This window comes from Hyperoodon ampullatus, assembly GCF_949752795.1.
Source record: "Hyperoodon ampullatus genome assembly, chromosome: 15".
NCBI classification, from domain to species: Eukaryota; Metazoa; Chordata; class Mammalia; order Artiodactyla; family Ziphiidae; genus Hyperoodon; species Hyperoodon ampullatus.
The window spans coordinates 49079170-49223348 of NC_136928.1; the positions used below are offsets into that span (position 1 = coordinate 49079170).

A 144179-nucleotide genomic window follows, 5' to 3' on the forward strand; every position below is an offset into this window, starting at 1 on the left:
AATAAATAAAATTTATTAAAAAAATAATAATAATACATGTGCATGGAGATGGCAGACAGCAGTGATTGATATGAATAGACTTTGGCCACTGACCTGATTTCAAGATTTGATTCTAGCACATAGTGGTTATGCAACCCTCTGATTCTAGTTTCTGAATCTTCTATCATGAGAATAATACTAGTACTTACCTCAAAGAGTTTTAAAATGAAATACTATGTGTATGTGCTTTATACTCAATAAATGTTAGCTATTACTATTGTAAAAACGTTGAGAAATACAGGCAAGCACAAAGAAAATCAAAAGTACCTGTAATCCCACCATCCATTTTCATGCATACAATTCCAGTATTTTGGGGGTGTATTTTCAAAGAGTAAGATACAATGCTTTCTATTTCATAACCTGCTTTTAAATTTTAACAAAATACCCTAAGCATGTCTATATAATTTGGTATCCTTGTACAACATGATTTTAAAAGGCCACATCATATTCCTTTAGGTTATTTTACTTCTTAAAGTAAATAAGAAGTAAAAATAACCCCTTCCCTCTCTCCTCTGCAGGTTCCACTGTTCGTCTGTTTCCAACTCATCTGACCCGTCAGATGATAGTTGGCTGCTTTCTACTGGCTAACTGGGGATGCAGCCTTCATCTCACCATTCAGACCACCTGCTCCATCAGCCAGCCTTCATTACATCCCCAGAATCCAGAGCAGCCATTTGGGGCTGCACAGCAAACCCTCGTGCATGATGGCAAACCACCCAGTTTAACAAGATTCCATGAGGTGGTACAAAAGCTGAACACGGCAGAAAGGCAATTTCTTTGCAAATAGTATGAGGCTGACTTCTGGGACATTAAATACACTATTAAAAATTCTCAGGAAGAGGAAGAGACTGAAGATTTTTATCTGAGTGCATTGTTTTTCTAAGCACCAGGCAGGGCCAAACAAGTTCAAAACTTTTAAGGGCTTTCTTTTTCAATGGAAGTCACAACACTTTCTTACCAATGACATTTTGAAACCACAGTAAAACCTTACTAATTCATACTAATGGGGAACTACCACACTCAATCAGCAGAGGAAAATGAATTACATCCTTTTTAAAATAAAGAAGTTTCTTTCCAATGAAATTCATTTTTTACAAAATCTTTATTTCTGAATAGTTCAACACCTTGACCCGTTTTGACGGGTTGTTCTGAAGCTGATCTAAGACATATGTTACAACCACATTTATTGTTTATATAGAAATAGGAATGGCTTAAGTTCTTGAGAAGGGCATTCTCCCTAAAAACAATAAAAGTTCAACACTCCCCCACAATCCTGTTCATACAGCTCACTCCTTAGGAAAGCTTTTTCTTCCTTGGTCACGTGGAAGCAAACCCCAGTTCAGGCTGCCCCCGGCTGCTCCAGTCTGAGTGAGTGGGCAGAAGTTTGTAATATCAACCCAGATATCAACCCCTTAAAAGAAAAAATCCAAAAACCTCCAGATTCCAGGCTTGACCAGACCCATCTGAGAATTAACAAGCTCCTTCTCAACACCCAGAGAACTAAGCCTGTCATGGAAACACTGATTCAACCCTAATGAGAACAGACATAAAAACCACACAAGTGAACTAAACATTCCTCTACCCAAATGGAGTCAAGTTGAAGCAAAAGCCTCAGGCTTAAAATAAGTGAGGCTGTTTTTTTCTTTGCGATCCTGCTCAGCTTTGCCTCTTCCATTGCCTTGTTTTCACAACTCCTGTTTATGAGAAAGTGGGAGTCGGGGCATTGGGAGGGGGATGGAGAGGAGGGCTAGTAGGAGGGAAGAGAAATGCAGGGTGAGTAGCCAGGCTGGGGAATGCCAACAAACACTGCGGTTTCTGTCAGGCAAATGAAAACTTCTAGCCTGGGGGAGGCTGTAATAATCTGTTTGGGGTAGTCCGAAAATAAGCTAAAGTGAACTCTCATCTCCCACTAAAACAATTAAGTATGGAATGAAGTCTTTACTTTCCAAAGATCAGGTTCTGCACAGTATTTTTAGCAAGGACTCTTTTTCTCTATTTTTTCTTTATTATTTTTTCCTGTTTCTTTCAGAATTAGAAAGGCTAATTAAATGACGTATCATTATTATTGGAAGAAAGCACAGTCAGAGAGGTTGAAAAAAAATAGATGTCCAACAGAAATAGTAAAATCCCAAGGAGGAATATATTTTCATTTCCCCTTGGACACACAAGGCATGATTTGTGCGGCCAGGGGATCGAACATCAACTCCTAGTTAAAGTCCTTCCTGCAGGAAATATTTGGGCAAGTGTGAAGGCCCCTGTGGCTATGGCTCCCTGGCCTGGGTCATCGCCTTCTAGGGCTGGAGGGGGCACCAGGCTGGAGATATCAGCCAGTGGGTCAGGAGCCTCCCGGAGAAAGGTGGGGGGGGTGGGGGACGGCGGTGGAGAAGGTAGCAGCATGAGTAACAGGAGCCAGGAAAACACAAGGAAAGTGAGAGTCCTGGGGGTGGGGGGGATGCTGAGCCTCCCAGGGGAGGGATGGAGGACCGGGGCTCGTGACCCTGGGCCGGGAGGCCAGGGCCACACGGGTTGGAACGAGTCCCCGCCCCCCACCGCCCCTTGGAGCTGAGTCTAGATTCTTTTCTTTCCTGCTTGAGTTTTCTTTCTCTTGAGAGCGGGACCCAGGTCACAGCAACAGCCCCAGAGCTGTGGTGTAGATGAGAAGCCAGGTGGGGCTCACCCCGTGCGGACGCTGCCCTCTGGGGGCTGCGAGGGTGGCGAGGGGGAGAAGGGGCACGGCGCGGGGCACCCAGCCTGCCCGGGAGATGCCCGCCTCCCGCGACGTCGGCTGCGGCCCCCCTTCTCAAACTTTCCCAGCAAACCGGGGGTAACCCACCCCGGAGAAGGGGCTCCCCATGCCTCCCCGTCTGTCCCCTGGGGGCGGTCACTCACGGGCAGCGCGGCTGGGGCTCCGACTCTGGCCGCCGCCGTCCACCCGGGGAGGAGAAGCCGGCGGAGGAGGGGGAGGAGAGGGAGGGCCCCGAGCGACGCGAGTGGAGGGGCGGGGAGGGCGTGGCCACTCCGCAGAGGCTCTCCCGCCCTTGCCCCACCCCACCCACTGCTTCGTCCCCGCTTCTCTCCGCACTCCTCCCCGCCCTGGATCCCCCAAAGTTTGTCTGGTGTCTGATTCTCCATTCTCTTCTCTCCTCGTCTTCCTTCGGAGTCTCCAGCCCCCAAGTAGGGGGAGAGGGTGCTCCCTGCAGCAGGAGTGGGGCGGGGTGGGGGCAGGTGTGGGAGTTACGTTTAGATGCCCCTGGAAGCAGACGGCTGGGGCCTTTGGCAGGTCTGAAACCACCCTCCCCCTCTAGGACCTTGTCTTTTCTGGGTGGTGGGGTGATTGGGCGGGGGACGCTGGTGGGGGGCGGCGGGAGGCTGAGGCGACTTGGGGTCGTGTTTCCACGTTGCTTCATTGAGCTTTTGGGCTTGGCTTTCTCTTGTGATTAGAACTAAAGAATTTTTTTTTTTTTGCCTTTTTAAAAAATTGAAGTACAGTATAGCTGATTTACAATCTTATATTAGTTTCAGGTGTACAGCATAGTGATTCAGTATTTTTACAGATTATACCCCATTAAAAGTTATTACAAGGGCATCCCTGGTGGCGCAGTGGTTGAGAGTCCGCCTGCCGATGCAGGGGACACGGATTCGTGCCCCGGTCTGGGAAGATCCCACATGCCGCGGAGCGGCTAGGCCCGTGAGCCATGGCCGCTGAGCCTGCGCGTCCGGAGCCTGTGCTCCGCAATGAGAGAGGCCACAACAGTGAGAGGCCCGCGTACCGCAAAAAAAAAAAAAAAAAGTTATTACAAGATAATGGCTATAAGTCCCTGTGCTATACAGTATAATCTTGTTGCTTATCTATTTTTTACATAGTAGTTTGTATCTCTTAATCCCACACCTTTAATTTTCCCCTCCCCTCTGGTAACCGCTAGTTTGTTTTCATGAGTCTGTTTCTATTTTGCTATATACATTCGTTTGCATTATTTTTTAGATTCCACATATAAGTGATATCATACAGTATTTGTCTTTCTCTCTGCCTTATTTCACTAAACATAATATTCTGTAGGTCCATCCACATTGCTGCAAATGGCAGAATTTCATTCTATTTTATGGATAAGTAATATTCCATTGTGTGTATATACACACACACACACACACCCCATATCTCCTTTATCCATTCGTCTGTTGATGGACACTTGGGTTGCTTCTATATCTTGGCTAAGAATTATTTTTGAAGCCTCTGTTGAGTGCCTCCTCTTTTCCCCTAAGGTGAGACCAGCCCTGGTCACAGGGTAAGATGAAAGGTAAAGATGGAACCCCACCTTCCAGGGCCCATCAGTACTCAAGAGGAGGAGGACAGGGGTAGCCTAGTGAAGGGCCAGGCTGTGTGGATGGGGCAGGAGGCCGCCTGCAGAATGTACAAGAGAAGGGGGGCTGTCCTCTGAGGAGAGGTTAGAGGGTGACATCTAGTCCCTAATCCATCACTTGCTAGCAGGTAACTCTGGGCAAGTCGCTTGACATCTGAGCCTCTTCCTCAAGCAGGGCTGCCTCACTGGGAGTCAGAATGAAAGAAGAAGATTCACTGGAGTGATACCCAACCCCAGGATGGGAGGCTTGAGTAGAGTTTGAACAGACTCAGAGGAGAGAAAAGAGGGTATTCCAGGCCCTGGCACACAGAGCTTTGGAGGCTGGCAAGACTGGAAGGCTTAGGAGAGGTGGGAAATGTTTGGATGAGAAGGTGGAACTAGACATAAAGCAGGAAATGGGAAATCCATGAAAGTTTTTAAGCAAAAGAATATTTTGATGCAAGTGGTATCCTATTCACTTTTGTATTCCCAGAGCCTGGCATACAGTTGGCACTCAGTAAATCTCTGTGGACTCAAAATGGTGATTGAGGAATATTGATTTAATGGTCTGAAAGATGGACTACCTGGGAAGAGAAGGCTTGGGCCCAAGGAGAGGAGTTAGGAGGCCCTAGCGAGCATCTCAACTTGAAGTGCAATGCCTGGATGATAGAAAGGAAACGAGGGAATTCTGATTAAACACTTCTTTGTGTTTGCATAGCAATGTGATTTTCTTTTTAATGCTCTTTCAGGTATAGTCTTGTTTTTGATCTTGGAGTTCCTTGGTGAAATGGAAAAGATAATCAGTATCCTATCCAACCGCTACCCAGTGGTTGGAACCTGTGCTGAGGGCTTTGAGGAAGGAAGAAAACATTCAGAAAGGGCACAAGAGTGCCTCAAGTCACACAGCTGGGATCTACTTAGGATACTTTTAGTTTCAGATAAAATTTCTAATTGTGTTTAAGCTTAAGACACCCTAAGCAACTAGAAAATGGCATCAGGTCCTCCTCACTTCTCCCTTTCCTCCAGCTGCCATCCCTGTGATGATCAAGGGTTGAGGGAGAGCAAGAGGGAGTCTAGAGAATAGAAAGTCAACTGACTGGTAACTTTTCAGAGTCTCTTCTATGGAATCAGTCAGGTACTGGGCTGGAGCCAGCCTTCTGGTAAGGAGCTGAGCCAGGTGCAGAAGAAGGACAAAGGAAGAGGGAGGCAGAAAAAGGGAAGAAAAGAGATGCCCTGACCCCAGGGAGTCTGGCTGAAGCCCCAAACTGAAACTCCTGTGTCCTGTGTCCAGCCACTGGGCTATCTAAGAGGCCAGCCCATCTCAGAAAATGCCACAGGTAACAACTGGAGAAAAGACTCATACAGGAAACACCACCACATTGGACAAACCAGTAATTATCATTGCATTTAAATAGAGTCCTGAGTGCAACTTTTAAATTTCATCATCTTTTTAATTCCAAGCAGGATGGCCTTGATTAGTAGGTAGCCCACCCAGTGAAAGAAAGCTTTTTTGGAAACTTTGACACTTCTGCAAAGCAAATAGGCTCATAATTTTCTAAAGACCAAATACAGTTGGTTGAAAACCATTTATCTTTTGCAAGAGAGAGTCCCTCCTCTTCTGTGTGACTCAACATGACTCCAAAGGTTGCCACTTCCATGAATGCAGATTTATTTCTTGTAACTCTTCCACATACTTTCAAAGGACACTTTCTGGCAGTGTCCCTTTGTATCAAAATCTGGTGGTAAACAGCTCAGCCTGGCCTCAATAGCTACGCCACCACAGCTGTTCATGGCCAGCTGTGACCTCATTTTATTCCAGTTCCTGTCCCTTTCCTTGCTCTACAGTAAGGAGACCCTCAGACTATATCATTCTCCTTTTCATTAACAAGTTTCCCTTTTTTGACAGCCTTTTCACAGAAACCATTTAGAATTCCCACACTGTTTAACAAGGGGCCCCCAAGTTGTCTGTAAATATGATCTAGTAGATTAACTTGGAACCTCGAAACTCAAAATCAGCTGAAGCTGTCAGGATCAATTAATATAAATTCAAACCGGCTTTCAGAAATGCCCGATTTGAAAGGGGACTTGGTTGGAAAGTGAGGATTTCAGATCCAGGATAAGCTTAGCCCTAAATGCTTGATAAGAACATTCCTCTCTAAAAACTTTACAATAGTAAGTCTCTATTTATATTGCAACATTCATTCAAAATAAAGACTTGTGGAAAACCGTATTCAAAACAACATTAATCAGTGATGGCTTCAACTACAGTGAAAATGAAACAGGAAAAAAAAATCACCATTTTAGTACATGATGCATTCTGGCCTGATTTTTTTTTTTTTTTTTTTTTCCTTTTTTGGCCTTACCGCACGGCATGTGGGATCTTAGTTCCAGGGATCGAACCCGCATTCCCTGCATTGGAAAGGCAGAATCTTAACCACTGGACCGCCAGGGAAGTCCCTGGCCTGATGTTTTTAAACAACTTTATCCATGAGGAAACTTGAATGTTCTTTCAAAGGAAATTTCCAGAGTTAAATAAAACACCTACAGCTTCACTGAGAATGCCAGCTGAAATCAATGATACTTAGGAGGATGACCACTTATTTCAGAATGGCCCGAGATTCCCAAAAGCACATGAAAAGATGCTCAACATCACTAATTATTAGAGAAATGAAAATCAAAACTACAGTGAGGTATCACCTCACACCGCTTAGAATAGGCATCATCAAAAAATCTACAAACAATAAATGCTGGAGAGGGTGTGGAGAAAAGGAACCCTCCTACACTGTTGGTGGGAATGTAAACTGGTACAGCCACTATGGAGAACAGTATGGAGGTTCCTTAAAAAACTAAAAATAGAATTACCATATGACCCAGCAATCCCACTCCTAGGCATATACCTGAAGAAAACCATAATTCAAAAAGATAAATGCACCCCAGTGTTCATTGCAGCACTATTTACAATAGCCAGGCCATGGAAGCAACCTAAATGTCCATCAACAGAGGAATGGATAAAGATGTTGTACATATGCACAATGGAATATTACTCAGACATAAAAAGAACAAAATAATGCCATTTGCAGCAACATGGTTGGACCTAGAGATTGTCATACTAAGTGAAGAAAGACACTGAAAGACAAATATGATATCGCTTATATGTGGAATCTTAAAAAAAAGGGGTGGTACAAAATGAACTTATTTACAAAACAGAAGTAGAGTCATGGATGTAGAAAACAAACTTATGGTTACCAGGTGATAGGCAGGGGGAGGCATAAATTGGGAGACTGGGACTGACATATACACACTACTATATAGATATAAAATAGATAACTAATAAGAACCTGCTGTATAGCACAGGAACTCTACTCAATACTCTATGATGGCCTATATGGGAAAAGAATCTTAAAAAAAAAAAGAGTGGGGCTTCCCTGGTGGCGCAGTGGTTGAGAGTCCGCCTGCCGATGCAGGGGACACGGGTCCGTGCCCCGGTCCGGGAAGATCCCACATGCCGCGGAGCGGCTGGGCCCATGAGCCATGGCCGCTGAGCCTGCGCATCCGGAGCCTGTGCTCCACAACGGGAGAGGCCACAACAGTGAGAGGCCTGCGTACCGAAAAAAAAAAAAGAGTGGATATATGTATAACTGATTTACTTTGCTGTACACCTGAAACTAACACAACATTGTAAATCAACTATACTCCAAGTAAAAAAAAAAAAAAAAAAGGAATGGCAGATTAGCTATCCTTTGTCCTAGAGATGGGACACTCTTAGGTGTGGCTTGAGCTACAGTTGTACAGTCCCTTGGCCTGCTTCCTCGAATGTATCCAATTAGCATTAAGTGAACACCTACTATGTACAAGACATTCTGCTAGGCGCTGTGGGGGAGTAAATACAAGGGCATGGTTCCTGCCACACAGCACCTGGAAGTTGTTCAGGGAGATGGCATATGTGAAAATGACGTGAGGTATGTTGACAAGTTAACATAACAGAAGAGATGCCCTAAGGAAATACAGGAAAGCTGGAGAAAGGCAGAATATTCTTCAGCATCTAAGCGAGATAGTAAGTGACATTTTTTTTCTTAGTTAACTGAACTGTGTTGTTTCTATTCTTGGACCTTTGGGGTGTCACCACTGAGCTATCCCACTGGTGTTTAGGGAGCAGTGGGGCTATTTAGGGAGCAGAGACCATTAAAAACAACACAAAGGTTCTAAGTGGGGTAGGTGCCTTTTAAGGCTCCTACACCCACAAGCCAGACAATAGTCTCTAGCATGTTTCCACCCAGGACTCAATTCTTCTGATCCTCCCTTTCCCAAACCAGTTATTCTAATCCTGCTCTATAACCTTTTCTTTCAAAGAGTTAGAAGAACTGTAATGGGTTTTCCTGCTCTAATTCTCTGATTGCCAGTTAATTTCCTAATTTGGAGCTAATTACCAAACAGCTTAAAAATGTAAGGCACGGGCAAAGCTTACTGACAAGCTTTCCATTTATCATCATGGTATCTGAGGACTGGCTCTTAGCCAAGAACAGAGCTTCCTCTTCTTTCCCAGAACAGACCATTCCTTGTCAGTGTGGCTCTGCCAGATGGTTTCTTAACCATCATCAACCAAGGTGCTATCTTCATATGTGAAAGTTATAGAGGAGTTTGAAGCCTTTTAAGAGCTGGGAACAACTGCCAAGGTCAATGCTGAATAGAACAAAACTGCACATTTTTCTGTCTGAGGATTTTTATTACGAAGAAAGCTTTAATTCATGGTCATTTGGAGAGAGCTTTTTGCTCCAAATTTTTGGTGGCTTTCTTAGCTAATTGGTTCCTTACTTTACTTATTTTTTTCTCACATTTTTGTTTGGAAATAGTGCAGCCAAGTTTTTGTTTTGTTTTTAGTGGACAATGAACTTGGAAAGTTGTCACATTGTTAAAAAGTATCTGTTAGTATAACTGATATAGTTTCTTACCAAAAGCAGTGGAGAATCCAGTTTTATCAATTTGGAAGTGAGCAGTTCTGCTTATAACAGCATAATGGGGGTGGTGTTTAAAAATGACATAACAAGACACATGCTATTTATCATAGTTTCTCAAGCTGTGCCTGGAGCATCTTATCCCTTGACCCAGGCCTGCTACAGAACAGAACGTGAACAGTGCCCCCTGGAGTTGTGCAGCCACAAACCTACCTCCCCACCTCATTGCATCTCATTAAAGAGCCCTTTTTTTAAATTTGGAATTTCTTATAACATAATCCCAATTTTGATTAAAAACATATATATGCATGAAAAAGAACAGGAATAAACAAAAATATTAATAGCTGAATCTCTACAAAAAGAGATGTGTGCTCTTGACACTTTTCCTCATTTTCCAGATTTTCAACAAGAAGCATGCAGTATGTAATGAAGAAAAAGTCGGAAATGTCGTTTCAGTAAGTTCTGAGAATTCTTTCTTCTCCAGGAAGCAATGAATGATTAATTAAAAGCCCTTTTCTTTTTTTTTTTTTCTTTTTCTTTTGCTTCTACGTGGACTTCAGCCAATTGAGTTCCTACTCTGTGCCTAGACTGAGAATTATCTCTCATTTTTCACTTTCCATGCTTTAAGAGGCCTAGACAGAATAGACGCTTCTTTGAGAGGGCACTGCAATGGCACGTAGAAGCAAAGGACACCCACTGGAAAGGCTCCTGGAGTGAGAGAGAGTTATCTTAAGAGCAGGAGACACTTGATGCCTGGGATGATGAGGCAGGGAGATCCCAAGACAGCAGCAGTGCTGCTGGCCTAGAAACCAAACAGGATAGCCTGGAGCAGATCGAAGGACTCTAGGAGAGACTTCTTTTTTTTTTTTTCTTTGGCCACACCACACGGCTTGTAGGATCTTAGTTTCCCAACCAGGGATAGAACCCAGGGCCCCGGCATTGAGAGTACTGAGTCCTAACCACTGAACCATCAAGAACTCCCTAGGAGAGACTTCTTGAAGAAGATAAATTTAGCTAAACACCCAATTGAATCTGACCACACTGAGACCAGAGTTATACACCTGGGAGAGAATTTAGGAATAAATTAGTGATAAGCACCATGGAAGACATAGATAGACAGATGATAGATAGACAGACAGACAAACAGATAGGCAGACAATTATTAACTCCAGGGAACACAAAGAGCTGTACAAGAAAGGAAAAATCATCATAGTACATTACATGACCCAGCTACCAACAGCATTTAAATAATCATACTAAAGTATATATGCAATATCGGCCTAATCAAAATGGTGATGTAACTAGTTTGAAGAGAAGACAGGAAAACAGAAAGTATGTACACGTATGTGAGTAGCAGGGAGAGGGAGGAAGATGAAACAGAGACAAATTCTCATCTTCCAACTGCGAAGTCAATTCATAATGCCTAACTGGAAAAGCAAAAGTAGCATGCCATTTGGAAATATGGAGACAGATACCAAAACAGTGAGTGAAAGTGCTTTTCTCTGGGGAGCATGAAATGAGGGGGAGGAGCAGTAGACTTTGTTTTGCCTCGTTTTTTCTTTGTAATAAGTATTTTTAGAACAGCTTGACTCAAACTGAGTTTGTAACTTTGGTAAAAATACAGACATTTAATAAAAGATGTTACAGCCTCTATGTATTATCTCTCACTTGCTGCCTTGTCTGAGACAAGCCCAGGGCAGGATGGATGACATATGGCTGTTTGTAATTATGCATTTTCACAATCACTTTGTTGCCTCACTAGCAGACTATAAGCTCTCAAGGGCAGCCAGCGAGTCTGTTTTGCTTATCACAGTCTCATCAGCACTGAGCACTCAGCGGGCACTCAACACATACTTGTTGAGTGAATGATGAAATGGGTAAGGCAGATTTAGAAGTCAGTGCTCACCATCTTTACAAAAGTATACATAACCGAAGTGTTTACAGGGGAAACATCCAATGTCTGGGACCTGCTTTAAAATACTCCAGGAAAAGAAGAATTTTTTGTGGGGAAAAAAATGAAACAAGATTAACAAAATGTTCATAAGAAGTGATGGGGACGTACGGGTTCATACTAGTCTCTAGTTTTGTGTAGGTTATGGAAAATTCCCTTAAGAAAAGAGAAATAACAATGAAGGTTGTACAGAAAGAGGATTATAAGGAAGGGGCAGCATCATGGCATAAATTTATTAAATTCAGAATTTGGTAGCTGGGAAGGTTTGTGTAACGGGGAATACATAAATAAAAATAAGGGTCAGACAGAGAAAACCATAATTCAAAAAGATGCATGCACCCCAATGTTCACTGCAGCACTATTTATAATAGCCAGGTCATGGAAGCAACCTAAATGCCCATCAACAGACGAATGGATAAAGAAGCTGTGGTACATATATACAATGGAATATTACTCAGCCATAAAAAGGAACGAAATTGGGTCATTTGTCGAGACATGGATGGATCTAGAGACTGTCATACAGAGTAAGTCAGAAAGAGAAAAACAAATATCGTATGTTAATGCATATATGTGGAACCTAGAAAAATGGTACAGATGAACCGGTTTGCAGGGTAGAAATAGAGACACAGATGTAGAGAACAAACGTATGGACACCAAGGGGGGAAAGTGGCAGGGGGCAGGTGGTGGTGGGATGCATTGGGAGATTGGGATTGACACGTATACACTGATGTGTATAAAATGGATGACTAATAAGAACCTGCTGTATAAAAAGTAACTAAAATAAAATTCAAGAAAATAAAAAAATAAGTGTCAGAGAAGAAAAAAATCATGTCAAAAGCAAACCTTGTACCTGGGCCATTAGCCCAAGAAGCTAAATAAATGCTGAAAGAAGGGGTAGGGATACTTAATGAAGACATGAGAAGGGAAAGTTGAATGAAGTATAGGAGTTACTGAGAACTTTAATATTTATCCTCCAAATATATACCAACAGTGCCTGTAGGAATAGAACTGAATGCCCCTGATGTAAAAGGCTCACACCACAGCAGTGAATAACCCATGCTCTGGAATGAGACTAGCCTGGATCTGAGTCTCGGCCCTACAATGTACTAGCTGCGTGACTGTGGGCAAACTGCTGAGCCTCTCTAAGCCGTAGTTTTCTGTCTATACAATGGGGACAGTAATAGCACCAATGAGATACAATTATTGGAGGTTCCAATGAAGTAAGTCCTGTTAAGTCTTACCCATGCCTGACTTAAGTAAATGGCTAATAAATGGTGGTCACTATATGCCTTGGCAAGGGATTCTGCCAAGAGAGTGAAGATCTTAGCAGTTACGTTAAAAGGGGACAATTTTGCCAGGAAACCAACTGCACCCTCTACAGTCCTGCCCTGTACCTCAGGGAACCCTAGGAAACCTCCCAGAGGCACTGACCCTTACAGAGTGGCCGAGCAGTCCACAAGTACGGCCTGCAGGTCTGTGGGACCAGCCACCAAGCAGGGCAATAAGAGTGCCTGGTCTGGGAGCTCTGGCAGCTCACGGCTGGTGGGAGATACAAGTCCCAGCCACCAAAGCCAAGAGGGACGCAACCCAAGATTCACATTTTCTCTGTAAATGTGAAAACAGGACAGGCCCACGTCTCAGGAGAAGTGAACTTAGAAAAACAGGCCCATGTCTCAGGAGAAGTGAAACTCTTCCTGACCCAGAGGTCTGAGGAAGCAGAGGGAGAGTACACTGGGTGCTTGGAGGAGAACGAGGAGAAAGCGAGAGACAGTCAGCGTACATGTCTCATTTGTACACGCTACAGCCAGATCGCACCCAGTGGGCAATGAGGGGCCACTGTGAAGGCCTTCTTTCCAACAGGGAAACAGCTCTGCAGAGATATGTTTCAGAAAGAGTCTGGTAAAAGGGACAGGAGGTCTGGAGAACAGGAAGACGAGTCATCCAGACGGTAGGGAGCCAGGACTTGATTTAAGGTATTGAATAAGGAGAGGTTAGAATGGAGAGATATGCAAAGGCAGGAAGATTCAGTAGGACAAGATAAGCAAATGAGATGTGCCAGGCCAGGAGCAATCCAAGGTGATTCCCAGGTGTTCAGCTAAGTCACAACCAGGTGGAAGCTAGCTCGACCCTCCCTCTCAGTCAGGTTTGTTCAGGTCAAAATCCTTGGCTTCACCTTTGACTCCTCTTTCTCTCACACTCCACATTCCACCCAGTCAACATTCATTCAACAAATAAACGCTCACTGAATGCCAGGCAGTATTCCAGGTTCAGGGGAAGATGGCAGTGAACAAACTAGACCAAAAACCTGCCTTCGTGGAGCTGTATCTTGTAGAAGAAACAGGCAATAAATTACCTGGAAACAGGCAATAAATAAGATAAATAAGCAAAGCATATGGTATGTTAGATTCTGATAAGTATTGGGTTGGCCAAAAAGTTAGTTCGGGTCTTTCCATAAGATGTTACGGAAACACCCAAATGAACTTTTTGGCCAAACCAATATTAGCAGTAAAACAAGGCAGAGAAGAGTAATAGAAGTGTACAGGGGAAAGAGTTGCAATTTCAGCAATTCCTATCCACTCTCTTCAAAATAAATCCAGAAATAGACTTCACACAACTTCCACGGCCACCAGCACGGTCCAGGCTACCGTCATCTCTCAACAGCCTCCTGCTACTGCAATAGCTTCCCAATTTGTCTGTCTGCTTCTGCCGTTGCTCCCCTACAATCTATTCTCAGCATAGCAGCCCACAATTCCACTAAAATATAAGCCAGATGAGGTCACTCCTTCATCCCAAACTCTCCAAAGGAGGAATAGAAATGGACCAGAAATTCCAAATGCAGCATCACAGAACACTGAAGGTCTAGCAGAGGCGGGAAACTCTAGGTTTACGGTGGAGCTAATCAGCACGGTGCTTGGGGGCTTAGATGCAGCTGCAGTGAAAACAGCTGGTTCAGCTGATGGAGAATTAAAATAAGCAGGTCACAGAAAACGGAAAGGGCAAAGGGGCTAGGGACTCAAAGGGCCGGGAGAATGGGACTGAGTTGACTGACCCAGAGATGCCCGAGACAGGATTCAAACACTTTCATACTGTGAGGACTGGGCACAACCACCAGAGTCTGCCTCTACAGTGGCGCAGAGGCCAAGGAGTTGGCCTTTATGTTGAGCACGGAGGGAAGCTGGTGATGAGCTCTCAGGTGAAAGAGAATAAAGCATTTTGGAGGGTGACTAGCAACTGCCTAGAGAAGAGGCTCAAAGGAGATGGAGCTGCAGGCAGGGAGGTGAGGAAGAAGGGGTTTCAGGTCTGCGGACCTAGTCTGGGGACTTGGACCTGGAGTGAAATGGGCATGTGCAGGAAACTCAGAGGAAAGGAGCAATATATTTAGAGACTTGGGAATGGAGGTGCTGAGAGAAATTTCACCCCTGAAATATACATGGAAATGACACAATGTTTATGAAAGAAACCAAGAGGAGCCTGAAAGGGCTCAGGGTCCTTGCTTGAAGCATGGTTACAAGTACCTTGGGAGGTACTCAAAGACTTAATAAAGGATTAACTGTATGATTATTCCAATTTGGGGGATTAGAAAGATTATATCAAAATCAATTGGGATTTGGTAATTTTGTGAAGCTTACTTTAATAAGTTTTAGTTTCCTTCATCAGATTTTCATAGAGAGACTGAAAGTTTGATATAAGTACGAATTTATTGACATCAATTTCCTTAAGCTATTATTCCAACACAGAGAGGGTACTGAAGAGCTGAAGACAATGATAATAAACCCACAAGATCTGAAGTTTTCAAGGCCCACTCCCTCCAGAACAGAGAGAGAGAGAGAGAGAGAGAGAGAGCGAGCGAGCAGGAGAGAGGGACGGAGAGAGAGAGAGAATGAACAAGTCTTCAAAAAGAATTGGAGACTGCTTTCAATTACAGCAAGAATGACAGTTTGACAATTTAAGCATTTTATCCAGAAACACATACCTATTCCACAGATACCAAATTGATTACCATATCACTGAGTTTGAAAATATACAAAATATTTGTTGTTCTTACATACTGAAATTAAAGCCTAATTTTAAAAAGTGCACAGTAAAAACAGCATAAGGAAACCTACAATATCCATGGTATGTGTACTGTTTTCCGTTTTACTGTCAACATTAAATTCTGGATTTACCTTACTGGTTACAAATATATTTTAAATACTTCAAGGCCATTTACAACACCGACTACTTTACTAGGTCCAACAACACTCCAGCTTCCTGAAGGCGGCCAGCCCTGGACGTGGAGTCTCGGCCCCGCAGCTCCGCGCAGCAGTAGCAGCTCTGCAAAGAAGTCACCAACCAGCTCTCTGTAAACTATCGACTCTTGTTCTTTTTAGAATTCCCCTGTGCGAAGAAAAATATCAACAATAAGAACACCAACCCCTAGAAAAATCATTCACGCAGTTTAGACACCAAGCTGTCTGGAAGCCATATTTCACTGTGGAAAATTTTAGTTTCCAAGAGGGAGAACAGCTGATAACCTTGCATCGCCAACTTTTATACAGGAATCACAGAGCGGTTTGTTACTTTTAACTCTCCCCACTTCCTCCATGAACCTTATTCCCCTGGGGTCTGAGGACAGGCAATAAAGAAAGAAAAGAAAGCTATCTTGGATTTATCAAACCTCAAATATTCATTTTGTTCCAAAGACAATGTAGTTTATGATTTCATAAAGCTGATAAAAACTTTTAGCCTGAACATGTTCCTTTGCTGTTGAAATAAACACCTTTTAAAGGGTCTTAATAGGTACTAATTTTGAACATGTGCCAACTAACACCCCAATGGTAATGATTACTGTCAAGGGGAAGATCAGATACCAGTTGAGAACAAGTTAGAGAGAAGATGTCTTAACTTATTCCCAATTCCCTCATATATGGAGATTTGGACTTTCCACTTTTATGTAACTTTTCTTCTTTCTGGAGAGGTTCAAATTCCTACATTTAACTATTACATATAAATATTTTTTTTCATTAAGTAGGAAATGATTGCAGAACACGAACATTTAAGAGCAAGATCATAGCAAACAAATGGTTTCAGGACGTTTACTTGGTATCCAATGGAGACCACGTCAACTCAGTCATAAGGTGATGCTATAGCAATTTAAATGACTAATAAATGGGGGAGGTGTGCAAAATATAGGAACCACAGGATGATCAAAGAAAGATTAACAACAGAAACTACAAAGTGAAGAAGGATCTCTAACTCAGTGTATTATTAATGACAGATATTCTAAGGACTAGATTAAAAAGTTCTAAGAGGGGGCTTCCCTGGTGGCGCAGTGGTTGAAAGTCCGCCTGCCAATGCAGGGGACACGGGTTCGTGCCCCGGTTTGGGAAGATCCCACATGCCGCGGAGCGGCTGGGTCCGTGCGCCATGGCCACTGAGCCTGCGCATCCGGAGCCTGTGCTCCGCAACGGGAGAGGCCACAGCAGTGAGAAGCCCGCGTACCACCAAAAAAAAAAAAAAAAAAAAAAAAAAAAAAAAAGTTCTAAGAGGGCTTAAAACTCCTCTCACTTCTAAAGTGGCTGCAATACAATTACCTTTGGGACAATGAGCTTTGCTGTACCCCACAATAACCCTTCTCAATTCAGAACCGAATGCTTTCTGCAGCTCTGAGATCTGAAAACTTTCCCTATAATCACTGCTACTTTTTTTCAAATGTTAGGTGCTAAAGCAGGCTTTCTCCTACTACTCCCACTAACACATGTGCTTTCCACATGAGTCGGCTATTGCCCTGATGGAATATCAAGAGGCCAAAAGGGTTAAAGGAGGCATTCTTCAAGAGGAGCAACACTCCACCCTCTACCTCCAAGCTAAAGTTCCTGAAGCACAAGTAACTGGAGAACCTGAATCAGAACCACACTGGCTGGTTACAGTCATCACAAGATGTCCCAGAAAAGCATCACAGACATTCTCTGAAGCAGCCAGAGGCCAAACAATAACACAAAACTACACTGAGAAGCAAAATTACATAACGCAGATTCTAGTGCATTAACATGATACATTTTCCAAGGAGATACCAACTGAGCTGGATGCTGCTCTGTACCACCAACTGGCAGATGCTAAAATGAAGCTATGGTTTGTTCATCTCTATGTCTTCCCCAGTGCCAGCATACGGCAGGAACTCAATACATGCCTGCTAGATCGGTAAGGGGCAGTAGTGGATTTCAAAGAACACAGGCTGGAGACAAGCTGCTGGTGGCAGAGTATTGTCTGAGTTACCAAAATATGCCAAGCATCTGAGATGATGCATGAAACCAACTCTCTGGCCTCTTGAAGCTTACCTTTCATGGTAAGAGTATATACATTATGATACAACAAAGAGACATGATACGTGGATATGCCTTTCAACACAAAAACATTACCAATATCTACTGACTCCAGCCTGGACAAGCAGAGGCTTTATGGGAAATGAAATCTAAGAAGTTTTTGGAATTAAAAGGACAAGACAGTCCTAGGTTATATGAATATGTATGAGAATAATTTGCTAAAGAAGGTTACTCTTCAACAGCACCATTTTAGATTCACATAGATAGAGTAATCCCCATCATAAACCCCCCAAGAATCCTCCCAACTAACAGAACAGTAGCAGAAATGCCCAAAATGCCCAAAATGCCAAAAAGCAATGGTCACAGTGTTAGGGCCTCAGAGGTCAGACCTCCTCTCAACCTATAACTCAGTCAAAGAATCTTCATTCTACTTTCAAGATAAGAAGACAAGTGAAATGATTTATAAACACTTCAGATCTCTTAACCTTTTGTTCCTGAAACACACAGCAATGAAATACCTTGTATTAAATACATTAAATATTAAATATTACACTGCAGAGAGCCCCCTTCCTCCCCTACCTTACTAGACATCTTTAGTGTGTCAATCTCTTCTCTCTGTTTAGATAGTGTCTCGTTCATGCTGCACAGGTGGTCGCTCATCATACTTAACTGATCCTCATAACTCCTCTTGGTAGTTGTCAGCTCATCCTAAATGGCCAGGGAAAAAAGAAAAGAGAAAGCAAAACCCCACTAGTCATACTACTCGAAAGCTTTTTTAATTTAGGAAAAAAAATGTTTGAAAAGTAACCTATCAAGATGACCTATCTGATCAATTAATATGAAGGTTAAGCCACAGGCCTAACAAGAGAGCAAAGTTAAAAGAAACAGGGCAGAGGTTTTCCTCAGCCTTCAAAATATGTTCGGAATTTCTTTGCAAAAATGAAAAAGTTTCCTTCTATGCCAGGTATAAAGATGTCACAAAAAACACAAGAGGGCTATACAATCTTTCTCAATTCTCTTAGGTTTTCTTGAACCTTCGGTGAGGTGGGGAAGGTGATCTCTGGCACATTCCCACTAACCCACACCTTGACGGCCCACTGCCCTCTGGGCAGGGCCCTCCCTGGAAGAAGCACCTTCCTCTCTCTTTCCAGCTCTCTTTGACCTTTTAAAATCTAATCCTGTGCTCCTAGCTAATCTGATAAACGAACTTGAAACCAGGAGGAAGTGCATGAATTATTTCTTTGCCTGTATCACTTCTATATTTAATAGGGGCTTTCTGGAAGCTAGGCTTTAAAACAAAGCAGTGAGTAAGGAGGAATATTTTGCAGCCCTACCTTTCAGCTTACGTCAGTTTTATGAAACAGTAAAGAGAAGGAACAGAGTCACATGAACAGAACAAGCCTCCCGCCCACCATGACAAGGATTAACTGGGAGGAGGAAAAGGAAGGACTTTGGGTAAATAAGTACTATTCAAAGAAATGCTGACTACAAAACTACTTACAATTAAAATCAAGTCAGAGCAATAAATAATACAACTACTTCTTGCCTGACATAAATGAGATGTTACTTTAAAATGAGTTAGAAATAAAAGGATTAGAAAAATGTTATGTCTAGAGGTTAAATGCCACCATTTGAGAAAGGAAATGCTGATTTTTTTGGCCCAAGAACTTTCAATGAAAAAACATACTAACACTGCTTAGGTAGCATGAACTCACCTGAAGTCTGCTGATGTTCTGACTGGCTACTTTCATCTCTTCTGCCAGTGCCTCTTTAGACTTTTCAGCCAAGGCCAGTCTCTTAGAGAGTGCTCGGCACTGTTAAATCAGGAAACATTCAATTATCCCAGGGACCATTTCCCCAAACCAAATTTACTTCAGGGAAGGTTACTAGAAAACAATCCCCCAAACCGAAAGTACTTCCTCCCTTCCTTCCACAAATATCTACTGAATATCTACAGGCCTTGTACCACACACTGGAGCACACAAAAGAAAGATGTGGTCCTTGCTCTCATCATTTTAATAAGGGAAAAAAAGTCTACTAACCCAAGCTGACTGATGTTTTTTCCTAGCTCTAGCCTGATGACCAGTGGCTACAAAACCACCAGAAGGGGCTTCCCTGGTGGCGCAGTGGTTGAGAGTCCGCCTGCCGATACAGGGGACAGGGGTTCGTGCCCTGGTCCGGGAAGATCCCACATGCTGCGGAGCGGCTGGGCCCGTGAGCCATGGCCGCTGGGCCTGCGCGTCCGGAGCCTGTGCTCCACAGCGGCAGAGGCTACAGCAGTGAGAGGCCGGCGTGCCACAGAAAAAAAAACCACCAGAAGTTTCTACATTTACCCAGGATTCATTTACACCCACACTGGACGAGAAGGGAAGTGGTTATTTCAAAAGTGATCAATGGCATCATGCAATATGAATCCTAAGATACTTTTCTTGTGTTTTAAGTCCTTTACTGGAGACCATGTCACAGGAACAATAAAAGCTTTACAGCCCCATTCCACAGATGAAAAAAAAAAGTGAGTGCAGGACTTCAAAGATCGCATTTGCTTTCCTTGGGGACTTTAACCAAGGCTATCCAGAGACAGAGTAGGTCAAGAAGTAAAAGAAAAATTCTATTTCATACTATTGTTCAAAGACGGCGTGCAATTAAAAGGATCACTAAATTTTCTGATAAACCATGAGGCTGACAAGGAGGATCTGTTAAGACATGTTCGAATGTTATGTCAACATCAGACGCTCAGACTGACCATTCCAGTAAAGTAGTACAGAGGGTTACCGCTTCCTGTTTACAGACAAGGAAAAACTAGAACAATTTAAAAATTCTTGTGTCACAATTGTGCTGAAAGAATTTACTAAGATAAGCAAATCTCTTGGAAATAAAACAGCCTCAGAAACTCCCTGGTTACTCATTTCATTCCTCACAAGAGAATTTCAGGAAAGTTCCGCCAATCAAATCAACCACCCTCCTTTAACCACACCTCTATCTGTGTGCTCAGCACTGAACCTGAAAAAGAGGGAAAGAGTTTTGCAAAGCACGGGTCCTCATGAGGATGACAATCAAGTCTAAGAGAGTAATTCAGAAGGCAGTTAGGGATCCAAACCAGGCCACCATGATGTGCTGTGTGCACTGAGTGGCTGGGATGGTAAGCACTGCAGCAGTTCTATGGTGAGTTGTCCAGCTTGCCGCCCTCCCCGTTTTCTACAGCTCAAGAGCTATCACTACTGATCACCTTATCAAACAGGTATGCATCACTAAGCTAGGCACATCATTTATTTCAGCGGGAGAAAAGAAGCAAAGCCCCCCTCCACTCCTAGCAACTGGATTCCTATCAACTCTTCTCCGTCTCTGTAAAACAGGAGAAAATCACAAAGTGGCATCCCAGTGAAGGGTGTTATCTTTCCTTTGTCAATTTCCTTAACAGTTTAAAGCATTATAATTCTCCGTCTAACATCCATAACTAACCTTTTAATAAAAAGTTTCCCATCAGAGACCTTACAGGTATTCTTATATATTGAGCGATATCCATTCTGTCTTATCATTTGTTTCTCACTCTTTGATATCTGTAATTTCTTCCTTCATTTTCTCCCCTTCTTATCAATGAATTTGTATAATTTTATTATCTTGCATAGTGTTTTTCTAATCCTCTTAAGAAAATGAATTATTTGGTGAGGGAAGAAGGAAATGTAACAAAAAGAAAGATTTTGTATTTTTTAAAGGTTGAAAGAGGTTACATTTTGCATTTTATCATTTACAAAAACTGATTTCCACAAGTTGCCATTTAGAAACTAGAGAGTATTTTAAAAAAAAAGAACCAGGCATACTTTGCTTTGAATTTCCCTAAATGAAAATTCCTTGACCTATGAATGTTACCTGCCTATAACTCTCTAAAACAAGATTATAATTATAATGCTCCAAAACATGCTACATAACCATAAGAAAGGCTACCTGTTATATTCACTGCAATAAAGATTTTTGGTTGGTATGTGGACCAATCTATATGAACTCTAACCAAATCCATATTGTGAACACACAGACTTTGACCTCTCTCTTCTAGTGAACAGCAGGAGGCCAGGACAGTGACCTAATTCCTGAAGGGGTTAGAAAAATCCACCTGATCCAATGAACTCTCCACTCACCTCAGCATAAAAATGCACTGACTTGCTATCAGCCAGCTGCAGCTGAGACGTCAGTTCCACTATCCTTGCCATGTAGTGATTTCTAATTAAGTCTTCCCGAGATTCCACATCTGGAGCCTAAACACAGCACACATAACTCAATAAATAAATGCCAGTGGAACGAAGCAGTTCTGAGAGAGAGAAAAAAAAATTAATATCACTTTAGCAAAAAAAAAAAAGAGACATTTCCTACATTTTCCTTTGAAATTTGATGGGAAATCATAGTTTTCCCAACCCTCGGAGAAACTTCAGACAGGTCAGGTAAATATATATTGCAAATTTCTTTTATTCAGCACCCTGCCTGTCTCACAATGAAGCTGAGGCTTCAAGAGAACAAAGCAGAAGTGAAGTCCTGGGAGGCCCACCACCCATGGGGCCATGTCTCTCCACTCAGTTTTTATTTGCCACACACCTAACTTTCAAAATCTCAATCTGTCTGACTCCTATGTCCTCCTCCAACTGGAAGAGAACAGGTGAAAGGGGAGCACTGATTGGAACTCCTAAAAATCTGAACATTCTTTTTTCCCCCAAATTATCTTTAAAAAGCTCTAATACTCTTAAACATACTAACAAATTAAACTATTTCTATAATGAACAATTTATGGCCCTTGTCCCAGACTAGTTTTCTACTAGTTACTCTAGCAATGACACACCACTCAGTTTAGTTTAAAAATATATGCAGAAGTTCAAGGTTACCTAAAGTATAAGGCTAATAAGGAAATCAAAGAACTTACTTGAACTATATTTACCAGTTTACCATACGGACTGGAAAACTGAGTGACTTCAGTGTTCTTTTAATGGTTATTTGTGAGCTTACATCTTGTAATATTTCAAAACTAAAATGTGCAAACCTATCTGACAAGCCAAATCTGACCTGGGTTCAGTCACTTGAGGGCTGAAAAGAACTACCAAGCCCACTGATGGTCAAGGCCCTGAAAAGCCCTGCTTTGCCAGCCAGCCCACTGGGAGGGTAATGGCTCGTAGCCTCCTGCCACATGCCAGCGAGCTTGTCAAACTGCCAAGTCAAGTCATTCAAGGAGGCAATTACAGACAGGCTGTAATTTATTGGTGACAGTTAAAACTGACCCAGAGAGAAAAGCAACATGGATCCACATTTGCTAGAATTGTCAGAAATGCAATTAGATGAAGCTGACTTTTGCCGGATTTTGTCAACAAACATGTGGCAAGATGTTTACTAACAAACAACATGATGTTAAACACACATTACCTCACTGTCAGACGTCCTGGTTAAAATCCCAATCTAGAACATAAGGGAAAAAAGCTTTAGAACAGACTGCTTACACTTCAAACGCAATAGCTTAAACACTTGTAATGTTTTTCTCTTCTGGGTTCACACTGTTTCAAAGCACACTTGCGGGAATTCCCTGGCAGTCCAGTGGTTAAGACTCAGAGCTTTCACTGCTGTGGGCCTGGGGTTCAATTCCTGGTTGGGGAACTAAGATCCCACAGGCTACATGGCACGGCCAAAATAATAAAATAAAAAAATAAAATAAGCAACATTTAAAAAAAACAAAATGAACAAACAAAACAACAACAGCAACAAAAAACCAAGCACACTAGCAGTGGAGTTCTAGACGATTACCCTCAAATCAAACATCTTTCAACACAAAGAAGCTGGACCTACAGATAAGTAACCACAGTCATGATTTCTGTCATGAGGCAGTAATGGATAGTGACCATCACTATTTCCTCTATCAGAATGCTGTTAGCCGTTTTCACTGAAACTCAACAAATTGTCTGGGAAGAGAGAAAGGAAGAACAGTTTTTAACTCCTCTTGTCATTGCTACGCTTATTTCCAAAGCAGCGGCCAAGTAGACCTAAAGACAGTTGCATGGTGACCATAATAACTAAACATTCCAAACGCAAAACACAAATAGCAAACGCTCTGGCTGAAAGGTCAAAAGGATAAAGAAGAAATATCATTATGACATTAATAAGTATTAATTTCAGATTTAAACTAATGAAAAAGTATATGTATTATAGACATATTGAAGTGCTGCCAGGTTTTTTAAAGCTTGCTTTTGTGGATTCAGAGTTCAAAAACAGATAGTAGTCATGGTTCTTGAATTCATTTTATTGTTCAAAGTGGAAGGGCATGTGCTTAAGCTCAGTAAGTTAAGGAAACTATTGGAAACTCAGTTTTGATGGATTCTGTTAATCAGAGATGACACCACAACAGTTTTCATGGATTCTAAATAATATCCTCAAGACTACTATTCTGAACTGTGAGCAGCATATGAATGTTATGCCCACCTAGCTGTAAAAGGATCTTTTTATAAGACCTTTTTTTACAGAGGAGCCATAATTTTCTACACACTAAAGCAGGAATAGCAATTAGCCTTTCAGTGAAAAACCGTTTACAGTAACACACTCATCATTTTAATTTTATACAGTCAAATATGAGTACATTTGGTAAAATAAATCACAAGCATGGGATTTACCCCTTATCCCCTTTACTCCTGGGTTATGGTTTGAGACTGTGGTATAGCACACAGTCCTGAAAAGGAGTGGAATCATATAACTTCAAGAAAAAGTTACAAAATTTATAATTTCAACATTTTCTCATATGCCGCTGATGAGAGTTTAAACTAATACAGTCCTTTGAGAAAATAATTTGGCAATAAAGATCAAGGAACTTAAAAACATTCATGCCTTTTGACCCAATAACTCTAACCCTGAGAATATACCCCCAAAGAAATCATCTGGATGCAGAAAGAATCTTATGCATAAAAATGAGATGTTATTTAAAATAATAAAAATTATAACCAATGTCACAGGTAAACTAAGGTATATTCTATATAGAATACTGTGGAATCAATAACTAAGTTTACATAGAGTTTCTAATAACAAGATAAATGTTTGTGTATTAATGTTATGCTAAAAGATTTTAAATTTTATATAGTATAATGTCAACCAAGTATGAAATTTTGTAGAAAAAAATGTTAACCGTGGTTGTTGGGTATTCAGGAAAATGTCAACATTTTTTTCTTCTTTTACTCTTCTGTATTTTAAAATTATCTACAATGTACATGTACTGTTTTTATACTTGAAATATATATATTTTAAAAATCTGTGAATTTAAGCGGTGTTTTTTTTTTTTTTTTTTTGCGGTACGCAGGCCTCTTACTGTTGTGGCCTCTCCCGTTGCAGAGCACAAGCTCCGGACGCGCAGGCTCAGCGGCCATGGCTCACGGGCCTAGCCGCTCCGCGGCATGTGGAATCTTCCCAGACCGGGGCATGAACCCGTGTCCCCTGCATCGGCAGGCAGACTCTCAACCACTGCGCCACCAGGGAAGCCCTAAGCAGTGCATTTTAATTTCAGCAAAAAAAAAAAAAACAGGAAACTTGTAGTTTTCTGTGCTTTTTCTTTCTTGAGGTTACCGTTATCTTTTTTTTTTTTGGCTGCGTTGTGTCTTCTTTGCTGCGCGTGGGCTTTCTCTAGTTGTGGCGAGCGGGGGCTACTCTTCATCGTGGTGGCTTCTCTTGTTGCGGAGCATGGGCTCTAGGTATGCGGGCCTCAGTAGTTGTGGCACGTGGGCTCAGTAGTTGTGGCTCGCGGGCTCTAGAACGCAGGCTCAGTAGTTGTGGCGCACGGGCTTAGTTGCTCCATGGCGTGTGGGATCTTCCCAGACCAGGGATCGAACCTGTGGTCTCTGCATTGGCAGGCAGATTCTTAACCACTGTGCCACCAGGGAAGTCCCTATCTTTTATTACAATAATTAACAGGGGGCTGAATGTTCAAATTACAGTCCTAGATATGTTAATGAAACATAATAAGTATTTAACTTTTGCAATGCTATAGGGTTAGAAATAAGAAGTTGCTATCTGATGTAACTTTTTCAGCCCCAAAGTGCTTGAACCAAAGGAATCTTCTGGGGACTTGTGAGTTTCCTTTGTTAATCAATTAACTTTAAAATGGGCACAGACTTTGCTCCAACACCCAAGAGGAAGACAGCAGAAGAAGACACACACACTTAGTTCACTTAACTTCACTTAAGGCAGGATGGGAGGTTGCGGGGGTGGGGTGATAAAAAGAAAGGCTGAAAAGGAAACATCAGGGAAGGCAAAAAAAAAAAAAAAAAAAAGCCCCCCTTTTTCTCTCTATTGTCTCCAGGTTATTTTTGGCAGGAATCTGCCACGTGCAGAAGAGAAAGAGAGTTATGTGGGGAGATCCTTCTCTCAGCCTGAAATACTCTTCTCCTGCCTTGGCCTCCTGCTCATTTATGAAACCCACCCATGTTACCTCCTTTGCGATGTCCTCCTCAAGCCCTCCAGGCGACTTCTCTGTGATCTCCCAGCACTCTGGACAGATGTCTATACAGGCTCTCATTCCATTAGACTGAAAGCAACCAAGGGACGGGAATAGATTCACCGTACAGACTAGACTGTGAAAAATGCAAGGAGGCCAACCAGGTCTTGGTTCTCTGATCCTGACTGTCAAAGACAATGCCCAAAACTGGGGATCATGGAAAATGTGGCAACTCAACTGTACCTTAATGATGGGAAGAGTTTTGAATTCAAGAAAGTCGAGGAGTTGGAAGGCAAAGTATTTGAGTATGTAGGTGATAGGAGTTATGAATAAATAGGCATCCAGGCAAAAGAAACAGCTTGAACAATGACAGGGAAGCAAAAACACAAAAAACATTATCAGGAAAGAGAGCTTGGTTTGAGTTTGTACAGGGAAATACTGAAGAAAGGTAGTTTGGAATAGGTGTTCACAGACCTTGAATGCCAAACTAATGAGTGGACTATATCCTACAGATGATAGGGAGCCACTAAAAGTCTAGAAGCAATAGAGTGCATAATCAGTAACATACTCTAGGAAAATTACTCTGCTAGCACCTTATGAAGTGGGTGGGAGGAAAGAGATCCTTAACAGATGCAGACAGAAATAGCACACACATGCTAACCAGACAGACAACTTAAAGTTACAGCAACTTCCAAACTCACCAAACCCAAATAAAGTCATCATCACTCACAGCCCAATAGTGTTTGGTACTAAAGGTTTCCCATGTCCCTGGAAATCTTTCTCACGTACATATGTAATAATAGTGTGCTCTCCTTTGAAAATGTTCAAATAAAAAAATAGTCCTCAACTTTCAGCAACTGACGTTAATGACTCAAATACACCAGTGTTGCCAACTTCCAGTACCTCAGAAAGGCAAGCCATAAACAAATACGTTTGTCCACTGATCTATTTTCTGACACCCATCAGACCACAAGGCCATGTTGATTAAAAGGACAGGGTGTGGACCTAGATGTTCTGGGTTTGAACCCTAGATCCATCACTTACCAAGTGTGTGACTTCAGATGAGTTACTCTACCTTTCTGTAGCCCAGTTTCCTCAACTATAAAATGAAGATATGATAGTACCTGCAATATCATAGGATCTGTGTGAGGACCGACTGAGTTAACACACTGAAAAGTCCTTAGAACCGTGGCTGGCATATGACTACTGCAATTACTATCACTGTCATCAGTGCCCTCCCTGGTCTGCTCCCATAGTTACTCCCTGACAGCACCAATTACTGTTAGTGCAAATGGGAGAAAACAGAAGAAGCAGATGCAGGGAAGCAGGGAGAGAAGACAGGAGAAAGAAGAAATCAGACCCAATGGAGAACAGTCTGACCTGATCAATAAGACAGACTCTGAAGGGAAGTCCAAAGATGAGTGCTGGCAGTGTTGCACTTCCCCAAATGGTACCCGGACTGATGTCAGAATTCTGCTCTGTTTGTTAAATGTTCTTCTAGGCAGTCATCTTCCCCTAACAGAGGCAATGTGCAACACCTGTGGCTGAGACTCAGACTTGCCATCAGGGGTCACATAGAATCATCCAGTGAGCACAGCAGCCATTCAAATCACTGCTCTCAGAAGTCTGCTTTATGTTTTTTACTTTTCTAAAACATTTTCATTCTTTTTCCCTCCCCTACATTTTATTATGAAAATTTTAAAACATATAGAAAAGTTGGAGAAAAAAGTATAATAATCATATGTAGCCACCATCTACATTCAGTAATTAACAATTTGCACATTTGCTTAATTTATCTGTGTGTGTATATATTTCCTGAACAATCTGAGAGCAAGTTGCAGATATGATGATACCTTACCCTGAGTACTTTAGCATTTATCTCCAAAAAATAAAGGTATTCTCCTAAATACTCAAAATATCATTATCACACCTAAGAAAACTAATAATAATCCACGTTTCTGACACTGTTGAGGTGCAGTGAGGTCTGTATACATCTTGAAAATAGAAGTTAATTTGTATTTATTACTATCAGGTATGCTCTGAATCAGATGCAAGGGAGATGTGAGAAGGACCATGACTTGCTGTTCAACAGCATCAGTGAGCTACAGGGGTAGCCTTAGGACAGGGCTGTCAAGAAGTGCCATGGCTCTCCTCAAATTTCTCAAAAAATGCTAACGAAAATATATTTAATGAGATCCTTCTAATCTTGAGGGGTTTTTTTCCCTTCCCTTCCTGATTTCTCATTTTCCAGATTTTCTAATTTTTTTTTTAACAGTGGGCAGAAAAATATAATCAGAAAACTTTTCTCAATGTAACTGAATTTTATAATTCCAATAGAGATGTTTCTTCACCTTCTAAATCACTGCAATTAAATATAAGGCAAGAAATATAAAGTTGCAAAATAACTTGTCAGTATATTATCTTATGAAGTTTAGCTGACCTGATGGGTTTCTATATTATATGTATGTCATAAAGCTTTATACTACCTAGGAATATACCATGTAATTGGTTAAAAGTGGTATTTGTCGTCATTTCTATAAAAAGTTAGGCAGTTAGTCCTCTGTCAGAAACATAACCCCCATATCACCAATGTTGCAGGGGAGAAACAGAATCATGTTAAATTTGACTTACTATATCTTCTCCAGGAACACAGCCCTTACCATGGGGAAGTCTCACATGTAAAATCAAAGAGAATTTAATAAGGTTGCTTTTTTGAAGGGGGCATCCCACTTACCAATCTGCTTTTTCTAGAGCACATGGATTATTCCTGTTATCAAGTGACATGTACTTTAGATGGTTAACACTGAACACTAAGATGGATCCCCACCAATTACCATTTAAAAAAAGAAGACACTTACCAAACTAGTGCTGTGAACGGGCTCCGGCACAGCCTTGGCAGACGCGTCTTCCTGGCCCGCAGCGGTCACCACGGCGGCCCCTTCCTGGGCTACCCCAACCGCCTGCCCACTACTTGTGCTCTTCAGTTTATCTGCAGTTCGCTGGTTTTCTTTCTCCAGCTTGATTTTAGCTAACTGTGCTTCCAACATCCAATGCTCTTTTTCCTGCTCCAGTTTAGAAATCTTCTCCAAACTCTGCTGAACCTTGAAAGCAACAGAGAGTTCTGCACCTTAGAGGATGATGCAGACAAAACTTACCAGCCAAAAAAAAATACTTTATGGAATGTAGACCAAAACTACTTCACAGGTGTGAAAACAAAAAAGCTTGATCCTGGAATAGGGAACGTTTTATTAAACAGGATACAAAAAGCACAATCATAAATTGAGAAATTGAACTAGAATGAAATTTTTAAAATCTCTATTTATCACAAGGTATAATAAAGAGAGTAAACAGGAAAGCCACAAAGTGGTAGATGCATGTATCCAATAGTGGACTAATACCCATAACATATAAAGAACTTCTATAAATCAATGATAAAAAGATAGTCAACCCAACAGAGAAACAGGTGAAAAGAAGGCTTGAATAGGCACCTGAATGTTACTATAAACATAAAAAAGAAGGTATCCAATGTCACTATTAACCAAGGAAAAGCAATTTAAAAGCACCCAAATGAATAAAAACAAAACAAAACAAAACACCCAAATGACTAAAATGAAAGACAGAAAATACAAAGATGGACATGTTTATGGAGCAATTGGAACTATCATATAGTGCTTGGGGGAGTGGAATTTGGGATAAACACTTTGAAAACTGTTTGGCAGGATCTTTGAAAATTGAACTTGTATCCTATGACTTAGCAATTCTACTTCTAAGTATACGCCCAAGAGAAAAACATGCATGTTTATCAAAAGACAAGTATAAGAATGCCCTTAGCAGTCCTATAATAGTCAAACACTTGAAAACTACCCAAATAGTCATAAGCTGTAAGAATGGAAAAACAAATTATGTATTTTCACACGACAGAATACTCAACAAGAATGAAAATGGACCAATTACCACTACACATAACATGGATGAATATTATAAATATAATGTTGAACAAAAGAAGCCAGATCTGAAAGAGATGCTACATAATTCCCATTTAATATAAAGTTCAGTATCAGGCAACAGAACAAAGAACGCAGGATAATGGTTACCTCTGGGGAAAGAGGAGAGTAGTAACTGGAAAGGGGCATGAGGAAGGTTTCTGAGGTCCTAGCAATCTTTTTTTTACAGGTATATACCTTACATGAAGAAATATTCTTTTTTAAAAATTTTATCTAGCTACCAGTTACATTAATGCGTTTACTTGTGAAAATTCACCGAAATATATTAATAATTTATATTCTTTTTTTTTTTTTTTTTTTTTGCGATACGCGGGCCTCTCACTGTTGTGGCCTCTCCCATTGCGAGCACAGGCTCCGGACGCGCAGGCTCAGCGGCCATGGCTCACGGGTCCAGCCGCACCGCGGCATGTGGGATCTTCCCAGACCGGGGCACGAATCCGTATCCCCTGCATCGACAGGCGGACTCTCAACCACTGCACCACCAGGGAAGCCCCTATATACTTTTCTTTAAGTATGTTATACTTCAATAAGAAGTTTTTAAAAAGCTAATTTTCAAGGCAAATGAAAGCTTGAGAATTAAATAAAAATAAAAACAATCTTAGAGTGAATTCCAAATGCTTTACCAGCTATCATCATTGAACAATTACCACGTACCACTGTTCATGATATTTTCCTGCCAGTATCCTACTGAAGCCTCCTAACAGTCCTACAATTCTCACATCTCAAAGAGGAGAACTTCCCAGCAGCTCGACCACCTGCAAAGCTAACAAACAGAGCCAGGATGTGGGACCTCGTGTGTCTGGCTCATAAGTCTGATTCTTTTCACCATATCACACTGCCTCCCATTGGCTCAATTAATCCTTACGGGACCCTGAAAGGTAGATATTATCCTCGCTTTAGAGAGGCAGGATGTGAGACCTGGAGTGCTTATCAGACTAGCCTGCAGCTGGTCAATGGAAGAGTGGGAAAAGCAATAGCTCTGAAGTCAGACCATTCTGCTACTTACTAGCTACTATGGATAAAAGCTGTTTAATTTCTTTGAGCCTTACTTTCCTCACATAAAATAAGAAGGAAATCTAAAATAAATTTTTAAGATACTCCACATTTCACTCTTTGTCTCAGGAATTTTGTTTTTTAGGAATTATTATGTGGATTAAATTTTTAGTTTCAACATCCTCTTGAATTAATGTTGAAAAGATAAGTGATATGTGTCCAATGAAAATAAGGTCGGCATAGGCAAAATACTGTCTCAGGTGAATTTGTGCTCTCTTTAAAATAAATATTTCCAAAACTAAAGCAAGCCAGGTGTTAAAGTAAATAAATCTCTGGCGAATGCTAAACTGGGGTCAGTTTGTGCCAACTTCTGAAAAAAATAGTACCACCTACCTCCACCTACCCCCCAAATTCAACTGATCAATTGAGCATTGGAAATTTTTCATTCCTGTCCATTTAGGAAATAAAAATAACTCACTGAGTCTAGCCACACACCCCCTTTTTTGCCTTATTATTTCAGACATTTAAATCTAGTTCCTAAATAATTAATCAGCATGGCCAGAGTGTGCTGATATTACTTTATTGGCAATCATAACACCAATTGAATCAGGATGACTTATTTAGGGTATCAACAAATGGTTTTCAATGAATTATGCTTATGATGCTTTTTAGCATGTGTTAATTAACTTTACATGTTGACTTACATAGCCTTTTAAATTGCTCTATGTGTATGAAAACCTTTTATAGGGGATTTTATATTCATGCTCTTTAACAAGTACCATGATTTTCCCAATGCCATACCTGTTGTGCAAGGCCTTCTCGACTTTCAGTAGAGCTGAGAAGGACCCGGCGGTTTGCCAGTGCTTCTTCATAAGGCACAGATTCCAAGAGGGGCTATGGAAAAAGCATCATAAGAAATAAAGAAAAAGGTCGCATCATTTCCCTGATCTTACAAATAAGAATGCTAAATGAGGTTTGATAATTCAGATGTATGTCAACATAGACTAGTTCCTTTAATAGGCATAAAAAAGGAACTTTAAAAAAAAAAAGAAAAGAAAAAGAATGAAGGTGAACATGTCATTCCAGTTATAAGCGACACTATCTAAAACCATAAGACTTGCACCAAAATAGACAGATGAAGGAATGGAATAGAAAATCTAGAAACAGACAAAAGCACATACAAAAATGTATTATGTGACAAATGTTGCATTTTTAAGTCAATGGAGAAAGGATAAGTCATGCAAGGACAATCAGTTAATAATTTAGAAAAATAACTATTTAGACCCCAATTTCATACCTATATCAGAATAAATAAATTCAAGATGGGCTGAAGATTTCAATCTAAAAAGTTTAGACCACAAAAATACTGGAGGAAAATATAGGTGAACTGACTTTCCAAGAGTCACCTGAGAATCACCACCGTAAAGAAAAAGCCTGGTTTGATGATATAAAAATTAAAACTTCTAAATTTTGAAAAATTACTACAGCAAACTGAGGAAAAATATTTCTGACATAAACAAAGGACTAAAATCCTTAACATAGAGTTCCTTCAACCCTAATTAGGAACATTTATTTAAAAACAGGTAAACAACTTGAACAGGAAATTGAAATAAATATAAACAGTAAATTTATGAAAGGATGTTCTATTTCAATAATAAGCAAAGAAATGAAAATTAGAACAATAACACGGAACCTCTTGTTTCTAAGATTGACAAATTAAATTTATGGGTTAAATTTATACTTCTATTGCTGGTAAGCTATAAATAGGTAACCTTTGAAACATTCACAGACTTTGAATGAGCAATTCCATTTTTAGGAATTAATCATAAAGATATAATTAAAACAATTAGGTAGCCTTATACGTTTCTAGGAGTGTACAACCACTCTTATGGGTAATCTGGCAGTAAATATTAAAACTTAAAACCACATTATCCAGAACATTCCACCTCTCAGTAATCCGCACATATCCTCAAGGAGGCGTTTACAAAGCTATCCATTGCAGTGTAATTCTAACAGTGAAAAACTGGAATCAACCTAAATGCCCACCAAAAAGAGACTACCTAAATGAACCACGGAATACCTATATCATAGATTTCAATGCTGTGTTTAAAATGAATAAAGTAGCCATCATATGTATTGATACAGACAGGTCTCTAAAACATATTTTAAATGAAAAAAGGAAGCTACACAATGAAACATGCATTTAAGTTAAAAAAAATTAGAAAAGTTTTTATATTCTTCATATTTTGCATATAGTTCAAAGTTTACAGAGATGAGTACAAATGCTCCAAGAGAGTCTGGAAGGTTACACACCAAACTGATAACTATAGTTACCTCTGGAGAGGAACTGGAATTAGGGATTGTAATTTACCTATAATGTTCTCATGTAATATAAGAATGTATTTATGCATTGTGTTACTAAAAGTTAGAAAGAAATAAAGAGAGAAAGGTAAATACACAAAGTTGCACGTGCAAGAATATCCCCTGTAGTATTGCATATAACAGTGAAAAACAGGAAGCAACCTAAAAATCCACTAGCAATGGATGGCTTAATTAAATTATCACACATTTAAAGAATGAAATACTACAGATGAAATACTAGATGCATTAAAATGATAGCAATTTATACTTATAGATATATATTTTTGTTATATAAAGATATCCACAATGCATTAAAGAGGAAAAAAAACAGATTCTAAAACAGTCTATGTATCCAGATACACTGCTTTTTATAATGTGTGTGTGCGTGCACGCATGTATACACATTAAAATTTTATGGTTAAGAGGAGCTACCTTTGGGTTGTGGGATTTTCTTCTTCACGTACTGCTGTTTCTTCTGATTTATTTTTGCAATGATCATGTATTCTTATTATATTGAGAAAAAAATTATAAATGTATTTCAATTTTTTTTATTTCTACAAGTTTAAGATTTTCTAAAGTTTGACACTTACTGGCTGCCTGGCTGTCTCACCCTAAACACTCTACCAGCCACTGGAAACGTTAAGTCTACTACGGCCTAGGAAATGAGATTCAGGTCTCTGTCCCATCCTCCTCTCCAAAGACCCCCCCACCCCGCCACCTCGCAACACCCACCAACCACCTGTCCCTCAAAATTGTATAAAACCTAAACAATATGAACTGTGGGAAAACTTCTGCCATTCTCTGGAATTTTTCCAGATTTTCCCTCTGATTTAAATGTTAACAGCAGCTCACAAACCTTTCTCAAAGCCTTCATATACGCAGCAGCTTTTTTCTTGTATTGCAGCATGCATTCAGCTGAGAGAGGACTGATGAATCCACTCGCTGTCTTAGGCCCGTAGCTCAGGGAAGCAATGAAGTAGTCCACGTTGTTGCTGAAGAAAGATGCAATCTAAACCAAGTGTGACAAGAAGATAAATTTTGTTTTCCAATAATATATCTAAAATATATATCTAACAGTTTTCAGAGCAAAGTTAAGGATACTGAGAATGGAAATGAAATTTCAACACATGCTCAAAAGCCCACATTTATTTATTTGAAAAGAATACATAGGGAATGATTTATAATAAACACAATACAGTATAAATTTGGAGACCAGATTTGTGACATGTCTTAATCTAGACAAATTCTACTGTTTCTAAAAACCAAGGCTGATTCTGATTCTGTAGACAATGTTTATGAGCTTTTTACCTTACTAAGTCTGCCCCTGCTCTCAAAATATATACGTTTGGGTTTATACATTCCGTTTGCATTTTAACTTTGAATGTTTCATATTCCAACACAAGACATGACACAAGCATATTGAATATATGATCTCTACTTAAATTTCATTCTGTAAATCGCAATCTGTGCATTACAAATATAACAGGAAAGAAAGAGACTGAAAATTCAGCACACCCTTGTCATTTACAGATTTAACATTTGCTTAATCTATGTAAGCAACAACAAAGATCCATGGCTGTAATTTTGCTGAGCCGTGATTCTGAATCTACAGTGCTATATGAAATGGTGATATAAATAAAAATGTCTAAGAAAGTTATTAGCCAGAAAAATTAAAGTCTTCGATACATTAAAGAGTATTCTGTTTCAATAAATAAGAAAAAGTAACTTGTGAAACAAGAGTACTTTACCTTGGCAACAACTGTTCAAAAAGTAAGCAATCACTCACTAATGATCTAAAAGATTATTTTTTTCATTAATATTTTACTGTGTCAAATGAAATTCTATGTTAGGTAGTATTCAAGAAAATGAAAACTCTAAAAATCTTGAGCTGTATATTCCTTGTGTATGACATAGATACTACAGTGGTTGCATTTCAGTCATGGTAGTATATGGTGAGGTTTACTTTCTTTCCTCTCTCTAATATTTCTACATTTCCCAAATGTTCTTTAACATGCATATGTTATACTTTCCTAGTGGATTTTTTTAATTACAAATGATAAAATTTAGTTTAATCAAATCACATTAGCTAAGTATTAAGCTGCCACCAACTAATACTTAGTTCAGATACTTACTTTAGCTAAAAACCATTTATAAAAATTTCAGAGTGAAGATCAAGTACCTTTCCTTGAGACAACTCTTAAGGTTTCAGGCAAAGCAAATGTAAAATAAGCTATGAAGTATATAGGTATTTAATATTCCAAAGTTCTCCTAAAAAAGTGACAAATGCAGAGACTCTTGTAAAATGTCAACATTCTCTTTTTCCAGAATTGTTCACAATTGAATCAAAGTTAGAATCATCCTCAGAAAGTTTCCAGAATGCCTGTGGGTAAAAGCACTAAAGAGGAGGCAGCGGGGATGGTCTTCTGGCTAAGGAATCCTGTAGGCACTGACCTGCGAGCTAGCTGACAGATCCGAAAGGCAACAGCTTTTGTTACAGCACCAAACTTAGCAGACTGTCAGGAAGACTGGTCTGACTTTGGGAAAGGTGACACTGAATACCTAACATAACCTATGATCATTTCTGATTAACTTAAAACACTTGAAAAAAGTGTGCTCCTACTAAGGTCAACCTGTCAGAAAAATAAAGGTATATAACACAGATAGAGATTAGCACTTTCTTGAGAAGTTATGTTGAGTCTGCTGAAAGAAATGGGCCAAGATAGTCCTGAATACAGTACTTTTGGTTTTCTACGTATGGGTAGTTCTCAGAGAAATCTTAGTCAGACTTTAGTCAGGCTTAGGCTTTGATGACAGCCACATGAACATGTGCTCTTAGAATGTGACCTGCTGAAACCAGTTATCCAAGACAGAACAATTTTTAAAGAAACTGCACTCTGGTCAGTTTATAATAACAATTAAGTACTTACTAATCCAAATGATCATTATCTAATATTAAGAATTCAATGAGAAGACACATGTTGAAGTCACCTTAAAAGTACTTATTAAGGTACAAAACCACAGTAGTAGCATTATCACAAGTGTTGCCATAAAACAAACAAAAAACTTGGAGGGGAAAAAACAAAATATTAACAAAAGTCTTATAATTCTTTTTCTTTTTCTATATCCCAATTTCTGTATAGCAGACCTTTAATACACACAAGGATCTATAGTGAGACCACCTGGAATCTTTCAATAATCAAATATCTCATTAAAACATCAGAAGTGAGTGACCCACTTCCTCATCACAAATGCTTAACAGTAACTACCATATTGTTTCAAATATTAGGTAGGAAGGAGGAAAAGGGAGACAACTTTATTTTACAAAAAAGCCTGGTAATCGAAAATCCTTACACAGGTCAATTTTCCTACTAGGTCACTCAAAAAGAAAAAAAAAAAAGGAGCACATTTAAGAGTTGAATTTAATGTCAATATAAACCAGAGAAAAATTACCTTTCCTGCTCCATTTGTCAATGCCACTACTGATGACAGGATGCAATCATTAGTTGTTATGAGCTTCTGTGTTGCTGTTGGAAGTTCATGCTCTATTGTAGCCTTTTGACTATAATGTTTGGAAATATCTATAAACCCAATCAAATGAAAACTCATTACTATCTATATACAAGTTGTATACAGATAACCAGCCCGTTAACTTCTTATACTGCTCTTATAAATTTACAAGACAAATCTGACAAAAAATGGTCCCAAATATGAGGATTGTGCTGAATATCAATTAGGTCTCAAGTTCACATGGAAAGAATAGAGAGTAGTGAGGGTCTCTTAACACCATCCTGGTGTCTCTATTACAGCCCCTAGCAGGTGGGTCTCATTCTCCTTCATTTGAGTGTTAGCCCTTATTCTAGCGCCGGGTAAAGGACCCTGAGCAATATTTACCAGTTAAAAACCTTGTTTTGATAGTCCAGCAGGCACAAACAAGAGTTTACATTGTGCTTATACAAACAAACCATGAGGCTGGAAAAGAACAGCCAACACAGGCACAATGTCCCACAATCCTTATTGGATCTTAGCTGGTTTGCCAGTACATACTTTAACAATAAGAAAGGTCTGCATGGCCAAATAAGGATTGGATACTCTAGCATCTGGCTTCACATTCTATTGCCTCTAGTCCAAGAAAGTTATAACAAAGGCCTGTGGTTATGGAAGCATAGAAGAGAAGCTTAGATATAAACGTGTTGACAGAAACAGCAGTAGGTGAAATTGGCCAAACAGCTAAGCTTGGGGTTTTCTGGGTCTCTGAGAAATAAAGTAATTTCATCCTGGAAATAAGGGAAAATGGGAGAATTACCAAGACAACATTGATTTACAAGGAAGGGCAATTATATTTTTAAATAAAAAGGTGTTTATGATACAGCATCCTTTGAATTTTTTACAGTACTTCAGTTACAACAGCATTAATTATCATTACCAACAAAGCAAAAAATAAATCACAAAACATGGAAACTTTTAAAGCAGGTGTGTATACAGAGAATTTCATTTATTCAGAATCAAGAAATTTAGTTGATTTTAGACTATAGATAATTAAAAGGGAATAAGACTATTCAAAAAGAAAGAGTATTTGAGATTTAACCTAGTATGATAATGATATTTAACAAAATTACTGTTTTATGAATAAGATTACTTTTACTGAAATTTAAAACTAGGAAATAGCATTATTTATATATACTGTGTTATATACACATATACATAAACTTTTACATAAATAAACTTTTAATTTAAGATAGTCTTAGATTTACAGAAAAATTACAGAGAGTTTCTGGATACCCTTAGCCAGTTTTCACTATTGTTAACATCCTACACTACTATGGTACAGTTCTCACAGTGAAGGAACCAACTAATTGGCAATTACTATTATGTTTAATATTTCTTAAAAATAAATGATTATCCTCTATATATCCATAAGATATCCAAGTGAATGAAAATTCAATTGGAACACTGAACATTTTTTTGTATACTGAACTTGCTAGTCCCTAGAGTAGACATTTTCTTTCTATACACCACAAAAAGTTTTATTCAATATTTTACTGTCTGTATACAATGCTATAATACAACTGGGTTGGTAGGCAATCTTGGTTGATTGGTGCAGGTGATTGAAATACTTATAAAAGATGAACAATACTAAGAATCCTCCCATGGCTTCTAGTGGATCAGAGCTACTGTAGTTTGACTATAATAATTCTCCCAATCCAACTGTTTACTCTTTATCGAGTCCAAATATTTTCATTATTTAGGGTGTTCCTCGACATTAAAGTTTAACTCCAAAAAGTACAAGGAAATCATGTGACCTAGACAAGAGATTTATTTCCTTTTATGTTTCCTATGAGTCTACCTACTTTAGACTTGAGACCAAAGATCAAACAATTCTCACTTAGAATGCCTCTTGTTAAAAGATTAATTCACTTCCATTTTAATTCCTTGTAGGATACACATTTTTATAAATCTCTCTTTTTATACTAAGACCAGCCTGCCTTCTTTTTTTTTTAATAACTTTATTTATTTGTTTATTTAATTTATTTTTGGCTGCACTGGGTCTTCGTTGCTGCACGCGGGCTTTTTCTAATTGCGGTGAGAAGGGACTACTCTTTGTTGCAGTGCACGGGCTTCTCCTTGCAGTGGCTTCTCTTGTTGCAGAGCACAGGCGCTAGGGCGCGCGGGCTTCAGTAGTTGTGGCACATGGGCTCAGTAGTTGTGGCTCGCGGGCTCTAGAGCACAAGCTCAGTAGTTGTGGCACACAGGCTTAGCTGCTCCGCGGCATGTGGGATCTTCCCAGACCAGGGCTCGAACCTGTGTCTCCTGCATTGGCAGGCAGATTCTTAACCACTGAGCCACCAGGGAAACCACAGCCTGCCTTCTTGATTGCCTTCCTCCCTTCCTTCTTCCCAACTTGGACCAAGCAATTAAGGGCAAAGCATCAAGGGAAAAGGTTTGAAATAAAAGTTCTCTTAAAAACAAAGTATATTCTGGTAATGTCAGTTAATGCTCACTCTGAGTTTTCATGAGATACACACAATAGTCTTCCAACTGGGTAAGAAGACAGATTTGAACTGTAAAACTAGCAACAAGAGGCCATAATCTGCTTGCCAACCATCCTTCATGTTTCCCAGTATTCTCTCTTTATATTATGTTCACTTTCAAGGACAGAAACAAGCAGAGGCACAAAGGGGGCTAAGGGAGCCTCTGATCCTCCTCTGATAATCTCCACCAGCTCATAGCAAATAATAATAGTAACATTCTTTGATTTGGACCACTTGGCATCTTATGTCATATATGAACAAAAGCATTTTTAGAAAACTCAGAAGTAATTATTTATAGAAATATAAATAAAATCAAGATTTTTAAAAATGTAAATGAAGCTTTAAGATCCTCAATGGACAGCTACCCTCCATTGCTCTAGCCTCTCTTTTATCAAAATTCTAGAGAAAACACTAGCAGGAACAAATCATAACATTAGCATAGGAAAACTTAGGAAACAAAATCAAAAAACCTGTAGCCACAGAGCTACTTGTGGTTTCAATGGCCTAGTTCTACGTTACGTAAAGTTCTGGAATAGAGGACTATGGTTAAGACTGAGCTCCCCGAACCAAAAGCTGCACAGGAAAAAGGTACCAGTCCCCTGGGTTTTCTAGGGACCAGACTAGGTTCTGCAGGGTTGGGGCTGCCTCTTGTCACCTGCCACCAAGACTGTCTATGCAAGCTGTGATTCCTGCAACCAGTGTTAGCTCCAGAAGTGCAGTGACTTTTAAAGTTCCTTATAATTGAAGACAAGCCACAGGAAGGACCATTTTCCAGACTGAATGGTAAGGTAGTACTGGGTAATTCCACCGAAACTAAGAATGATTCCCAGTAACATAGGTTATGTGGTTATGTGCCAATCTATAGAAAGGCCCCAAATATACCCATCTTATACATGCCATCCAACAAAGTTTTAAGTTTTTAAAAAGTATTTTCTGTGAAACCAGCAATTGGTCACTAATTGCACACTAAACACCACAGCGAAAAATCTAGGCACCTGGGCTATTTCCAATAGTCCTTAATAATTGCTCCAGCCCTCCTCTCCTCCCCCTCCTCCAACAGTCTTCAAAAGGAAAAGAACAGAGGAATAAAACCTAGAAGCCATGCAGAAATATAGATTAAAAAATCAGGACTCAGAATCACATGCTAGGAAGCAAAGGAAATGGCCGTCGACAAGCATATTCTTAGAAGCACATAGCAACTAAAAACTGACCAAAGCTTGAAAACAGACCTTCATTCCTTAAGGCTCTCCTGAACAAAACAGGACTTATAATGGGTACTCTAAACACAAAAATACACAGGAGGGTAGAAAACCAGTGCATTCTTTCTGGGATCTTTAAACCTTCATTTCCTCAGTTCCTTCATGTTTGGGCTCTAACAAGTGCAGTATTTTGCTAAATGCCTCTGAATAGCAGGTCTGGCTTGATAAAATTCATACACCTGCCTTAAGTCAGTGTAATGTATTTTTGGCTAAAGTTCCGTGCACAAGGGTTTCTCTTCAGCGCTTTGTTTACCTTCAGGAAAGAAGCAGATGGTAAAAGCAGAAGGCAGTAAGCTGTGCACTTCAACGTTAAGCCAAATGCTACTAAACCTTTATCTGGGGTCTATTAGCCTTGGCAGTATTTGTTTAAATCTCATTCAGGCAGATCTGGGAAAATGGGACAAAGCTTATTTATGTTCTTTTCCAAGCCTCACCTTTCATGACATCATGAAATCCATGCAGAGCAGCACCAACATTTGTTAAGACAGAACTGTAGTTTGTCCGAAGGAGTCCATCTGGCTCCGTACCTAGGAAACCAAGATCACAAACCTAAGCATTTTCCCAGAAGAATTCACCTGAAAAATTGACAGCCCACCATCTCCCCTCTACTTTTGGGAAGACAGAGTGAATACTGATTGTGATATGTTGAAAATAATGGCTCTTAAAATCATTGTAGACACATTCAGATAGAATGGTGTTAATTACAGGGATCTAAACTGATTTGCATCCCCCATGTCCACAGATATAAACGGTTACAAGAATCAAAATTAAATTGCTAAGCAGGATTATGTCTTTCATGATTCTGTTTGAAATGAAAGCCTTTGTGAATTTCACCTTGTTACTACAGAACACATTTCTCATTTTGTGCTTTCCCTACATATTATTGTTTGCTGAACATCACTAAAAACACTATTATTCAAACATCACAGTTCCAATTCTGGCATGACAGCATAAGCAAGCTCCACATATCCAATCACCAGCACAACTGGTGCAAATGATTTTAAAATAACCACTTTAAACTCTAGAAATTATCCTAAGGGCATACAGCAAGTGAAGAAACATTTAATCAAGAAAATCTATATTAACTCAGTAAGAATAGCAAGAATCTGTGGTATGTGAACCAGAACCCACTCCGTCCCCTCACCAGTCAGTGAGCTAGAAATCCCAGTCCAGAGGGTGCAGCCAAGAACACAAGGCTCCCTCTCCCCTAACTCAGCTGGAGGGCTGCATTCCTTATCTTGCTCTCAGCTACCTGTTGCTGAGGCTAAGTTCTAAGTAAGTATGACTCCGAGGTGGGGGGTTCTCTTCTTTTACCCAGCCCCGACTTGTGGGATGGAGGCTCTATGTGGGCATGGTGCTGCTGAGAATCTGTGGCCCTGATCACCCTGGCCCCAGCTCATTAACAGGAGTTCCATGCTGAAACAGGCAAGCTGAGGAGACCAGCAGCTGCTGCCCTACCCTCTCCATGGAGTGCTCAGCTACTAATGCAGGGGTGTCACTCTGAGAGAAGTGCATCACTGTCATCACCCCCTGCACAGAACCATGGCTCAGAGATTTAACCCAAGGGAGAAACAGTTCTTAAAACAGAAAGCTCTGAATCTCTTCCCAAAGGAATTGACTTACTTCACAACAGACTGTGGAGAAGTTCAAGCCTAGGGATACTCTCAAAAATAATGGCACTTGTGCTGAAGGTAATTTGTGGATTCATTGGAGATATAAGGTAGACTGACACCTATGGTCAACCGATTCTTAACAAGGGTGCCAAGACCATTCAATAGGGAAGGAATAGTCTTTTCAATAAATGGTGCTGAGACAACTAGATATCCACGTGCAAAAGACGAAGTTAGAGCCTTACCTCACACCATATACAAAAATTAACTCAAAATGGATCAAAGACCTAAATGTAAGAGCTAAAACTATAAAACTCTTAGAAGAAAACATAAGGGTAAGTCTTCACAACCTCATATTTGACAATAGTTTCTTAGATATGACACCAAAAGCCTGAGCAACAAAAGAAAAATAAATGTGACTTCATCAAAATTAAAAACTTTTGTACTTCAAAGGATACCATTAAGAAAATGAAAAGATAACCCACAAAAATGGAAGAAAATCTTGCAAATCACATATCCAATAAGGGATTTGTACCTAGAATATATAAAGAACTCTTATAACTCAATAATAAAAAAACAACCCAGTTGGAAAATGGAGAAAGGATCTGAGCAGACATATCTCCAAAGAAGATATACAAATGGCCAATAAGGACACAAAAGGATATTCAACATTACTAGACACCAGGGTTATGCAAATCAAACCCACAATGAGATACTACTTCAAAAAGTCAGATAATAACATGAGGATGGCAAAAATCAAAAAGTTATATAATATGGGGGGAGATCCAGATGGCAGAGTAGAGGGACATGGCACTCAGCTCCTCCCACACATACAACAAAAATACATCCACATGTGGAACAATTCTCATAGAACACCTACTGAAAGCTGGCAGAAGCTCTCATACAACCAAAGCTGCAAAACAGATCCCTGTGTAACTGGGTAGGACAAAGGGAAAAGGGAGAAGAAGAGGAAGCGGGATGGGACCCACACACCTGGGAGGGAGGAGGGTTCCCTCACCCTGGGAACCTCCTTCAACAGCTGGGAGGTCCACCAAGACAGAAAGGGAGCTTCAAAGGTTCTAGAGGAGAATGCAGGAGCTGGCCTGCAGCCCTGCAGGGTAGAGAGAGACAAAAATAGATGGTCCTTGCCATGCTGCCGCACTTCCTAGCCACAGACACAGCTGCTGGCATGTGCAGCAGCTGGGTGCTGAAACTTGGGCTCAGCAGACAGACCCAGGGAGAGGACTCAGTTTGGCTACATGGACATAGCCCAAAGGGCCCAGAGTGTGGCCTGGGGCCACAAATAGGGGTGCATGCAGACAGAACACGAGCCTGCCATAGGAAGCCCACTGCCAACACAGGAAGGGAGGGGCATAGATCCCACCGCAGCAGCCTCATCATCAATGTGCTCACAGTGGGACAAGGCTCCAGCTGCTACGGGTTTTGTGAATTTTGTGGGCATGCACACGAGGAGGTGGGGCTGAAATCTGAGCCAACTACAGGTGCTTCTGAAGTGGAGACAGCCTCTGAGGGCAATGCCAGCAACAGTGAACTTTGTGGGAATGCACATCAGGTGGCAGGCAGTGTCTCAGAGTAGCACATACTGGCAGACAGCTCCTGGGGAAGAACACGCAGTGGCTCCTTTTCCAGAGGGAGCACTCTAGTTCCACCTACTGCATACCACAGCTTAGAACCAGATCTGGGGTCTTCTACTCCAACAACTAGGGAGCAGACCCTGACCCCTGCCAGGGCTGTGACAAGCACAGAGCAAAGAGGACACCACCCAATATCCAGTGCAGGCTCTGGTCATCACAACACAAAACACACCACTTAGCAAGGGGACAAGGGCCAGTACACTCTGAAGAAAGATGTGGCAAGCATCCATACCAAAAACAGCCCTTGCACCAAAAATACTGGACTCACACAGTCTATACAGGATTGCTCCCTCATAAAAACAGACCTTCAAGACAACAGTAGATAACTGTTTCTCCTAAATTTATAGAATCAGAGAAATATAAATCAAGTGAAAAAGCAGAGGTACTACTCCCAATTAAAAGGACAAGAGAGGGCTTCCCTGGGGGCGCAGTGGTTGAGAGTCCGCCTGCCGATGCAGGGGACACAGGTTCGTGCCCCGGTCCGGGAAGATCCCGCATGCCGCAGAGCGGCTAGGCCCGTGAGCCATGGCCGCTAAGCCTGCGCGTCCAGAGCCTGTGCTCTGCAACGGAAGAGGCCACAACAGTGAGAGGCCCACGTACCGCAAAAAAAAAAAAAAAATGCTGAAGGAATTAAGAAAGACTATTGATAGAAATGCAGATTACTGTAATAAGGAACTAGAAACTATAAAAAGGAGTCAATCAAATCAGATACCTCAATTGCCAAGGTAAAAGCTGAGACAAAGAAAATAAACAGCAAACTAAATAATGCAAAAAAATGAATAAGTGATCTGGAAGATAGAATAATGGAAATCATCCTATCAGAATAGAAGACAGAAGGACAAATGAAAAAAATTAAAGCAACATATGAAATCTATGGGATAATATAAAGCATGCCGATCTACGTATAATAGGAATCCCAGAAGAAGAACAGAAAAGGGGATCAAAAATTATTTGAAGAAATTATGGCTGAAAACTTCCCAAACCTAAAGAAGGAAACAGATATCCAGGTACAGGAAGCACAGAGGGTCCCAAACAAGATGAACCCAAACAGATCAACACCAAGACATAGCATACTTAAAATGGCAAAAGCAAAAGATAGAGAGGATTCCAAAGGAAGCAAGAGAAAAACAGAGTCAGTTACAAGGGAACCCCCATAAGGCTAGCAACTGATTTCTCTACAGGAACTTTGCAGGCCAGAAGGGAGTAGCTAGATACATTTAAAGTCCTGACAGGGAAAAACCTGCAACCTAGGATATTCTACTCAGCAAGATTATCATTTAGAATAGAAGGAGAGATACAGAATTTCTCAGGCAAGCAAAAACTAAAAGAAAACAGCAATACTGAACCTATCCTAAAAGAAATATTGAATGGTCTTCTCTAACTAAAAAAGAAGCAAGAATGTATAGGAAAGAGAAAATCGGAAAGGCAAATATGTAAAAAGATTGAAGATCACTTACATAAGTCAGTACATAGATTAAAAAAAATTTTTTTAATTAAAAAAATTCTGTGAAAGCAATTATAACTATGATGAAAGCAAAAGGATAAACATGCAGATGTAAAATAGGACATCAAAATCACGAAATGCGGAGGACACAAGTAAGAAAATGTAGATCTTTTAGAATGTGTTTGAGTTTATATGACTACCAGTCCAAAGCAAGTAGATATAGTTATGGGTTAACATACTTGAAAACCAGGGTAACCACAAATCAAAAACATAAAACAGATTCACAAAAACCAAAAAGAAAGGAAATCAAGCATAATACAAAAGAAAACCACAAAAGCAAAAATAAAGAAGAAAGAATGAAGAAATACAAAATCAACTGGAAAGCAAGGTTTAAAATGGCAATAAATATATACTTATCAATAATTACTTTGAATGTCAGTGGACTAAATGCTCCTCTCAAAAGACAAAGAGTGGTAGATTGAATAATAAAACAAGAACCTACAATATGCTGCCTATAAGAGACCCACTTAAAGGCAAAAGACACACAAAGATTGAAAGTGAGGAGATGAAAAAAGATATTTCATGCAAGTGGAAATGACAAGAAAGCAGGAGTAGTAATACTCCTATCAGACGAAACAGGTTTTAAAACAAAGGCCATAAAGAAAGACAAAGAAGGACACTGTATAATGATAAAAGGATCAACACAAGAAGAGGATATCACAATCATTAACATACATGCACCCAATATAGGAGCTCCTAAATACGTAAAACAAATACTAACAGACATAAAGGGAGAAAATGACAAGAATACAATAATAGTAGGAGACTTTAACACCACAGTGACATCAATGGACAGATCTTCCAGAGAGAAAATCAATAACGCAACAGAGTTCCTAAATGACACAATAGAACAGTTAGACTTAATTGATATCTACAGGACACTATATAAAAAAAAAAATAGAATACACATTCTTTTTCCAAGGGCACATGGGACATTCTCTAGAATAGACCACAAACTAAGACCCAAAACAAGCCTCAACAAACTTAAAAGGACAAAAATTATTTCAAGCACCTTTTCTGACCACAAGGGCATGAAACAAGAAATCAACCACAGAAAGATAAATGAGAAAAAAATGGTTATATGGCAACTAAACAACATGCTACTAAAAAACCAATAGGTCAACAATGAAGTCAAAGAGGAAATTAAAAAATACCTTGAGACAATGAAAACACAACCATACAAAATCTATGGGATGCAGCAAAAGTAATCCTAAGAGGGAAGTTCATAGTGATACAGGCCTATCTCAAATAAACCTAAACTACCACCTGAAACAATCAGAAAAAGAACAAACAAAATCTAAAGTCAGCAGAAGGAAGGAAATAATAAAGATCAGAGAGTAAATAAATAAAATAGAGATTTTTAAAAACAACAGAAAAAAATTAATAAAACCAAGAGCTGGTTTTTTGAAAGGATAAACAAAATCAACAAACCACTGGCCAGGCTCACCAAGAAGAAAATAGAGAGGGCCCAAATAAACAAAATAAGAAATGAAAGAGGAGAAATAACAACCAATACTGCAGAAATATAAAAAAATCTTAAGAAAATATTATGAACAGTTATATGCCAAAAAAAATGAACAACCTAGAAGAAATGGACAAGTTTCTAGAAACATACAGACTGCCAAAAAGGAATCAAGAAGAAACAGATAATCTGAACAGACTGATCACTAGAAGTAAAATAGAATCTGTAATTTAAAAAAAAAAACCTCCCTGCAAACAAAAGTCCTGGACCCGATAGCTTCATTGGGGAATTCTACCAAACATACAAAGAAAAACTTACACCTATCCTTCTCAAACTCTTCCAAAAGACTGAAGAGGAAAGAACACTCTCAAAGTAATTCTATGAAGCCACTATCACACTGATACCAAAACCAGAAAAAGACACTACCAAAAAAGAAAATTACAGGCCAATATCTTTGATGAATATAGAAGCAAAGATTGTCAAAAAAAGTTTAGCAAACCAAATCCAAGAACACATAAATAGGATCATACACCATAATCAAGCTGGATTCATTCCAGGGTCACAGGATGGTTCAACATATGCACATCAATCAATGTGATACACCACATGAACAAAAGAAAAGACAAGAAACATATGATCATATCAACAGATGCAGAAAACGCATTTGACAAAATTCAACATCCATTCATGATAAAAACTCTCACCAAAGTGTGTATAGAGGTAACAAATTTCAACATAATAAAAGTCATTTATGACAAACCCAGAGCCAACATAATATTAAGTGATGAAAAGCTGAATTCTGGAACAAAGCAAGGATGCCCACTTTCATCACTTCTATTCATCACAGTATTGGAAGTCCTAGCCACAGCAATCAGACAAAAAAAAGAAACAAAAATATCCAAATTGGAAGGGAAGAGGTAAAATTGTCATTATGTACAGATGACATAATACTCTATATAGAAAACCCTAAAGACTCCACACAAAACTATTAGAACTCATAAATGAATTCAGTAAGGTAGCAGGATATAAGATTAATATAGAGAAATCTGTTACATTTCTTTACACTAACAATGAAATACCAGAAAGAGAAAGTAAAAAACAATTTTGTTTAAAATCATATCAAAAAAAAAAACAACCTAGGAATAAGCCTAACCAAGGTGGTGAAAGACTTATAAGCTGAGAACTATTAAACATTGATAAAGGAGGGCTTCCCTGGTGGCGCAGTGGTTGAGAGTCTGCCTGCCGCTGCAGGGGACACGGGTTCGTGCCCCGGTCCGGGAAGATCCCACATGCCGTGGAGCAGCTGGGCCCATGAGCCACAGCCGCTGGGCCTGCGTGTCCAGAGCCTGTGCTCCACAGCGGGAGAGGCCACAACAGTGAGAGGCCCGCGTACCACACACACACACACACAAAAGTCTACAAATAATAAATGCTGAAGAGGGTGTGGAGAAAAGGGAACCCTCCTACACTGCTGGTGGGAATATAGATTGGTACAGCCACTATGGAATGCTCCAGTGATCCCACTCCTGGGCATATATAGGGAAAAGACAAAAACTCTAATTCAAAAAGATACATGCACCCCAATGTTAACAGAGGCACTATTTACAATAGCAAACACATGGAAGCAACCTAAGTGTCCATTGACAGATGAATGGATAAAGAAGATGTGGTATATTTATACAATGGAATATTACTCAGCCATAAAAAATAATGAAATAATGCCATTTGCAGCAACACAGATGGACATGGAGATTATTATACTAAATGAAGTAAGTCAGACAGAGAAGGATAAATATTATATGACATCACTTATATGTGGAATCTAAAAAATAATACAAATGAACTCATTTATAAAACAGAAACAGACTCACAGACGTACAAAACAAACTTATGGTTATCAAAAGGGAAGCAGGGGAGGGATAAATTAGGAGTATGGAATTAACTGATACACACCACTATATATAAAATAAACAACTAGGATTCACTGTATAGCACAGGGACTATATTCAATATCTTATAATAACCAATAATGGAAAAGAGTTGAAAAAAAGGACACACACACACCACACACACACAAATGCTGTACACTTGAAACTAACACAATGTTGTAAAACAACTATATTTCAATTAAAAAAAAAGAAGAAATTTTTAAAAAATTCACATAATAAGTGTTGGTGTGGATGTGGAAAAATTGGAACCCTGCTGCTGGTGGGAATATTAAATGGTACACATGCCTTGGAATACAAGGTAGCAGTTCCCCCAACAATTAAACATAAAGTTACCACATGACCCAGCAATTCCACTCTGAGGTATATACGCAAGAGAAATGAAAAGATATGTCTACTCAAAAACTTGTTCACAGGGCTTCCCTGGTGGTGCAGTGGTTGAGAGTCCGCCTGCCGATGCAGGGGACATGGGTTCGTGCCCCGGTCCACGAAGATCCCACATGCCATGGAGTGGGGGGCCTGTGAGCCATGGCCGCTGGGCCCGCGCGTCCGGAGCCTGTGCTCCACAACGGGAGAGGCCACAACAGTGAGAGGCCCGCATACCGCAAAGACAAAAAAAGAAAACTTGTTCACAGATGTCTACAGCATCATTATTCACAATAGCCAAAAGGTAGAAACAACCCAAATGTCCATCAACTGATAGGCAGATAAATAAAATGTGATATATCCATCCAATGGAATATTATTCTGCAATAAAAAGGAATGAAATACCTATACATGCTACAACTTGGATGAATCTTGAAAATATTATGCTAAGTGAAAGAAAGCAGTCACAAAAGACCACAGATTATATGATTCCATTTATATGAAATGTTCAGAACAGGCAAATCTATAGACAGAAAGTAGATTAATGGTTGCTTGGTACTGGGCAAGGAACAGAACAGGGGAATAAGAGGGTGATAGCTAAAGTATACAGGGTTTCTTCTTAAGGTGATGAAAATATTCTAAAACTGACTGTAGCGTTGATGCACACGTCTGTGACTATAGTAAAAACTACCGAACTGTACACTTTAAATGGGTAAATTGTATGGTATGTAAATTATATCACATTTAAGCTGTTACAAAAAACAAATAATCAAATCACTACTACAAAAATCATGGTTTTCTTACAAACATCATTTAAACTGAGGTCCATTCAATGACCTGAAAATACTTTTTTCAAATTAAAACAAAGGGCAACAAACAGCATTTTTTTTCCCAAGACTTTCAACCTTTACATTTTGGGGCTTTGTTATGATACAGTTCCTCTAAAAATAGCACTTTTACTATTAACCTTCCCCTATGCTACCTGTTGGAATGTTGCTACGAATTCTTACGCTTTGCCCCTCTCCATTTAAAAAAGAGGAAGGAGAGAAAGAGATTTAATATTTAATGTATGTCTTCGATGCCTGATATTGTACATTCTTAATTTAACTTAATCACATTTACCTCTGTTTTATAAGTGGGAAAACAGAAGCAGAGAAGTGATTTGCCCAAGACCCTAAATGTATAAGGAGCTGGAGGATTTGAATTCAAGTTTTTCTGACCCCAGGTCCTAGGCTCTTCTTACTCCGACACGCCAAACCACCTCCCTTCTCAAGCTTCTTGTACTCTAAGTTCTTCAAGTTGAACCATGAGTAACAAACACGCTTACTTGGCAAGGCGAGAAGACTAATGTAAGTCTGCAGCTTCTCAAACACAGCTGTCATCTTTTTCATGTCCTGGGACAGCTCTAGATTCCTGGCTCGTAATGCAGACGTGCAAAGGGAAGCTTCACATTCTTCTTCTAAACTAAGAATGGGCAGATTTTATAAAAGTGAGCATCCTGAACGATTTTCAACTAGCTATAAGAAACCATCTAAATTCTCAAACATCTATATCCAAAGAGAGAATTTACCAAAAAAAGGAATTTGATCTCATTTACAAGGTTCCATTTTTTATACCATAATACATACACCTGCTTGCTGCAAACGCCAATGCAGCAAAAGACGACTAAATGGAAGAAAAAATAAAGGGAGGTGCCCATTATCTTTCCATCCTGAGAGCAGCAAAAACATGTTTCCCTTAAAAATATTTTCAGGAGAAAAATATTTCATAGACTGAATTCCTAAAGATAATTAATTACACAGGAACTAGGAGAGAAAATCATTGAGAAATCTTTTTTCAGTGTATGTAGGTTCAAAAGTCAAATAGATTGGAAAAAATAATCTATAGGCTCAATACAAAAATAAACGCTTAACATTCATAAAATACATTTTACCATTTTCAATTTTAAATGGTGCTTTGGAAAACTTAATTATAAGGTTAAGAAAAACTATATTGACTCTTAAGAGTGTTTATTTAAAATGTGCAGTAATCAAGTAAAATGCTTTTTACACAAAGTTACGAAAGTTATTAGCACAGAATGATAATCATATCCATTTCCTCGACCTTGCCTCTTCTCTTCTACTTATTTATAGCAAACAGCTTCATTCAGTACTAAGCCCATTTACTACTAATGAACATGTCATCTTGTCAACGAAAGTGGTATTTAAACCAATGACCAAAAAATTGCCTAAAAACATGAATACCTGATAAGGTAGGGCTGAAGGCATATGGAACAGAACATTCCAAGAATAGGAATCTTAAATAAAGAAAGGACTTATCCAGTGTTTCTAAAAATGTAATAGTGAAAAAATAAATTAAGATAAAATAACAATACTTAACTGTTTCAAGTAGTAAATACCACTTTTGCAATGGTTCTTTTTTTTTTTTAATAGGAGAAAAACAAATTTAATTACATATGTAGGGGAGTCCACAAAGACAATGAGACTCAAGGGCAAGTGGGGCAACTGAGGCTTATATATGCCATCCTGAGGTAAGGAATGGGATAGGAGCCTGGAGAAGGGGAAGTCACAAGATGATAAGAAGAGCAGATGTTTGGCAATTAGAAGTTTTGCAATGGTTCTTAGAGTCTTTTCAATGTAAGCCAAATCAATAAAGTGTGCTCAATTTAGTGTTAAACTTCCAGAGTCAATTTTCAAAAAAACTTTAATTATACTGAACTAAAATATTTAAGGATCTGAATGAAACTGTAATTCACAATTATTAGTTTATCATAATACCCTGATTCCTAAAATTCTGTCACGTGCACAAATCATAGAATTCAGTTACTGAAATACCTTTGTTAGGTTAGAATTAGGAAATAAGATGGCTCTTAACACATTAATTTTTTTTTTTTTTTTTTTTTTGCGGTACGTGGGCCTCTCACTGCTGTGGCCTCTCCCGTTGCGGAGCACAGGCTCTGGACGCGCAGGCTCAGCGGCCATGGCTCACGGGCCCAGTCACTCTGTGGCATATGGGATCCTCCCAGACCGGGGCACGAACCCGTGTCCCCTGCATCGGCAGGCGGACTCTCAACCACTGTGCCACCAGGGAAGCCCAACACATTAATTTTTAATAATAAAATTTCATATTATTGAAAAGCTAAAACCTACTACTTTAGTTTTACAAGGACTTAAAAACTATAATTACTTGTATATTTTCAACATCTGTAAGTTATTCATCTATGTATTTCCTAAACCTTATTTTGCAATATACTATACTACATATATGCTCTTATTTCTCCTATGTTCGAGTTGTATTATTCTTTGATTACTTTTTTTAAAGACTAAATCTTAGGATGAAAAGATTTAGATGAATTAGGACTCTTGGTAGTTTTAGACCAAAAGTATCAAAATGTACAGGCAGTATTCTCAAATTTCCAATTACATAAATTATTTTCTCTTGCCTTTCCAGAAATGTTTAAAATGGAGCATTTAAGGTTACTTAATGACATATCCTATGAGGGCTGAAGTATGTAAACAAAGTTTTTACTTTATAACTTAAATAAATCACCAATAATAAAAACAATATACTATTTCAAAGAAACCTAAGGATTATAAATTGCAATGTAGAGGTTAACTATTATAACCCCCATCTAGAGGTTTATAGTAAAAGGATAAAAAATACCCCAAAATGAAATATTTCCTTCAATAAATGTGTCATTCACAATCATTAAAAATACTGGTTCATATTGCATTATGTGGTTATAGTAGTCATCTCAGTACAGAATACTGAAAAAACCCTAGCTGACAAACTACAATTCAATTTTCTTAAATATAAGTTTGTGCTGCTCAAACTATGACTTTCCGTTTTCACAAAAGTCCAAATTGGTTGTGGTGCAGAAAGGTCAGGCAGATCACAAGCAGCACATGTTATTACTTTACTAACTCCAGCACAGCTCAGATGACACCTCGCAATTCCCCAAGCTCCCTGGCCCCGAGGGTAAGTACCTTTTTAACTGATAAGGAAGAATCTTCCTAAGAAAACATATGTAAGAGGTTAAATGCTCTGAAAAAGTTTTCAATTTCACAGTTGTCTCCTGGAAAAGAAAAAATTTCAAGGTTAATAGTGTCATTTGAAAAAGAAGAGCTCCCATTTCCAGAAGTAAAACATAGAAGAAAATTACCAGGACAGTCACAGTATCCTCACTAATACTTTCAAATAAATGAAGCATTCCTTCCTCAAGAGGGCGGACATAGGATGCATTTTCATGAAGATACTGTGAGAACTAAATAGAAGGGAAAGAATTGTGAGTTAAATCACTGGAAAATAAAGAATAGCAAAACATTTGTAAATGGACTCGCTGAGTTTTAAACCTAAATTCTTTTGAAAACTTTTTTTGGGAAATCAGGCTTTTACACAGAGTTCCCCTCTAAAATCCTAGATATTATCCCCAAGTCCCCATTCCATTGCAAAATGAGGAACTAGAAGAGGGATGACATAATTAATGAAGCAAATGGGGAGGGGATACTATTTACAACACAGCACCAACAGGCCTTCTTGTCTAAACAACTCCTTCTTCATAGGGGTCCCAGTTAAAAAAAAAAAAAAAAAAGTTTGGTAATCAAAACTGTATGACAGTTTTTGTGTTATATAACTCATTTAATTTAACTCATTTTTTAGAAGCAAAAGACTTTTAAGTACAGTTTCTTATTTTCACTGTATACAATGTTCAAGGTTAACAAATTCCAGGGATGTAATTATCATCAAAATGAGAATATAAAAACTTTTATAACTGTCACGGATACTGTAATATTTACAAAGGACTAATTCAGTATGAAGAATAGATTCAGAAAAAGATCCCAAGGCATTTAGACAATTGAGAAGCAAGAAGTTAATTTTTCACTTGTGAAATATCTCAGTTTTCTAAATACTGTATAATGGCTCAAATTTCGTTTTCTCAGTATAGAAATGTAAGGTCTCATTTTGCAGATAGGTGATTCAATTGGCCCTACTGCGAACTATACAGATATATGGCCCTGGGAAATTCAGTCTCTCTGGGCTTCGATCTTTAGAGCTGTAAATAAGTTGAACTCTAAGCTCAGGTATAAACGTCTACTTTATGATTCTATGAACAAGTCTAAACGCTTTGGTCATCTTTTAACAAATGGTTTCTGAATCTTCAGTAATACAGACTTAATAGAAAATCACATAGGGCCTTTCAGAGGCCAAAGCACCAAGGGTAAAATATTGAGAAAAATATGAATTCTTCAAAGGAATGAAATGTTTCTGTTAAGATTAACATATTTGATTCTCGCTGTGTGGGCATAATATGGCAACAAGCTAAAATAAAGTAATGGCAGGAATTCCCTGGTGGTCCAGTAGTTAAGACTCAGCGCTTTCACTGCTGGGGTCCGGGTTCAATCCCTAGTTGAGGAACTAAGATCCCGCAAGCCAGGCAGTGTGGCCAAAAAACCCCCAAAACCAAACAAACAAATAAATAAATAATTAAAGTTAAAAGTAAATAAAATAAAATAATGGACAAAGAATCAGTGGAAAAAAATGTTTTTATATTATAGGAAGTATAAAAGAAAATATAACTACATTAAAATGCTGCAGTTCCATTTTCCTTACCCAGGTCATCTGAAAGCTTCTTCCCACGGTGATATTAAAGAGCATTTCAAAGGCCCAAAGTTTAATTTTTATGAACTTCAAAAGATTTGTGGAGTCAGATGAAGATTGATGAAAAGCAAGCATTTGCTGAGGGCTTCCTATGAGTACGGCAGCATGATGACGATGGTAAGAGCTAGCCTTTACTGAGTACTTACTATGTGCCAAGCACTGTTCTTAGCACTGTACATGTATTATCTCATTAAATCCTCAAACATACATACCTGTGGGGTAGGTACTTTATCCTCCATTTTCAAGATGCACAGAGAGGTTAAATAAACTGACCAAGGGGACATAGAAAGTGGCAGAACTGGGCTGCCACCCCAGAAGTATGACTCCAGAATCTAAGCCTTTGCTATACTAACAGGATCTGTGGACATACACACTATTCACATCCTGGAAATACTGCATGATGCACACACAGACACCAAAAAAAAGCTGATGAGAAGAATCAGGTAAGTAGAGAGTGGCATGACTCACTTCAGACACCACAGTATGGGGCACTTAGAGTTCATCTATTGCAAGTCCCCTAATTTCCTCCCTTCAAGATGGCCCCAATAATCCCCACCTCCTGCTATTCTTGGCTCTGAGTAACACCCACCCTCACACACTGTGTCAGGGCCAGTCTGTGTTACCAGTACAATATGGCAAAAGTGGTGGTATGTGACTACGTGCATACTCCCTATGGTTTCCTACTCCATGGTTTTGCTCATGTCTTTCCCTCTTCCGCAGTGAAAAAATACCCACCCCGCTTCGCTCCTCCTATGCAAATCATGCTCATTTTTCAAAGTCCAGTTAAATCACCAAAGAACCTTTCCAGACACTACCACCGACAGCAATCTCCCCTCCTTGATGACCTCATATCACTTACTGCCCATACCACTCACTCACACTAAGGTCTTTAACAACTCCCTTACTATTTCATTTCTTAAGAATCCCCACGTTTGCCGTATTTTACCTTGAGGGTAAAGACTACGACTTGTAGCTTTTCCTACGTCCTCCACAGTACTTGGCGGAGGCACACAAGTGGTCTGATAATTAGTAACAAGTCTCCACGTTTGTTCAGGGCAAACAAAAGGTATCCTGAGTTAAATGTACCTTCTGATTCAATGGAGATATAGTGTCAATGGCAGAATCAACAGGAAAAATCTGAATCCTCTGTTCTGTATAGGTGTGAAAGTTCAGAAGACCCTTGACAAGATCTTGAACAAAAGCCAGGGCCTGCCCAGTGATATCCCGCATCTTCAGCTTTAAAATGAAAAGGATACAGTTAAAGTCAACTATCAAGTTATTACTCCCAAACAACTCTATTAAGTCTGCTTTTGAGAAACATTTGAACTCTAGTATAATTATTCCTTAATTTAAATTAAATTCATTTGCTCCCACTTAGATTTTAATACTACTGTCTAAGTAAATTACAATAGAAAGCTGCCAGTTTTGGTAAATATACCTCTCAACTTAACCTAGACTGTTTAAGTGCAAAACCTAAAAGAAAGGTATGACTCAAAAATCAGTACATCCCACAATTCAGTTCTAATGTTATCAGACAAGAGACAGCAAAAATCTACATTATGTACAAATTCAAAAAACAGCAAGTTACACAATTTTTAAGAATGTATGAGAAAAGAAAAGAAAAGTTAAACGCAATGATTTGGTGCACTAAACAGAGGCCCAAACAACTAATTGGTGTTTCTGAAAAGTTTGACACACACATCACTGAAAATAAAAACTTCATCTTTACCTGATGCCTCCTATTGTGGACTGGAACGTTCAGGGCGTTATACTGACTATATTCTACAAAACAAAAATGGCTGTTCATTAAGTCATTTTACATTTACAAAAAAAGAGCTTAACTGAGAAATAAGAAATGCTCACCCCATTTCCCAGCTTCTCTCCCCCTCAGCCCCTTCCCTTCCTGATCCCTGCAGTGCACTCTGCACAGGCCTCTTTGTACTCTGCACCCCTCATTCCCACCACTCCCAACAGGGGGGCTCATCCATCCCAGTTGGGTCAACATCAGTTTCTCTCCCCAGATCTAGGCTTTTATTCACAAATGTACACACCAGTAGGTAAAGAGATGCACACCGATCTGTTAGAATATTAAGCCACAACAAAGTTACCGTCAACATCTTTCCCATAAACCTGCTCCCCGTCTGCCTCTTTGATTTCTGTCAGCTGCACCACATCTTTCCACCACACTGCCTCCTGTTGTCCCCTTGCCGCCTTGCATCTCCCTGACAACTCGGGCTCCAGCCCCCATCGCAGCACACCAGGACTATCATCACAACAGCATCAGCCCCCTTCTCCCATTCCAGGGTAGTCTGCACTCTGTTGCCAGATGAACTTTGTGAGTGCACAAATTTCACCAAGACATTTCCAAAAGCTTCTGCAACAACCTACTGACTTGCAAATTAAGTCCCCCCGAGTCCTTTGCCCAGAACTTGAGGGTCCAGCCCCACCCTCCCTTTCAGAACTTACCCATCACTGGCCTCCACATCCCACCCACTCTAGCCTCCAGTCATACTTAACTAATTACTGCTGTCAGGCCCTGACAGCACCTTTATCCTACATAACCACAGTCCATGCAATTCCCTGGCTCATTCTCCCTCACCTCTCTGACCAATAAAACCTACTTTTGCATCCTGGCCCAGCTCAAAGCACACTTCTTCCAAAAGGCTTCCCCAAACAACCCCACCAGTAGTAATCATCCTTACTCTGAAACCCCAAGAGGTTCTTCATGGAATAGCTTAGATTATATTTCAGATATTTCTGTACCTTATTTCTCCCCTACTGGACTATAAATTCCTTGAGGGTAGGTAGAGATTTTTGTCTTATACGCCTTTGCATATCCTGTGCTCCCCACCCATTCAGACTTTCAGTAAATAATCTCTAAATATTTCGGAACTAAAAGTAGTACCCTACTTGTGACATGGTAAGAACCTAAAATAGGGTGACAACTAGTACCGGAAAAGAAAGGATAAACCCAAAGAGACTCAGAAGGAAATGATTAGAACCTGATGACTAAGGAATAAGGAGAAAATGAAATGCCAAGGTTTTAAGCCTAGTGGATCAAAGTATGCTGGTGCTATTTACATTAATGTAGAAAGCAGTAACAGGTGTTGTTTTCAGATGAATTTAGGTTTTTGATATAATAATGACATATTCTGATTTCAGTGTTAGAGCAAAGTGCTATTTTTCTTTGGTGTCTTTTCTTCCCTCTTTTTTTAGGCCTTCCCTAAGAAAAATTGAGAAGAAGTCAAAAATTAATTTCAATGATATAATTGTAAAAAAGGAAATGTGTACTAATTTAAATTTAAGTTTCTGCAGCAAAACAATTGTTTTCTTTGTCTTCAAGGTTTAGACTTAATACCTGTCTAAAGGTTACAAATTTGGCATCTGTTATATATGTAAGTTGATTTTTCTTTTTTTAACTTCTTTTTGTTGCTCTTGGCTGTGGAAATTACCAGACCATTCCCAGGATGAGCAGGAAGCAGGGCTTATCCAAGTCAACTCCCTAACTATCTCTGGGGATTGTCCGAAGGGCAGGAGATACCAGGCTAAGAAGATTCACCTCCCACCCATCCCCCTACTCCTCTCCCACCTTGCCACCCACCATGATCAAATTTCTTGTACAAATATTCAGGTACTTTATGTGCAGGTTGGTTTTCACCTTGGGATATGTTAAATACATGCAATTTTAAAATGTGGGCTTTTTCCAAGAAGCCTAGCTTCAGAATACTTATGTGACAAATTAAAATCTCCCTATGAAACATGAAGGCCAAAGCTGATCAAAAGGACAAAAAGAAAGCAACCCTCTGTTAGGCCAATGAGATTTTCTGCCAAATAGATTACAAATTATTTTAATTAGCTGGCTATGATAAAGAGGGTCAGAGTTGCAAATAATGGAAAACTGTACATAATACCTACTTGTATCATTAAAAGGTACTTTTTCATTGATGATTGATAAGGATTCCTCTAATCTACTTGACAAATCTTCGTGAAGATTCTTTAACTGTAACTGACTGAAAGAAAAAATACAAAACCACATTATCAATAGACAGTAGACCATCATTTGCTTGTTACCTCAACAGCTGTATCAGGCTTTCAGAGGATGGTACCTGACATCTGGGATACCCTTGGTAGTAGAGAGTTGTTAAAAAAAAATGAAGATAAGAAAAATACTAAGCCTTGATTCTAAAGCTCCTGAGACTCCTGTTGAATGACTGGAAGTTTCAAAGAATTTATCACAGTCCCAATATCTTATACAATTTTAAGTTTATCTCCCCAAGCTCAAAATAATCTTAGAGCCATTTCAAACTCATAAATTTTCTCTTTACAACACATAAATATTTGTCCAAGTATTATGGTAAACGTTTTTAAAGTATTAAAGCGTTTTTTTTTTTCCCTTGAGCTGAAAATCTGATCATTTTTGGTTTTGATTCAATTAAGAGCATAGATACACCATGCAAGTTCAATGCAACTAAACTGAAAAAATGCACTTGATTGATCCTATTAAAACCTAAAATATGTCATTTATCAAATAAATGTTGGTGCATGCTCTTACTGCCTAGAGATAAGTAATATTTTAAGATGTAAATATCTCCAAATTATCAATAGATCGCATAACCTCATTTTATTTAAAATTATTTAAAATTAAAAGGTTGACACCATGATCATTAGTCAGTTTTCCTGCCTGGGACTCTCAGAAGGTCTTCTCTTTAGAGTAGTCTAAAACAGAAAGGATCCAGTCCTCAGTACTGGAGCCCCAGAATGCCATCTGCCACAGTCCAAAACATCTGCAGGCTGAGGACTAATGCACAGGCCACTCTACAAAGAATTCATAAGGTCCCAGAGATAACAAAACTGAAAAGGACCCTGGAGATGATTTACTCCTGTCTCATTGCCAATGTGAGAAAATTAAGACAGAGGAGCTACTACACCAAAACTCGGGTCTTCTGATTCTCACTTCAGGGTCCCTTGGAATTCACGTTTCCACATACCATTCTTCTGTCCGAAGTCGACATTCCTTGGCCTCCTTTTCTAGAGTCTGAGATTTTACCTGAATTTTAGAAGGAAAAAAAAGCACAGGGAACTCTACTCAATATTCTGTAATAAACCTATATGGGAAAAAAATCTGAAAAAGAATGAATATATGTGTATGTGTAAATCATTTTGCTGTATACCTGAAACTAACACATTGTAAATCAACTACACTCCAATAAAATTGAAAAAAATTAAAAATTAAAAAAAATAAACTATGCCAAACTATATTGTTTGGCTTTCCATTTTGAAATCCTGCAGGTAGAGAAAAAATTTTTCTACTCTCTTTTTTATTTTCTGGTTTTCCCCTATAAATTTTATATAGCTATTTACTTGAAATTGTGTTCAATTTGCTAGAAATGTGGTGTGACAAATATAACTAACCAAAATTATATGCATATTGGTCTGTCAAAAAAAAAAGAGGAGCAGACGTCTCAGGCCACAGATGTGAGCTCGCTGAGGAGACGCTGCAGGCAGCAGTCCTGTCTTGAACAGCTAACTTTTGTTCTATAAAGCAGGTGGATGATTTCCAAAAGCCTGGACTATTTTTTCACATGCTCTCACCAACGGCGGGTCTTACCTCTAGTTTAGCCTTGTCGTTCTGCAGCTTCTCGATGGTTTCCATGTACTTCCGGGTCAGGCCATCGACCACAGCTTGGTGCTGGGCCGCTTCCATCTCCAGAGTGGCCAGCCGACTCCTCAGCTCTGCTTCCACGTGCTTGTGCTGCTCATCGGCTTCAAAAAACTGAAAAGGAAAGATCATGATGTGTTCTCACAACATCCCAATATATACAAATGAAGAGAAAACAACTGCAGCGACTAATCATTGAGCAACTTCCATAAGGTTCCATATGCTCACTGTGCAAAACCACACAGGCATGAGCTCAGTGGAGCCTCATGGCAGGTCAGAGGTGGTGTACTTGTAATCCCTCCTTTACAGATGGGGAAACAGAAGCTTCAAGGGGTGACCTAACTTGTCAAATGTCTCACAGCCACAGACTGACTCCAAAGCCTGTACCTCCTTCCTCCCAGGCTCATGGATTTCTATTTCAAACCATTTCTGGCACACAGAGAACTCAACTGACCAGGGTATAACTTTTCTGTTAGGCTGACTTCTGCAATTAAATAATCAAAAATCAAACAGGTGTTACTCCTGAAGCAGGTAAGGCTCCTTTCCTTAATGAGAAGCCAGTAGTAATTAAGAATTATGAATACTTAACACAAAATTCATGAAGTCAAAAGTTCATTTTGTAAACATTTTCAAAGGCTGAGAATGCATATTTATTTTCCACTGTTTGACTATGCTCACCATTTCACACAAAAAATCAGGAGGCATAGTTGAATACACTACCCTATGACTCTTAAAATATGCTGAATGGTTTGGAGCAGACACTGATTACTCAACATTCCACAAATATTTGAGGGCCTGCCATGAGTGAGGCCCTATCCTGAGGCTGGGCAGACAAAACCGACATGGTCTATACACTAATGAGACCTTACAGACTAACAGGGAAACAGATAAAAACCAACGAAGCTGTCATAAATTAAAAAGCAAACACTACTTATTGATAAGCCCCCATCTAAATGATCCATCCAACCATCTCCTATATAAAATGCAGAGTGCCCAGTATACTTCTTTATTGTTAACTTATGAAGTTATTCTGCTGTCCTCTGAACAAGTGCATACTCAAAGCACACATCCGTATTAAAACATGAATGAGATCTAAGAAATGAATGAATGACAGTGACATATATACCTAAGGACCACAGGAAACATTAAAACACCCACCCATACACAAAACACTCTATCTTGCACTGGTTTTTCCACATTGCATATCATACAACCCATTTTTAAATTCATATGGAAAAACAGAAAGATTTTCTCACTTGTATGTGCAACCGTTCATTCTCTTCTATCTTCTTTTGCAGGTCTTCATCAAAGACACTCTTCTGCTCTTGACTCAACTGAGAAGAAGATTCTCCACTTTTCTGATGGAAAGAATAAGTTATGTCCACATAACTTTCATCCTTTAGAGAAACATCCTAAGGTACACAGATTCTCTATCACCTTAGTAGCTTGTCTCTTCTACGTGTTCACCATTCTCAAACAATCCTGCAAAAGGTATACAGTCCATCATTTAACTTTTCCTATGTGACACAAGTTGGAACTGCAAATATTGCAATGAGCAGGAAAGCTTAACAAAGAGAGAGAAAATAACAGATAAGGCTCACTATTCTTTGCAGATGAATTCAGGAGTAGTTCTGTTGGAAGACAGAGCAGACCCAGAGAGCTAGCAATACAAATATGCTAATAAATATCATTTCAATTATCTTTTGGTTTGGGAAATGACAGTTTTACCAATTCCATGAGTCTGAGTTGTTAAAACTCCTTTAAGAAATTAACAGCATTCACAAAAACACATTTATACAGAAGTTCACATAAATCTCTAATTTAAAAAACATAAGATAAAGCTATTATAAATAAACAGAAGGAAAAAGCTCAAAGATTATGAAAAATACTTGCCTTTTGCCTTTTTACCAATATTAACTTTTTCTACATAAAACAGCACTATTTAAGAGCCAATAATGAACATGTTTTCATGGAATACACACAGAAGTGAGACTATTCAAGGGACAGCCTAACAATGAACTGTTCAGACATCAGTCACCACCCTCCTCTGCCTTTCTTGTGCTTCACTCCTCACTTAAAATGAAGTCATTTACTGATCCAATGTGAACCAGTGATTAGAAAGCCCTTTGAAAATGGAGCAGCTATGTAACAAACAGACAAACAAATAAACATTAAATGCGAACACAAGAGGTATGTGCACACAAGGAACACTGTTGAATGACATATTCTGGGTCCTTAGTGCTTCCAAATGTGGAAAGCTCTTATTAAAATTAATTCAGAAGTAATTATACCCAAATCTCTGCTAAAACAGCCCTGGGAGAGGATCTCACTAACCTGGGGAGCATGTGTGAAATACAGATGGCTATTCCCTCCCCAAGGGTCTTCCAGAATTTCCAGAGCATGTGTATTTTGACAGTTTCCCAAGTGATTCTAATACATATCTGTTTTGCCCTCTCTCTTCCCCATTTATTTGAAAATTACCACTCTAGAGAATTCTTCCACGTAGGGGAAATGCATATGGAAATGTACTAACACATAATTATGTCAACTGCCCATCATATGGCAAATACAGTCCTGGGTACTTTTACATGATCCCATTTAATCCTGACAACAAATCTGAGAGTATCTTCCCCACAACTGAGGTTGCAAGGCTAAAAAATTTGCCTAAAGCCATAGAACTATAAATGGCAGACAAAGAATTCAAGCCTGGGCTCAACTCCAAAGCCAGCGCTCTTCCCTCCACACCATGCTGCTTCAGAGTTACTGCGGGCCTTCTTCCCTCCAACCGTTCTATTATTATTGCCTCAATCCACACATTTGTGGGGTGCTGTTCTACAAACATACAAGACTTTTAAAGACTCAATCACTAGCTCCTGCCCTTAAAAAAGAAGCAACTTCTAAATCACAGAATGATCAAAAGTACTGGATCATCCATCTTAGAGTAATCAGAATCTCACCTCACTACATAAAACCAGAAGGGAAAAAATTATATTTACATCTCAGGACAAGAATACCAAATTGAACTCCTAAGAATAAACACCCGAAGAAAATACATCTGCAACAAACTTACAAGCCTAATGTATGAGTACTTCAACTGCTACTTTCACAGACAGCAGTTACACTTTGACAATGTTTCTCATTCTATCTGCCCTACCTTGGGTTAATGGCAACTCAGTATAACTAAAAAATATCAATAATTTTGACCAATATGAGATACTCCCTTCACTTTTCTCAGTCACTAAACCAACTATGTGCATGTTGGCTCCTAATAAATTCTTGAAAACTCACTTCCATATGAAAATGCCTCTAATACTTGGTATATATTAATAATAAATGTCTGCTTTCTTAACCCAATATCCAGGTGTAATAATGGAACTTTTAGAGTATTTGGAGGTGAGGTCTTCTGTTAAAACCAGGATGGCCTGGAGATGTCTGTACCTAATGACAAGGTCACACTAACTTGCTTTTACTTGACCTACCTTGTTTTTCTTGCCTCGGGGTTCACTTAGAGCCAGTTCATCTTGAAGTAGCTCTACCCTCTTGGCAAGCTGCAGATTTCGGAATGTCAAACTGTCCATTTCCTGCTGCAGTTTTCTCAGTGATTGATCCTTCATTTTCAGTTGTTCCTACAACAAAGTGAAAAGAGACCATTCCTTGTAATTTAGCCTTAACATTTAAAAATAATGAAAACAAAATATCTTTTCTTTCACCAAAATATAATCAAAACCTCTTGCTTTAAGGAATTCAAGTTGTATGTTTATCATTACAGTTCCTATGTTTTTAGCTCTGTTTTGTGACAAAATCATTTTCTGGCCAAACCAAGCGTATTTAAAAATAAAAGTAAAAGAGTATATGTACTGAAGTAACAGTCATCGACTTAGAGTAAAATATCCACAACTACGTGTTGCTATATAATGTTGTTATACTTGTGTCTGGCAGTGAGCAGACACAAAGTCTGAGGCTACAATTTTATAAACTTGAAAGTTTAAAGAGAACCTTAGACTTACTGATGATGCCCTTCAGTAAGCAAGAATGGAAGAAATATATTTGTATTCACTATTTCCTATAAATCCTCCTTGAATTTAAGTCAGTCGAAATGAAGTCTTTTTAATACACTTTAAATTATTCTGATTTGTCAAAGATAAAAATCAATATTATCCTATCACAAGAATAGTTTCGGATGCTTTAAAATGAAAATAGAAACAAAATCTAAACAACACATCTCCTACTGACCATTCTGTACTGTTTATACCATGGTAAGGGTAAGAAAATGGGAAACAAGAGAAATATTTAGTTTCACTCTATTTTTTTTTTAAATATTATTCTGGGGCTTCCCTGGCGGTCCAGTGGTTAAGACTCTGTGCTTCCAATGCAGGGGGCATGGGTTCGATCCCTGGTTCCCCAACTTAAGATCCCCAATTTAAGATCCCACATGCCACGCAGTGTGACCAAAAAAAAAAAAAAAAAAAATTATTCTAACTATATATTCCTTACGACGTTCTGACAACTTTGTGTTCACTGGTAATCAAACACAGATGGCCATATACTACCATATATTGAAAGATCTGTGCTTTTATTACTTTCATTGAAAAACCACTATAAAGCTAAGAGGTCAAGTTTTAATGAATAGGGAATTTAAGGATATTGAAACAGCAACCTAAAAACCAGAGGCTGGTGTCTGCAATCTATTGACATTATCTGCATGTTGAGGGCACAGCTAGAGGGATAGAATATGTTTTCATTAAAGAGAAAACATTTTCCTTTTCTGTTGTTTGTTTAGTAAGTCCTTAATTTTTACTTGAAGTTCAATGGTAAACTTAGGCCCAGCCCATGTCCAAATTACTATATATTTCAAATTATAGAAATTCAAATCAATGAATGCTTACTGTATCTAACAACTCATTGAAGAGACAAACCCAATATAATCAAACGCCTACTCTAACAGAGACATCCTAACATTCCCATTGAGCAAACTGGCAAACTGTCATTCTCACTATAATTTTAATGACCACTGTGATGAATAGTAAAACATAAAGTAATTTCTTTACATCCTTATAATTAGTTAATCACTAGTTGAATAATGTTCCAACTTCATTAGCCAATCATTAATTTCAGAAGACATCCATCCCAACCTCTCTGTAAACCCTAGTTTCTGCAATGAGGACGATAATAGTGGCGTCTGCCCTCACAGAGCTGTTGTGAAAACTGAGATAATGGATGTAATGTGCTAGCGTAATGCCTGACACACAGTGGGTGCTCAATAAATAGAGCCTGTTGTTGCCACCACGGCCACTATCACAGAGTTAATTGAACACAGCCAGCAACAGGAGGGTGTCAAACACCAGAGTGGGCTACTAAGATGAGCTAGGAAATACCTTCCCCAGTAATAGGTTTTAAACATCATGAGGAGAGATAATAATCATTTCTTCAGTGATTTAGGCGAAATAATAACTTGGCTAACATATCCTGACTTTAAAGCTTATTTTTAATCATCTCAGCTTGGGCGCAGAGAGCTTTGGGAGTATGGGTAAGATGCTCTGAACTATCTCAGCCCTGAGTCTGCGGAACAGCACCTGAGGAGGGAGCGTCCTCAAGAGACAGATTTCTCTAGTGGAGGATCCAACACCAGCCAAGTGAAAGGACATATCTCTGGGTCTTGGAGACCTGAGTGGAAAGTCTAAGGATATGTCACTGGTTGGGGCCTACTCCAGAAAGAGAGAAGAGTAAAGGGAATCTTAAGCCCTTTTCTCTAAAGAGGAAGCAAGGGAGAGAGTGAAAGAATGAGGTAGGCAGTATATTTAACTGAAACTTGACCAAGAAGGAATCCATATCCTCGAATTAATTTTTCCAATTAAAAATATCACTAAGCAGGACTTATTATATGCCGACTAAAATGAGGTAGAAACATATTCCTGCAACTCCCACCATATTTCTCCTCTCAGTTAAAGGTGCTGATGGTAAGATGTATCACTCAAACAGTCCTCATTAACACAGGTTATTACTATTAAACAGCTCGACCTCAAAGCAAGATTAATGGACTAAATGATTCACACTTTCAAATCCATTTAGTAGGGGACAACCATCGGCTGAATGCTGGGTATATAAACATGAATATGACACAGCCCCACAGAGTGCTATCAGATGAAGCCAGATAAGAAGCCCCATTAATCCTGATGAATTTAGCTATGAGAGAAGCAAGGTATGAGAGAAATGCCTTACATACAGTCCAACAATACATTTTTGTAATTTCTGGCTAAGGAAGTCAAAGCACATTACATTCATACCTAAGCAAGTAGGAAAGTTAAACACAAAAAAAACTCTATTATCCTCCCCTATTCCTAGTGAGTCACTGTCAGAGTTGGGAATTTAACCCAGAAAACTGAGCTGAATTCCCTGCTGTGAGCTTCACCAAACACTAACCTAACCCTCACAACACAAAATACCCTGTAGCCTACCTTTAAAGCAGCAGAATTCGCTTGTTCATCCACGACACCTTTTTTCAAGACCTGATTCTGAGCCCGAAGCTGAAAACAGAGGAGGTAATAATTAATTTTTAATATAAAGCAATCACTTATAGCAAGGAAACCACTTACCATAACTTTACAGGAATCAGTACACTGAGTAACTATCTGCTCACATATATATGAGAACAAGAATATTGGCCCGGAAGAGAATAGTAGAGATCATCAGTCTGCCATTTTACAAATAAGGACACAAAGGCTGAGCTGCCCAATGACATAAAACTAATCAATGCACAATTGAGACTAAAATCCAGGTCTCTCGACTTCCCGTACATGGTTCTTTCTATGAAACCAATCACCTCCCTAAATAAAAACTAATACAATAGAAAATAGGGCACTGAGTATGTCATTTTCCTTGAAACTCTGACACACCATTCATCTGTAAAATACATACAACTGGACTGATTATGGAATAAGAATTCAACAGAAAATCAAAGTATAGGGCATCAACATACCCAGCAGTACACCGTGCCTAACATTAGTCATGCAAATATCATCACCCGCAATAGCCTCAGGAATGGAGGACTTTTAATCAGGCATCAGTGGAAGCAGTGTACAAAAGTAACTAAGAAGCAAGCTCAATTTAGAAATTGATAATAGCAGCTAGCATTTGAATGCTCGTTACATACCAGGCACTGTCCTAAATACTTTACATACACTACCTCATTAATCCTCACAACCCTATGAAATAGGTGCTATAATTATCGCCATTTTACAGATGAAACCAAGGTACAGAGAAGTTCAGTGGCAATGCTGAGATTCAAACACCAGCAGTTTTGACTCCAGGCATAATGTCATTAGACAATATTGGCTACTATTTTATAAAGCTACATATAAATGAGAAAAGTAGTGGGCTGGAGAGGTGACAGAAGCCTTTGAAGAGATAGGACTTGGGCTTCTTTCACAGTTTTATTCTTTTTAATTGAGGTCTAACTTTATTTAAATAAAATATACAAAACAGAAATTATACAGCTTGATGAATTTCTACTTAGGTATACATCTATATCACCACCACCAGCAGGGTTTTGAAAGATAAACCTTCTGTAGTTATCAGCAAGCACAACACAGAGCATGTGAGTATAAATATACCAGCCCAGTGTAGCTGAAGCAAAAGGGTTACAGACTAATTTTCTGAGGACTCAGTACAGAGACCATGAAAGACCAGGTTCTTCTCTGAGAAACTAAATGAATGGGACAATGTTATCTATGAGCTGAAAAAAAAAATCTACTTCTAGTTCTGCATAGCTCACATCTGTCTCCTGAGAACAGAAATGACCTTTTTCTATGCCAGAAGAGTAGGAATATTTGAATATTTATGAATTATCTATGATTGTTTTTGTGTGACAATGACAGAGATGAGTAGATGCAACAGAAACCATATGGCCCCAAGCCTAAAATATTTGCTATCAGGCTCTTCACACTCTGCTCTAGAAGTTCAGAAGAGAGAAATAAATACCACTTTAATGTTGACTTCCATTGTGTAGTATTTTATCTTTTAAGCAATATCAACATATTCTTGGATAATGTGCTACCTAGGTAAGAAAATTCAATACATACTTTCAAATCCATATAGCCAAAGGACAGCGATACTACTTCAGTCTTTAGGTTTCATTTCATACCCCTGTTCTAACTTTGCTCTCTGATCTTCTTCGTGTGGTATTTAGAAGGTCCTAATGACTGCCTCAAGGACTAGGGATGAAGCTTGAAACGTGCTGAACTGACAATTTTCTGTAGGACCAGAACTACATCAGTTTTCAAACAAACAAAAAAACCCTCACCTTTAATTTTTAAGGCACACGGGTAAGCTACATAAAGCAAACTGAACAGCCTACTCTGTCATAAAAGCAAAATTAAAATTTTCAAATTACTGCTGTTTGGAACTTAATCTGATTAGAATGAAAAATGATTTCGATTTTCCTTTGCAAAATATTGTTTGCTAAATTGGTAACAATTCAAACACAGTTTCAATGGAAACATTCAAGAGAAAATGCAGCTTTTAGAAATACTTATCGAAAATCCCTTTCTATTATTTGGTAGGTAGAAAAGGAGAAGCTTGGCCTACTGCACTGCCTTGTTACCTGCACTTGGCATTTGGCATCTTCCTGCATTTCAGCATCACTACTGCCACATCTCTGCATTACTGACCAACATCTTGTCAAATGCGGATACTACTGTGACCAGTCTGGTCTTTTAGAATCTTATCTTTCTCCTCACCAGCATTCACCACAGTGGGAGGCAAAGGCAGTGTTTGTTTCAGAAACAGTTACCGATGGTCACTAATGCCTCTAGGAGACTAGTGTGGAGACTCCAGTGGATGTGGATGTAACTGAGAAACAACTGCCCTGAAGTCTCCACTAGGACAGAAAAATTCTCCAGAAGGTGACATAGCCTATTTCCAGCAGCTGTGCCACGCACTTTTGTTCCATCCAGTAGAGAAATGGTCCTCTGAATCCCAGCTCAGAAACCCTCTTAGTCCTTTTCAAACCTCATTTTTCATTGTGTTGTAATCTTTTTTTTTAAATACATGTTTATTGGAGTATAATTGCTTTATAACATTTATTAGTTTCTGCTTTACAACAAAGTGAATCAGCTATATGTATACATATATTCCCCATATCCCCCCCCGCTCTGGAGCCTCCCTCCCACCCTCCCTATCCCACCCCTCTGGGGGACATAAAGCACCAAGCTGATCTCCCTGTGCTATGCCGCAGCTTACCACTAGCTATTTTACATTTGGTAGTGTATATATGTCAGTGTGTTTTCAGAGTAAAGGTAAAGCTAATCAAAAGATTACAACACACTATCACTATAGTGTGTCGTAATCTTTTGATTAGCTTTACCTTTACTCTGAAAACACAGCCTTTTCTCATTTTGACCAACCAAACCCCAACTGTTCTTCTAGAGCCTACTTCCTACTCTGGTCCTACTTCTTCCATAAATTTTCTCTAACCATTCTCTATAGTGCCCCTATGGTCCACAGTGACCTTGCCCTCAGTTCCCTGGGCACTTGCTAGTAACAAGACATCTCTTATTTAAACTGTTCGGTTTTTACTTTTTAAAGCAGTACATTTTATGTTTACTAATTTATGTATGATTTCTATACTCAAGTCCCATCTGCCAATTAAACTGTCCTTCACAATAGAGACTACAGTATACTTCCTTGTATCTCCTGCGTACAATGAAAGATCAATGCTATGGATAGAGAAGGCACTCAATAAAATTTTAGTTAATTAATCAAATTAAGTGCTGTAAATAAAAGGTGTTTAAATGCAACACATTAAACAACTATAAGAGATAGCTAGAATCTTCTGTGTTAGAATCACTCTTACATAACTGTTTCCATACAATGGACATTCTGACATTTATACAGGTTTTATGACCCTATAAAACAAATCTTTACATGTATAGCTTTTCTCCATTACAAAGTAATGTATGCAACAGATAACCTGATGCCCATCTCTAAGCCTCACCAAAACCCTGATTTCAGCACACTTGAGTCATCTGCAAACCACAGCTTCAGTATCTCTGGCCTGGATGATCCTTAAAAACACTCCCAGTTCTAACATTTTAGGTATTCTACAGTGCTGGGAGTACCACTTAGTCTTTCTCTCTGCCTACTAACTTGCTCCTCGCCATGGAAAAGGATAAAGTAACTGTGAAGGCTACATACTATGTACTAATGGCTGGGGTCATTTTGTCACTGAGTTGGGAAGAAAACCTTTTTTCAGAGCTGCCCTCAAACGAGACCCTTTCTCTAGCTCCTGCTCCCATGCAAGGAAATTCATTAGGACGAAACCCCCACTCCCAATTCTGTAATCTAGCTGCCTCACCAGGGACTGGTTGGAAATTCAGCTGAATTGAAGTGAGTAGGACACCCCTTGTCTTCCTAAAGCGTTGCTATTCAAAGTACGGTCTGCGGACAGCTGCAGCAGCATCACCTAGGAGCAGAATCTCAGGACCCACCACAGACCTACTGAGAAAGGATCTGCAGTTTAACAAGGTCTTCAGGTGAGTCACATAGACACTTACGTTTGTGATGATCTAGGGGCTAAGCCAGCACAGCTCAACAGGGTAGCCATATCCACATGTGCCTATTTAAACTTAAATTATGTAAATAAAATCCAAAATTCATTTCCTCAGCTCAGCTAGCCACATCTCAATTACTCAATAGCCCCACATGCTAGTGGTCACCCTACTGGACAGCAAATATGCAGAACATTCTCATTCTCCTGAAAGTTCCACTGGATAGCACTGAACACAGACCGGTTTCCAATCCATCTTTAGTAGTGAACCCTACACATTAGGGGAGAAAAAAGCTGATACTCCATTTTAATCCAATCCAGCCCCAGAGTCTATTTCTCTTACAAGAGAGGGCGATCAATCAGGGTCAGCCAAGCCCTGCTATCTGGAAAGCAAACACACCAAATCAAGACTGATCCTTTGCCAAAATGAGCATCTCTAAGAGTATAAGTCTAAAAAGTTTCAAAAGGCAATCTCCTTTGTAACTAAAAGAAGCATCAATTGCAAAGTCAACTGTTAGAGAAATAATGGATGTTTACCTTTCCCATTGGCTTTTTTTTTTTTTTTTTTTTTGCCAGCATCATGTTGTTTTGTTTTGATTACTGTAGTTTTTTTTTTTTTTTTTTTTTACTATTTATTTATTTACTTGGCTGTGCCAGGTCTTAGTTGTGGCACATGGGATCTTCATTGCTGCGTGTGGGATCTTCCTTGTGGCACTCGGGATCTTTAGTTGCAGGATGTGGGATCTAGTTCCCTGACCAGGGATTGAACCCGGGCCGCCTGCATTGGGAGCGTGAAGTCTTACTCACTGGACCACCAGGGAAGTCCCCCCATTGGCTTTTATTGCCTTGAAAAGAGCTTTAAAAAGATTATCTGGGGCCTCCCTGGTGGCGCAGTGGTTGAGAGTCCGCCTGCCGATGCAGGGGATGCGGGTTCGTGCCCCGGTCTGGGAGGATCCCATGTGCCGCGGAGCGGCTGGGCCCGTGAGCCATGGCTGCTGAGCCTGCGCGTCCGGAGCCTGTGCTCCGCAGCGGGAGAGGCCACAACAGTGAGAGGCCCGCGTACCACAAAAAAAAAAAAAAAATAAAAAAAAAAAAAATAAAAAATAAAAAAAAAAAAGATTATCTGAGCAATAGCTACTATACTGACACCATTTCCTGAGCAATGGTTCTGGTATGCACCCAAATGACTGGAGAGGTTTGTTACAACACAGACTGCTGGGTCTGACCACCAGTTTCAGATTCAGTAAGTCCTGGGTAGACCCAAGAATTTGTATTTCTAACCCATTCCCAGCCACTGATGATGCTGATCCAGGGTCTACACTTTGAGAACCCAGAGTAACACAAACACTGGAAAGATCATAACTTCAAACTTGCCTACACATTAATATGGTGCCAGGCAAGAGTGCAGAAGCCCATTCAGAGAAAGCAGGCTGAAATCAAATGAGCCAGGACTGCATGCTCAGCCTCATCTCCAGAATAAGATATACCAGAGCATCAGAAGCAGAGCAGGCCGTGGAAGAAACACCAAGTAAGAAATGGTCTTTGAAAACTGAGGGCTTGATTAACTTTCCCTCACGTCTCAAAGGGGCAGCCTCCGTCTATTACCTATTAACTTCATAAATCTCTGAAAACCAGCTTCTACATACCATTCCCCTCCCCCAAACTCTGTTAAACCAGAAATGTTTAAAGCCTCCAGTGATCGCCTAATTGCCCAAACCAGAGGGTCTTAATCTCCACTTTTACTGACCTTTCCATAACACTGTTTTAGCAACCTGTCCACCTCAGAAATTCTCACCTGCTTCGGCCTCCATGGTTCATCTTTTATCTAATGAAACTCTCAGTCTCTTTAATGGGAGCTCCTCATACTGCTTTTTTCCTTCTCAGGGGGAAAAAAGATGATGACAGAAGTTACAAAGGAAGAAATGGGCCCCTTCCCGGAACACAGGCCAAGATCTGCATTAAATAAGCATGAGAAGATTCTGCAAATGTCCTTGGTTTAGGGATCACGCTTGCTGCTCTCTTGATTTGTAGGCCTCCTTCTACATATTAAAAGGAAATCTTTTTTCTTTGTATCCTAAATAAGGAAAAAGATGTAACTGGATTTCAACATCAGCCCACAATTTCTGCACCAGGGAAGCGATCAAAAAGGTAGAATACCCACTTCCATAGGCACAGGGCTGAAGGTATCGATAGCATAGATCTTATCTAGAAATTGCTTGGCACTAGAACTGACAGGGAGTGAAAAGCACATGAAATCTTTTGACCAATCAGTGTTCTCACATTCTGGCATTTCCATCACATTGCAATTAAAAGGATGAAAAATGGTCTGGCCCAATATGGGAGATAACCTGAAGTCTGGCAGACCTCCTATAGTCTCCTTAGCATTTCCTCCTACTGTCACATCCTTCCCACAGGTGTTCCCCAAAGAATTTACCTAAAGTGATTAACTCTCAAAGTTCAACTATTGTCTTTATGGGAACTATTGTCTTTATGGGAATTATTACAAAAGCTTTGGCCTTTGTCCTGACTTTCAGCCAGTCCCTCTCCACTAGAAATTTTCAGCAATTACCCCAACATCATCTCAAGCTACTACGGGAATAAGATAGCTTCAATGTACCTTCCAACCATAAATACTATGATTGCACCTAAACTTCGCTCCAAACTGGCTCACCTTCCTGCCCACCTTCCTCTGCCAGTGGCAGTGGTGTTCCCTCAGAGCAGTCCCTGGGAAACCTTCAGGGTCAACTCTCAGTCTTCCCTCACTCATCACGTCCCACAGAATGAATGAGACACAAGGATGACTGCCTTGACACCTTTATATCCTTCATAAGTTTGCTGCTATGTGCAAAGCAGGCACACAAAAAAGAGGTAAACTAAACCATATTTTTTAACCATAATTCCTAAATCTAAGCCCCCCTCTCCATCTCAACAGTCACAAAACTTTATTTAATCCTACGTTACACTCCCCAAAATTATTCAAAGAGCCTATAGTCTGGTCTTCTTTTCACCAATCTTTCCCCATTTCAGTCCATCCTCCACACAGCTACCAGTTTTCTTTCTAAAAGCAATGTCACTCTCCTGTTCGAAAACCTTTAACGTCTCTCCGTTACTCAAAGCTCAAACTTTTTATTTGACATCCACAACCCTTCATGATCGGGTCCAAATTATCCCTCCAACCATATTTCACCACTCTCTGTCGTGTATCTGAACGAATGTGCCTTGATGTCAGCAAACAGAGACTGTCTCCTTTGCCTGGAGCACTACCATCCATCCCTTCCTCCCTATTCCCTACTCCCCAATCTAAGTAACTTCTACCCTTACCCGCCATTTCTTCTGTGCTCCCACTGAGCTAACACTTGTCATCTTGTATCATAATTATGTACAACAGTTGAACATTCTATTAAAGGGTTCTCCTTAAGGTGGAACTCTGCCTCACTCAACAGGGCCCGGCAGATTGTTCACAGGTGGCACTAATTGTCTGCTGAACAAAAGAGCTTACAAATCCAAAATAAGAAAATCTTTCAAAGTTTTTATTACTTTTGGGAGGCTATACAATTATTTCAGCAATGCAGTCACTGTGCAAAATATTTCTGGAACTCTTCTGCCATTTGGAATTGCCTTGTGAGCTTGTTTACTCTCCAGAAGAGAAAATCAGCCCCCTTCTTACTTTATACTCATGAAACATTTTCACCCCAAAATAGTAGAGCCAAGTTTGAGTACTGTCATCCTCCACCCACCACACTTCATCACACGGATTTGTTCCAGATAAGTTCTGGCCCTTTCAAATAAAAAAATATTCCTTCAAAGGATAAAAACTTGCCATCACTAACATCATGCCACAGGCCCTTAAGGCAAATTCAAATGGAAACACAAGAAGTTTTGCCAATGGTAGCACCCATGGAATAAGTGTAGCATCCCAAAAGGCTCCCATTTGATGGCCAAAAGACTTAAGTGTGTATGTTTAGGCACAGGTTTTATCTTTCAAAGAATATTTCATTTTGCCCGGGTGCATATTTGTTACATGAAATTAAAAAATGTGTCTCAGTTTCTCCAAATTGTAAAAAGGGGACCAAGTCTTCCAGTTGCTCCCATGAATGCCAAGATCATTGAAAACGAAGTTTAATGACTAATGAATCAATTTCCCAAAATGTAAGATTCTGCTTTCAGTACTTCATTAGAATATTCTTGAGGCAGAACCACCCTACCCATTAAAGCAGCACCACCCTTCTCCGAGAAAAGGGTTCCATCGTTTAAAATACTGATGCCATAAATACAACGAAGGGACAGGTCCCTACTTTGCTTAATTCAACATGTATTGAGCACCTGCTGGGTGCTCTTCCCCAGTCCAGGTGATCCAAGAAAAAGAGAGATAAAAGGACACAGCCCTAGCACTCAAGCTTTCAAAATCATTTTCAGACAACATCTTGCCAAAGCACTGAACCCATTTATAACCACCCATCTCTGGTGAAGCAGTTTACACGCATGACTCTATTTACACTCCTGACTTGACTGGGGGCATTTAAATCTCTTTATCCTCATATCATCCCTGTGGGAAAGGAGAAAGCTTGATCCTTCCCATCGCTGGGCTGGGAAAATTGAGGAAGCAGCCGTGGAGGGATGGTCCTCACCTTTCCCCGTCCCCTCCCGACCAGCACCAGAGGCGGAAGCCAGGATTTCTGACATCCCAGCCCAAGCCCGCTAGTTCAGTGAGAAGGAAGACTCAAACTCCTGCTCCTTCCCGCAGAAACGCACACGCACCCAGACACCGCCCGGCCCCATCTCCTGAGAGCTGCAGGTGGAGGCACGGTAATGGTGGACAGAAGAGGCGGAGGAGAGAGAAGAGGCGCGCTCACGTTCCCCCCTCCCCCGGCCCCCTGTGTCCCGACAAGTCGCTGCCAAGGCAACCCGAGGCCGCAGGGCCGGGGACCCCCTACTCCCCGCATACGACGGGTACCTTCGAATACTCCTGAGCCAGCTTCTGGTACTTCCCCTGCAACTCTGCCGAGGCCATGGCCTCCCCCGCCCCGTCCAGGCCAGGATGCCCAGGCCGCTCAGCCCCGCCCCCTCGCCCCCAACCCCAGACACGCTGCCTGGTACGGTTCCGCCAGAGCCTGCCCTCTCTGCCACCACCGCCGCACCTCCTCCTCCACTTCCGGGTTCGCCCGGTGAGAGGAAGGCGGAGTGGGGCCGGGGGCGGAGCGACCACCGGGGGCGGGGCAACGTCTTGACATCACGGCCCCCACCCTTCCGCGCCCGAGCACGTGCGCGCGCAGGCTCCCCGGCGCTCCTGGGCTCTGCCTCTGGGACTGGGGGGCGCCATCTTGACGCATGGTCCAAGATGGCGACCTAGAACAGGGAAGGAGAGAATGAAAAGGGGAAGAGAATGATGAGAGCCCACAGAATGGGCGGGGGACGGTGGAGAGGGGCGGTGGTTGTGAAGAACCGAGGACCGGAAGAAGAAACATTCTAAGCGCATCAAGAATTCTGGCCGGACACACCGCCCTCCCCCGCTGGTTCCCATGGCAACCGTCTGGCGTTTGATGGTTACGTCTTTCAGAAGGTGCACTGAAAGACCTCTATATTCCGCTACCTCGTTTTCCGGATATGGTAGCCCCGGACATGCCCTGCATTGTAAACTCTAAGACCTACCCCAAATTTATAACGCTCGCTGCTGCCACCCTCCCCTGCTCCAGACCAGACAAACCTCCATTGTCTTATATTTTGACACTGAGATGTCTTTGTGTCCATTCTCTACCCACTCCATTCGCCCACCCCTGCCACCATACGAGAACTACATCAGAGCCTCTCCTCAGTGGACTGGGAAACAAACCTTTAGGAAATTTCAGGGAATGACCCCTGCCGCGCACGCAGAGAGAGTGGACGTTAAGGACAAATAACTGGACGATTGAAGCAAAAAATAGTCTGCCTGAAACATTTTATGCCGCTTCATTCATTAAATATGTTTTGAGGACGTATTATATTTTAGCTATTCTAAGCATGGCATTTATTGCAACATTGAAATGTTCATAGAGGAATGAATAAATAAATTCAGAATATATGTTTGCCATAAATTACAACACAGCAGTTTAAAACTCATAACCTAGATCTGTATATATCTGCATATATCTGTATATATCAACATGACAAAACACTGTTAAATGTAAAAAGCAAATTGCAGTATACTACAGCATGAAAAGATACATTTAAAAATATGAAGCAACATTTGTACTGCTCATGGACACATGAACAGGTACTAAAAATAGAGAAACAAGAACTGGAAGGATACACATCAAATTCTGGGTTGTGATTGCCTCTAGTGAGAAAAAAGAAAGGGGAATGAAAAAGAACAAAGGAGCATAAACTTCATTTTCATGTAATTTTTTTCAAATGTGACAGGATGTTAACATTTATTATCCAGGTAATATGTACAGGGATGTTAGTTATTTTGGCATTTTAGAATGCTTGAAATTTTCCATGATTAAAAAAACTGCTATCCTGGTTTCTTGTTCAACTATGAGTAAGCCTGGGATTTTATAGTGAAAGCCTGAGCCCATATGCACTTTTCAGCCATTATAATGTGTAAAAGGATTACAGACTTTTAAAAATGTTAATTATATTTTTCAATTTGCTAATAGCCAAGTCCTGCTGTCCAGCAAACTTGCAGAATTTTAAAAAAATTATTATTATTAGTTATCCATGGCACCACCAAGCGGCAGAATTAAATATTGTAAGTGTATTTCTGTGGTTTGTAAGGTAATGGAATTTTCAATTATTTAAAAATAAAGAGGGCTTCCCTGGTGGCGCAGTGGTTGAGAGTCCGCCTGCCGGTGCAGGGGACACGGGTTCGTGCCCTGGTCCGGGAGGATCCCACATGCCGCGGAGCGGCTGGGCCCGTGAGCCATGGCCGCTGAGCCTGCGCGTCCGGGGCCTGTGCTCCACAACGGGAGAGGCCACAACAGTGAGAGGCCCACTTACAGCAAAATAAATAAATAAATAAATAAATAAAATAAAATAAAATAAAATGCCATTTCAGAACTAACATTCCAAAGAAAGAATGTGCAACTTTGGCTATAGAGCCTGTGTAAGTTTATTTTACTGAACTGAGAAATTTATGTTTCCACTGCTTAATCTGGTGGTTCTGTCAGATGCATTGTTTCCAGATCTCAACTAATAAATCTGAATACATTAAAGTTAGGAATCTATAGACTGAGAACCTTGTGGAACTTCCTATGGTTGTACAGATAATGACCAGGTATGACATTGCGTTACTTAGATGTTATTGTCAGTCTCTGAGTCAACATCATTTCCTGGTGCGGTAGAGTCATATGTTCTCTATTTTGCATACAACTGAAAGTCAAGAACTTTCAAGCTTCGAAGCTCTGTCCTTTGAAATCATACATTCTACTTCATTATAACCTGCTATGTGCAGCAGCTATTACAGTGACATTGGGAGACCAGCTAGCCCCACCAATACCTCCCCATACAGTCATTAAGATAACTAAGTAAAGATTTTCTCTGGCCTGGTTTCACATCCCCATGGCCAGTCACCACACTTGATTATCGAGATAATGGACAACGAAGAGTGCTTATATGGGTGGATATAAGGAAAAGATTAAGAAGGCAACTTATAGGGCTTTTATTATGACATATTGTCTTTGTTATTTTTTTTTAATCCAGTGGGAAAATATATGTCACTCTACAATGAAATTAAAAGAAGGTAGGGAAGGAATAAAAGAAAGAAAAGAACTTCCCTCTGCATGAGTTTTTCCTGAGCAGTTAGCTCCAAAGTTTACATTTTTGTAACGAGTACTCAGTGAGACAAAATCTGAAGACTTGCAACTTTAAGGAGCTCTACAAAAAATGGGAATTCTGGGCTTGAAATTTTGTAACTTTTTCCTTTGGCCATGCCCTAATGCTTTGCCTATCTCAGTCATAGCAAGACAGAAGAATCACAGAATAAGCCCAGAGCCCTGACATACCTTGTCCAAAATCACATGAAAGACACTGGCAAAAGCAAAACTAGAACCCAGATCCTTCACCTCCACTGCAGGCTGTATTTTCTCTGTTAGGTTTAGTGCCCACATGTGGTAAACCCTTTACTATTTAGTTTAAACAATAAGGTGAATGAGTCCTAGATTAGGGGTAAGGATGCCAAAGGGTATGTTATGTTCCTTGGTATTTATTTGGACTTGTACCTTCATGAAATAGATACCTTTAGAGCTGTTTAAAGGGAAGGGAGTGGGGCTGGTCTAAGTATCCAGGGGTGTCTCTCATAACCCAAGGGAAAGGTCCAGGAGGTGGGTGGGGTGCAGGTGAGAAGCAGAAACATTTTACTGCTCACACCTCATTTCTGACCCCTGCTCTCCTCTGTGTTTTCACTTCATAGTTGTTTTTTCCCTTCTGGTTTTCTCTGCTGCCCAGTCTTACAGGAGGAAATGGTCACATCCAACATACAGATTTATATACATTAATCTATTAGATTTTTTTAAGTTTATAACTGTATTCTACATGTATTTATGTAGCCTTGCATTTTGAGAAAGAAGACTGTTATTCACTATTTTCTTCCCAAGCCAATCCATTAACAGGACTCAAATCTGTCCACTTTTTTCCACCTCCATTGCTACCATCTCTTGTCTGGATGCCTCAAAAAGCCTCCCACTGGCCTTGCAGCTTCCATTCTTGCCCAACTGCAATCTTTCCTCCACAGAGCACCCAGTGTGATCCTCTGAAGTGTAACACTTATTAATTAAAATCTTCTAGGACCCACAGAGCACTTAGAACAAAGTCCATATTCCTTACCATGTTAATAAGCCTTTACATAGTCTGGTCCCTGTGACCTCCCTGCTTCATGTTCCAAAAAGGCGATAGCAAAGCCTCAAGTCTTCTTAAGGTCTAGGCTCTAGAATTTGTACATCACTGCTGCCATATTGTACTAATCAAAGCAAATCACGCAGCCAGACCAGATTGATGGGAGTGGAGAAATACACAATGTCTCTTGATAGAAGGGGCACGAAGATCAATTGTAAAGGGTATGAACACAGAGAACTCTGATTCACTGGGGTACATTACTAGAACAATCTACCACCCTTCACCTCCTACACTACCCTTCTTTCTGTTCCTGTCTTCAGAAACTTTGTACCTGTTTTTCTCCAGTGGCGCTCCAGAATTTCTCTGCAGGAGGAATTTAGGAGGATAGATCTAGTTGGAAGAGGGAACTGAGTAGGAGACATTTAGAGCTGAGTTTGGATAGTGAACTCACTGAACTTATTTAAGATGGTTCGAGGGAGCTAAACCCCAGACACCACCAGCCTTTCCTTGGTGCTGCTGCTCATTATACTTGGCCTGGCCTTTCCTGGATCTGGGTATGATTGCATCCTCATCATTCAGGTCTTAGCCCACCCATCGCCACTTGAGAGACATTCCCCAAGCATCTGCTTAAATACTTCCCTTTCCCATCTCTCTGTGCTCTATTGTTTTATTTTCACCATAAAACTTATTGCCACTTGAAATCACCTAAGGCAAATCAGCAGCTTTTGTGAAACCCTCCATGTATCTCATCTTCTAGGACTCTAAGCAACTTCTCCAGAAGGGCACTGGGGGCCCTGTCTGTGCAGAGCTACCTGCAGACCTAACATTCAAGGTTAGACAGAAAAATAGCCTCTCAAAGATATCCACGTTCTAGTCTCTGGCACCTATGTTCAGGTACATACAATTAAGGTTGCACATGGAATTAAGGTTGCTAATCAGCTTTCCAAAGAGAGAACCAAAGAGATGGCAGCATGAAAAGGAATCAGCCCAACGTTGCTGGCTTTGAGGATAGAGAAAGGAGGCCACAAGCCAAGGAAGGCAGGTGGCCTCTAGAAGCTGGCGAGAGAAAGAAAAAGAATTCTCCCCTAGAACCTCCAAAAGGAACACAGCCCTGCCAAGAGACTTATTTTAACTCAGTGAGACCCCTTTCTGACCTCTAACCTCCAAAACTGTAAGATGACAAATGTGCATTATTTTAAACCCCTAAGTTTGGAGTAATTTGCTACACCAGTAACAGGAAAGTAAATAACCCCTATAGTTGAGGTAACTCATAGTGCTACACCCAGCTCCTTTCTTCTACTGTGACCTGAGGTCATTGATCATCCATGGCTCAGAGTCATCCCAGCCATATTATTCCCAGTCCCCAGCCACATAGTGTATATTACCATGGCTACACTGCAATATTGTGACAGGTAAAACAGTGGTTCATGGGAGCAGGTTCATACTGGCTTGAGAGAGCCAATTGTTAAATTTTCAGGAGTTGTGCAAGTTAGTTATTACACGCAGCCATCATTAAGGATTAAATTATATGAAAGTTAGATAAGTTATATTACAAAGATAAATATTCAAAACTCATCACTTCCTTATTTTACTATATTTACTATATTTAACTCTTATCTAAGCTCTTGAAATTACTTTTATTGTATCTATACAATACTATACAGTGGTGTGCTATGCATATCTTTGCAACTCTGCATTCAGTGACATCATGTTGGTAGCTTGAAACTGGCCATCATGGGAGGATTTACACCATGGAAATAGGCAAATGTTACAAATATGGGCTCCCTCCACCCCAGAGCCAGTTACACATTTGCCACCTGTGTATAGGACATTTGATACCTGACTTTGGAGTGTTACCTGCAACTTCAGGGTGCTCTTTGTATTTTCCACAATGAAGGCCATGAACATCTGTGAGAGGCAAAACCCAGGAACTACTGAGGCAAAATTCATCTGCTAGGCCCCTGAGATCTCACAGAGTCTGGGTCTAATTCATCTTTATTTTTCTAATGCAGTGAGTGCTCAAGAAATGACAACTGAATAGAGAGAGGAATCCATAGTTTCTTCAAGGTGAAAAGTGACACCTAACTTGAACAAGGCCCTTTCGAACACAGAATGACTAGCACTCTTATTTTCTCTATAATTAATGAGTTATCATTATTAGGTAATTAATTTAAATCAATAGGAAATGTTTCATAAATGTTAGTAGCTGCTATCATTACAGTTATTACTTTTAGCCCACAATTTATCCAAGTCCATTAACATATCAATGTTCTTCTATATTAGGTATCTTTTTTCTTAAAACCAGGTGAGCAAATTCTTATATTTACCTTTTGAATAATACTTGATTATGAGAGCTTTTCTTGTCTTAGCCTTTTAAAAAGTTTCTAACAATCAGAGCTGGGAAAACTGGACAGCTACATGTAAAATAAAATTAGAACATTCTCTCATTTACTAAATACAAAAGTAAACTCAAAACGGTTTAAAGACCTAAATGTAAGACATGACACCATAAAACTCCCAGAAGTAAACATAAGCAAAACACTCTGACATAAATCATATTTTTCTTAGTTCAGTATATATATGTGTATATATACCTGATAGACTGTTACTCAGCCATAAAAACAGAATGAAATACTGCCATTTGCAGCAATGTGGATGGACCTAGAGAATATTATGCCTAGGGCTAAGTCAGACAGAGAAAGACAAATACTATATGATATCACTCATATGTGAAATCTAAAAAATAATACAAATAAATGCATATACAAAGTAGAAACAGAATCACAGACATAGAAAACAAATTTATGGTTACCAAAAGGGAGAGGGAAAGAGGGAGGGACAAAGTAGGGGTATAGGATTAACAGATACAAACTACTATACATAAAATAGATAAGCAACATGGATTTACTATATAGCACAGGGAATTATACCCAATATCCTATAATAACCTATAATAAAATACAATCAGCAAAAAACTGAATTACTATGCTGTACCCCTGAAACTAACACAATATTGTAAATCAACTATATGTCGATGAAAAAAGTTTCTAACAATCAATAAGCCCAATTAAAAATTTTCACTAGCAAATTAAAGACAAATAATTATTTTTCTTGCCTCTCTTATATGACAATGAGAGAAAGTTGGTAAAAGAAGTTTCTTCTTTACAGAACAATTTCATATAATAAATATGGAGGGATAATAGAATTTTTTTAAATAAAATTTATTTCTTATTTTTATTTATTTTTGGCTGCATTGGGTCTTCATTGCTGCGCACGGGCTTTCTCTAGTTGCGGCGAGCAGGGGCTACGCTTCATTGCAGTGCGCGGGCTTCTCATTGCGGTGGTTTCTGTTGTTGTGGAGCATGGGCTCTAGGCACACGGGCTTCAGTAGTTGTGGCTCGTGGGCTCCAGCAGTTGTGGCTCGCGGGCTCTAGAGCACAGGCTCAGTAGTTGTGGTGCACTGGCTTAGTTGCTCCGAGGCATGTGGGATCTTCCCGGACCAGGGATCGAACCTGTGTCCTCTGCGTTGGCATGTGGATTCCCAACCACTGTGTCGCCAGGGAAATCCCTAGAATTTTTAAAAATCACCATTTTGCAATTCCTAACGACTCAAGGCAAAGGTCATTTGAAACCACTGGATGAAGAGTTGATGCGGGGGGCTTCCCTGGTGGCGCAGTGGTTGAGAGTCCGCCTGCCGATGCAGGGGACACGGGTTCGTGCCCTGATCTGGGAAGATCCCACATGCCGCGGAGCGGCTGGTCCCGTGAGCCATGGCCGCTGAGCCTGCGCTTCCAGAGGCTGTGCTCCGCAACGGGAGAGGCCACAACAGTGAGAGGCCCGCATACCACAAAAAAACCCCAACAAAACCATGCCACTTATGGACTTTCCAATGCAGTATAGGATGAACTACACAGCACCACTTCTGAAGCATACTTGCCAAAGTATTTAAACTGAATCTCATCCGGATTTTAGACCAAACTTCTAGTTTATAGGAAACCCAGGAGTTACAGGGAAAAGTTAAGCAACACTACAGAGGAGCTAATGGACATGTGCAGAGTGTAGAACTATTGGACCGTAAGAAAAGGAAGAGCAGGGGTGCTTCTGAGAAGAGACTTGGGGTTTTCTTACAAAGTTAAACATACACATTCGCTGTGACTAGTTATTTCACTCCAGGGTACTTACCCAAGAGAAATGAAAACATACGTCCACAAAAAGAGTTATACAAAAGTATTCACTGCAGCTTTTTTCTTAGTAGCCCAAATTGGAAACAATTTAGATGTCTAGCAACAGGAGTGTGCCTAAGCAAATTGTGGTACGCGCATGTTATGGACTGCAACTTACGATAAAGGGAACATGCAACAACATGGATGAACTTCAAAAACATTATGCTGAGTGCAAGAAGCTATACACAAAAAGTACATACTGTACATTTCCATCTTATATGAAATTCTGGAACAGGCAGAGCTTATTCACAATGAAAGAAATCAGAGCAGTGGTTGGGGGTGAGGGGAGAGTTTACTGTGAAGGCACAGGAGGAAACTTTCTGAGGTGATAGAACTGTTCTCTTTCTTACAAGGTCCTACTGTATAGCACAGGGAACTATGTTCAATGTCTTATAATAACCTATAATGGAAAAGAATCCAAAAAAGAATAAATATGTGTACATATGTATAACTGAATCACTTTGCTGTACACTTGAAACAACATTGTGAATCAACTATACTTCAATTTTAAAAATTATCTTGATAAGGATATGGGTTACCAGGTGTACACATTTATCAAAACTCACCGAACTGTATGCTTAATACCTGTACATTTCACTATATATAAGGATAAGTCAATTAAGAGGGAAGGAGGCAGGAGGAGAGAGAGAGAGAGAAAGCAAACAACTGCAAAACAAGTTTTATATTCAAGGAAACTTGAATGTAGACTGCTTCTATGGGCATTTAGATGACTCCAAGGGATTTTTAGGTGTAATAATTGTGTATGGTTAGGTAAGAAAATGCCCAGTTTTTAGAAACGCATACTTCAGTATTCAGGATAAAGTGACATAATGTCTGGATTATAATATTTAAGGGGAGAAAAACGCAACTGAAAAATGAATGGGATACATAAAGCAAGAGTGACAAAATCTTGATAATTCCAGAGCCTGTGTGGTGAGTATATGGAAATATTGTTCTCTTCTCCCTATTTTTGTGTATATTTGAAAACTTTCGTAATAAAAAAATTGAACTGTCCTAAGTGAACAAAGACAGAATATAATACCCACAGTGTAAAAACAGAAAATATATGGAAACTCTCAAAGTTATGTTTTCTTTCATTATCAGACCAAGGGTCAATTTTCCCCTTTTTTCTGCCTTGGCGGGATTTTTCACTGTTGATTAAAATTCACACATTCCAAGATCATAGTTACGAATGAATTATAATAATCACTTTTATTTCATATTTCCATCAACAGTTATTGAGAAATAACCATTAATACGCCCCGCTGAGAACGTTCCAAAAGCATCCCCTAACGCCCGATTACTCTCCCCAGCGAAGGCCTCACTGGCTCCGCAGTGGTTCTTTCTGCCTGGTATAATCTCTTGTTGCCAGCAGGGGGCGCGCACTCACCGAATTTGTTTAGGAAAGATAAAAATCAGACGACAGTCCGACTGGCTGATTATGAGTTTTTCGGTGCGCCTGTGACCAGTGTTTGTAATTGTTTAGGCACGTCCCTAGTGACCTCATCCCACTACACCACAGTCTTTTTGGGGAAACAATTAGCCTGTTTGAACAGAACTGGCAAGGCAAATTAGTAACTGGAAAATTAGTCATTCTACAGGATGCGATGGGACATCCTGTATTCCCTTGCGGCTTAGAGTTAGGGTGTGGATCCTTCTTCTTCACCTGGTGGCTGGGAAAGGAGACAAGTCACGCCTCTCCGCAGGGCGCAGCCCTTCCTTTGCCCTGGGTAGGCTGGGCGGGCGGAGCAGGAAGGAAGCGGGCCTTGGCGGACAGGGCTTCCCTGGGACAGATGGGGGTCCCTCTGGCTCGCAGCCTCCTGATCCATGAGAGGCGGCCTTCGGAAGCCTCTGGGCTGGAGAAGACCCCGAAGAGGTCGTGCCATCTGCTCTGCCAACCCTGGGAGGGGATTCCCCAGCACATCCTGGGCCCTCTTCCGGGCCAAATTCCTACTCCGTGAGCAAGGCCTCAGAAGACACGGGGCTTGAGGCAGAGGATGAGAAAAGGAGGACTCGCTGTCTCTCAGCTGAAGGCCTTCCCAGCAGAGCCATCACCAGAGGGGGCCCCGGGTGAGAATAGGACTCCACCAGAGAATTACATTCTGGCCACCATTCATTTACACCTTCATGCATTCGTTGAACAGGTACCAGTGTGTGTGGGGTTGGGGGGTGCCAGGCCCTGGGATAGGTGGTGGAAGCACCTTCAAGAGCCCACAGACAGCCATCTGGCGGGGTAGGCAGATCATAAAACCATACTGATACAGCAAAAGCACTTCAGCAGCTACAGGTACAAAGAGGCTCTGCGCTAACACAGAGGAAAAGAATCTGGACCTTTTGTGAACGGAAAGGAGGAAAGTACCGAGGTTAGGGAAGGTTTACAGAGGAGGTGGGCATTTGGAGATTCAGTCGGCCCGTCAGCCAATAAACGCCTACTGCGTGCCCTGTGTGTTGGGAACAGTTCCAGGCACCGGGACGCATTAGGAAAGAAAAAGTTCCAAATCCCTACCCTCTGTGGAGGTGGGGCTGTGGTGGGGGACACAGAGCATGAATAATAAATACAGCCAATACCTACAGGCTAGAACGCTCTCAGGACAGCTGGGGAGGGGTAGAGTTTATGGTGAGGTGGTCAGGTGAGCCTCACTGAGAAGGTGAGACTTGAGCAAGGACTTCCAGGAAGAGCAGGAATAAGCAGACCCCCTGGGTGCAGGTATCTGGAGGGAGTGTTCCAGGCACAGGGAGCAGGCAGGGCTGGTCCCCGAAGTGAGAATGTGCTGGCGCATTCGAGGAAAGGCGGGAGGCCCATGTGGCTGGAGCAAAGGGGAGGGAACTGGAGAAGCAGTCATTTACAGGGGGTCTTGCAGGCAGTTGTAACAACTCTGGCTTTTACTCTGAGAGAAGTGGGTCACCTTCGGAGCAGTGGTGTGCTGGTAAATTGAGTCTCAAAAAAAAGAAGCCCTGGTTTTTTAGCATCTGCCTATTTCTGTGGTGTAAATACTCCCACCACAGCTTATTCTAAGCTACCAACGTGACACAGTAGGGGAGACATGTGGGCGTGGCGTCTCACCAGCTGGGACGAGCTCCTCTAGCCCACCATTGCTTTGGAGGGTTTTGAGCAGAGGTGCGACGTGATCTGACTGGTGTCTTAAGAAGGCCACTCTGGCTGCTGTGTTGAGAGCACCCATGGGTGGGGGGGGAGGGTAAGGGCCAAAGCAGGGGGCCACTTTGGAAGCTAGTGCCGAGATCGAGGTGAGAGAGGATTGTCCCGGAGGTCAGCAGCAGTGGAGACAGTGAGTCCTAGACAGATTCTTCTGGGTGTATTCTGAAGGAGGTATATTGAAATCCACCTGGTTTCTTGGCAGACTGGGTGTGGGGTGTGAGAGAAAGACAGCGATACAGGATGGCCCTGCGGTTTAATGGAAGGCTTGGAGGGGGATGAGCAGAAAGGCATTCCAGGCACAGGGAACAGCATGTGAGAGCCATGTTGTAAGCACACATTGTATTTGGGAAAAAGAAACAAGGAGGGGGTGTGGCTAGTGAGCCCGTTACATGGGCAGAGGCTGCAGACAGGGCTAGAGAAGAGAGTGCACCACAGAGAGAGCCAGGACTCCGCCTGTAGCCAGGGGACAGCCACTAGCAGGGTTTTAGCAGAGAAATATGTGCTTAAGTTCATAAGAAGAAGAAATAACTGGAGAACCTGGAGGCAGTGAGACCAGTTAGGAAACTGCAGCATCGATCGTTCCAGGAGAGGGAGCGGGAATCTCACCCAGACAGTGGTGGTGAGGCTGGAGAGAAGAGGAAGAGAAGGAAGAGTCTGATGGCCTGGCACCGGTTCCAAGGCCAACCTTGCACATGGACCACGGAGCACAGTGGGCACTCTGTACCTGTTTGTTCAATACATTAACTAATCAGCTGATTGATGTGAGTCTTGTCTTTATAAACTTCCTCCCATCCCTGCACTTATCTCCCAAATGAAAATGTCTTTTCCAGTGGACAAATAAATTTATTATATTAGAAATATAGTTTAAATGCACATGCCCCTGTGAGGGAGCTGGAAAGTTCTCACTGTCAATCCAGGGGGTGGCTGCATGGGTGTTCCTCAGGCTGTACAAAGCAGGCATGCACACTCACTGGATGTGTGTACATGCATACTGGCTGGCCATGATTCACTCTACCACGTAAATGACAGAACAAAGAGCCCTTCCTTAGACTGAGCCCTCGTTTCCAGGAAGGAAAGGAAGCCAGGAGTATTGGGCGAGGGCGGAAGGTAGAGAGGGGGGAAAGAAGGTGTAGACAGAGCATAAGGGACTATAACCTCTGCCCGTTTGTTTGCTGTTGAAAATTCACGTGGCCAGGTTTATCTGTAAATCCACCTCTTTCACCTGATGTCACACTTTAGTTAAGGTGGTGTGATGGGAGGAGAAAGGAGAGGTCAGTACTTGGTGGCTGACACAACAACACAAGACACACAGGGCCCAAATTTGCCCCTTAGTAAGGCTGTGTGGGACCATCCCAAGACATCATTTTTTATAGCACTGTAAAAGCTCCATCATCAGGCCCCTGGTCCATCTATCTGGGAGGAAGCTGACTTTTTCCGTCCTTCAAATCTCTTCCCACCCCACAAAGAGCTTCTCTTCTCCTCCATGCCCAGGACGCACACGTATCTCTCCCACAAGGCCTTTCTGCACAGCACGTACAGCCACAGACCCGTAGACTGTTCCAGACAGATTATGAAGCCCAAACCCCACCTACTCCACGGAACCAGTTATTACTTCCTCAAGTGCAGTCGTGGATTGTTTTTCATTCTTAATTTCATTCATTAGGGTTTGTTTTCTCAGTTAGCCTGCAAGTGTGAGTTCAGGGGCTGACCTAGCCGGGGCTGGACTCCCACAGGCTCTCAAGGATATTTACTGTTCTCAGATAATGACCCACAATGCAAAAAGGAAACGATAGATGGCCACCTTCCGTGCTCAGACTGTGAGGGGTGTATCCATTCATCTCCACCAGATTTGGATTCGCTCTAAAAGGACCAGAAGAGTTTGTTTGTGTGTGTGTGTGTGTGTGGTGTGTGCGTGCATGAGCGCATGTGCCTGATTGTAGATGTGTGTCCATTTTTGAGAGTATAAACATATTAATAACTATCATTTATTAGATGCCCACTGGGCACCAAGAACTCAATATTCTCATTGAATCCTCTCAATGGCCCAGTGAGGAAAATGTTATTATGGAATCTGTGATTAATAAATCCATTACAAGCTAGTCATGGGAATGACATGAGACTTTCTGATTTATTTTCTCTTTGGAGATGTTTGATGATTTTTATAGCTAGGTCAATTTTTTTCCACTTTACCACTTTTATGGGATTACACTGTCTATAATTCAGACTGTTATGCATGATAACCAAGTTTAATAAGGAAAATAAAAATGCATTTCTGCATTTGAACATTTTTAACAAATGGTAGTATTACTCGTGAACAGTTCTAAGTCAAATGATTTTACTAAGAGAAAATACTCACTTAAGTAACTGTTAGATCATGAAAAATAAATCTTGAGCAAAAAGCAAAATAATAATAATGTCTGTTACAAATGGGTATTCGGTATGCTTTGGTAACTTGTTCTAATTGTTTCCTTAAGAACACAAGTTACTTAGTGCCTCAGTTGCTATACTGATACTCAGAGGAGTAAAGAGACTTGCTCAGGGTCACACAAGCTCTGTCTCTGAACGCCCTTCATCTACCTCTTGCTGGACAGAGAAAGTCATGCAAGAAATATAGGCGTCCCTGCTCTCCGTGTGGGCACAAGCTGGTGCCTGGGATCCTTGCAGTTCAGGTTGGAAATCCCCAGGAAACAGTCATTGTAAACCAACCCTAAGCCAAGAGCAAAAGAGGGTGAATCTTTCAAAAGAAGGTGCTATTCCAGAGCTCACACTGGGGACATTACTGACTGATCCTCACTTCCTTTCTCGACCTGAACACATTTCAAAACAAAGGGTTTTCTAAGAATGAAGATTCTAAAACGTAGTGGGAAAAGAGCCCCGGACAGTCATGGGGTGGTCATCAGGCAAACACGTCACTCACCACGTCCTCAGAAATGATGACACCTTCGCCAGTGTTTGGTTTCTGTTGTCCTGGCAACATGCCATCTCTGAACAGTCCTTCTCCCAGGCACCTCTGAAAGAAGATGGCCAAAGGGCTGGAGCAGGAGATTCGATCAAGATATAGCCCAACCTGAAGTGCAAGTTGGTTGAGATTTATCTGTGGTAAGGGTAAAGATTTTCACTGCCCTGCAAATATTGTTTATATGTGTTTGTTTTACACCCCTCTCGGTCCTATGGGCGTTCAAGGAAGCAGGCACAGCCCCTGGCATAGTTCCACCCACAGAGGAGGCAATCAAGCCACATCTGTGATTGGATGGAATGAAGTGACATGATTTTTAAGGAGGTCATAACATTTTTTTTCCCCTCAATTGTTTTACAGACAAGGAAACAGACACAGAAAGGTTAAATTACTTGCCCAAGGTCACAAAGCAGCTTAATTACTGAGCCCAGTCCCAGAGTTCCTGACCATCATCTGGTCCAGGGAGATCTCACTGGCCTGCAGTTTGCACAGGTTCTCTGTCCCCTTGCTTTGCCTGGGCCAGGCTCCACAAGAGACACTGCCGCTTTGTATCTCCCTCCTTGGCACAAGATGAAATCAGGTGGTCCCCATTCTTCCTGTTCCACTCGGCCAAGTTTATCCGAACACATTTCCTGTGCACAAAGCCAGCTCACCAATTATCTGCTCCAATTAAGGCGTGTGAGATGTGGTTAATTCAGTCACTCCAGCGGGGTGACCAGGGAGAACCGTGGGCTGGCCGTGCAGGCTGCAAGTCCCCTCGATGCCCCTGGCCATGCTGCTTCCCCTGGCACTCTCGCTACCCCCAGATGACCTCTGTGGTTTCTTCAACTCCCCACCCCTTCCTTTCCGAGTCCCTGGAGGTCCAGAACTGTGCCTTGCCCTGGCTCCCCCTCTATCAATAGATAGTTCTGTCCTAATTCTGTGTCCTCTGATAAACTAATGTGTATAGAGTTGTCATGGTAGATCACAGATTAATATTGATACTTAACTCTCAGAAACAATTAACTCTCAAATGACATTGCACAAGAGGCATCTTCTGTATTTATGCCCAAAGCCAGGCTTGCTACTGATGAATGTAAAAATCATGCCTGTTTTGCTTTGACATATAAACCCCACTCAGCTCTCTATTGCCAGTCCTTTCTGCCTCTTAGCATGAAAGCGAAGAAGGCAGACAAAGGCTGAATGTGTAATAGTCTGATCAATTAGGACAATGGGCACAATGTCAAGACCAATGCATTTCTCCTTCTTTTATGAAACAAATGTTATGACCCTGAGATGCAATGTATAGATAATATAACCTACCCATACATACCTTCTCAAAAATAAGATCAGCATACTGCCTTGACTGGAAAGATTCAGAGGAGAAATAAAAGGGAGGTCATTTGTAATAAAGTAATATGTATTTCAATATGGAAAAGCTTGGGCCCAACTACCTTAGAAGATAAGATGAAGGAGACAAATGTAATTATTCATACATTCACCATGAACGGGACAGCTATAAACGTAGATCAATACAGTTGTGTCATGTTGCATATAATTAGTGCTGTGAACAAATCCTAGTAAAGGTCCAAAAAACAAATTACAAGATTTCTTTGTTTCACATGGCAGTTGCATTCCTGGAAAATTAAGTGTGTCTGAAACCATGCAAATTATACATTTTATTTATATGTAAAATATAGTTATGTTTGAGGCACAGGTAATTATAAACATTGTTGTTGTCATTTTAATTCTTCATGAACATCCCAGGCTCTTATCTACTAAATACAAGTAGTGTCATTTATTGTGACAGCAAAAAAGTACAACCAACTCCCCAAAAAATTTCCAAATGCTTACTGTGCCATTCGTCCCATAGAAAGTCATCCCCATAGCAATTACAGTTAGCCTCTACTAACAGAGTCATGTGACAGTAGTTAAACAAGATAGGGGTTTGTTTTTCTCTCAGATAAAATAAATCTGGAAGCAGGCATGCTTGGGCTGGTTTTTTCAAATCTCCTATCCTTTCTGCTCTAACATGCTTAGTACTGATTTCCATCTTTAAGTTCATGGTCACAAGATGGCTGCTGGAGCTCCAGCTACTGTATCTGTGACCTAGGTAACAAGAAGAGAGAAGGGAGGAAGTCAGGAAGAATAAAACCACATAGATGAATAAGGCTCCTTTAGGAGTGTTCCTGGAAGTCTCACCCAACAACTCCCTTTATATCTCATTGGCTACCCCTGTCCTCAAAGCAGGCCTAGAAATGTAATATTTTAATTAGGTACTTTGCTATCTCTAATAATAATGGGTTCCATAGTGAAGAAGCAGGAGTGAATGGACACTGGGTAGGCAGCCAGTCATCTCCACCATATAGCTTCACCCACTGACAATATCCAGAGAACGTGCCAAAGCCCCGAATGCAGATTCAACACACAAGTGCTAAGGGAGGTATGCAATCTTTTGGGTTGCTTGGCTCAGGGTCTCAAGCTTATGTGGGCTTCAATATTTGTCTGCTATTCCACATAAGGGTGCAGAGTGAAGCTTCATCACAGTGATCTAGTCTAACTAGATCCTGTTACTGAACAAATCTGGGTCAGAAGACCGATCTGAGAAGGGGCTCAAAGGGGCTCAAAACTCAACATCTGCCTGAGCTTCTAGTGTGAGAACTCAAGATGACAGCGGTTGAGCTTCTCACATTTGGCATTAGCCATTCAAATGTGTGTACATGTGTATGTTTTCCAGACTTTGTGCCAGCCCCTCTAGAATTTTCCTAGGGGGAGTTCTGTTCAGTTTTACAAACATTCATTGCATCTACTGCATTTTTCCTGCTGTGTGCCAGGGATGCCAGATGAAATAAACAAAGGCCGTTCCCTGGAAAGCTTACATTCTGGGCATGGGGGCTGGAAGGCAGGGAAAGAAGGGAAGGGAGGGGGTAGCAGAGAGAGGCCACCGCATGCTGAAGTGGTCAATGCTGTGGAATAGCACGTACTGGGCATCGTGTGTCCGCAACAGCCAGAACAGTGCCATTCCTCGTGGGTGCTCAGTAAACAGTTAGTTGTATTCTTGACTTATAATTCTTCTCTGTGATGCTTGGAGAGGAATCTGTTCTCTTCCAAGCTGAGGTTTCCTGGGCTGAGGAGTTACTCACCACGGCTGAATTGCTTTGTTTTCCCTTCCATTTCATTCAGTCAACTATGTCCTAGAAAAAGTTCCCGAAATGTGTTTTAATTTTCAACCTTGCAGAAAGCCTTCTTGGTTGAAGCCATACCAAAACTCTTGGAACTGGGAAATATCAGAGCTATACAAAGATAATAAAAATAATCTCTGTACTTGGAAATTCCTAATTCTTCCATAGTCTCAAAATCCCTCCAGAGGGCAATTTGGCAATTTTCAAAGTTTTAATAAAACATTCATACCCTTTAACAGCAATTCCTCTTCTAAGAACTTATACCAAGAAAATAATGAAGGAGGTACACGAAGATCCAAAAATATGGATATTTGTTAGAGTTTGGTTTATCATCATGAAAGATTGGAAACCACCTAGATGCGGTTGTTTCCAATGTTTTCTAACCAATAACAGGAGATCAATGAATAAATATAGTACATCCCATACAACAACACATTATAGCCACTTGAAATGATTAATTTAGCAATTGATTACCTGCTATGTGCTAGGCACTGTTGTAAATAGGATACATTAGTGAATAAAACAGACACTGTGGATCTCGTTCTGATTATGTGCCATAATTGTACTTATTAATGTGAAAATATATTTAGGATATATTGTTAAATTAAAAAGGCAAGTTAGGGGCTTCCCTGGTGGTGCAGTGGTTGAGAGTCCGCCTGCCGATGCAGGGGACACGGGTTCGTGCCCCAGTCTGGGAAGATCCCACATGCCGTGGAGCGGCTGGGCCTGTGAGCCATGGCCACTGAGCTTGCGTGTCCGGAGCCTGTGCTCTGCAGCGGGAGAGGCCACAACAGTGAGAGGCCTGCATATTGCCAAAAAAAAAAAAAAAAAAAAAAGGCAAGTTAGAATGTTAGTATTCTTATTAAGAAAAATAATAGCTAACACTTATATGGTATTTATTATGTGCCAAGCATTATGCTATTATATGCCAAACATCAAACATTTAATTTACATAAGAACCCAGTATGATCCAATACTTGTTTTAAAATATTTCTTATATTTGTTACTATTTTGTTGATTAAGACGGGCACAAGTGTGATAACAAAGCAACTGTTTTCCTTCTCCCACATTTACTTCAAACCTACTTTCTGGATTTGTCCTTTTCCTGTGCCTGGATGAAGTCTCAGGCAGGTCTCAAAGCTTTTATGGTCCTTTCAGTCAGTTGGGCGGTCTTAATTCGATAATTCAGTCCAATCTGAACTTTTCCACTTAAAGGGAATCTTCTCCTCCAGGCCAACCTGCTGCGAACTTGGACTCCTGGAAAGCTTAGTAGTGCTGTTTTCCCTCTCGTAGTGCCTCATCTTCCCTTCAGCTCCAACCCCATCCAAGGCAGGGCCCTGGGGATGGCAGTGGGGGAAGGGCAGTCTTCCCTGGCAGGCTCATCCAGATCCATCATTGGCTCCTGCGTGTGTGGTAGATGCACCTTGCAGCCTCTTTCTCTGGCACATGCCTTTGAGGTTGCTCCCAAAATTCACTGTTAAGGACGCTGTCTCTCTTCCAGTTGGAAGCTTCCAGTTCTCCCCTCCACCCATGGGGTTTCCAGCCATCTCCCTTACACCAACCCTATCCTTTGCCCTCCCACTCAGGTATCCTCTTAAGTGGTCCCTTTTTAATTTTTTTTTTTTCAGTTTTGGCCGCGACCCACAGCATGCGGGATCTTATTTCCCCCATCAGGGATCAAACCCACATCCCCTGCAGTGGAAGCTTGGAGTCTTAACCACTGGACCGCCAGGGAAGTCCCTGTGGTCCCCTTTTTAAATAACTCAGGCTAGATCCCTCCTCGGATCCACATGGCCCTGGCGAAGCTCATGCATCTTGGCCTGCCACCATGGCAGTGCAGCCCTTCTCTCTCCTTGCTGTCGGGTAGGCTTAGGTCCAGCCACAGTCTCTCATCTGCGGGCTTTTCTTGACAAAAGGCAGACACCAGTTCCCAAGCTCCAGAAGGACGTGTCTAGCTCTCTGAGTGAGTCTTGGAAGCCCCTCTCACTTGGCTTCGGATGAGCGGATGTACTTCTCTCCCCACTGGGAGGTGGGGTGGGACCCAGCCCACCAACAAGGCTCTCCAAGACATTTTCTCTCACTACTCTTCAACCCCTACTTTTTAGGCTGGTGGGGTGATTGCTCAATTCTGGTAGAACCTGTTTCATAATCCCTCAGTCTACCCATGCCTAGGCATCGCAGCACCTTAACTTGAATATTTAGGATGGGGGATTCTTGGGTACCTACTGTATTGTTATCAACCTTTAGGGCTTCAGCCAAAAGTAAGCAGAAAGAGTCCCTTTTTAACATCCTGTTATGTACATATATAAGTGCACATATTTGAATGTTTACTTCAAAATGCTATCAATTCTCTTCGGATCATGGAGTTATTTTCCTCTTTTTTGTTTATCTATACTTTATCTATACCTACTGTGAACAGTAGAAGAAAAATTATTTTTTCAAAAGTTTTATTGGAGTATAGTTGATTTACAACATTGTATTAATCTCTTCTGTATGGCAAAGTGACTCAGTTTTACATATATATATTCTTTTTCATTTAAAAAATTATTTATTTATTTAATTTATTTTTGGCTGCGTTGGGTCTTTGTTGCTGTGCTCAGACTTTCTCTAGTTGTGGCGAGCGGGGGCTACTCTTCATTGAGGTGTGCGCACAGGCTCAGTAGTTGTGGCTTGCAGGCTCTAGAGTGCAGGCTCAGTAGTTGTGGCGCACGGGCTTAGTTGCCCCGCAGCATGTGGGATCTTCCCGGACCAGGTCTCGAACCTGTGTCCCCTGCATTGGCAGGCAGATTCTTAACCACTGTGCCACCAGGGAAGCCCTTCATATTTTTTTTCCATTGTGGCTTGTCACAGGATATTTAATATAGTTCCCTGTGTTGTACAGTAGGACCTTGTTGTTTATCCATCCCATATGTAACAGTTTGCCTCTGCTAACCCCAAACTCCCACTCCTTCCCTCCTCTACCCCCTCTCTCCCTTGGTGACCACAAGTCTGATGTCTATGTGAGTCTGTTTATATTTCGTAGATAAGTTGATTTGTATTGTATTTTAGATTCCACATATAAGTGATATATATGGTATTTGTCTTTCTCTGACTTCACTTACTATGATAATCTTTAGGTCCATCCATGTTGCTGCAAATGGTATTATTTCATTCTTTTTGATGCTGAGTAATATTCCATTGTATATATATACCACATCTAGAAGAAAAATGATTCTTAAAAGGAAAATATCCTTCCACATGTAAAAAGAACAGAATCTGGACACAGACCTTACACCCTTCACAAAAAGGGTCACAGACCTAAATGTAAAGCATAAAACTGTTAACTCCTAGAAAATAACAGGAGAAAATCTAGATGACCTTGGGTGTGGTGATGACTTTTTAGATACAATACCAAAGGCATGATCCATGAAATAATTGATAAATTGGACTTTGTTAAAATTAAAACTTTCTGCCCTGCAAAAGACAATGGTGAGAGAATGAGAAGACAAGCCATAGACTGGGAGAAAATATTTGCAAAAGACACATCTGATAAAAGACAGTTATCAAAAATATGCAAAGAACTCTTAAAACTCAACAATAAGAAAACAAACAACCCAATTTAAAAATGGGCCAAAGACTTTAACTGACACTGCACCAAAGAAGATATACAGATGGTAAATAAGCATATGAAAAGATGCTCCACATCATATATCATCAGGAAAATGTAAATTAAAACAAAGACGTACCACTACACTCCTATTAGCACGGACAAAATCCAGAACACTGACAATACCAAATGCTAGTGAGGATATTGAGCTACAGAAACACTCAGTCATTGCTATTGGAAATGTAAAATGGTACAGCAACTTCAGAAGACAGTTGGCAGTTTCTTACAAAACTAAATGTACTCTTGCCATACAATCCAGCAGTTGAGCTTCTTGATATTAACCCAAAGGAGCTGAAAACTTATGTCCACAAAAAACTGCACACAGATGTTTATAGCAGCTTTATTCATAATTGCCAAAATTTAGAAGCAACCAAGATGTCCTTCAATAGGTAAATGGGTAAGTAAACTGCGGTACATCTAGACAGTGGAATATTATTCAGTGCTAAAAAGAAATGAGCTCTCAACCTATGAAAAGACATGGAGGAAGTTTAAATGCATACTGCTAAGTGAAAGAAGCCAATCTGAAAAGGCTACGTATCCTATGATTCCAACTATAATACATTCTGGAAAAGGCAAAACTATGGAGACAGTGAAAAGATTGGTGGTTGGCAGGGTTTGGTGTTGGAGAAAGGCATTGATAGGCAGAGTGCAGAGGATTTTAAAGGCAGTGAAGAAACTCTCTATGATTCTATAATTATGGAGATACGTCATTATAAATTTGTCCAAACCCATAGAACGTACAACACCAGGAGTAAACCCCAAGGTAAACCATGGACTTTGGGTGATTATGATGTGTCAATGTAAGTTCATCAACTGTAACAAATGTACCACTCTGGAGGATGTTGATAATGGGGGAGGCTATGCATATGCCAGGGCAGGAGGTATATGGGAAATCAATGTCACTTCATCTCAATTTTGCAGTGAACCTAAAACTGCTCTAAAAACATAGTTTTTAAAAAAGGGAAAATATTCTTCCTGAAAAAAATATGTACACACATTAATTTTCTATTTTCTTCTTGAATCAGTTTTGGTTTGGGGTCTTCCTAGGAATGCATCCATTTCATCTAAGTTATCTAATTTATGGGCATGCTGTTGCTCAAGTGTTTCTTTATAATTCTTTTAATTTCTGTAAGATTGGTAGCAATGTCCCTATTTTTTCCTGATTTATTCCTGATATTCCTGATATTTTATTCCTGTAATTTGTGTCTTCTCTCTCTCTCTCTATTTATTTTTTTCTTGGTCAGTAGAGCTAAAATTTGTCTGTTTTCTTGATCTTTTCAAAGAACCAACTTTTTATTTCATTACTTTTCTTTATTGGTTTTCTATTTTATTTATTTCCATTTTAATCTTTATTATTTCTTTTCTTCTGCTTCATTTGGATGTAGTTTTCTCTTCTTTTTCTAGTTTCTTAAGGGAGAAGATTAGGTTATTGATTTGAGATCTTGATTCATTTCTAAAATAGGCATTTAGCTATAAATTTTTCTCTTAGTACTGCTGTAGCTGCATCCCATAAGTTTTGGTACATTGAATTTTTGTTTTATGTATTTATTTTCCTACTTTTCTTATAAATTTCACTTTTAACAGTGTTTAGTTGTTCAGACTCAAACTAATGAAACTGGAGGATATTCTATATTCAATCCACCCTGTAATGCCCTTTAGACAGTGTTCTACCCCGCCATGATATTTTGGCTGTTCAGGATCCCCTTGGGATTGGTTTAAACAGTGAGTGCTGTTTTACATATCCATTTGCTGCTTTAAATTGCTCTCAGGGCTTCAAAGGCCCTTCTGTTCACTGGTTCACATGGCTATAGCCAGCTACTTCTTCAGAACTTAAAATACAGGCAAATCTCCCCTATAACAAGAGCTTTAAAAACTTATTCTTTTATTTTACCCTTTTATTCTTTCAACAAAAATGTATAGAGCACCTGTCATAAGCCAAATATTGCACCAATCCCTAGAGACACAAAAGTCTTAAGACAGTTTTGGGGGCTTCCCTGGTGGTGTAGTGGTTAAGAATCTGCCTGCCAATGCAAAGGACATGGGTTCAAGCCCTGGCCTGGGAAGATCCCACATGCCGGGAGCAACTAAGCCCGTGTGCCACAACTACTGAGCCTGAGCTGTAGAGCCCGCAAGCCACAACTATGAGCCCACATGCCATAACTACTGAAGCCTGTGTGCCTAGAGCCCGTGCTCCACAACAAGAGAAGCCAGGACAATGAGAAGTCTGTGCACCGCAACAAAGAGTAGTCCCCGCTCACCGCAACTAGAGAAAGCCTGCACACAGCAACGAAGACCCAACAAGCCAAAAATAAATACATAAATAAATAAAGTTATGTATAAAAAAAAGGATGGTTTTGGGTTTGTGGCCCTGATGAACCTGTTTACTTCCGAACCGGTTCTGACTTTATTTTTTAAACCTCAGTATAGTCCTCAAATATATGAGCACCAACATGTTGAAGACAGATTTTTTTTTTTTTGAGGACAGATTTAACAATACTAGATAAGGCATATAACAAGTCAGTGGAAATGATCTTTGCCCCCTACGTGTTTGCGATCTAAATTAACTTCACATTGACTTAATTATAGGGAAATCTGGTCACACTTTTAACTGGATTATGAATTGATTAGTTATTTGAGTCTCAGTTTCCTCAACTACAAAATGAGTCTTATACTAGTTAACTTGTAAGCTTCTTACAATTCTAATGGATTATATATAATTCTCCTATTGGAGTCCCCCAAGTGAATACCATTAATTAATTATGCAAAGATATATGTGCATTTACTATGTGCCTGGCACTGAGAGAGAAAACATGGTACTGACTGTCCTCATGAAACTCACTTGATAAGTGTCTGCTAATTGATTTATTATCTGACTAAAATAATAATAATAATAAAGATTTCGGTCTTTAAACCCACTCACCTGTGGTCAATTAATCTTCAACAAAGGAGGCAAGAATATACAATGGGGAAGAGACAGTCTCTTCAGCAAGTGGTGTTGGGAAAGTTAGACAGCTGCATGTAAATCAAAGAAGTTAGAACACACACTCACAGCATACACAAAAATAAATTCCAAATGGCTTAAAAACTTAAATATAAGACACGACACCATAAAATTCCTAGAAGAAAATATAGGCAAAACATTCTCTGACATAAATTATACCAATGTTTTCTTAGATCAGTCTCCCAAGGCAATAGACATAAAAGCAAAAATAAACAAGTGGGACCTAATCAAACTTACAAGCTCTTGCACAGCAAAGGAAATCATAAACAAAATGAAAAGACAACATGCGGCCTGGGAGAAAATACTTGCAAATGATGCTACCGACAAGGGCTTAATTTCCAAAATATACAAACAGCTCATACAACTCAATAACAAAAAACACAAACAACCCAATCCAAAAATGGGCAGAGGACCTAAGTAGACATTTCTCCAAAGAAGACATACAGATGGCCAATAGGCACATGAAAAGATGCTCAACATCACTAATTATTAGAGAAATGCAAATCAAAACTACAATGAGGTACCACCTCATATCAGTCAGAATGGCCACCATTAAAAAGTCTACAAAAAACAAATCCTGGAGAGGATATGGAGAAAAGGGAACCCTCCTACACTGTTGGTGGGAATGAAAATTGGTGCAGCCACTATGGACAACAGTATGGAGGTTTCTCAAAAAAATAGAAAGAGAGTTGCCAGATGATCTAGCAATCCCACTCCTGGGCATATATCTGGACAAAACTATAATTCAAAAAGATGTATGCACCCCTATGTTCATAGCAGCACTATTTACAATAACCAAGACATGGAAACAACCTAAATGTCCATTGACAGATCAAGAAGATTAGGTATATATATACAATGGAATATTACTCAGCCATAAAAAAGAATGGAATAATGCCATTCACAGCTACATGGATGGACCTAGAGATTATCATACTAAGTGAAGTAAGTCAAAAAGAGAAGTAAGTCAAAAAGAGAAAGACAAATACCATATGATATCACTTATATGTGGGATCTAAAATACAACACAAATGAACTTATCTATGAAACAAAAACTGACTCACAGACATAAAGAACAGACTTGTGGTTGCCAAGGGTGTGTTGTGGGGAAGAGTTGGAGTGGGAGTTTGGGGTTAGCAGATGCAAACTATTACATATAGGATGGATAAACAAAAAGGTCCTATTGCATAGCACAGGGAATTATATTCAATATCCTGTGATAAACCATAATGGAAAATAATATATTGATATATATGTATAAACGAATCACTTTGCTATATAGCAGAAACTATAACATTGTAAATCACACAACATTGTAAATCAACTATACTTCAATTTAAAAAAAAGATTTCTCTTCTTAAGGAAATCGTTATACTGTATAACTGGAGGCAGAAAAAAATGGTAAACAATTAGGGCTCTCAAATTAACAAAACATCAGTTTCATGAGGGAAATTCTAAAAGAATGTGCTTTTTGGGAAACAAACCAAACAGTCTGAGCAAGATGATTCTGGAAATCCAGTTTGGAAACAATACCGCCAGTCCACACCTGGGTCTGTCCAGCCCTGTGCTAAAGTCTCTAGCAGAGTCAAGTGCAAAAGAGGAGGGACAATCTTGCAGAACTTTCTGACTGGTTGGAAAAATAAGATATACTTGCAAGGCCCCCTACCTAAGAATTCATACAACAACTTTGTGCAAATTAGGAAAAAGCACTACTCCAGGCAGACAAATTAAAAAATGGCATCAGGGCGACAAATCAGACAAAGACACATTTCTTGAGAATACCTGAACGAGGGTGTGTGCGGACGTATGGAGCATAGGCTGATTTCAGCTCCACTCACCCCCTAACTCTGTGTTGGGCACAGACCATACACCTGTGTGACAGCCCAGCTTATGGGGAGCAAGAGAATAACGGGTCTAAAGACACCAAGGAGATAATCATGTGAGTTAAATCATGACCCTTGTGAAAAAGAGGTTTTAAAAATTTCCAAATTTACCGGTCTTTTCAAACCAAGTAAGGTCCTTAGTCTAAATAGAAAGTTTCCTCTCATGGCCTTTAGAAAGATAGCTTAAAAAAAAAAAGCTGCATTATTCATATTAAGTCTTTTGTCTAGAGATTATTGCCATATCAGCAACAAGAAACCCTGACAGTGTGAGGGTTAAATGTTTGAAAATTCTCCTCCACTGAAGGCTGATCTTGTTGCCTAGTGACTGCTGCGTTGCTTGCTGCTGTCACTCACCTTTTCTCCAGAGAGTTATCCCACACTCTCATAAGGAAGGTTATGATTGGACAAAGGTGACATCATAGCACAGAGAGGAATGGCATCTCTTTGTCAAGACAGCACCAATAAGATGACTCAAGAGTTGGTGGCCAAGTATTTTGGTTCCTTTGTTTTGTTTCTTTAATATAGAGAACATTGTTCTCTATAGTGTTATATAACAAATTTGCTGAAACATTTTCTTCTTTTCTTGCCGAGCCAATTTTGCAGGTGTTAGTAGTGAATTTTTGCCCATAAAAATATTCCTTGACAGCATATGGATTATCTTCCCACCCATTTAATCAACACTATCCTTGCCAAAGCCTTTTCCCCCCCAAGCACTTGGTCAGCACTTGAGAAGCTGAATAGATTACAGGCAGAAAATGACTACCCCCAGAGCTCATTATCACACTACTGGTTGCAGAGTGGAATTTCATACAAGGCAGGTTCTTCTGGGTGCTTATCTGAGAAGTACCTAAAGTGGTTCCAAAGCATCAGTTTCAAGGACAGCACTGTAATAAGCCTTCAGCACACATACATAAGGCATCAAAAAGTTTTTTAAAAGTTGATTAAAGTTGAAAGCACACCTACTTTTAAAATCAAGCAGTTGGAAAAATCTCACGCATTTTAGATAATAAACAAACGTAAGCTCTTTGATTACTTTTAAAATTTACATCACACGTGTTTGCCCTGCTTTGAAAATCAAGCCTGATAGTCTTTATTTTTTGTTTTGTTTGTTTATTTTTTGCCCTGGCTTCAGCTACGCATGTACTCTTGAATATTTCAGCCATTGAAGACTTTAGCTATGTGATTGGAGTGTCCGTTGCAGTTCATTATGCCAGGCTGCTATATTAAATCATCTGTTGAATGTGCTCTTTTCTTGGTAAAAATTGGGTATACAGCATAGTCACAGCTGGTATAATTGGATAATTGCTTCCAATTAATGTTCTATTTTGAAAGCTGCAACTCCATATAAAGCTTAGAGTTAAGCTGTAACAAAGGAAACCCCCAAGGGGAAACAGAAGAGAGCGAGAATTCCTTTCTGCAATTCTGCTGGAAAGCAATTAGAGAGAGAGAGTACTAATAAATTATATATGGTCCCGCTTTTACCTGCACTGGTAAAGAGCCTGTAGTGTGTCAGCTGAAATGTGTAAATACACTACTGCCTCTCCAAAGAGCTGGCTGCAAGTGTTTGAATATTGCAATTTCTCATTTGAATGATCAACATTTTTCTTAAAGTGAATTCAAGCTGACCATACATTTCCTGGGGAAAATTCATCTAAAAGAAGGGAGAGATAGTATTTACACAGAATCAAGTTACAAGGAAATATTTAGTCTCAGAATTATCATCAAACACTTATTTTCAGGAAAAACCAATTTCATTTGTAATACAATTTCCTTTAAGAATTCAGATTGGTGTGTAAGTGAAAGCAGAAAGTGGGTGGGAGTTCTTTTAAATGAAATCTTAATAGATGTGAGGGGCAAATTCTGCTGCAACATGGTTCTTGCTCATTTGACTAGAAAGATACCAAACATCTCGGTTCTTAAAGTGTTTACTTGGTAACGGTGGATTAGGCTGTTGTAGAACTGACAGTGCTATAATTTGATCAAGATTCAGTTTTATATTTACTTTTACTCTACCTATTAAGAGATTTAATACTGTAAACAAGATCTTAAGGGAATGCTTGAATTACTTAATGAAACCTCTCAGATAGGCTAATTATAAAATTATTCCTCTCTATTCCCTTAATGCCATAAAAAAACTTGGGTGGCTTAGATCCAATTATATGTAAAAGTAATAATGATGTATTTCAATAGACTTTGCAGTAATGTAGCCTTATAATAATGAGAAGAGGTAAGATTTTTACCCTATGAAACAACTTGTTAATAAGATACAGTAATATATGTGCCAGTTTAGAGAAACACTACTATCTTAACTTCCTGGATTTACATACATTTCTTGGTTTTGGAGTTATTTTGGCTTGAAGGGTAACTGTAACAGGTGATAATGTAGAGGATGTCCTGTTTTGTCAGAAGGTAATTAAGATTTTGGATTTAAGCTTTGCTATGCACAATCTCTAAATCTCAAGGTGCGGTAGCGATCCTTAGAAAAATATCAATAATTTGATTACATTACTCGCAGATCTTGGATTCTAAGTTCTTACTGTGGTGGCCACAGAACTCTGCAAGACATGGTCCCTGGTACCTGAATACTTCACAGGCCTCAGCTCCTACCAGTCTTTCCTTTGCACTGGATGCTCCAGGCAAATAGCTATTCCTCTTGCTAATGCTGTAGAAACATCAAATAGCTGCAGCCTCTACTTTAGCCTTCACTGATCCCTTCCTCTGGGTATTTGTGTATGTTGTTCCCGCACATCATTCTAATCCCTGCTCAGAGCCACCTAGGTAAGAGGTCCTCCCCATCTAAAACAGCAACTGTTGGGCTGCACCCTGCAGGCCTGCAAGCCCTGTACTTGCCTAGTTTCAAGATCGGAGAAAGAGCCTGGAGTCAGCAACAGAGACATCTATGGTTTAATGGATTTGGGAGCTTACACTTCTGAAACAAGGTCCTGAAGCAATGCCCCACCGTGTGCAGCAGACAGTTGGCAGGACATGGCGGCAGTCTCCGCTCTTGGTGGGAGGGGGAGGTTACCAGTTATAGGGGAAATGACGTCATGTTGGCTCATTAGTTACTAGGGAAACTAGCAGAGGGGGATGCCCCTCATCACCCCTTTGATAAGTTATCCCAGTGGAGACGGTCTGATCTAAAGTTAGAACGATCACTAGCTGGGCCGGGGGCAAGTATGTAGGAAGGCCAGTCATGTGACTAGGATATAGGTGAAGAACACACTGCTTGAGCAGGCGATGTGTGGAGAGCAAGGGAACAGCCATCTTGGGTGGCCTGACCACACAGCAGCTGTCACCTCTCCTCTTCCTCCCCTGTTTCTCTTCACAGCACTATCACTCCCCGTATTTTGTTTCAAATTTTTATTTTGCCAGTCTCCTCCCACTAGAATGTAAGCTCCATGAGGGCAGAGACTTTCATCTGTTTTGCTCACTGCAGAACCACGAGGGCCTCGGCAAAGATTTGTTGAATACATGAATAAAACGCCAATCATTCTTCTTGTGCTTGGTTGGTCCTATAAACCAGAGGCAGAAAAGCCGGGTAGTTAAAGCACAAATTTAGGAACCAGGCTTGGTTTTTTTTAACCATTTACCAGATGGTGTAACTATTGGCAATTTAAGCTCCTTGAGTGTGGATTTCTTTGTCTATAAATAACATTTACCTCATTGACCTCAAAGAGTTGATGTGAGGATTAAATGGAATAACAAACAATATCTAAATGCTTGGCTTAGTACTTGCCATGCCTGTCAAGTAGAAAACACTCATTAAGTAGTAGTTATAGCATTCCAGATAATACCCTTCATAGATGACTAAATCAGATTCAGGTAGTTCTTAATTTAATTAAAATTAAAAAACCATTGAACTCCCAGCAACTGATTTTCCACACCTATCCAACCCTCCTCAGAGAATATTTCTTTCTCTCCGATCCATCTCATATTTTGTATGGGAGCCATCCATCTGACTTGAAGTGTCTTTATTCAACTCTCAGCTCTGAAAGTAATAGAATCTGTTGAATGTATTTCAGTTTATCATCTGTTCCTTACTAACAAATTTTTATTAACTCCTTTACTCTGCAGTTCAAATAGGACAACTTATTTTGGGTTTGCTAAAACAAGTTAGAAGGTCAAGGAGCTTTTCTCCCCAATGTCTGTGTATGTGTTTTAGCTCTCACTCCACCCACCCTGCCCACACCTCTATCTTGGACTTCTTGCCTCCAGAACTGTGAGAAAATAAATGTTTGTTTCTTAAGCCATCCAGTCAGTGGCAGTTTATTGTAGCAAACAGACCTAATAGACTAGTACACCAGGCTATATAATAAGTGTATGTTTAACTTTATAAGAAACTGCTGAACTGTTTTTCAAAGTGTCTGTGTTACTTTATATTCCCACCAGCAACCATGAGATTTATAATTGCTTCACATTTTAAAATTCACTTGTATTGTCAATCCTTCTAATTTTAGACAGTCTATTGGATGTGTAGTAGTACCTCATTGGGGTTTTAGTATGCATTTCTCTGATGACTAATGATGTTGAGCATCTTTCTGTGGTCTTATCTGCTATTCATATATATCTTGGGTTAACAGTCTGTTCAAATCTTTACCTGTTTTTTGCTCGGTTTATGTCTCTTTAATATTGACTTGTAGGAGTTTTTTTAATATTCTGAATACAATCCTTTGTCAGATATACATGTTGTGAATATTTTCTCCCAGTATGTTGTTTGCTCTTTCATTTTCTTAATGGTGTCTTTTGGAGAGCAAGAGTTTTTAATTTTGATGAGGATCAGTTGATAAATTTTTTTCTCTTATGGTTTGTGTTTCATGTGTTTTATCTAAGAAATCCTTGCTTGATCTGAAGTCAAAAAGGTTTTCCTCTGTGTTTTCTTCTAAAAGTTTTACAGTTAGCTTTAACATTTAGGTCAGTGATATTGATTTTAAATAAATTTTCATGTATGGTGAGAGATAAGTCAAGATTCATCATTTTCCACATGTATATACAATTGTCCAGCACCATTTAAAAAAAAATTATCCTTAGTCCTTTGAATTAACTTGGCACCTTTGTCAAAAATCAACTGCTTGGGTTTCCCTGGTGGCGCAGTGGTTGAGAGTCCGCCTGCCGATGCACAGGACGCGGGTTCGTGCCCCGGTCCGGGAGGATCCCACATGCCGCGGAGCAGCTGGACCCGTGAGCCATGGCCGCTGAGCCTGCGCGTCCAGAGCCTGTGCTCCGCGACAGGAGAGGCCACAACAGTGAGAGGCCTGCATACCGCAAAAAAAAAAAAAAAAAAAAAAAAGCCAACTGCTCATATAATGTGGATTTTCTTCCTGGACTATTCTGTTTCATTGAAATATATATATTAAACCATACTGTGTTTATTATAACTTTATAGTGAAATTTGAAATCAGGTAGTATAAGCCATTCAACTCTTTTTAAAAAATGCTTTTGGTTATTCTAAGTCATTTGCATTTCCATATACATTTTAGAATCAGCATGCGAATTTCCTCAAAAGAGCCTGCTAGATTTTGATTGGGACTGAATTGAATGTGTAGATAAATTTGGAGAGAATTGACATCTTGACAATATTTAAGTCTTTGGATCCATGAACACAGGTATCTGACCATTTATTTAGATGTTCTTAAGTTCTCTCAGCTAGGGTTTATAGTTTTCATTGCACAGGTCTTGCACATGTTTTGTTAAATTTTCTCCTTTGTATTTCATTTCTTGCATACTAATATAAATAGTATTTTAAAATATTTCATCTTCCAGAAGTTTGCTGCTACTATATTGGAGTACAATAGATTTTTATAAATCATTCAACCTAGTATCCTGTGGCCTTGTTAAATTTATTAGTTCTAGTAGCCTTTTGTAGATTTCTTAGGATTTTTTATATACACAATCATGTTGTCTGGAAATAAAGGTGACTTTATTTCTACCATTCCAAGTTCTATGCCCTTTAGTTATCCCACCCCGCCCCTCCTCCTTCTATTTTATTTTTTGGCCTTACCAAAGTGGCAAGGAGGTCCAGTAAAATATAGAAGTAATGAGAGGGGACACCCTTGGCTTATTCATAATTAAAGGGGAAGTGGTCAGCCTCTCACCATTCGATACGACGTTTGCTGTAGATTTTTCAGAGATGCCTTTTATCAGGCAGAAGAATATCAAGAACTGTGAAGGATGTGAGCTTTTACAGTACTTTCAAGCTAACAAGCTTACCTGCTACAGTTTCATGGATGCTGGCAGAAAACATGAGACTCCTGGGTCAGAGACAAAGAAATTTATTACTTACAGTACAGCAAGCAACATGAGCTTCACAGTCACTTTGGGTCTGTTTTCCCATGTGGCTGTGCAGAGCAGCCCAGGTGGATGCTGCTTAGGAAACCCTAATATTTTATAAAGGCTGCAAGCAAATGTGTCTGACCTTTGCCCCAAAGGGAGCCATTCTCTTTATTATGCTGGACCGCTAACAAACCTGTCCTCTACTCTGAAGGAAGACACTATATCCATCTTCCACAGTCATCCACTATAAAAATCTCCTTGAAAATATAGTCTGGAAGAAAAGATTGTCAGTGCCTCTGTTTGCTGGACATGGGAAAGCGTGAGACACCCTACTTCACCTCCATTAGGATGATTTAGGATTACTATTATGAGAGAGAGAGAGAGAGAGAGAGAGAGAGAAAGGAAGAAAAGAACAAGTGTTGGAGGGGATATGGAAAAATTGGACATTTGAGCATTGCTGTGGGAATGTAAAAGGGTACAGCTGCTGTAGAAAACAGTATCGTGGTTCCACAAAAAAATTGAACACAGAATTATCATATCATCTGGTAATTCTACTTCTAGGTATATACCTCCCAAAATTGAAAGTAGGTATTTAAACAGATACTTGTGCACCAATGTTCACAGCAGCATTATGCATAAGACCCAACAGGTAGAAACAATTCAAATATTCATTAACAGATGAATAGGTAAACAAAATATGGTATGCATTATGGTATGTATATACATTCTATGTATATTATATTATATATTATATATTATTTATGGTCGGTTTATAGTGATACAAGCCTACCCCAATAAACAAACAAAAAATCTCATATAACCTAAACTTACACGTAAAGGAACTAGAAAAAGAACAAACAAAACCCAAAGTTAGAAGAAAAGAAGTAATAAAGATCATAGCACAAATAAGTGAAATAGAGACTAAAAAACAATAGAAAAGATGAAGAAAACTAAAATCTGGTTCTTTGAAAAGATAAACAAAATAGATAAACTTTTAGCCAGACTTATCAAGAAAAAAAGAGAACAGTCTCAAATAAATAAAATCAGAAATGAAAGGGAACTTACAACTGACACCACAGAAATAAAAAGGATCATAAGAGATTACTATGAACAATTATACACCAATAAAATGGACAACCTAGAAGAAATGAACAGATTCCTAGAAATGTATAACCTCCCAAGACTGAATCTGGAAGAAATAGAAAATATGAACAGACTGATTATCACTAATGAAATTTAATCAGTAATTTAAACACTCCCAACAAGCAAACGTCCAGGACATTTCAGATGGCTATACAGGTGAATTCTACCAAATATTTAAAGGAGTTAATACCTATCCTTGTCAAACTATTCCAAAAAATTGCAGAGAAAGGAATGCTTCTAAACTCATTCTTTGAGGCCAACATCACTCTGATACCAAAACCAGACAAAGGTACTACAAAAAAAGAAAATTACAAGCCAACACAAGAACATAAATTCAAAAATCCTCAACAAAGTATTAACAAACTGAACTCAACAATACATTAAAAGGATCCTACACCATGATCAAGTGGGATTTATCGCAGGAATGAAAGGATGGTTCAATATCTCAAATCAATCAATGTGATACACCATATTAACAAATTGAAGAATAAAAATTATATGATCATCTCAATAGATGCAGAAAAACTTTTGACAAAATTCAATATCATTTATGATAAAAACTCTCAGTGAAGTGGGTATAGAAGGAACATAACTGAACATATGACTTTTATTAAGTCATACATGACAAACCTACAGCCAACACTTACAACTACATCAAAAAGAATAAAGTACCTAGGAATAAATCTAACTAAGGAGGTAAAAGACCTGTACTGGGAGAACTATGAGACATTGATGAAAGAAATTGAACATAACACAAACAAATATTCCATGCTCATGGACTGGAAGAATTAATATTGCTAAAATGACTGAATTCCCCAGGCAACCTTTCAGATTCTATGCAATCCTATCACAATATCAATGCATTTTTCTCAGAACTAAAACAAGTACTTTGAACTGAAACACAAAAGACCCTGTCTTACCAAAATAATCTTGAGAAAGAAGAACAAAGCTGGAAGTATTATGCTATTTGATTTCAAGGTATACTACAAAGTTACAGTAAACAAAACAGTATAGTACTGGCGCAAAAACAGACATATACATCAGTGGAAGAGAACAGAGAGCCCAGAAATAAACCCATGCTTATAATATCAATTAATCTATGATAAAGAATCAAGAACACACAATGGGAAAAAGACAGCCTCTTCAATAAATGGTGTTGGGAAAACTGGGCAGCTACATGCAAAAGAATCAAACTGGACTACTTTCTCACACGATATACAAAGATAAACTCAAAATGGATTAAAGACTTAAATGTAACACCTGAAGCCATAAAATTCTTAGAAGAAAGCTTAGTAATATGCTCTTTGACATTTGTCTTAGCAATATTTTTCCCCTCAGGCAAGGGAAATAAGCACAAAAATAAACAAAAGGGACTCCATCAAACTAAAAAGCTTTTGCACAGTGAAGAAACTATTAACAAATGATAAAACAGCCTTCTGAATAGAAGAAAATATTTGCAAATGATATAACTGATAAGGGGTTACTATTCAAAATGTAGAGGACTCATACAAGTCAACATCAAAAAAACAAACAACCTGACTGAAAAATGGGTAGAGGACCTGAATAGACATTTTCCCAAAGAAGACATACAGATGGCAACAGACACGTGAAAAGGTGCTCAACATCAATATCATAATGGAAATGCAAATCAAAACCACAGAGAGATACCACCTTACACCTGTCAGAAAATCTACTATCAAAAAGACAATAAATGACAGGTGTTGGGAAGGATGTAGATGAAAGGGAACCCTTGTGCTATTTGTGGGCATATAAATTGGTACAGCCAATATGGAAAACAGTATGGAGATTCCTCAAAATATTAAAACTAGAACTACCATAATCCAGCATTTCCACTTCTGGGTATTTATCTGAAGAAAACAAAAACACGAATTCAAAAACATATATTAATCTCTATTTTCATTGCAGCATTATTTAAAATAGCCAAGATATGGAAGCCACCTAAGTGTCCACTGATAGATGAATAAAGATGTGGAATACACACACACACACACACACACACACACACACACATATCTACCTATCTATCTATATATATATGCCATGAAAAATGAAATCTTGCAGCCTGTAACAATATGGGTGGACCTAAGGTGTATTATGCTAAATGAAATAAAACAAAGACAAATACAGTATGATTTCACTTACATGTGGAATCTAAAAATCAAAACAAATGTAACAAAACAGAAATAGATTCATAGATACGTATATAGAACAAACTGGTTGTTGCCAGAGGGGAGGTGGGATGGGAGAAATGAGTGAAATAGGTGAGGGAGATTAAGAGATACAAACTTTAGTTGTAAAATAAGTAAGTCACAGGGATGTAATGTACAGCATAGGGAATATAGTAATATCGTAATAACTTTGTATGGTGACAGATGGTAACTAGACTTATCGTGGTAATCATTTTGTAATGTATAAAAATATTGAATCACCATGCTATGCTGTACACTTGAAACTAATATAATATTGTAAGTCAATTATACTTCAGAAAAATCTGTTCATTTCATCTAAGTTGAATGTATTGGCTTAACGGTCTTAATAGTACTCTTTTATTATCCTTTTAATACCTGTAGGATCTGTCCTTATGTCTCATTTCATTTCTGATTTTGCTAATTTGTGTCCTCTTTTTTTTCCCATTAGTTAATTTGGCTAGAATTATATCACTCTTATTGATCGCGTCAAAAATATTTCATATATTTTGCCCAGTTTTCTGGTTGTTTACAGAGGAGCTTAAATCTGACCCTGTTACTTCATTATGGCTGCAAGTCAAAGTGTCGGGGTGAAACAATGAGGACCTATTGTATAGCACAGGGAACTGTATTCAAAATATTGTAATAACCTATAATGGAAAAGAATCTGAAAAGTGTGTATATATATATATTCGGTTATATACATATAATTGAATCTCTTTGCTATACACCTGAAACATTGTAAATCAACTATACTCCAATACAAAAAAAAGGGGGGGAGAAAACCATGTCATGGAATAAAATTGGGGGAAAAAACCCATAAAGTGTTAGGGTGATTTCTTAAACCACATACACCTTCATCGGCTTCCCTAGGTACTTAAAATAAAAGCCCTAATCTTTGACTCACATGGCTTTGCAAAGTTTGGCCCCAGCTCTTTTGCTTTGTAAGACTAGCCTGTTAGTTCACTGAAAATCTCATGTTTCCGCCAATCACAGGGTTCTTAGTGAATGCTGTTATCCTTGCCCAGAAGAATTTGCCATGCTTTCATTCCCAAATTATCTGCTTCTTTCAGATTTCAGCTTAAATTACATTCCTCAGGGTAACCTCCCCTGAAACCCCAGATTAAATGTTATATATTTTGAGAGCTCCTTATTTTCTTCTTTTATGGCAATCACAATTCACAATTGTGTTTACATTTTTAAGAGAGGGATTGTCTATTTTTCTTCTTAGTATGTATTGTATGTCCAACACTTAAAACCCAGTGCTTGGGATCAAGCATTGAAATACTTCAGTGAAAAGATGTTCAGTTCACAAAGGGTGTGCAACTTTTTGTCAATTCGTCTCAATATACAGGATTATCACATGAATTTAGTCCCATGGCAGAGGACTTTATTTATTTAGCCTCGCTTAAAACACCAAGTCCTAACCACTGGACTGCCAGGGAATTCCCGACTGCAGAGTACTTTAATCTGGTTGCAGTCTCTATTTCAAACTCTCAACCAGCAGATAGCAATTTTGCTTCAGGTTCTTAAATCTCCCCTAAATTAATAATTTTTACAATCTTTCTTTCCTGCACAACTCCTAGTTTCCTCTATTATTAAAATTTCCCAACAAGGTGGATTTGTTAAGTATTAACTTGAACCAAAACCTCACGGTTAAGGAAAATCTATAATGGAAGAAAATCCACCTAAACAAAATTTCTGTGTAAGAATCACTTTCAGTTAAGGAGGGATTGTTGTTTATCCACTGTATTATGAGGTACATAACTTGCCCTGAAGTTCACTGAAGAGTTTCTAGTTTTCCAACAATCTTTTGGAACACAAACTATCCTTAAATATGTTATATTCTCTGTGTAGCACATGGCTATTTTAATTTAGAGGATGACAGCGTCTAAACATTCCTCTACTTAAAATTTCATGGAGCATATTAATATGGCTATTTCTAAGATTAGTAATTATTTTCATTCTTAAAGATTCTCGGGTTTCCCTGGTGGCGCAGTGGTTGGGGGTCCGCCTGCCGATGCGGGGGACGCGGGTTCGTGCCCTGGTCCGGGAGGATCCCGCATGCCGCGGAGCGGCTGGGCCCGTGAGCCATGGCCGCTGGGCCTGCGCGTCCGGAGCCTGTGCTCCGCAATGGGAGAGGCCACAGCGGTGAGAGGCCCGCGTACCGCAAAAAAAAATTAAAAAAAAAAAAAAAAAAAAAAAAAAAAGATTCTCAACACTTTTATATCTAAATTTTTGTACTTTTTGCTAGCTTCATTTCCAAAAAAAAAAAAAAAAGATCCATGTCCTGAAATTCTTGAGAAGACTAAACATGTTTTAACCTATATTTTTTTTCTAAAAATGGTGTATAAAAATTATACTAGCTCAGAACTTGTATGAGTGAGAAAGTGGTGAATCTAATAGTGAGAATAAGCTTCACTTTAAAGGGACAGATACATGAATGCCAAATGGCTATTTTTAAATGAATCTGGATTTCAAAGGGAGTTTAAAATCAATATGGCTGTCTCACCAACTCATTTTGAATACACAACGCTAGGTAGATACTACCATTTAAATGACCAGCACAGAATTTCAAAGTGACAGGGGGAATTAAAATCAAAATATTGGTTGTAAATTATTCCATTTTACAATGGATGCCCAATTTTTAACAGGTGGTTATTATGGGTATTTTTGAAGTAAAACTACTGTACAGTTGACCCTTGAGTAAAGTGGGTTTGAACTTCGAGAGTCTACTCATACTTGGATATTTTTCAATAGTAAGTACTACAATACTACACAGTCCACGGTTGGTTGAATCTGCCTTTGCGGAGGAACTGAAGATACAGAGGGCTGACTATACGTTATATGTGAATTAACCTCCACGTTGTTCAAGGGTCAACTGTATTTAGAAATAGTCTTTTTTTTTTTGGCCGTGCCGTGTGGCTTGTGGGATCTTAGTTCCCTGACCAGGCACTGAACCCAGGCCCTCAGCAGTGAGAGTGCACAGTCCTAACCACTGGACCACCAGGGAATTCTCAGAAATAGCCTTAATAATTACATATTCCACTCAATTTTTCTTAGTTATATTTCAAAATATCTAATTATATATACGAACAGGAAAAGTTCAACTTCAGGAAGAGAATAATGTAATTCACACTATTTTAGCTTTTAATGATTAAGATGACATATAAAAATCAGGAAAAAGAATACTTTCAAAAAACAGCCTTTAAAAATTTCTGAAATTAAAACTTTTATTCTTCATCTGCATGACTCCAACTTTGTAACACTGGAATAGAAAGAGTGTGTCAGTGTGTGTGTGTGTAGGAGTATGAATCACCTACATCTATACTACCAACCCCCAAAGGACAGAGTAAGTACAAGTATGTTATAAAACAAGGTTTATTCTGTAATACTTTATCATAATGAATTGCATCTCTTTGGTAAAAATAAACTTTATAAACAATTTAATAATCAGAGATTAGATACAAAAACTAAACATTTGTTAAGTTGTTTTTAATATGAGCAAAGACTTGCAACTGAGAAGTGGTTCACTTGGACTGGTCATCTACTTACTGGCAATTATAACTCAAACTCAGGGTAATTTTTATGCTACATTAGAAAAGAGGATAAGGACAGTTTAATAACTCAAATTTCTTGAATCAGAAAGCATTCTTACACTTTCACTTAAAAATAAATAATAGTTACAATGAATTGGCAATTATACATTTTTATACACTATATAATGGCAACATAATACTTTAAAGTTAAGCACTTAGTTTAATAAGAAATGTACAACAATTTTAAAAACAAGTTTTGACAATGGCACGGGCAGTTAGATGCAAAAAATGTGCTTTTAAAAAAATGGCAGGTATAACATTAAAATACTCTACTTTGTCTTTCAATAAATATTTTGACTACATCATTAACATACTAAAGCAAACTTTGTTTAAATCAAAGCTTATATAACTTTTCAAACTAACAAAAAACTATAAAATATATGTAAACTAGAAAGCCTCAAAGTTTCTTAATTAAATGCTATGGTCTTCACAAAAGGTTGTTAAGTTACTGTAGTATTTAAGACAATAGTCTTCACAGATTTGTGAAGTATTCACACCTGTTGCTTAAATTGCTGGGAAAGGCCTCCTGGTCTACCAAGACACACACATTCCCCCCCTTAAAACTTTCTCTAGTTTTGAATTCGTGCTAACATATATTTAACTGACGACCCAGTATGACACTTTACATAATGCCTCAGAAAGTAGCAAAAGAAAAAATATATATATTCTAAACTTTACTATATACAAAGGAATCTGAGTTAAGAGAAGTCACATTGGTTACAAGGAGGACATGAAAGGCTCAAAGGTGGAAAAAAGGAGGTGATCCACCAATAATTAGCTTCTCCATGTAATACTTTCTTTCTCTGAATTTGAAAAGTAAAATAAAACATGAACTAACTTAGTAATATATTGCACAAATAAACTTCAAAAATACATATTCATGAAACACTGGTTCTATTTGGGATGTGAAAGATAAAGATTAACTGTTAAAACTTTACTAGGGATCTATTATAAACTGGAATTGGTTGTAACAATTTATATTGATGCAAGGCAAATTATATGTTAGTTTAAGTCACAGTTTTAAAATATAAAATCTCTCCAGGATTGCCAAGTTGTTTTTATTATAGTAAAATTTGCTAGTAATATATTCTTAGAAATACAAGTTCCAGTCCATAGGACTTGAAATGACTTTCCTTAACTGGGTGGTTATTAGCCATGTTTTTATCTCAACAAACCTGAGGAATGGGATATCTATGGAAGTACTAATGGGGGACCATAATTAAAAAGGTTCTTCACCTTAAAAATAACTGCCTTGGTAAATCAGCACATGGAAAGTGATGCACTGAATTCTATATAAGAATTCAATAAAAAATATCCTATAACTTCTTCCTGTTAGGTTTTACTGTGAAAGTTTATTGACCTTGCTAGTGATGAATAGAACTTTTAACTTTTAAATTTGTGGGAAGAGTACAATGAAGAGGGAGAGAAAATCAAGTTTAAAGAGTTATTGCTATTTATATTAAGACAAAAATAACTCTGAAGATCTCTATTTGAACTGGGAAGGACTCTCCCTCTCATCTTATTCTTCTTTACTTCACAAATACTAATTATCTAATGGACAGGAACCAGACAGAACACTTGTGGTACAGAATTTCAGTTGAACAAGATAAATTGGAACCAGATCATTAAAACATTGTTAATAAGGTCTATCCAGAGGGCCACAGTAAATAGCTTAAAAACATTTTGTTATTAAAATGATTTTTATAATCTGGGTACTACTTATACCATGGTAAAAACAATTTTTGGTGTTATAGTCACTGTCTACAGTAAAAGATGTTAACTTGGGTTAGCCATTTTCTGTAGAAGATGTGACATATATGAAGAACAAAAAAATCCAATACCTCATCCTGCACACTTATTCATTATCAACGAATTGAAAGATTACTATTTTTCAACAGCACCGATTCTATTAATGTGGCTATCCAGGTTCAATTACAATTAACATGGGAACAGGACAGGTAATATTAATGTTATCATCCCTGGCTTAAAGTCTTGCCAACTGAAAAAGACGTTTTCATTATGCTTCTTGTTTCAGTTTTGCCCAAATAAACTCTACAAGTTAAAAATGTTTGTTTAAAAAAAATCCAAGAAAATGCTTTATCGTCATAGAAGTAGCTGAAAGTAACAAACCAAAATCGTGAGCTTATGTATGTATGTATATGTCTGTATGTATATGTATATATGAAATTATCAGAAAATGAAAACAAGGTCATTGTCTATGAAACAGGATGTAGCATGAGGTAAGACTGAACTTTTGGAAAGTTGCTTCTGCCGTTGTAAAAAAATATATAGTGAATTGGTTTTATTAGTATCCCTTGTTCCTTTTGAATGACATAGTCACATTATATAAATGATATGAAAAAATGTATCATACAAGCAGATTTGTTCAAATACTGAAAAAGGTCTTGGTCAATACACATTTTGAACAGTAACAAAATCTTTTAGCATGGATTTAATGGCACATAATAGGTATTACACTGCCTCCTCAAAAGGATGTATTATATAAGATTTAATTTTATACGAATTTTAAAATCCACGAAGGCATTTTGTCTCTATAGTTTTGTTAAATCCTTTAACTTAACTGGGTGCACATACAAATTTAATTCATACAAAGTTTGGGCAGAAGTTTTTTCCTAAATGATCTACCTTTATTTACGATAACGTAAGTAATAGGTATTCAAAATGTTTATATTAGATTACAGTCCATTTGTACTACAAGAATCTCAGAATGCAGCACATTTAACAAGCAAATGAAAGATCCTCTTATTACAGAAGTGTGACAAAATGGGTGTTAACTTCCTAATACACTCTATGGCTATATCCTCTCATTGGATAGTTTCTCCTCAACAAAGACAGTGGCTAAAATTTAAACAATGGTTGCAAAGCACTTTGGGAAAGAAGAAATGGCTCCAATAAATGCTATGCAATATCTGGGAAGTTAAAAAATTTCAGATAATATTGTAATAGGAATTAGAGTGTTCTTAAATGAAATTACATCACAAAATTGCCTTTTCTAAATCTTAGAATTTTTGCTATACTGCCTATGTATCCAAAAGGAACTTTCTAGACATCTAGGATCTTTTCCAATTTATATTCAACTTTGTTCATGTGTCAACCAAAAATAATTAAAAACAAAAATTGGGCTTCCCTGGTGGCACAGTGGTTGGGAGTCCGCCTGCCGATGCAGGGGACACGGGTTCGTGCCCCGGTCCGGGAAGATTCCACATGCCACGGAGCGGCTGGGCCCGTGAGCCATGGCCGCTGAGGCTGCGTGTCTGGAGCCTGTGCTCCGCAACGGGAGAGGCCACAACGGTGAGAGGCCCGCATACCGCAAAAAAAAAACCCAAAAAACAAAAAACAAAAATTAAGACAAAATAAAAAATTGAAATCTCATCCTACTGGATTGCATTGTGTCAAGAGAGGAGTATGTGAGAAAGCAAGCAGCAAAATTTTTAGCTGGATCAGCAACTATAATTAATTACAGATTGGAAGAGAAAATGAAAAAAATATGTTAGAGTTGCCAATTCTTATATTTGGACACATTAATAGAATAAAAGATTTTCCCTACAAGTTTAAGACAAAGGCTGGGGTTTCACACTTATCACAGAAATTATGCTTTTAGGACTTCACATCATATTTATGATTGGGCATGATCCTAACAGCAATTATTTAATAAAAATTTAAAAAACAAAAATGTTTAGAAATAAAGAGGTAATTAGCACCCCTCCCCCACCCTGAAACAAAAGAAGTCCATTATGGCTTTGATATCCCTTGTAAAGAATTAAGTAGAAGAGTATTGCCACATTTAAAAATAATTTCACACTAATAAGTATTTTTATTTTTTCCGTTGCTTTTGATTTTGTGTCTTTGCAGTACTTATTAGGGAACCTAGACATGTACGAATTCCAGCAAGGTGGAGCAGAGATCCAGCTGCCTCTTTGAGCTCCTCATCAATTTCTTGACACGACTGTTTATGCATCTTTTTGTCTGGCTGCCCTTTTCCAGAGGTATCTGCACGAGCCTGTGATGCATAGCCACTGTCTCCAAGAGGATCATCTTCATAATCAACGTCTGTATCTTCTTCACTGTGAAATCCTTCACTGCCATCACTTCCTACATGGCTACTCTTTGGGATAAATTCATATACCTCATCCACAGAAGACAGGGAAGACACACTAGACCTGGATGCACAACGCTGTGCTGTCATGCTACTTGCACTGTAATTGTGGTCTTCTTTTGGATCAATGCTGGTGGCTGAAGAATCACTCTCGTGTAATCGCATAGCACTGGAATGATTAAATGCATTGCTGTAACTCCTTTTTTTTTGCACTGCTGTTTTAAGAGGAAGAGGCTTCTCACCTGTGGAAAATAAAGCTTCCATCAATAAATCAAATGCATTTGATTGCAGAAACAGGCCATTTAAAACTACTATAGGGCTTCCCTGGTGGCGCAGTGGTTGAGAGTCCGCCTGCCGATGCAGGGGACACGAGTTCGTGCCCCGGTCCGGGAAGATCCCACATGCCGCGGAGCGGCTGGGCCCGTGAGCCATGGCCGCTGAGCCTGCGCGTCCGGAGCCTGTGCTCCTCAACGGGAGAGGCCACAACAGTGAGAGGCCCGCGTACCGCAAAAAAAAAAAAAATAAATAAATAAAACTACTATATCACTCCTGAATAAGTGCTTTAGATTGGTAATGTTTTGTGGATTTTTAAATTTTATGCAGACCATATCATCCTGTAGATATTAATGTGAAACATTTTTAAACCACTTAATGGTATGTCTTGACCTTTCCATGGACAATATAATTACTTTGAGCTGCTTGCACAGAATGCCTCAATATCAATGTGCCACTGGTTAGCTAACCATTTACTTATTGATATTTAGGTTGTTGCCAGTTTTCCACTATTACAAATAATACTGCAATGAAAATCCATCCACACGCCTTTTCTTACACATACGCAATATTTTTCTAGGAGAGATAACAAGAAATACAATTAACAAGTAAAAGAATATGCACATTTTAAGTTTTAATTGGTATTTCCAAACTGCCTTCCAAAATGGTTGTACCAATTTATATTCTACAGTGTATGACAATACCCACTTCTTATACTTAACCCCTAATATTATCAATCATTTTAATTTTTCATAATCTCATGGACAAAAAAGATAGTATCTCAATATCGTTTCATTTTGCATCTCCCTGATTTCTAGAGAAGCCGCATCTTTTCAAATGTGTGTTGTCCATCTATATATTTCTTCCTCTGAGGCCCACCTATTCATATATTTTGCTGACTTTTCTGTTGAACTGTTTCCTTATTTCTTACTTATAAAATCTTTTTTATATACACATGTATACTCAATATTATTCCTTTGTCTGTTATATAAAGTGAAGAAATATGTTGTCCCAGTGTTATGCTTAAAGATATCTGCTGTTGTCAGAACTCTAAAATTTTGATGTTTAATTAAATTTACACAGCTTTTATGGATTTTGCATTTTGCATCTCATCTCAAAAAAGGCTTTTTCCATTTTAAGGTTATAAACATACTTTTCTGTGTTTTCTTATTCATAGCTTTCATTTTTACTTTTAAATCTTCAAGCTTAATTTCTAAGTATGCCATTTATTTCTTCATTTCTTGGTCAACGTAACAAGATCTATCACAGCATTAACCTCGATCTCTCAATTGCTCACATAAATTAAAAGAAATATAATAAACAGAAACTAAGTTATTCAGATGAAAACACAATCTAGTTAGAAAGAAGTAATTCTGCCTGTAACAGTGAAATATTTTGCATTCTAAATGACATTTGAGGGACTTCCCTGGTGGTCCAGTGGTTAAGACTCCGTGCTCCCAATGCAGGGGGCCCGGGTTCTATCTCTGGTCAGGGAACTAGATCCCACATGCCGCAACTAAAAGACGCCACATGCCACAACTAAAGAGACCACATGCTGCAACTAAAAGAGCCTGCATGCCACAGCGAAGATCCCACGTGCTGCAACTAAGACCTGGAGCAGCCAAATAAATAAATATTTTTTAAAAAATGACATTTGAAAGGCACTCACAAAAAATGTATTTTAAAAAGAAAAGCATGATTGCTTACATTCCAAAATTCCTTGTTCTATAGAAGTATTTAAAAGCATCATTGCAGTGGCAGCGTCAATATCAGATTCTGAAAAAGGAAAAGAGTGATAATATTCATGTTCTTTATAAAACAGAGTCTATTATAAAGGAGAATTAAGAGGTACTAGAGATAATGAAAGTTCTCTTCTTTAATTATTCACAATGAAAATAAGAACCTGACCTGCATTTCAATAAGGATTGCCCTTAAACAGATTAAATTAGCCAAGAAAACACAAAAATATTAATACTTTAGTCTTAATTATATACAAGCCTACAAGTACTACAGATTTATATAATACTCAAGAGCTAACATAATTATGGATATTCTATAAGAAAAATGGGTTTTAAAAGGCTGGTAAAATCAGCAGGTTCTATTCCAGAGGTCATTATGCTCTCATACCTACTTCTGTACTAAAAGTTCACCCCTCTCCATCTTGGCCATCTCTGTTAGTCTGAACAATCGTGACTGAATAAAAGTAAAATGGTATACTCTAAAATGTGAAGGAAAAGTTAAAAAATGTTTATAAATTTTAGGTTATAAAGAATAAGTTTAAAACAAGACTGATATGAAACCCCCCATTTCTATATCTCAAAGCTGGAAAATTTTTATTACCCCAAAGTTTTGCATTTTACTTGTAATATCTAATTATAAAGTTATTTTTGATAATAAATTCATGAGGATAGTGACTTGCTTTCTCCTCATCTTGACCATAAACTCTGTGAAGGCAGGAAATGTTTTTGACCTTAATAAACAGGCTTAAGTAAATCAGAAGATTGTTGCTATGAAGGAGCACATAATACTATACTCTTTTCCCTTGAATAAAATGTGATCTCATGAATCAGAGTCTCTAGATCAATGTCTTTCCAAATAGACTGTCAGCTTCCTTAAGATAGGAATCATGTCCTATCCTCTTTATGTTCCATAATGCCTGGAACAAATAGTGGTTCCTTGATAAATGTGTAAAGAATATATTACATCTTTGCCCTCCCTCCTTTCCTTAGATTAAGCTGATTACCACCAAATTACAGAGTCCTTGGCATGTTCTAAGTATTATTAACTTAGAAAATGGACAAAGATGGGCCTCGAAGAACAATAGAGGTGGGATTTAAACCTGTGCAGTCTACCTCCAGAACCCAGGCCTTCAATTTGTACTCTATCATCATCCCTTAATACTTACTAAGCATCTATAATTAGAGTAGGAAATTTTGTAGAAAATTACCGAGTATACTGGAAATTCTCTATTCTGTTATTCATTCAATAGAGTGTCCTGTTATGAGGCTGACATCATTCTAGGCTGTGAGAACACAGCAGAAAACAAAACAGGAAAATCCCTAACCTCTCATAACACAAAGAAATACAGTATATCAGAGTGAAAAACACTAGGGAGAAGAATTAAGGGGGAAGGGAGACAGAGAATGAGGGGAAAGGTGGTTGCAATTTTAAGTAGAGGTTAGGGAAGGCCTCAAGGAGAGGTAACAGTTGAGCAAAAACCTCAGGGAGGTGAGAGAATGAAACCATGAAGACATCCAAAGGAAAAGCATTTCAGGCAGAAAAAAACAGCAAGTTAAAAAGAATTTGAATCAGTGATTCCCACATGCCACAGCCACAGAGGCTAGCAAAACAAAGACCTCTGCAATTCCTATCTTTCAGAATGAGACCTGACTACAATATGATAGAGTTCAGTATTCTAACATGTCTTTGAAGAAAAAAAAGTACAGCTATAGCCCATATTGTATATCTGTGTGAACTGGAAAAAAAAAAAAAAAAACTTGCCTCCAGGTGAATGTTTCCCTATACCAAGGCACACAGCTTGGGGACTGGAGTGCGGGCTGATTTCAAAGCCCATTCACTGCCTCAGCCAGGTGTCCTTGTGCAGGGCACAACTTGCATGGCATTATACTAACAGAGAGACTCCTGCTCCATGAAATAATTAAATATCTACCTTGTTTCCAACTTTATTTAAAAAAAAAAAGGGAGTGGTAGTGAGGGAGAGAATCGAATACTGAAATGCATTATAATGAGGAAACAATTTCAGGAAATTTATTAATCTTATAAATGAAGCACCTATAAAACATTCTTAATTTCTGAAATACAATACCTAAAACTAAAGAAAATTGATTAAGAGACTTATCCTGACAAAATAAGAAAGCTGCATGAATACCATTTCCTTTCTTAAAATAATAACAAAATTAGGTACTGTTTCTATAACAGTAGAATGATAGGAAAAGTGTTCCTTAAATACCCTTATTTCTTGTAGGAATTTGTTACAGGCAAATTAATTTGAATTTTCCCACATGAAATTACTTCTTTGCAAAAACTTCTTTGCAAAAGGATCTTATCTACATCTGATTTGTTTGGTTCAGACCATTTGTTAAGTATGCTTCCCACAATGCCTTGCCAATTAACTAAAAAAAAGTTTAACTTCAGTGTTAAAATAAGCACCAGAGAAATGATCGCAGACACTCGGTAATCAAGAACACCTGGTTATCAATACAATCTTGAACTTCTTGGAACAAAAACTGTCTGTGTAGATTTTACAAACAATTTTTATTTATAGTACCAAATCAGTTTTGGTATTAAAATTAAACTTAAGACTTATTTGTTTATTGTCACAACTGAACACACTTCATAATGCTTTTTTTCATTAGTAAGTACTTCACGCTGTTTTAAAGATGGCGCTGTGGTTTTAATAAACATACTATTAGCTATATTATTTAACATATTCAGTTCATGACGAATGAAAATTTGGTTCGTTTATAAAGTCTTTTGTATATATTTTCTCTGACACTATTTAGTTTAATCCTATAATTCACTTCTAGTTTACAGTCATTTGTCATTAGAGCCATCAAAACAGTGAGTTAAACAATAACAACAACAACTTAGTTAAAAGTCACATTACTTCCCTTTTTATCCTTCATAGTTCTGACTGGAGTTCAAAATATGCTACTGATTTAATAACTGGTTCAAATAAATCTCCCTAAAAAGTGTTAGTTTATGCCTCCTGGTTTATATTTTCTTAGCCTTGATGCTAAGAAATTATTAATAATAATTGAGAAAAAAATTTAAAAGACATCAGTCTTAACTATGTGAGAGTTATAATAAGACAAATAAGTTTCTATCATCTGATTCTCAGTCCATTTGCTTAAGGAATGATATGAGAACCAGAGGCAGAATTTAAATGGTTATAAGCTAAGTAATAAATATACTAGGATTTACTGCCTTTATCAAAACCAATATACACATTTACAGAGCCTCCAAACAGAGAAGCTGTTTCTCGTGATTCTTTAAAGTAGGAGAGCGATTTCAAAAAATTACTAAGACTTTAAGCTGCTTGGACCACCAGTTTACTTTCATTTCAATTAAGATAAAATTATGCTAATTTGTAACCTTAAATTTGAACTTAGATATGCACTTAGCCCCTAACTTCATCATTAACTGTCTAAATTTCATATTTCCTTGTAGTATGCTAGTGCTCAAGTATAAATACTAAAATTTACTAACTAGAATATAGTTCTGTTTTTGTCTTCTTTGTTCACTGATATATCCTTGGGGCCTAGAACAGTGCCCAGCACACAGTGCGCTCGATAAATATTTTTAAACAGATGAATTTACTCCAAACCCACACCAAATATTGACAAAAACAGGTTTTGTTTTGCTATCTCAGTATGAGATTCCTGTGCCTCCTGTTGCCCGCTATACAATACTGTAAAATAGCTATTGGCAAGATGAGCAAAAAAGATTAGACTTTAAAAAAGATGATTCTGTGAAGTGACAGATGAATCTTATATTGGATTCTAATACTGGAGCCAACAATGAAACTTCAGTGATCTTTACAAAACACAAAACTGACAATATCATCTCATTCTTTAAAGACCTTCAGCAGTTCCTCCAACGCCTAATATCTGGTAGGAGTGCAGGCTCTGAAATCAGAGTTCCTTCTATACCATTTACTAGTTGTGTGACTTTGAGAAAGTTACTTAATCTCTCCAAAGTTCAGTTTCCTTATTTGTAAGAGAGGGTAACAATACCTCAAAGAGTTGCTGTAATGCATGCGAAACACCACAGTCAGGAACTCAATGCGAATTAATGTTATAGTTATAGGAAGAAGTTCAAATTCATTATGCTAAATAAGCTCTCCTTGATTTGGCTACTGCCTGCTTAAACTTCTTCATTTGCCTTGCCCACACTAAACGATCACATCTACAGCCACTGGACCGAGGCTACCTGGTCCTCTTCTATGCTCTTAGGTTTCAGCCATACTTACCGACCTGCAGTTCCCAGCAACTGTCCTCCACCACACCTCTACCCAGAAATATCCTCCCAACTTCTGAGGCCCAGAGCTCAAGCATCACAGTTTCTTCTCTAAGAAGCCTTTCCTGACCCACCTCTAAGCTTAATTTGCCACCCACTTCCTTTTCTCCCAATGTACTCTGCATAATTCTAGTCAACCTTCTTCAATTAAACTGTATGTTTTCTGAGAGTAGGGCCTGGGTCTCTTTCATCTCTGCATATCCCAAAGCACCCAGTTCAATGCTTGGCACAATGGAGGAATTCAAAAAGTACTTGTAGAATAAACAGTTGAATGTTTAATCGATTTATCGTTGTATTTTTCAAACTTTACCCTAGAAATAATATCAAGAGTTATGAAAAAGCAAATTTCCTCAGAAGTCTATGAATATGTGCTAGAGCAACCTGATTTAATTATAAATTTTCTTAAATTTTTGTGTGGTATTACGTTTTCCTGTTAAAACTCATGAGAATTGTGTATTCTATTCCAGGACAGACTTGCACTGGTTGACAGAATGCCAATCACCCTCCCCACCAAGTGAATTACTAGAAAGGGAATAGGCCTAAGACTCACAATGATAGAGATGGAGGGAAGTAAGGTGTTAGCAGTCACGGAGAGATGTAAACTCATTAGATGAAGAAGTACCTATGCTCTAGTTGTGGAAGCTGCTCCCCAAAGGAAGAAGAAGAATTTGGATGGAATAGAACAAGAGCAAGAAGAAATTCCAAAGAAACCCCAGAATTCAAAGGAGAAAATGTTCTCAAAATGCGTATATGAACTAAGCTTAAAAGACTAAGGGTCAGAACTCACTGAGGCAATAAAAAGATAAAGGAAGTTTCAGCAATACCTAAATGTAAAGAGAGCACATTTACTCATGCAGGTAACAGGAAAATGGAAAACTTATGTTAATATATCACTAACCTGTAACACTAACTATGAGTAGGGGGGGAAAACTGCAATTTCAGAATTTTGACCTACTTTTTAAAAGTCTACAAAATTCTATAAGTTAACTTATTGCTTTCTTCCTAAATTACAGTTCTTTACACTTAACCTATAAAAGAAATTCGTAAAACCATCCCTAACTCAAAGGCCGTACAAAAACAGGTGGCAGGCCAGATTTGGCCCATGGGACATAGTTTGTCAACCTCTATTCTAGTCTGACAGACTTAAAAACATAATTCTCTACTGCGGGCATTACTAAGAAATATTTCCCTATTTTCAAGGAAAAGTATACATGAAAGGAAATGAAAACAGGGATATAAAACAGTATACACAGTATAATCCCAGTGGAGAAAAAGTGTGTGTGGGAGGTGGGGGGTGTATGTGCATGTATGTGCATGCACGCAAACATATCTACTCATGTGAAAGGCATAAAAAGGACCAAAGCAATTATATTAAAATGTGAACAGCAGAGGTGCAAGATAGATAGGGGTAGGGGATTAAGAGGTACAAACCACTATGCATAAAAGAAATAAGCTTTAAGGATATATTGTACAACACAGGGAATAGAGTCAATCTTTTATAATAACTATCAATGGAGTATACCTTAAAAAATTGTGAATCACTATGTTATACACCTGAAACATATAATATCAAGTATACCATCAAGTATACCCCAATTAAAAAGTTAACAGCAGAATAAAGGGTAAGTTTTAGTTTCTTTTTTATAAATGTTTTTATTTTCCAAAACTTCTACAATGAACATTTAATACTTCTATAATTAAAAAATAATTAAACAAAAATTCTGATTTTTGATCTGAGTTTTTATGATTTAAAATACTGATCTTTCACATACCTTTGAGAGTTCGCACCTGGTTCTGCTTGAGTACAGAGCTTAAGTAGTGAGGTGATAAGGAACCACTGAAAAAGAGATAAGACAAGCATACTTATAAAAGATCTTTATTTCACATTTTATAGAACTTAGTTACAAATACAACTAATTTGTACAATAAAAAGCACAAACTATTTTTACCTTGTTTTCTTTGCTAATACTATTCAGTTTAGGAAGAGTCTGCCAAAGCAGAAAGAGCATAAGATCCAAGTTTAAATCACAACTACTTGGGGGTTCTTAGGCAAAATAATTAATCTTTTAGTTTCTTCATCTGTAAAACAGGAATAATTAAACCTCCCACATAGGGTTGCTGTGATAATTAAATAAGAATAATGAATTTAAAATGCCCGGAACAATAGACAATACGTAATAGTTACTGTTTGATTTTGTATTGGATGCCTAAGTTTGATATGATATTAATACAGGTGTTACTATAGAAATAAAGTGTTTATCAAAACAATGTTTAAGGAAGACTGTATGGTGATGACAAAAAACAGATAAGTTCCTGATTTAATCAATAAATATCGGTATCAAATTAAACTTTCTATATTCATGAAAAAAGACGAGTGGTTTTTTTCTTGTTTTTGTTTTTTTAGTTCCAAAAATTAAGACATTTTTGGGACAAACTATTTCTCTTCTTTGGAATTTTTGATAGTATTTAAAAAAAAATCTGTTTTGCTAACCAAATTAAAAGTCTATTTCTTAGTCACAGTTTTACATACTCTATAGATCATTCTCTTCCTCAGACTTACCAATTATGACATGAAAGGGCTACACAATGTTGTGTCAGATGGAACTGTCATTTTGCCAAACAATGATAAAGAGAAAATGTTTCTAAAAATATTAAGGTAATGTTTTAAAGTCAAAGATTATAATCTTTATGCTGTTGTTTTATCTACCTGTTTTTAAACCACAAAATCAGCTTTATTTAACATATAAACATATGATAAAGCTAAAAAATATAAACATGAAAATGCATCATATCAAAGGCACAGGAAAGTGTATTTTTGATGGTATATGAAAAAGAGTGCCAATTCTCCCATTTAATTTTAATAAAAAATAACATTGCTAAATAAAACATGAAAGGACCATCAGCAGAACTTACCATTAGTTTCTAAACTATTATTTTTTTAACTAGGACATCTCATAAGCACCAACATTAAAGAAGGTATCAACTCCCAAACAATGAGAATATAAACTCTGATAACGTCTTTTCTAGGTTTCATTTCATAAGGATAAACCAGTTCTTCTTACAATGATCCTTCTAATCTACTAATACGGTAGATAAGCTTAAATCTCAATGAGTACACATGTATATATATTGCTGACATTTCAACTTTAGTCTTACTAATTTTTTTAACTGTATCTCAGCTATAAACACTCCTCTAAAAGTCATCTAATAATACTTAAAGAAAGTAAACACATGAAATGTTGATAACTGTTGCAAATGGGAGTTCACTCTTTCTCCCTACTTTTGTGTATGTTTCAAAATTGCCATGTATTATTTTATTAAAAAGCTTAAAGAACTTTTTATAGACTACCCTTAAAAGTATCTTGACAAAATCTGTCATTTTTAACTAAAATGAATATATGTAATAGAATTTTAAAAAAAGATTCTGAAGGTTTCTTTAAGAAAAGGAAACAATCAGATTTAAGGACATCATATCATTTTCAGATTTAACTTAAAATTGGAAAGCTATAAGATCAAATTGAGCTATAAGATCAATTTGATCACTGAGTTAGAAAACAGAAGCCAAGGAAAATCATAATTATATTTACCAGCAGAAACAAAACAAATAAAAAACTCCAAAGCATTATTTTACTTGACAACATTTAAAAATTTGAGACTTGAACATAATTTTCTAATATTAAACATGTTGTGAAGGAAAAAAACTTAAAATAGAAAAAGAAATATAAATATGTATATAAAAATGCTGCAATGACAAATTTAATTACCTTATTTAAAAATTTTTAAATATACTTTTACTTTCCCATGTCTTCAGGTCAGCATTAGCACTGCAGACAATTTAAATGGTTTAACCTTTACAAAAAGGTTTCAGGTTATACCTGAAATCATATTATCACTGTCTTTAGAGATTAGTTAGAATATTATTAACTACATTTTCCAGAATTTATGTTCTCACTTATCCAACATCCTGTTTCCTAGTAAGTTAGACTATAAGTAAAAATGCCTTACGCTAATGTCTTATTCATAAATCTCTATATAATTAAAAAACAAAAAAACACTACAACTCTAAGTTTCTCCAGCTCATATAATGAAATCTTATATATCACAGCTGACATTTACATGTTAGACCATGTACCTTTGTGGTGATGCAGGAGGGCTGTAAAATGTTGATTTTGAGGGAAAAGGTTGCTTCTTCAGTGCTTGCATAAGGTTGGGTTTATATTCTGGATCAACACACCATAAGGAGCCTTTTCCATTAACCTAGAATAAAATATATAAGAATTAGTAACCTGGAACTTTAAGACACACAAAATCAGTGTCTGAATGTTTTTAATAAATGTGTGTGGGGAAAAAACCCCAATAGTACCTTTTGAATACAATGCAAAAGTTGAAGTAAATTTGCTAGGAATGGACTGTGTGACTAAAAGCCCCGGAGGCAGACTGCCTGGGTTCCTATCCCCTGCCCTGCCATTGACCCGCTGTGTAATTTTAGGAAGGTTAACTAACCTCTATTTCTCTGGGCCATTATTCCCTTATTTGTAAGGTATGGATAATAACAGTACCTACCTCATAGGTTTGTTCTATGGATTACATTATGCATAAAGTACTCTGCACATTGCATGGCACATAGGGCCACAGGACTGCACAACTCTAGGACATGGCATTCACATCACATTCTGTGAGAATGATACAACACCAAGCTGTGCAGAGAACAGCATGAAGGGCTGTACAAGGTGGCCCTCCACATGCTAAGATGTCAACAAATGTTACCCCTTTTCATTACTGTTAAAGAAAGAAAAGATTAGGTAGTGTCATTCTCCCAAAAGTGCTAAACAATATATTAGGTGATGCATATAAAAATAACTTTATTTTCTATGGCATTAACACTAGTGTTTAGTTTCCCATTTAAACTGTTTAAATTCAAGGCAAACAATTTAATGAAAAGATGGCAAAAGTCTCAGAGAGTAGTTAAGTCAAAAACTGAGGCATGGAAAAGACTCCTGTAAAAGATAAAAAAGAGGAAGAAGTATCAACACTTCCCTCAAGATGGTTAAGTTACAACATTCGAGGAACTTCTGGATAATATGGTAATGGGCACAAGAGCCCAGATTTCATGGAAATAGTCATTAGAATCTAAAAATAATACAATTTGTATAATTTCTGGAAACTAGAGAAAATATAACAGAAGTGCCCACTAAATTGCAAATGGCAGGTGCCTGAAAGACTGGCTTACCTGCTCCACAATTCCCCGAATATGAAGGAACAGCTTACCAGGAAGGTAAGTAGACAACATACCTGAAGAATCTCACGAAAATGATCTAATGTGCAAGGGGAAAGGCCAGGCTATGAGATAATTCCTTCAAATAGGTTTGAAAAATGCTGAGTACTTTACCTCTTTCCTTCTTAGAAGGTTACATTACATATTAGCAGATTAAGGGTCCTAAACAGTCCTGCTTTAATTAAACCTGTTTTAAGAAGTTTCCCAAAGTTATTTGACACAGAACCTCTTTCTCCCAGGAAACATCTGAGGAAGCTAGTGTTCTGTGGAACACCTATGAAAAACACTGATGTAATTAATGAATTCTTGGAGAGTATACTTTCCAAATATTAACAGAAAAAACTACAAACATTGATTGGACCATGAAGAAAAATAAATTACCCTTTAAAGATCACTGTAGCATAAAAAGAAAAAAAAATATCCCAACAACAAAATTCTCTGACCACTTGGAAATTTATAAACACTCTTGTATTAAAAAGATATCCAAACTACAATTACAGATTATCTAGTAAATAAAAGGTATAAGAAACAGTTATATAAAAACTAAGTGGGTATGGTCAAATGCCACACACACTAGGCGAGCTAGTCAAACTAAATAACTGAAGGACTTCAGGAGCTGTAAGATCACCTGCAAACTCTTCCTTCAGGATGTATCTTTCCTACTTCTTTAGCTGAACATCCATCCCTACCTATACATCCTGAACAGTCTGACTAGATGCACATCCCTACAAATGTACCACATCTACCTACAGCTTACATACAAAACCCTATAGCCATGCAAAGAGGAGGTCCAATTGCAAATTCATCCCACACTGCCCCAGAGCTAAACACTACTTGTACAGAAGTTAAGAGTACAAGCCTTGGAGGAAGAACACCTATTTTGGAATCCTGGCTCTGTCACTTAACAGCTGTGTAACCTTTAGAAAAATGTCTATGTTCTCTGTATATTAGTATGCTCAAAATATATATAAAACAGTACCTACCAGACACAAAAGCACTCAAACATTGGCTACTACTATTGTTATATTTTATGTTCATTTTCTTTGTAGTTTTAAAAATTGTTCCTGTTTCTTCCAGTCTAATAGCATGCAAATTTGTTTTTCTGTTTCTATTCCGCTAGTTACTTATACTAAATTTCAATAAACATTTTTGAAGATATTTAATCTCTTGAAGATACAAATGTCAAAAATTAAATATAAGGTATAACCTGACCCCCTCCCACCATGATGTACAAAACTTCCTCAGAACTAACTCACAAGATTAGTGAGATTCAAACTGTTAACTAATTTTTGTTATTATATTACACCTTTGCTATTTCAAAAGCCCTTTCTTGGGGTTTCCCTGGTGGCGCAGTGGTTGAGAGTCTGCCTGCTAATGCAGGGAACATGGGTTCGAGCCCTGGTCTGGGAGGATCCCACATGCTGTGGAGCAACTAGGCCCGTGAGCCACAACTACTGAGCCTGCGCATTTGGAGCCTGTGCTCCGCAACAAGAGAGGCCGCGATAGTGAGTGGCCCCCGCTTGCCACAACTAGAGAAAGCCCTCGCACAGAAACGAAGACTCAACACAGCAAAAATAAATAAATAAATTAATAAACTCCTACCCCCAACATCTAAAAAAACCTTTCTTAAAATTTGAATTACACTTCACAACATTAACAATTATATAGACAACAATAAAACTGACCTGTGTCCTATTCCCCTACTCCTTTTTGCTTGTATAAAATCCTATATGATATAAGCTATTATCACTGCTGAAGATTTAATGTGATAAATTCCAGGGTGCTTCCATTTCCTGAACTCTTTTTCAAGGTAACATTAGCCTATTACTGAGGCTTTTTTATCTCTAAATATCATGTCGTAACTATTATAGCAGAATGGCATAATGGCAAGAATACTGTTTCACATGTTTTCAAACTGAGGTGCTAATCATTGCTTATTGATTGGCTACTTGATAGTGGACAAATCACTTAATCTCTAAGAGTGTCCTCTCATATTTTATCTGTAGAATTAAAAAAACAGGCCACTTCATTGAGTTGTGATGAGAGTCAAATAAGGTAATTTATATGTAAGCGACATAGAGCTGCAAACTAAGTGAATACTAAGAGATTATACTGAAATTGGCATATATCAATAGTAAGTGTATATGGCTTAATAACAATATATTCCTACTCCTCTTCTAAGAGATGAGGGAGTTTTTAAAAACATCAACAATAAGAACAAAAATCAATTAATTCTGAAGAGACAAAAGTTAGAAAAAAAAAGAGATGAATTAAATTGATAAAGGAAAAACATTCTTGTCTGAGGAAAAGTATGGTAATTGAGTATAAGGCAGTTTTTAACATCCTAGCAACTTAAATGTATTGGAAAAGAAAAACCATGGGTGTCAAATCACACTGTAATATAGTAAGAAACATACCATACTATCAGGTGAAACTTTTTCTGGCCTACAGCAGCAAGATATCACAAGTACACTAAACAAGTATTTGAAATTTTAATTTTTTTCCAAAGGAAGTCAAATTTTACAAATGTAGTTTTGAATTAAGTGATGGAACATCTTAAATTAGATATATTTTCAGTCACTTGGCCTAAGTGGTAAATGTGTTTTGAAGATTGGGAAATAAAACTTTAAAATGTTAGCACCCACAACATCCTTTGCCCCCAAACCACTTCAGTTTCATACAGAAAAGATATGCATGAATTATTTTTCATATATTGACTAAGACAATTATTTTAATAATTCTAACCATGTTCTATCTTGGTATTCCTGAGATTATACTCCTAGAAGCTGTTTAGTTCAAATCTACTTTTAAAATTCTCTTGTGAGAGAACTGCAAATTATTTTGATCTTTTAAGAACTGCTATTTCTTTGAAACAGCAAATTGGAAGAACTAGTACTGAAAACTTGTAGTTCAGGGCAGTTAAGTGTCTTGAGTAAGTTCTCCAAATAACAGTCTGGTTTATGTTACCATGGCAGCACTTCCGTTCACTGGGTCTGTTCACAAACTATCAGTAACAAGATAAAATTATGTATTTGCTAATCTATGTGTTAGAGTCTAGAGCAAAAAACTTATTTGTAATCTAAGTCTCACTTAAAAACTTTGCTTCTTTATTAAGTTGTGCTTAGATGATGGAACACAAGTAATAAAGAGTTTTAGAAGTATTGTTTTAAAATAAATTTGCCTATTACAAGACACATTTTTTGTGCAATGGAAACAGGAAATGTGCATTCTCTCATGTACTATTTTGCATTTTGGAACTCTAAGGCTTCTGGACTTATTTGGTAAAGAACCACAGAAGCTTTTGAAGAAATGAGGAATATATTAAGAATTGAAATTTTAAAAGATTTATCTTAATGGAAGTTGTAAAGAAAACTGGGAGAAGAAACAATGTTCCCTATTCCTGAAATGTTTTTATGTACCTGCCCTGTACATTTTAATAGTTTCTCCCCTTGACTACCTTTTCCAGTGGTTTTTAAAACCACTAAATTTAAAAGGGCATTCATAACTCTTGCTTATAGTGTGAGCTTTTATGGTGGCTTGCATGACTTCCTTTCTTGGGATTTAGCTATTGAAGCAAATCACGGCTACAAAAACGTACAGACTAAAATTGTACTAAACCAGGGAAAACTTCTAATTTCATGTTTCCCAGTTAAAGTCTCCATTAACTGTTTTAGTTTGGCTTTTACAAAAAGTTAGAAAAGCAGATTTAAGACTTCAGTGTTGGGCTTCCCTGGTGGCGCAGTGGTTGAGAATCTGCCTGCTAATGCAGGGGACACGGGTTCGAGCCCTGGTCTGGGAGGATCCCACATGCCGCGGAGCAACTGGGCCCGTGAGCCACAACTACTGAGCCTGCGCGCCTGGACCTGTGCTCCGCAACAAGAGAGGCCGCGACAGTGAGAGGCCCGCGCACGGCGATGAAGAGTGGCCCCCGCTTGCCACAACTGGAGAGAGCCCTCGCACAGAAACGAAGACCCGGCACAGCCCAAAATAAATAAATAAATAAATAAATTAAAAAAAAAAAAAAGACTTCAGTGTTAACATTTAAAACATAAAAACAAATAAAAACAAAAAACCACCATGTCTAGCTTTTGTAATTTTAAAATTCTGAGACAGATAAATGCCAAGCCAAGATTTTTAGACCCATCTTTTGAGAGTGGTAACTATGGTATGGATGAGGGTAGGAAACTAATCAACAGCTATACCAGCTGGCTGGGTATCAATATCAATTTGTAGTTTGACCTGGACCTTTGTCAATCTTGTCTTCTTTTGTGAGATTACTATATCTAGATAACAGCTTTCATCAGAAAAGTGCTTTCAAGGTTGCCAAATTCAGTTCCAGCATCTAATGGAAGTAAGTATAACTTGCTTGCCTTTTGCCGATTGGAAGAGAAATACTGTCATTTTGAGGCATTGATTCAAGAAGTATTTTATAAATTAAAAAAAAAGAAATTCACAAGCCTTCCCAATCCCACTTGAATGTATCACCTTCTGTCCAAATTTCAGACATTTAAGTAAAGTGACCCATTGATTTTCGTGAAGACCATCACCTACCAGTTCCTTCCCTCTCACCCCGAGCTGTGGCAATAGCTGGCTAATTTTTGTGCCAATGTATTACAATTTCTGTATTTAGTCTCATATTCTTTATTAGCTCATAAGATAATTTCTTTCTCTTTATCACACTCTCCCTGAAATCTGGACTGTATGTTTTCCCACTCACTAGCTTTCACTTCCTTAACTCCTTTCTTTCTCTAAAGATTCAAAAACGCTCAGGTTAATTATATAAATAATGCATACAATTAAAAATTAGGGAGAAGAACAAATCACTTTTGATCACTAATACAAATTATACCACATTAGACATATTGTTCTAGAACTTTACCACAATGAATATTCTTATATATTGAATGCATCTCTTTGTGTGCAAGTATGAGTTCTACTTAAGGGGAGAAATCCGCATCTGATCCACTAGATCAAAGGATACGCACGTTTCTAATTCTAATAACTACTGCCAAGTTGCCCTCATGAATGGTCATACTAATTTACACTCCTATTAATGGTGAGAAACTATTGATATTTATTTCCCCATATCCTCAACTAATAAAACATTAAAAAATTTTGCAATCTAATGGGTAAAAACTGTTTTTTTGTTCTTTTAATTTGTATGTCCCTGATTGCTAGAGAGGATGAACATCTCTGCATATGTTTATGGCCATGTGTATTTCCTCCTCTGTGAACCCCCTGTTCATATTCTTGTCAATTTTCCTATCAGGTTTTCTTTTTCTTATTGGATGGTATGTGTTCCTTACATACAGTGGTGTGCTGCTGACTGTAAACATCCCCTATCCACTTCGCATTTAATGACATAATGTTGGTAGCTCGAAAGTGGCCACAATAGAAATAACCACTGTTCATATATTTTTAATTCTAATCTTTTGGCTGCTATTTGTCTCAATCACTTCTTAGCTAATCATTTTCAAGTTTTTTTGCAGCATTTGACACTGTTGCTCATTCACACGTAAACTGACTCTCCCTGGCTTCCATTATACCATACTTTTCCTATACTCTTCTACTGAAAATCAGTGCTGAGGGCTTTTAAACTTAGAGCTTTAATACCATAATGTCACTACCATTCCTGTATCATATTTCTAAATATCTAGTAGACAGTTCCCCTTTTACATCCCATCATAAGCATAAACACAATAGGTCTAAAACTAGAAAAGAATTAAGGATACAGTTCAAAAAATAAAATCTTATAATGCATGGTGGAAAGGATACATCCAAAATTTCCAATGCTTTCAGTCATCTGAAAGGAAAGTTTGACTGGGACAGGGGGATCTGCTTCCAAAATGGCTCACTCATATGGCTATTGGAAGGAGGCCTCATTTCCATGCCACAGGGGCCTCTCCACAGGGCTATTTAAGTGTCTGTATGATATAGCAGCTGACTTCCCACAGAGCTAATCAGCCAAGAATCCAAGATGGAAACCATAATGTCTTTTATAACCTGGATTCAAAAGGCACACTCCATCATTTCCACAATATCCTCTTGGTTACACCAGTCAGCCCTGTGCAGTATTGGAGGGGACTACACAAGGGCACAAATACCGGAAGGTGGGGCTCATTTGGGGGTCATCTTGGAGGCTGGCTATAACAGAGACTGATCCTTTGAAATTGCTAAGGCTTTGTTTAATGGCCTAACCACATAGTTGGCCTTCATAAATATTCCATGTGTAGTAGAGAATGTGTTACACAGCAATTTATTATATAGCAATAGATAACTAATAAGCTCCTTTAAGTTAGTTCTAAGATGATGATGTGTCCAAATGTCTTGCTACCCAGGGTGTGTCCATGGATTAGAGGCATCAGGATCACCTGGGAGCCTGTTAGAAATGAAAGAGCCTCAGTCCCCATCCTAGATTTGCTGAAGCAGAATCAGTATTTTAACAAGATTCCCAGATGATCAGTAGGTACATTCAAGTTTGAACAGCACTGTCCTATAAAATCCTTCAGTTACCAAAAAATATAAGTACTTGTCCTTTTAACTTTTATTCTAAATAAGAATAGGAGATTTCTGCTACCACTTGGGGTATAGAAAGCCATAAAAGAACATCACTTCCAGCCTAACCAGAAAAAAACAGGACTTCCCTGGTGGTGCAGTGGTTAAGAATCCGCCTGCCAATGCAGGGGACATGGGTTCGAGCCTGGACCAGGAAGATCCCCATGCCGCGGAGCAACTAAGCCCATGCACCACAACTACTGAGCCTGAGCTCTAGAGTCCGCGAGCCACAGCTACTGAGCCAGTGTGCCACAACTACTGAAGTCCACACGACTAGAGCCCATGCTCCGCAACAAGAAAAGGCACCACAATGAGAAGCCTGCACACTGCAACGAAGAGTAGCCCCTGCTTTCCGCAACTAGAGAAAGACCATGTGTAGCAACGAAGACACAACACAGCCAAAAAAATTTTTTTTAATTAATTTTTTTTTAAAAATTAAAAAACAAAATAGCCTATATAACCATAATTTTTTATGAGCCTATCTGAGATCTAAGGCTGCAAGACAACAGAAATAATTGAATTTTGAAGTATGACAGGTCCTGTGAGGAGAGACGAAACATATGAACAGTTTCACATTTGGTAGAGCATGGAAGAAGTGGCAGTCACAATAAAAGGCAAGAAAAAAAAATACTCAAAACTGTAGGCAGGCAGGAGACCGAAGGAAGACACCCTTGGAGATGGAGACAGATTTGCAGAACCTACCACGGTCTGAGGCTGGAGCAAAGATACCAGGCAAAGCCCATTCATGCTCCAGGCCCTGAATGAGCATAAGGTGAGATGAGGTGTCACTGTGGCAGAGGCACAAAACCTGCCTAAACCCTGGACAAAGCTCCATACGAAGCAAAAGCAGTCTGCCACTGAGAAAGAGGCAAAGTACACTCCTCACCTCAGTCCCCGGGAAAGGATGGCTGCTGTTGGGAGAAAAGTACAAAACCCAGCTATCCTCACATTTTACTGACACTAGGCAATGTATTCAATACTACATGCCATTAGAAGGGCAGGAAATCTGTTCATGCCCAAATCCTTTAAAGATACAAAGCAGAGATCTGCTGCTGCTGGGAAATGGTCACTCACTTGTACCTAGAACTTCCCACTGATATTAGGCAACATCTACTCACCATGATGGGAATGAGCAAGAAATTGGCCTGAGTGCTGGAACAGTGCTGTCCAGTAGGAATTTATACAATGACAGAAATATCCTATCTTGTGCTATCCAATATGCCAAGCACTAGCCATATGTAGGTAATTGGCTATTGATGAGTGCAGCTCTAGACTCCACTCTGAGTAAATGGGAGAGACTGTCCGCTCGTGGAGGAGACAAGGAAAGTCCCACTCTTGAGGCACAGGTGTACAGAGTCTGCTTAAGACTAAAACTGGAGCAGAAGAACCGAGAAACCCACCCTGTTCACACTAAGAACTTTGCACCAAGTAACAAGCAAGAGCAATCTATTGCTAAGGAAGGGGCAAGAGTACAGAGAGAAATATTCAACTCCTCTCACCTCTAAATGTGTCACAAAGTGAAAGATGGAGTTGGAGCAGAAATGCTGAGAAAAATCACCTGACATTCCAGGCCTCACACTAAGTACAAAGTATCAACAGTCCATCTCTGTAGGAATGTGAAGACTATGGTACACTGAAGGTAACTATGACAACCACAAAACCCAAACCCAGTTCAATTATTTACTAGATTGACCAATACCTGTTCATACTAACAACGTGACAGAAGTAGAGGAATATCTATTTCTGGATAGAAATATTATTTACCTCAGTCTCTACCATTCTTTAACAAGCAATGGCTGCCACTTAATCCAAAATTATGCAACACACAAAAGCAGGAGATAAACAATCAACAAAACCAGACCCAGAGATGGACCAGATATTAAAGTTATCAGACAGACACTATAACTATGATTAATATGCTTAAAGATCTAGTGGGAAATTTTAACAAAAAGATGGTGACTATTTTTTAAAAGGCAAATGAAAATACTTAAAAATATGAAGACAACTTTATCAGGCTAATCAGCAGAATGAACACAATAGAGGGAAGAATAAAACTATAGAAAGATCGGGAGATTGGGATTGACATATATACACAAATATGTATAAAACAGATAACTAATAAGAACCTGCTGTATAAAAAATAAATAAAATAAAATTCAAATATTCAAAAGAAAACCCCCACAAACTATAGAAGGATCAATAGAAATTATCCAAACTGAAACAAAGAAAGAAAAGAGTAGGAAGAGGGACAGAGCAACCAACAGGTGAGACAATAGCAAATGGTCTAATGTATTTTTACTTGGAGCCCAGAAGTAGATGGTGAACCACAAGAAATATGTGAAGAGATAATGAGGAAAAAAAAGTCTAAGTTTAATGAATGACAACAAACCACAGATCCAAGAACCTCTGAAAAACCAATGCAGGATAAAAATAAAGAAGAACACACCTAGGCACATCATAATCAAACTGCTAAAAAGTAGTGATAAAGAGAAAAATCTTGAAGACAGATAGTAAGAAAAAAAAATTACAAACAGAACAACAAAGATAAGAATCGTAACAGACCTCTCTTCAGAAACTATGCAAGCCAGAAGAGAGTAATGTCTTTAAAGTACTTAAAAAAAACCCTGTCAACCTAGAATTCCATACCCATCCTCCACCAAAAGGTTAAAAAAATATTTCATTGCTAGTAGACCCAAACTATAAGAAATGTTAAATGAACTTCTTGGGAAAAAGGAATTGATCCAGATAGGGCATCAGGATTAGTCAACTTTTTCTGTAAAAGTCCAGATAATAAGTGAATTAAAATTATTTGAAGGTAGACTGTGATAAATTAAAAACATGTACTGAAAACTGTATAGCAACGAGTTTAAAAAAAAAAGAGTAGCTAGTAAGGCAATAGAAGAGATAAAATTGAATCATAAAAAATACTCAATTGACAAAAAGGCAGGAAAAGTGGAGAAAAGGAACAAAGAACAGATACAGCAAATAGAAAAAAAATAACGTAATGACAGATTTAAATCCAACCATATCAATTACATTAATGTAAATGATCCACACTCCAATTATAAGGCAGAGATGGTCATGTTGAATAAATAAGAATAATACATAAATATAGTGACAAGAACATTATAGAAACTAAGAATAGAAAGTTATAACATTAAAAAAACTAATTATAACTGAATCACTTTGCTGTACACCTGAAACTAACACAACATTGTATATTAACTATACTTTAATTATTAAAAGTTTTAAAAAAAGAGAAAATAATAATAAATAAACCCTAATTTATGTACCTATAGTAGACTGAAAATAATTCTGCTAGTTTATATCAATACTGAAGAAATTTTAAAACTTCTCAAATGAAAGCAAACGGTGAATATAATTAACCTCAAGTTGAAGTAATCTGATTGACTATTTTTTGTCTTCCTTTGATTTCCTCATATGTTAAGATCTCCATGTTAATTCTCCCCCGCCTCCCTAAATATAGCAATGTTCATAAACACTGACCTTGCCATGGCTTCTTTCCACTTTCTGAAAACATTTATTCAGGGACAGATTATGTCGAACAGAATTCTTCCAGCCTGTTGGTGCAGTTGCAAAATATGGGAAGCGGTTCAGTATCCAGCTATAAATTTCTTTGACAGGCAAACATTTATTTGGAGAGTGTTCAATAGCCATATAAATGAGAAGACTAAAGGAGTATGGGGGTTTTGAAGTTGCTGATTTTTTTTCTGGGTTCTGATAGCACGACGGTCCTAAGGATGGCACATCATCTCCCTCTATGTCATACAATGGACTAACAATTGGAAGACCCTCACTTCCAAAGCTGAACTTTGTTAGGAGATTAGTACTTTCGTGAAGCCAGTTCAAGTTTGTGAGTTCATCATCTGCTGACTCACTGTTCACTAGAGTGGCCTTTGGCCTGGCAGCATCAACAGCTTCAGGCAAGCTTCCCATTTTGTAAATCTGGCTTAATCCTGCAACCTTTTCAGCTCCTGGAGTTTCAGCTCTCTTTTCTGGAGTCATTCCAATTATTGGACCCATTTACTCTTACAGTTCTGCAACAAAAGAAACAATTATCAGTCAATGTAATACTTAAGATTCGTAAACTCATGGAAGAAGGAAATACATATTTAAACACCCCCAAATCAGAGAAATTTTGCAATCAATATCCCACATAATATTTAAGTACAATATTTGTATAACAAAGATGCTAAAGGTTACTATACAGGGTACAGAACTTATTTCATGTTATTTGAAATGACTGCAAATAAAATGCAGCACTATAGCACAATATGTACAGGTGATATTAACAGAATTAAATAATGTATTTTGAATACTTTAAAGTCCCTAGGTCATAGTAACTACCTAATAAGTAATGTTTGCTGTTATTAAAAATGAACAGATTATTTCTTTGAATTATAAAACTCTATAATCTATTCATCTTATGGATCTATGACTTCACTGTAATTAACAGTCATACATATGGCTCAATACAAACAATAACCAAATTTAAAATAAAGCTCAAATAATAATTCCAAATAAACTTTCCTCAAATCTGAAATACCATAAATAATTTCTAATATTTTTATAGTATATCATACTAAAAAGATAACATTCCTTAATCACTAAATTCGTTACTAGCAAAATTATATTTACTATAAATTTATTATTTATTTGTAAATTCCAGTTTGTTTGTTTTTTTTTTTTTTTTTTTTGCGGTACGCGGGCCCCTGACTGTTGTGGCCTCTCCCTTTGCGGAGCACAGGCTCCGGACGCGCAGGCTCAGCGGCCATGGCTCACAGGCCCAGCCGCTCCGCGGCATGTGGGATCTTCCCGGACTGGGGCATGAATCCGCGTACCCTGCATCGGCAGGCGGACTCTCAACCACTGCGCCACCAGGGAAGCCCTAAATTCCAGTATTTTTAACTCTTCCTTCTATATTATCTCATCAAGTACTGACAGTGAGAGGTTGACATTCTCTTAGTAAATTCTGAACTGTCACTGTATTTTCAAGGGGAGAAAAAAAAGCTGTTTCTAAACTATCCTTTTTTATTTCTATTTTCTCAATAACTTTTGTTTTGCTTTTGAAACATACTTCAATTCAAAATCTTATTATGGGAGAATAACTGACCAAAAAGGAAAGTGACAGAACTAATGTGCCATTTAATTCATTTTCCATGGTTCCTCAAGGTACCTCATTTCCTCCATTTCTGAATTCTGTGAAAAACCCTCTATATCTTCTATTATTCTATTCAAACTTCTTATGCTTACATAAGTGAAATAACAGAAGTACCCCCAGGATTTTATTTTATTTAAAACATAGCTGGCAGGTTACTCTAAGAATTATGAAAACTGGTCAATTTTGGATGCAGAACAGTCTATCTGGATTCTGTTAGCTATTAGATGTAGTCTCAGAACACACAATTATCAATAGCATCCATCAATTAATATTTTGGGAGTAAGCCATTGTACTAAATACCACATATTGTATCTCAATTAACTATCAATTAAACTCTATAAAGTAGGCACTACTATTAACCCAATAGTATTGCTTGGGAAAATGATGCAGAGGGGTTAACCATCCTGTTCGAGACTGCCTGGCTGGTAACTGGAAGCACCAGAACTTAAGCCCAGGCAGACTAACCTCAGAAACAAAACTCTAGCCACTATATTATCCCGGTAACAGTATATGTATACATATCACCTATGAATACCAATGACCCAATCCTATCCATTTAAAATCTTTTCACTGTTCTCTCTCTATCCAGTTCCTATCTCTCTCATCTATACCTATAACTTGACATGCTAAGACACTGTAAAAAGGAAAAGTTCAAATTACAATAAATTTGGTTTCTATTTTAATCAATTAAGAAAAGCACACATAAACATATGCACATGTGCACATATGTGTACACAACATATTTCAGAGATGATATTCTGTCCTATGTAACTGACCAACTTATTCATTTTTTCCATCATAGTCTCTGCCCATAGAGAATTTTTTAAATGTAGTGGTTGAGAATTCATTGGTTAAAGAAAGTCTTGCTTCCTTTAAACAACAAAAAACAAACAGAAAACACTCTCAGCACCCAGTGTTCAAAGAGGAATAACTAATTTCTAATGGTCCACTTCTGCCTTTTCACCTATATTCATTTATCTTCAATTACATATAGAAATTAGAGAGTAACCAAATAGCAGTGGCTAACATTTACTGAGATTTTATTATATTACAGGCACTATGTTATGGGCTTTAAAATGCATTATCTCTACTTACACTACTACTTAGTTCTATGTATGGTCCTTTCTTGACTGTGAATCCCTTAAGAGGTAAGAGTCTTTTACTTTTGTATTCCTAATACGTCATAACAAAATGTTGGGCATGAGCAGGGACTCAAATTATAATTATTTCAAACCGAAATGAACTTATAATTAGCCCCTCCCGTTGCGGAGCACAGGCTCCGGCCGCACAGGCTCAGCGGCCATGGCTCACGGGCCCAGCCGCTCCGCGGCATGTGAGATCTTCCCGGACCGGGACACGAACCCGCGTCCCCTGCATCGGCAGGCGGACGCTCAACCACTGCGCCACCAGGGAAGCCCCCTACCTACTTTTAAGAGCTATTTTATTTTAGAAACGAATCATTAATGCTAGGAAACATCCTCACTAGTAACAATCGGAAAACTGAAATCACTGTTATGAATGAGGAAATGGAAGTGCAGTAAGTAATTTGCCTACCATTCTAAAGCTAATAAAAAGTGGAGCCAAAATTATAAGCCAGGCTGAATTCAAGAT

General features: G+C 38.8%; 2 protein-coding genes across 6 annotated transcripts; both read right to left on the reverse strand.

Moving 5' to 3' along the window:
* Window positions 1-15546: 15546 nt before the first annotated feature.
* On the reverse strand, window positions 15547-76099 carry PPP1R21 (protein phosphatase 1 regulatory subunit 21; the record flags this gene model as incomplete). Of its 4 annotated transcripts, none has more annotated exons than XM_079721122.1 (22): window positions 15547-15656; window positions 18161-18289; window positions 19297-19395; window positions 21715-21831; window positions 22982-23014; window positions 28883-29125; window positions 31823-31915; window positions 34239-34391; window positions 36833-36960; window positions 41105-41197; window positions 50541-50677; window positions 53200-53288; window positions 53376-53477; window positions 55958-56107; window positions 56601-56653; window positions 58787-58881; window positions 59860-59918; window positions 60480-60644; window positions 61787-61888; window positions 64010-64156; window positions 66986-67054; window positions 76028-76099. In XM_079721122.1, the coding sequence occupies 22 exons, from the start codon at window positions 76082-76084 to the stop codon at window positions 15627-15629; spliced, it is 2343 nt and encodes a 780-aa protein (XP_079577248.1). In that variant the 3' UTR covers window positions 15547-15626. The 4 variants fall into 4 exon arrangements, with proteins under 4 accessions (XP_079577248.1, XP_079577249.1, XP_079577250.1 ...); XM_079721123.1 differs by having other exon boundaries at window positions 56601-56642; window positions 58776-58881; window positions 76028-76084; XM_079721124.1 differs by lacking the exon at window positions 22982-23014 and having other exon boundaries at window positions 76028-76084.
* Window positions 76100-118962: 42863 nt separating this feature from the next.
* Window positions 118963-141430, reverse strand: FOXN2 (forkhead box N2; the record flags this gene model as incomplete). 2 transcript variants are annotated; one of them, XM_079721186.1, is made up of 5 exons in its annotated part: window positions 118963-119486; window positions 121225-121293; window positions 127329-127393; window positions 129689-129813; window positions 140894-141430. In XM_079721186.1, the coding sequence occupies 5 exons, from the start codon at window positions 141428-141430 to the stop codon at window positions 118963-118965; spliced, it is 1320 nt and encodes a 439-aa protein (XP_079577312.1). The 2 variants fall into 2 exon arrangements, with proteins under 2 accessions (XP_079577312.1, XP_079577313.1); XM_079721187.1 differs by lacking the exon at window positions 121225-121293.
* Between the last annotated feature and the right edge of the window lie 2749 nt (window positions 141431-144179).